At 36.0% G+C, this 144179-nt stretch overlaps 5 protein-coding genes and 2 long non-coding RNA genes across 18 annotated transcripts; 6 read left to right on the top strand and 1 right to left on the bottom strand.

Moving 5' to 3' along the window:
- The first annotated feature begins 2223 nt into the window (after positions 1-2223).
- LOC138128979 (uncharacterized) lies at positions 2224-4427 on the top strand. The gene is made up of 2 exons (XR_011158982.1): positions 2224-3083; positions 3139-4427. It is a non-coding gene; the product is annotated as an uncharacterized lncRNA (long non-coding RNA).
- Positions 4428-15043: 10616 nt separating this feature from the next.
- Positions 15044-19239, top strand: LOC138129730 (transmembrane protease serine 9-like). Its single transcript, XM_069046008.1, has 17 exons — positions 15044-15678; positions 15731-15755; positions 15847-16037; positions 16091-16297; positions 16349-16507; positions 16631-16755; positions 16805-16987; positions 17036-17198; positions 17254-17455; positions 17505-17609; positions 17662-17864; positions 17918-18121; positions 18183-18332; positions 18382-18500; positions 18553-18726; positions 18785-18944; positions 19000-19239. Exons 1-17 carry the CDS (start codon positions 15618-15620, stop codon positions 19191-19193), a joined length of 2625 nt encoding a protein of 874 aa, XP_068902109.1. The 5' UTR covers positions 15044-15617; the 3' UTR covers positions 19194-19239.
- A 4918-nt stretch (positions 19240-24157) lies between these two features.
- LOC138129729 (uncharacterized) lies at positions 24158-28399 on the top strand. The gene is made up of 18 exons (XM_069046006.1): positions 24158-24731; positions 24784-24808; positions 24900-25090; positions 25144-25350; positions 25402-25560; positions 25685-25809; positions 25859-26041; positions 26090-26252; positions 26308-26509; positions 26556-26651; positions 26695-26742; positions 26795-26997; positions 27052-27255; positions 27316-27468; positions 27518-27642; positions 27695-27877; positions 27937-28096; positions 28152-28399. The coding sequence occupies exons 1-18, from the start codon at positions 24671-24673 to the stop codon at positions 28352-28354; spliced, it is 2691 nt and encodes an 896-aa protein (XP_068902107.1). The 5' UTR covers positions 24158-24670; the 3' UTR covers positions 28355-28399.
- A 1157-nt stretch (positions 28400-29556) lies between these two features.
- Positions 29557-32724, top strand: LOC138129731 (coagulation factor IX-like). The gene is made up of 12 exons (XM_069046009.1): positions 29557-29769; positions 29822-29846; positions 29936-30126; positions 30180-30386; positions 30438-30596; positions 30721-30845; positions 30895-31077; positions 31126-31288; positions 31344-31697; positions 31750-31886; positions 31940-32340; positions 32390-32724. The coding sequence occupies exons 1-9, from the start codon at positions 29739-29741 to the stop codon at positions 31577-31579; spliced, it is 1320 nt and encodes a 439-aa protein (XP_068902110.1). The 5' UTR covers positions 29557-29738; the 3' UTR covers positions 31580-31697; positions 31750-31886; positions 31940-32340; positions 32390-32724.
- Positions 32725-33220: 496 nt separating this feature from the next.
- On the top strand, positions 33221-34317 carry LOC138129732 (uncharacterized). Its single transcript, XR_011159363.1, has 3 exons — positions 33221-33902; positions 33966-34112; positions 34173-34317. It is a non-coding gene; the product is annotated as an uncharacterized lncRNA (long non-coding RNA).
- A 2113-nt stretch (positions 34318-36430) lies between these two features.
- Positions 36431-40517, top strand: LOC138129733 (uncharacterized). 2 transcript variants are annotated; one of them, XM_069046010.1, is made up of 18 exons: positions 36431-36877; positions 36930-36954; positions 37037-37236; positions 37285-37491; positions 37543-37701; positions 37825-37949; positions 37999-38181; positions 38230-38392; positions 38448-38649; positions 38699-38782; positions 38835-38873; positions 38929-39131; positions 39185-39388; positions 39443-39595; positions 39645-39769; positions 39822-40004; positions 40061-40220; positions 40269-40517. In XM_069046010.1, exons 1-18 carry the CDS (start codon positions 36808-36810, stop codon positions 40469-40471), a joined length of 2688 nt encoding a protein of 895 aa, XP_068902111.1. In that variant the 5' UTR covers positions 36431-36807; the 3' UTR covers positions 40472-40517. The 2 variants fall into 2 exon arrangements, with proteins under 2 accessions (XP_068902111.1, XP_068902112.1); XM_069046011.1 differs by having other exon boundaries at positions 37046-37236.
- A 2573-nt stretch (positions 40518-43090) lies between these two features.
- LOC138129734 (Krueppel homolog 1-like) lies at positions 43091-114001 on the bottom strand. 11 transcript variants are annotated; one of them, XM_069046020.1, is made up of 10 exons: positions 113824-114001; positions 102458-103439; positions 74665-74890; positions 64361-64545; positions 52260-52392; positions 49723-49914; positions 49252-49425; positions 48325-48662; positions 47959-48277; positions 43091-47908 (listed from the first exon to the last, which is right to left on the bottom strand). In XM_069046020.1, exons 2-10 carry the CDS (start codon positions 102968-102970, stop codon positions 47739-47741), a joined length of 2250 nt encoding a protein of 749 aa, XP_068902121.1. In that variant the 5' UTR covers positions 102971-103439; positions 113824-114001; the 3' UTR covers positions 43091-47738. The 11 variants fall into 11 exon arrangements, with proteins under 11 accessions (XP_068902121.1, XP_068902118.1, XP_068902119.1 ...); XM_069046017.1 differs by having other exon boundaries at positions 52260-52410; XM_069046018.1 differs by having other exon boundaries at positions 64352-64545; positions 113824-114000.
- Positions 114002-144179: the final 30178 nt, after the last annotated feature.

Genomic DNA, 144179 nt, shown 5'->3' on the forward strand with positions numbered 1-144179 from the left:
TTTCTCAGCCATTAAACAAATAAATTCGTCGCATATAGTTTTCGACAGGTAGCTAGTAGTGCCAGATCCTTGGTTTGCATATCGTTCAATATGCTTGGCTAAAAACGGATCAAACTCTGCTATTAGTTCAAGTAGCATTACGTAATTTCCACTGTGCGGGTCACCAAATATTTCATTACTTCCTCTGAAAGCGAGACCTCTTGAAGCCAATCCTTTTATTACTGCAACAACCCTCTTTAAAATGTTTTTCCAGTAAGCACTTTCCTCGTTTATTTGGGCAGTTAGTGAAGATTGAATACAACCGTGAATCAAACCTCTAGCTTGTAAAGCGAGAATACAGGACTTATGATTTGAAGAGTTTTCGTGTTGAGCTACTCGAACTTCTGCATTCTTCCAATCATTGAAACCTTGTTGTTCAAATTGTGTCTTGTTCTGAATAGATCCAAAGGCCAAGCAGGGTCCGCAGAATACAGAGCCTTTGTTTTCCGAATACACAAGCCACTTCCTTTCTCGTACTTCATTATTCTTCATTTTTCTGATAAATAGATTTTTTTGTAAATAACGGCGATGATCCGAATACATTCTCCCACTTTTTGTGAAATCACAGGACTTGTTTTGTTCAAAACCATTTCTTGCAATAATGTCTCTCGTGGTATCGTTTATTTCCCATAAGGCTGGATCTTTGTTCAGTTTTGTGGGTACTTGAATTTCCGTAGCTTTCCGAACTTGAGGCACTTCCTCACTGCCTAACATCAAATTACTGCCACTTGTCGAAGGTATTTCATTGTCAAAAGGACGAGCAGATTTTACTAAGCACGACTGATCTGACTGAATCGGAGAACCAGTACCTTGTCCATGTTGATCTTCCTTAGTAATACTCGTAGTCCCCGAGCTCTTTTGTGCAACACTTAGTGTCTCTTGTGTCTCTTTATTGTTGTCACTTTTAAAAAAACTTTCTATCTTCCTGGTCTTCTGAAGAGCATGTTGTTGTTCATTTTGTTTTAGTTTGGCTTTCTTTCTGTACTCAGCACCGCTAAGTCTCTTCCTTCCGTCACTCATTTTTTATCAGTTTATGAACTTAAAATGTTTTAATAAATCTGTAAAAAGCAAACTTTAAAAATAAAATTTGTGTTCTATTCTTGTAAACTGTAAATAGGTAGTGATGTGTTTATGACGATTTCAAATGTGAGGCATGAAGCCGCACGTCCGGGTGTCTAAATTTTCACGAGTTTTATTTCCCGGTAATCCACAAATGTAATACAACATTTTATCCACAACCAGTAGAAAGAATCACGTTTTTTCTTTTTTTTTTTTGGAAAATTTTTATTTGACATTTTCAAATAGCGTTTGTCATTTTACGAAGAATTAATTTATATCAGGAAGTCATGGAACGGTTGGTATTTATTTCCGATTGTTTTGTCGACCCCATTTGCAATTTGCAATCATTCATTTTTGAAAAACAGAAACTGAAAAAGCGACTTTAGAGAGAAACAACGCCAATGTTTTGTCTGTTAAAGTGAATATTAATGTAAATCTTAAGAAATAGATCTAAATAAAGTTATTTTGACTTTAAGCGCTATAGTGTCTTATGTTATGACATAAGACATTTATGTTTTATTAATTTCATAAGACGTCTTAAAACAGTAGAATTATGGCCTCTTAATGTATCGGTTGTGGATAAAATCAATAATTAGAATAGTTGGAGTCATCACAACACAACACTAACAAGAACAGGATGCTCACCAACTCACCTTGTGTAAATTGAATACACTTTTGCACTAACTCTTATTGGAACTAACTTTACTTACTTACTTATTGTTCTTCACTGTATCTCACTGTCAGTGTTCGCACTTCGCATTCGACAGATTTTTTCAGTTTGTCTACCCTTAAAATATTGAGAAAGTACCCAATAATATAATAAATATGAAATGGGTCGCACGGTCAAAATAGTTCCATTTTTTATGGACGTAGACTCTCACGCCTTCGGTGGTGACAAAAGGGTCATAAATATAACTTTCGGTCCTGTTTTTTTATTCCAACTATTTAACTAACATGACTTAGGGACAGCGGACAGACATGGGCCGCTCACGACCTTGATGACGGGCGCAAGTTTTATTTGTAATGTTATATTCTTTAGCGCCCTCTGAAATCTGCCGCCCCCAAAAGTCTGCCGCCCCTAGGCCGCGGCCTATACGGCCTATTGGCAAATCCAGGACTGGGTTTGTCTGTATTTTGTGAACGTTTCACTCGCGTTTTAAAATGGCCCACGCGTGCCAAAAAAGGACCAATTTACACACAAACTCGTCAAATAAACTACTATTTTAGAATTTGCACCCTTGTTTTAATTTTTAAATAAAAAGATTAAATTTTCAAAGTCTAGGGAATTTTGTATTATGTAATTGGTAATTCAAGGTAACGGATGCAACTACATCTGCAACATATGATAAAAAGTAGAGTTTGAAAATTAATATTGGAAGTTTTTTGGTGTAAATGACAATAATACACTGAAATATTGATAAAAATTTTCTTAGAGATCTATTAAACTACGAGTGCTTTAAGAGATAGCCATAAACAACGCCAAATTGAATACAATAATAGACCTATTAGAGACGCAGATAAAAACATAATTATATCTTTAGTCTGTGTTCTACTCATCTACTGTTCTTTGCCTTTCGTGCAGCACGCGGTACAGTACCATGAGGTACATGTAACAACAAAGCAGTAAAGCACCCACTAACGCATGCGTATTGGTAAGGATCGCCCTGGGTTATTTAGCCTCTCGTGTTTATGCCACCGCGCACCGCCGCGCCGTCTTGATGGTTTAATGCCTGTGATCTCCACGGTGCCACTTTAGGGGGGAATGTCACTAAATAATCATAACCTCACAAACAAATGTAATGAATTCAGTGAAGTTGTCAAAGTGCAATGTCAAGAGCCTCACAGTTTAAAAGTAACTTAGTTGATACCTACTTCTGCTTGGTGTTTCTGGTTTTTAGTATTTTGCTGTTAGTGTTTAAAGTGGCTTTTTTATCATATTAGAACTGATATTGCGGTAAATGCAGCAACAACAAGTTCCGTTAGTTGTAAACCTATTTCTGGAATAATATTAAAATTATAATCTCAATCTTGGATTTGCAGTGGGTACATTATTTCCTAAACGGGTCATTTCAGATGAAGATGGGTCCATAACAAAACAATTATATTTGCTTAATTAATCCGTGCCATTCTTGGTGGAAATGAGTGGAAAGTATACTTTAAGTTTTGTACAGTTTTGAATGTAATTATATAATTTTGGACAATTATTATTCTATGAATTTGTACTCGCCACTGACCAAGATATTTTCAAAAAACGCGGCGCCGAAACTTTGTCCCTTCCGCAAAACCAAACCAGTGGACCAGTGCGCAGCGGAAGCTAGATGAAGTTGGCCATGAAAAAGTCAAAACTTTAAAATCAAAGTAATCTCAATAATCTAAAAATCAGTCAAAGCAGTGTCAATCTTTATGTCACTATATTGTAATTCAAAATGAGGCTGTCACGTTCACAAATAATGTAGTACCGCTGCTAAGATTGCTAAATTTGTTGTTGAGAGAAGCAAAATTTATATAGAAAACAGTCAACAAATTGAAAGAAAAATAATACTTCAAGACCAAGAGATTACACCATTATTTGATACACCATATCTTATTAAAGGAATTAGAAATTATAGGATAACAAAAGATTTGGTTTGGGAAGTAAACGAAGAAATTTTAAGTGTGAAATTGGACCATATAGTGAAGGTTTATCTTTATGATTCAGCGTCTGGCGAATTAAGAGCCCTCCACAAAATTACGGACATGCAAATAAGATTCAAAAGATGTCCTATGCAACTCAAGTTTTGAGTCGACATAATCATTATTAATTCAACTATCACGCTATTAGTTAACTGTGGTAATTTCTAATAACAATTGTTCTTAATAATCTCGGACCCCACACCCGCCCCAGGACCAGGACCAGGACCAGGACTCGGATCCCACACCCGCCCCAGGACCAGGACCAGGACCCGGACCCATCCCCATCAGAGCAACAAGATTTTTAAATTATATAGAGTCACCAAAATTAAAAAGTAAACTTGTATTTTTCTTTTTCTGTATTTTTCTTCTCTTGTATTTCCCTTGTATTTTCTTATTTTTATATAGAGCCACCCAAACAAGAAAAACTCCCCTTCTTTTTTATTATATCGAGCCACATAAACCAGGAATTTTTTTTTTATATCGAGACAAACTATGAAACTTTTTTTTTTTTTTTTTATGTAATTAAAATTAAATTTCACCTCCCTGCTGAAAAGGCCATAAGCCTCAGCGGCAGTAAGAACATAAATTGTATATATTGTAAAAACTACACCATAAAATGTACCAAACAAAACTGAATAAAATGTATTTGAACTGAACTGAACTGAACTGAACTTAATAATCTAATATATATTTTAACTAACAGGTAGAACAAATCTAAATTATGAAGACTTGGGAACTGCAAAAACAATAACTTTTTTGACAAACTCTTTGATAGTAATCTGGAGGGAGGGAACTTTCGCCCACGTTGCGAGAAACCTCCTGCTTGTGGAGTTTACAAAAATCCGGGGCACACAAAATTTTGGCAGGAAGCAGTCTTACACTTACGCAATATATACCTACTTTGGAAACATTTTTGGATTAAAAAAACAGCACTTCCTTCCATAAAAAAAAATTAAATGAAAACATTGGAAGGATTTTTGGATTAATACAAAAAATTAGCAGAAAGTGGCAAGTGTGAGTTTTTTAGAGTTTGTAAAAAATGTTAAGAAGATTCTAGTCCAATCAATAGGGAGTTTTACCTTGCAAAAGGTACAGAAAAGTTTATACTTGGCAGGTATCTTCTATCAGGCATATTATTAATGTTGTTGAGTTTGCGACCTTGGGGGGTTGCCGCTCGCCCCGCCATACTGGAGAATAGGGGTGCAAAATCACATTTTTGCGATTATTTCATTATCCGTGCGAGATACCTCTATCTAAGTTATTATTAGGGCCCGGATTTTAGGCAAAATGGACTATTTTTATTTTTTAAGGCACGTGTATGAAACTTGTCTATAAATGATTTCTGGCTTAATTTGAGTAATTAGAGCTATATTTGATTCTGCCTATTCGGCCTAAAATGCCCTTTAAATACCTATTTTACTTTATAACTGCCTGAACATGCCTAAAATGACCAAAAATAAATTTCATTTTCGCGATTTTTTCTCAATATTCGAATTCTGGGAAGTTTACGGTATTAAAAATGTAAAAGTGGTACCTCAATAAAATTTACAATTCTTTATGATTTTGAAATTTAAGGAGATGTAATTATTGAAATGTACAAAGTGCAGTACAATAGAGGAATTACTTTTTCGCTTTTACGGTTGGGACCATGGTGTCAGCGGTAAATACTCCGACAATACCTAAGTACCAGGAACCATTAGACTGGTCTGGCATAAATTTCAGAGTTTATCTGTTTGCCTCTGTTCGAAGGGGTGCAGGTATACGCGGTCTAATGGTTTGTGACACTTAGGTATTGTTAGAAACTTTAACGTTTATACAATGGTCCCTACTATAAAAACGAAGTTTCTCAAAATATAAGTCCACTTTGGTGGATAACAGACAATGTTTTAAAATAGAAAATTCAGAGCAATATATTGTATGCCATGTAAATACGAGTATATAACTAACAAACTTGTAGGTAGATATATTAATTAAATTACTCGTAATAAAGAATAATTGGTAATTGTTCACTTTAACTACTTCGCGTTTTTTCTGTCTAGACAGCCTCAGGACGTCCTCCTACATCGTTTCCCACCAGTCAAACCTTGTGCAAATGAAAATTTTCCTTACACTTTAGTTATACTAAGACTTGGCGCGACCTTGACACGACCTTGACACACAACAAGAGAGAAAAAAAGGCATTTGCACAAGGTTTGAATGGTAGGACACGATCTAGGAGGACGCCCTGAGGCTCTCTAGCCAGAAAAAAGGCGAAAATTCCCCAGAAGTAGTTAAAGTAAACAATTACCCAATAATTAGTAAATATCTTGTTGGGTGTACTTAAAACTTTAAAAACCCATTTTTAAATTTAATTAACCACAATTTTAAGGACCTATTGTGGCTTATTTTCAGTTTTTAAGGGACTATTTGCAGTAATTTAAGGGACTATTTTAGGCACCTATTTCCGACTTTTTAATTGCCTAAAATCCGAGCCCTAGTTATTATGAAAAATGTAGAGCATGCAATTTTCTACATTTTTTGTTCTTTATGTTTTTTTGTCAGATTAATAGTTTCGTAGTTACAGCGTGTATAAATCGAGAATTTCTTTTATTTTTGTATTTTTTATTCTTTTCCACACCACCACAGAGGTAGAGCAATAGGGTGCTTTTTGTTTTGATGTGGTGTCCCCAGTGGGCATAGTCCACGATGCAGTAGAAGTTTTCTGTTTTACTCTTTTTGATCTCTTTGTAGCGTAGACGGACCCTAATGATCTGGATCGAACGGTATAGATGAGCTGAATTCATCAGAGTTTATGAATTCGGAAATTCCTCTTGAGAATTTTCCTCTTGTTCCTCAGGGTCATCATCATCATCATCAAAATCATCTGGCGTTTGCCAAAATAGAAATTCATTGATTTCAGGTATTTGTTCGTCTTGATCTTCAGATTCTGGAACGTCTGTGATTATTTCATTATGCGTGCGAGATACGTATATCTAACTGATTACAAAAAATGTAGAACATACAATTCTCTACAATTTCTGTTCTTTACGTTTTTTTTGTGAGATCAATAGTTTCGTAGTTACAGCCTGTAGAAATCGAGCATTTTCTGTTTATCCGTCTAGGGGAATATCGGACTCCAACGTGTATACTAATGAAACCGGTAAACGCCAAATGATCTTGATGATGATGATGATGACCCTGAAGAACAAAAGGAAAATTCTGAAGAGGAATTCTCGAATTTATAAACTCTGATGAATTCAGCTCATCTAAACCGATCGATCCAGATCATTTGGATCCGTCTACGGATCTACGGATCGGCTCTGCCTCGATTTTATAATCAACCGAGTCTGTTATATCCATATCGGCCGTATGTTGTTTTATAGTTTTCTTTATATCAATAATACTTAACATTTAACGATGATTTATTTGTAAGACTGACATTTCTCTTTACTTCAAAAATTTAATTTAGTTGTCATCTGTGCCGTAACCGTAGCAACGGTAGCAAAAATAACGGCCTCGGTCTGATAATTTTGAATAACGGCCTAGTCTGTTATGGGTATCATATCAATCAAGCATTGAGTACTGATAAATCCCAATAACAGTATGGTATAAAGAAAAAAAATTATGTGTTCGCATTTGAAAAAAACACAGTTTAGCCCTGAAGTCCTTAGACCTATATGTGAATTTATTAGGGGTTTTTGTAGCCTATTTAGGGCCATTTAATTTGATATATAAATAATTAAAATCCTCCAATAAATAAAGAAATTATGGACCCAAATTCTTTTTCGGGGACACCTGTGTATTACGTTCATACACTGTAAAAAATTAGCGGAGTAAATGCGAAGTGAATTTGGAGCGAATAAGGAGTGAGTGATTTGTAATTGATGTAATCCCCCCGCAGTGAAATCCATTCCAAGAGGGAGTTTATTTAGATTATTCATAATGAAAACTCTTCGGAGTGAAATACGAAATTTTAAAAAAATATATGCGATAATTATAGAGGTATACTCTTTGATAAAAAAAACCTCAGTAACATTCAAACTTAAAAATTTAATGAAAACGGTCGAATTTCGACCGCTGGGTGACCTCTAGTATTTATAAAAATAAAGCAGAACTGTATCAAAGACGCTTATAAATAAAATATCGAAAGTACCTATTGTTGGCGTTTTAATTTGTTGTGAAAATTTGCAATGATAAAAAAATCAAAGGAAAGGTAAACGCATCCAGTAGGCTGTGATTTTGCACCGTCACCAGGATAAGAGATGGCGGTGAACGCTTTGTGCCCCATAGATATATAAGGAGAAGATACAGCAATAGGTGAAGTACTGGGGACAAGACGTACCTTTTGTTTCTATTTCAGTCGCACGCATGTAATTAACAAATATATTATTCCTAGCGTTTCCCATGAGTTAGGTATATTGTATATCCATGAAAGGATATTTCTTTATTTGAAGAATTGTAAGGAGTGGAACATACAATAGAGGTCTTCACCTTTAAAGCAAAAAATAATTCACAATTAATTTGTCACGATGACGTTTCTCAATTATCAGTCAACTAGATGAATACGAGGTATATACTTCTCTATTCAAGTGCAGATGTATGGAAACAAGACAAGAATACATTACATTGTGTGCTAGAAAAAAATGGAGGATAGTACCGGAATCGTTGATATGTTTTCCCAAGCAACGAAATACGTTTATATGGAATGGCTGTATCTTCTCCTTATACAGGTGGTCCAACACTTACCATTTTTGCGATTACGCGGTTTCTAATTATCGAAAAAAATTTAAGATTGGCTAGGAAGAGACATACATTATGGAGCTATAAGCCTGTCCCATTATTTTATTTATTATCAATTGGGTTTCGCGTCAAGAGGCGATAAAGTGAAATTAATCAAAATTCAAAAAAAAAATTTTAATCTAAATAGGTTCAAACTAATACAGAAAACAGAAATCTGAAAATAAAAAAAATTAAAACTCATCACATTGCCGATTTATTTGCAATTAAAGAAGGTGCCGCACAACTGACAGGAATTTATGACGCAGTTACACTAAGTGCCTAATCACAAACCAAACCAGAAGTAAGATTTACAATACCCCATCGCCAAACTGCAGGTACTTTCCCTGTCAGGGCCGAACTCGACTATTTTACGCCTAGCAATTTCGGCAAACATTCTGAAGAAATTTTCAAATAAATTACGTAATGAAGTTGAAATTATTCAATATCAGTTTTCTAAAATATCTATTTTTCATTTAAAGAAAAATCCTTTACTTGCTGCGAATCGTTTCTATCATAAACTGGAATTTCACCAGTACTGACCTGAAAAATGGTTTCGGGGGAGCCGACAGCCCTGCGTCAAAAAGATTTATTGGGGGGCCATCACATTACGAGCTGTCCTATTCAGCTCTACCATAAACGGTCTTGGATTCCAGCTTTCTTTAACTTGATATTTGATCGCAATTTTCACTATTACCTAATTATAATTCAAAGTCGGAAGTGGATCAATCAAAAAGGTGAGTAGTTCTGTAACTAGTAGAGAAAAAAAAAGCTTTCAATATTTGGATCAATTTGATATTAAATCGCTATAAAGTTAGCTCCATCACAAAAATTTAATTGAAAAAAATTGATCATGCTCAATCATAGAATATTAATTGTAGATTGTGCCTACCGAGTTTCAGAATTTTTGGACAATTATTAAACGTGTAATCGCAAAAATGGTAAGTGTTGGACCACCCTGTATATCTATGTTGTGCCCAAAAAATATATAGGGAGTTTGCGTTCTATATGTTCTTATTTTGTCTATGATGATGGAGATGAAGTGGCGATGTCTAGTGAAATTTAGAATAACCACACATTTAAAAAGTTAAATATCAGGTTATGTTATATGATGCCATTTCATTGTCCAAAAACTGTCAGTTTATACGTTTTCGTCGTGGAACTTGATCATTTCGGAGTAAAACGATGCAAGAATTACAGAATTCGAGGTTCTAAGACGCTAACTAATTTTTCATGTTCTTGCCATAGTGTCATAAAAGTATAAACTGACAGTTTTTGACAATGAAATGGCATATAACATAACCTGATATTTAACTTTTTAAATGTGTGGTTATTCTAAATTTCACTAGATATCGCCACTTCATGTCCATCACATGACCAACTTCATTAAACTATGTTAACGAATTTCTTTTCTAGTACTATGGCGGCCAAAAAATTTTGGCCGTCACTTTCTTGACATTCAAGTAAAGTGTAAATAAACCTTTAGGAATCGTAACCCCACTTTCGATTCTTGTCAGTTTGACAATCAATTTAAACTAGTGTACCTATATAAAAGTTTACTAAGAGTAGGGCAAACAGCGTGATCCAATTTGATTGGTGGATCACTTTTACCACAGCCTATTTATTTATTTTATTAAAATATACGTCATTGTGACATTCATTGCCGTTCGTCAAATAAGAACAATGACAGGCTGCAGTGTAAAAGGATGTAAAAACAGAAGCGAAGGTGGTATAATTTTCAAATCTATCCCGAAAAACCCATATAAGCGTTCTATTTGGGCAAAGCACATGAATAGAACGCCACCGAAGAATGGAAGAATATGTGCAGACCATTTTTCAGAAGATTAGTGGGAAATTTATGGGAAAGTACTGAAGAAGCATGCTGTACCTTCTATTTTCGGCTTTCCGAAGTTCTCATTAAATTCAAACATAGAAGAAAAATGTGTGCTGCGTTACCGGATAACTTAAACCAATTTAAAGAAAATTTTGATCACGTCCATCTCCAAAAAAAAATTCAGAATTTAAAGGAGATTGATGATTTTTAAAGTAAATAACAAAAAATTAAGTAATGCCCTCTACTTACAAAAAGTAAACGAATTACTATTAGACCTTATTCTAAATTTGTAGCTCTAAAGGAATACAAAGCAGGATGTCTGTTTTATGTGACGGACAAGACATTTCAGACTGCAATTTTAGTAGAAAAAGCATTTTCCAATTAAAAAAAAAAATAGCTACAGCGGCAATATATTGAAAATTCTAAAGGATGGAGTTTTTGCTGATCCTGATTATCAGGTAATCACATTTCGACGTTGTTGTAACATAAAATCAAAGTTTGCACTAAAATTGATGGTTTATCGTTTAAAAATTTATACTGCGAAATTAAAAAGGGAAATCAGAATCCGCCAAAAAAATTAATGGTCCAGCAAGAGTCATGCCATGAGGGATATGGTTCAAAATTTAAAACAATAGATTCGTATTTAGTCTTTAAATGAATGTTTAAACAAAAATATTTATTATTGTTCAATAAAATATTGTTTGGTTTGGTTCCAGTATTTTTCATTTTTTTATTTATTCTGATCCGTTAAAAGAAACTCTTGTGACGCTACTGACCTAATGACATTAAACTGACATAAATTTGGATCAAAAATAGTTGTCAAATATATACAGCTGGTTTCAAAAAAATCGGGAAATGAAAATTTTCCTAATGTAAATTTGGTTTTGTCGATTTGTCAATTAATTGTCTAATTGACAATACCTATCAAGTGATTTTTAAAAATGTGATTGAATTTTGACGTTAAATCTAACCTATCTCCCGTAAGAAGGTTTCACACTATGGAAAAATTGCAAAAATGTGTCAATTTTATTCTGACAGTTCCCGTTTTTTTTGCAACCAGCTGTACGTTTGCCCTACCCTTAGTAAACTTTTATATAGGTACACTAATTTAAACTGTTTGAAGCTCAGATATTCCAAAAATCCGACATGAATGAACAAAATTACAGCAATCGTACATAGATAACCTGAGGTAAACGTTCTGTGTAGTAGAAATGACAAAATAATTTTGAGTTTTGAAATTTACCACTCAAAAAATAACGTTCATAATCAAGACGGGAATCATGATGACAATAAAGTACGGATTACAATGTCTTTTTTTTGACATGACAGACAATTAGTGCGATTCTGTTTCAAAATTTAGCAATATTGTTATTGAACAACATTGATTTTGCATAGATCCAACCAATCAACAGACTCATATCATAGCAACTACAACCTTGTTATGTAACAATATTGGTAAATTTTAAAACAGAATCGCACCAAATGACGGCCAAAATTTTTTGGCCGGCATAGTACCACAAATTTCCCGAAGAACCTTAAACCATTTAGCTCTAACTCCACTGTCGCTGGGAAATTGAAATAAACAGCTGATTTCATTTGTATTTGGATTTAATTTGCCGGTAACAATTTTTGACATTTTACATTATAATAAATGGTTTAAAACAAATGATAACATTATAACATTATTAAACAAGTTATAAGAACCACCAACACCATCAGTTTGCGTTGATTTGTCTATCAAGATCTTTGTCATTGCAACTTTCTGAACCGGCTCTCCAACATTTATGTTTGTCTGTTGTGCTGTTTCTTCATTAACATCAACAGTTGGAGAAAATTTGTCAGCATCAGCAGCGTCACCCAGATCATTTCCTGCTTCTTTTACACCAAAATGTAACCTTCAGGAACTACAAAAAAACAACACTAGTTTGGTCAATAAAATTTGTTATTAAAGTACCTAAGAACCCTTACCTGTTAGTAGTTTGGCGACATTTTACGGTTTTATTGTGAGTACTCACTGGTAAATTGGGAGACAGAATGGCTGTGAGTTTCATTGTCTCACTTGACACCTTTTGCTGTTGTGTAAAAACAGTAAAAAGCTATAATCATCAAAGCTTCACAAACTTGCTCAAAGGTATAAAATCGGTTGGTAGAAAGTGCTTTGTAACCCCCAATAAAAATACCTCCGAATTTAGCCCGAGTCCCTGAGTCTGCTTGCAAAAAATCGCAACATTTTGACCTGCTGCAAGGGGTTTTAAACAGTTTATTATTAGGGATTGATACCCAATTCTTAGGGGCCAATAAAGCAGTTGACTCTATTCTCACTTATTTCTAGAAGCTCTTTAATAGGTTTTCCGATTTTTAAAACTTCCTGCTTGGTATTTTTTAGAGTTTTTCATTGGGAAATAACATCATGGAAATAGTGCAGAGAAATGTCTTTGCTCACTAAATATCACACTGTATCACACTGCGGCACGGAACAATAACACTTTGAGGTACTTACTCGTCATCACTTCATGCACAATTTATTATGAAAAACAAACGAATTTGGTTATTTTTAGGCGATTGAAATGTATTACGGCCAATACGTAAACATTTGTTTTCCCTATTTCGTTAGTTCAAAAATTACCACCAGAGGTCAGCCACTTCGCTGATTTTCTCCAATGGTTCAGAAATTAAAAAGCCATTTTAGGGTATTTACTCGTAAAATAACAACTACTATCTAATAATCCATGGATTACTATGAGAATTTTGGAAAGTAATGACAACTGTTACTCTTGTCATCGAGTAATATGACAATTCTGTGGAGTGTCAAGATTTTACCCACAATTATGTCGAAATTAAATTTAAGGAATCATAAAGTTTGCGATTAACACGGATGTTTTCGACCTTTCACCACATTCAACGGCTGCTTTCGAGTTTCGACAATCGTAGATTGTAATACGTGATCCAGAAATAAAAAAGCCATTTTGGAATGTTGAAAAAAATGGATTTTGTAAGGCTTTTTTTTTTGGTGCTTTTAATGTAATTATGTTTGATTTTGGATGATTTTCAACAGTTTTCCCATGTGCCCATTTCTGGTGGTCTATTGATTTTCGAGTATTTTTTGGGAGCATAAAAAATTATGATTTTTTGAAGGAATTTCACAACATTAGTTTGTAAGGCGCCAAATATACCTCTTTGATTTGGTGTTGTTTTTCTCTTTTTTTTTGTCCAGAAATAAAAAGCCATTTTGGAGTGTCTAAAAACACGGTATGTTGTAAGTTTTTTAGAGTGCTCGTGAGATAATTTTCATGTGCCCAATTTTTGGTGGTCTACAGATATTTGGAACTTTTGGGGTGCATAAAAATTAATGCTTTTTAAAGGGTTTTAGGCCTTCTTCGGTTATTGACTTTTGGGAAAACAGCTAAATTTTTAGGGTCCTGCCTTGTTTTTTGAAGACGCCAAATGTCCTGGTCCAGAAATAAAAAGCCATTTTGGGGTACTTGAAAACAAGGCATTTTGTAAGTTTTTTAGATCTTTTTCGGATGTTTACTTTTGGGAAAACACTAAATTTGTAGGACTCTACCCTGTTTTTTCATGTGCCCAATTTTTGGTGGTCTACAGATATTTGGGTACTTTTGGAGTGAATAAAAATTACTGCTTTTTGAGAGGTTTTAGGCCTTTTTCGGTTGATTGCTTTTGGGGAAACAGCAAAATTGGTACGGTTGTGTCCTGTTTTTTAAGACGCCACATACCCTGGTCCAGAAGTAACATTTTATATACTACTACTATAGAACATCCACTTCGTTTTCGGAATCACTAATATCACTCATTTTACTGCTAGTTTTTCAACACAACTGGCGATATTTGCGCACAAAAACTGCAATGGCGGTAGTTGTTTGCAGATTGCCTCAGAAACGCGATACAAAAATCGACATTGTGGCAACACGATGTGAAGGGTATAAACACGTATCGCATTGAGCATATTCTAGATGTGAATGTTTTGTAATAAATATTCAATCGCGGAAAAAATCTCATAAGCATCACGCACGTTAATGACAATGTACCGATCTCAGACAATTTTGGAGTCGTCGCAAGCTCCTCCTCCAAACAATTGTCTTCGATCGGTACATTGTCATTACCGTTCTTTATACTTAATATACTATTTCGGCTTTCTCAACTCTAAATGACACGTGAATGTTTATTGCACGCGATGTGAAAATTGTTCCAAGAGCCGCAGGCGAGTGGGACAACACGTGTTGAATACGTGTTTTCTACGATAGAAAAAAAAAACAACGATAAACAAAAGTTCAGTCCTGTGCGTCGTGTCTGAAAAATGCAATGAACACTCACTTTTTGCATGATGGTAGACAGACTGTTGACAGATGCGTGCAATCAATACTTTATTGCACTAGTACAATTAAGAGGCACTTTTTCCACTAAAGCAATGCAATGAACATTCACTTTTTGCACGATCGTAGAAAAAATAAATTATATATTTAAGAAAATTTTGTGCAGTTTTTTTTTGCGGAGGCAGAGCCTGCCTCGCCTCCTCTGACGAGCCGCCACTGGTCGTTAATGGAGAATGAAGTATGACTGAAAGAGATTTACGTTGTAACGGTACTTCCTATTCCACTAGAGATGGATATAGAAGTTTTTTAAACGTTGATCATTGTACTCCACATCAGCAGCGACAGTTAATTGCCAAAGAAAAAATTGCAAAATGAATCAAACAAAGTATGTAATTTCACTTCTCGGAAACGAAGAACGGGAAAATAAAGCGGCTGGGATTCTCCACAAGTCGACTAATTTACATTGCGACCTTGAATATAGAGAAGGTGATCCGGGTGATCAAAGTGGAAGTGGACAAATGGTACTATCGTCATTCAACATCTCTAGATTGTCACAACAGTGAACTAAGAGTTAGGAAAAAAGAGTCATTGCGTTCTTTATTTCGTTTTAATTAACATCATATATATTTTGTAAGTAATCGTGCCTTCAGTTCAGCGTACTTTCCACAATACTATATCATTTGATAACCGGTTGATGCACACACGATAAACGTGCAAACTTGGTAATTCCGATTGGGTTCATAGACTTGTCTTGGTTGTCCGAAGATATATTACAGGTTCTGCATAAAAATAACAGTTATTTAGTAGCTGTCCGACTCCAACAAAAGAACAACACAATAGAAAAATCCCAAATTGTACAATGAGTTGTCGGTAATTTGACTCAAATTTGAGTAAAGTGATTTGAGGTAAACGAGAAAATCTGTGTTATGGATCGCTTCAAAGTGACGATGTTTGTGATGAAATTATCTCTCTTGTTGTGTTTCTTTGGTGAGTCAAGAGAAAATGTAGTGATATGTTTGGTAAATAAATTTCTTTATAGTTTTGCAAGAAGTGGTCATTGTAAGGTGAGTATTTTTAATATGAATTAGTTGTCAAATCGAGCAAAGCTTGGAGTTACATCAGTCACCAAGAGATTGACTGGTTGAGTTGTTTAAGGGGTGATTGTCCTCTACCTCCACATCCCTCTTTCGGATGGTGGTCAACATGGAACAACAAATCTGAAGGAATGACGGTGTCGGAAAGTACAGTCCTGAAAATAAATTGCAACGACAATTACATTTTAGACGGTTGCACAATCGTAGCTTGTTTCAACGGAAAGTGGACTCCAAACATTGGAAAATGCTTGAGTAATTGTCTTAAGGGAAAACCTCGAAAAACGAAACTTAAAATTCTCTTGTAGGAACGTGTCCGTCGATATACTCCACAGCCATGATGACAGTCAAATGTACAGTAAAAGATAAAGAAATGGTGAACTGCACTGACCCTCTCGAAGGTACCATAGCACAGTTTAAGTGCGCTTCGTACTACGAAGACTCGAGAGTGTCCAGACCCAAAGCGATTTGCATCGACGGGAGGTGGAGCGAGAGCGTTCCAGATTGTCGTCCAGGTTTGACCTGACCGAAATGGTTGATCGAGTTAGTTCTTTGATGTGTTGTAGTGTGCGGCAAGGTACGACCAAAGAGGGATCCTACGTTGATTGTAGGTGGGAAAGTCGCAGGAAAAAGATATTTCCCCTGGCAAGCTGCTTTGTACGACGCCAGAAATCAGAAGTTCCTCTGCGGAGGAAGCTTGTTAAATGAACGAACTATTTTGACGGGTGAATATCTTTCATTTATATGTGTTGCAAGTGTAAACATCTTGTGCGCTTGGTAGGCGGCAAGTCATTGTTTCTTTGCAATCTTCCACGTTAAAAATTATTGATGATTTTTTTATTTGTAAGCTGCGCATTGTATAACAGACGAGGACGGAAACCTACTTCCCAAAGAATTTTATCTGGTGGCAGTTGGAAAACGCTTTCGTAAGTACTCAGACTCTCGCGACTCAGCTCACACTCAAACGTCTCAAGTAAGTTGAACACGAAAGAGTTGCTTCACGCTACTCATTCTTCATTTAGGTACACAGAATGTTTGTTCCTGACGAGTACGAAGGAGACACTCAAAATTACTTGGCCGACATAGCAATACTAGTCGCTGTGAAAACTTTCACGCTGTCAGCTAGAATCCAACCTGTTTGCGTCGACTGGACCAGGAACTATGAACGTGAGATATTAAATTCCAAAGGAGGACGAAAGGGATTTGTAAGACTTTCCACCAATCAAATGTATTGCTTCTAATGGAGACTGTAGGTGGCTGGCTGGGGCAATACTGTTGAAACTGGACAAGTGTCCGACGTCCTTCGACAGTTGAGTGTTCCTTCTGTTCCTCAAAAGACGTGCAAAAAAGAACTACCGGTAGACTACAAGGAATACCTTACGCACGACAAGTTGTGCGCGGGATATTTGAACAACGGTACTTAGACTAGTCACTTCCCACAAAACTTATTTCATCCTGAAACTCGATGCAGGTTCTTCGGTTTGCAACGGAGACAGCGGAGGAGGTTTGGTCTTCAAATATTCGAACAGATTTTTTGTTGCCGGCGTTGTCAGTTTAGCTCCTGTGGCTAAGACAGCGGAAGGAGGATGCGACAGTCAACAATACGGTCTCTACACGGTGGTCTACAAATATTCTGACAATTTCATTTTAAGAAATTTAGTTCGATTCAAACCGTGAGTCTAATCAATATAACCAAACAACGCGAGTACCGTAAATTTTCAGATACGATAACGACGACGATTCTGAACATGTCACCGCTCCCTTTCCAGACACGACTGAATTTTCACTTACTGAACCTTCATTTACTCACCCACCTATGCCACCAAAGTAAGTACCAACTAAATTAAAAATATAACATTGAGTACTCGATTTGGTTCAGCGAGGGGTGCGTTTTGCCAGCCTACCCAGACTCAGGACGTTGGATTCCTGTTGGAAACTTTTCTGAATCTCTTTATCCTGGAGACTCCGTCGGAAATTTCACTGTTTTGAAATTAGAGTGTGACAAGGGTCACGTACTGATTGGGGAGATGTTTCTTCTATGCAACAATGACATCTGGATGCAAGAAATGGGAAAATGTTCAAGTAATATCTGAATTAGTAGAGGTGGATCGCACTACTCGCTCCTATTCTTTCAGAGACTTGCCCATCTATTAACAATACTTCGACTAGATCGGTGACTTACGAGCACAAGAGCACCCATATTGGAAATTCGGTTCCCATCGATGGTACCATCGCGAGGTTCACTTGTGCCCCCTACTACGAAAAGGACAGTGTAGAGCAGCGTCCGTTTGTCTGCTTGGATGGTACCTGGTCCCAACCTGCTCCTAAGTGTATTCCAGGTGAATCCAACAAAAGCCAGATGAACAGATTTTGAAAAAATATTTTTTAAACAATTTTTAGTGAGTGGTCAAAGAGCGCCTGAAAACACAGACAAAATTGTTGGTGGAAATTCCACAAGACAAGGACTGTTTCCTTGGCACGTGGCCATTTACCTGAACGATGTTATAATTTGTGGTGGAAGTTTACTCAGCGAAAGAGTCATACTGACAGGTGAGTCTTCCACAATCGTAAATTGTTCGCTTGAAAACAATATTTCTAGCTGCACAGTGTGTAACACATTCTGATGGTCAACTACACCCAAAAGAAAATTACACAATAGCTGTTGGGAAATATTTCAGCAAGATTTGGGATAACATCGAGGACGCGCAGTTTTCAAAAGTTTGTTTGTTTTCCACCAATTTACACACCATTGTTGTTGTCTTCTTTACAGATAGAAGAAATATATGTGGCTCCGGAGTACAATACTCAAAACCATTTTGCTGATATTGCTGTAATCGTGACAGACAGAGCTTTCAAGCTTTCCCCCACAGTCCAACCTGTCGCTGTTGATTGGGCAAAAGCACACGTAGATAAAGTATTGCGACCAGGCAGACAATTTGGATACGTAAGCTTCGAATTATGCTTCATACTTCCATTCGTCATTTAAATCTTTTTGATTTTAGATCAGTGGTTGGAATGATTCTGCACAACATGGAAATTATTCAACTCCCCTCGCTACCATCAGAGTTGCCTTCATTAATCATACAATTTGTTCTTTGGATGTTCCGGAAAGTTACGAACAGTATTTAACATCCGACAAGATGTGTACTATTTTTGACACCAGTAAATATTTTTAAATTAAAAAAAATCAATACACGTTGGTATCTATGTTTTGTAGGACATAATGGAATTTGCATGGGCGATCGTGGAGCGGGACTTGTGGCAGAACATAACCACAAATATTACATTTTTGGTGTTTTGAGTTTCTTTCCCGGAAAATGTGATATCGGCGAATATGGACTTTACACTCGAGTTGACCCCTATGTCGACAACTTCATATTAGAAAAGGTGGCTCGATATAACACTGTTTAAAAATTTATTTCACGTAATATGTATAAATAAAATAGAATTTTGATTATTTGGTTTTTTTTTGTTATTACTTTGCTTCAACAAAAAATGAAAAGTAGACCAAAGTATGGAGCGGGGAATTCGAGAATGACCCAAACATTTTACAGAAATTAGAACATTTTGGAAACATTTTGAAAGAAATGGAAAGCTGAATCGAGTTTAAACGCTGGTTATTATTATTAATTTAACATAAAAAAACCCACAACGTCAAAATAAATAATAAGGAGAGTAGAATCTTGGAGAAGACGAGTAAAAGAGAGTTGACGTAATTTTGTGGCTGGAGGGTAAAACTACAGTTAAATTTAAATGTTGCTATCAGCTTTGGAATTACCGCGAAGTTGACCTCACAACCAGTGATAACGCCATCTTCATTTTTTTGTTCAGTTGCGAAATGTTTCTTCTCCAATACAACAACTCTTGTCTTTATAAAGATACTGCAAGAACATTTCTTAATGTCGACGTAATTTCCAACGAAAATGTATTGCACAACAAGTTTGAAAATACTCTCATTTCATTTTATCATTTTTCCGATGAAAATTTATTCCAACTTCTTCGACAGCTTTTTTACAATTCGGGAAATGGTCCAGTTTTTTCTCGTCAATATGTTTTTGTATTATCCAGTTGTTAAAGGTAGCTTTCCGAACTGTTTGTCACCATGTAAAGAACCTCATAACGGCGGGAGTCCGTTATGAGCGGGAGCGGCCGTTATGAATGATTAAATTACTATAGCAACGTAGATAAAAAAATTATTTTTCAATTTATTTACAATTGGGATGTTTAATGTTATGGGACACACCTTGAATTAATCGAAATCCGTATGCCACTAGCAGATGTAGACGAGATCGAAGATAATATTTCAGAATTTTAACACCAACACAAGCGCGATTTTACAGGGAATAACGATGACCTCACTTGCTCTGCGCCCATCCGGACATCGGGAATATCTTGATCGCGATTTTTTATTGATTTCAGTCGTTTATTTTCAACGGAAAGTTAAGCGTTGAACAAATCTGACAAACAACATTGAGACATTTTTTTTTCACAAACGACGGTTAACATGACGACGTCCTCCGCACACTTATTAATCATTCGGTTTTTTCGATGGCGTTGAAAAAAATGTATTTCAAAAAGATAATTGTGAACGAATCGTAGAGATATTACAAAAACTATTGTACAATACACGTCCGTTAGAGCCTTTACTGCCTCGCCAGTATTATTCGACTCGCTCTGCGAGCTTGTCTCACAAAATCTCTGGCTCGGCCGTAAAGACTATCCTAACAAACTTCTACTATAAAATACTATTTAATGACATTAATGCCAATTGTTTTATCAGAGCTTGCTTGGATATGTTGTAATTGCTTGTAATGCATCGACATTGGGTTAATAGTGTTGATCTTCAGCGAAATAAAATCCTCACTGTAAGTAGAATGTTTTGATCGCGATAGGTCTCTTGGTCTTCCTGATCCTGATCGGGTTAATAAGCTATCTAGGTTGTATAATTTTTTTTCTTCACATTGTTAACTCTGTAGGTTATCAGGTGCGGAAATACCACAAAGATGGGTTTCTTATAATCAAGAATAAAAAAAAACAAAAACGTCAAGCTGTTGATGCTCCTAAAAGCGTGTAGAGGAAGGAGAGGTAAAAGAGGTTAGGTCAGGACAGATTAGGTTATTGTTTATTTCTTTCTAATACCGTGTAATCAACAATTATTTAGATGAAAGAAGCGTTTGAGATTTTGGACGTATGTCCAAATCTTGAGGTTCAGGTGTTCAGATGCTTTGGAATGCATGGAAGTATTTTTGGTTGCATATACTGTCGCGAGCAAAAAATTCTGGTCGTTAATGTCATTTCAAAATTTGGTTAAATTGTCGCAAATTATAGTAATTAACGTTATAAGTCCGGGAACTCATAGTTTACAGTACGAGTTAGACGTTTAAGGACGAGGCGACGAAGGAGCCGAGTCTTGAAACTCGAAACGAGTACTGTAAAAAGAGTTCACGGACGAATGTCGTTATGTATTTTATTTCATCCTGCCTCAAATTTCGTTTGAAAGAAACATTGAAATTAATTTCAAAATAATTCAACAAAAGCTCCAAATCTAGTCACATTTTTGGAACATGATTAGCAACGGCTGTTTGGCAATTGTTTATTTTGTTGAAATAATTTTGTGCGTCAAAATGACTTCTAAAGCAAATCCTCCAGAAATTGTAAGAAAATCTGCAGAAGCCTGTGCTGAATTAATACCTAGCAAGTCTGATGCAAGGTATCAAAAACAATTCAGCCATTTTTATAAATGGAAATCAGAAAATAATGTGAAGAAAAATACGGAAGAGGTTATGCTGGCTGGCCTATTTTTTAGATTTGGTTTAAATGGTTGTATTATTTTATTTGTGAACTAACGTTTTTAGTCTGAGAAAGTAAGTGCATCTTCTTTGTGGCCGAAATAGTTAAATTGTTACTTTGCATTTAGATGTAGTTTTGAATAAAACATTTCTTAAACCTGAATAATTGTTATTGCGATTGTTACTCTTGTGTTTCCAATAGCAACACTTAACCGGCGTCCGGCCGTTTTTTGCGTTTTCCCGGATTCAAACTGATGACGTAAAGTATTGAAATTTGACACAGGATGAAATAAAAAAAATTCCTTGCCTGATTATGACCATGTCAACAAAGTGTCAAAAAAATAAGAAAAAAATGACAACTAATGTCATACAACATGATAAGATATGATATTTACGACCGTTTTACAATGGAGCATTTTCCATTGCGTCAAAGCATGATTTTGACGACCAGTTTTTTTTTGCTCGCGACAGTACCTACTGTTACGTTATTATTTTCCCTTTCATACAACTTACTCTAACGTCCACCAGAGAAAACTTAAATTTCCCAACTTCACCGGGGGAAATTTAAAATAACGATTTCGGAAACTGATTGGCTTCAGGTCCTGCACAAAACTCACTTACGTCTCGAGAGCAAGACCGTCGGAAATATAAATGATTTTTCACAAATACAGTGTTGTATCAGGTGTTGGACAGAAACTCGTGTATAATTATAACGGTGTTTAATTTGTCGTTTACCCAGCCTTTACATACAACAATTAATTAATAAATTCTAACTTAGATGCCGCTGCGGGCGAAAACGGTTGTCAATAAAAAGTTAATCTAGGGCATAAACCAAGTGGTATTCTTGATAATGAACAAACTAAGGAAATGGTCCTTGATACTAGATAGATCTGCCTAATGTTAACAAATTGAATGCGAAGTAAGTGACGAACAGAAAGTTCAAAAAAAAATTTTAACACGCTGAAGGCGCTTAAACTCTAATGATATTCACAAAAAGTGCCGGTACTACCAGGCTAAACTTCTAATTAATAAGTCACAAATTAAAGATAAAAATTTTTACAAAACTTCCCTTACACCGGGCCTGGGACTTGGAATCTAAAAGATGAGTCCTGGGAAGAACGGAGCTGGAGGAAGGTCCTCCGAGTCCTTCTTCCGCCGCTGGTCAATCACGCCGCCCGTATCCTCGGATAGTCCTCGGGGTCCTTCCTCCCCTCGACACTTCCCAGGGGAAAACGTGAACTGTACGGTTTTGGCCCCCGGTGAAAAAGGTGGAAAAACTACAAGGCAAAGTGATAAAATGATATATAAAAAAAAAACGTTGAGACCCAGCGAGCGCGTCGTCTCTGGCGAGGTCACTCCCGGTCTGCTAACATGTATTAATGTAAAAGAAATGAGCCAAGATGGCGGACTACAGAAAGAATGACGCTGGAGGACCTTGCCAGATACGTGTTGCTCCTGGACTCGGGTTCCTCGGCCAGGGACAGTCCTGTGTGAGGTCCTGCTCTCCGGAGGAGTCCTTGGGGATGACGCCGGTCCAACAGGGTGACGAAATTACTCCGCTTGTGCGTAGGGTCGTTGACCCTCGTGAAGGAAGCCTTTATCCGCCGCGGCGTTTCGGTTGGGATTCTTCTAAGATGATTTTCCAGCCGATTCGGTCTTCCTCCACGGGTTCGCCAGCTCCTGTTGCACACTAAAACACCCCCTTATCTCCCCCTTCGAACACGACACTCACACACGGATCGGTCTTAACCTCTGACCTGCACTAGTCGACCCCTGTCGAGAACCTCTATCATGGCGTCGGTTCCACCTTTATATCTTTTTCCCCTCCTCTCGCCGACTTGACGCGGCCGGTACCGGAAGTCGGGGTCCGAGAGCCCGTTCTGGAATGTTCTAGAACGTTCTCGCCTTTACGATTTACCGCGAAATTTAAATCGTAACACTACCTGTTTCAATTTAATTTGGTAATTTTTGCCGAAATTCGGCCAAACAAGTAACAGCGCTGTATATCCAATCTCCGTTATTGAAAACACCATTACGACAGTAAGATTCAATGATGAATCTTTATGTTCTAAAGTAAAAACCATTTTTGCGTTAAAATTTGATTAATAGTGACAGATGTTTGACATTTATTAACTGAGTTACCAAAGATACGAAAAATCTGACACTCTCAAAGTCATAGCTGCCCCTTATCTAAGTTACTGTTGATCGCACGGTGTAACATGTAACTGTTTGGCCGCGACTTCAATCACCTGATTTGACCTAGACCGTAGAGGACCTCTTTGTACACTACGTTGGTGATTCTTGTTTCCCTTAGATCACGATTTGTGAATTAGAATTGTTTTTTGACGTTTTGTATTTTGCACATATTATTTATACGTTGTCATTAATGAACAATGAAGAATGACTGAGAGGTAACGGTGCTTCGTATTCCACTAGAGATAGATAGAGAAGTTTTTTAAATGTTGTCTATTGTACTCCACGCCAGAAACAACAGTAAATTGCCAAAGAAAAATTGCAAAATGAATCAAACAAAATCTTTTCACTTTTCGGAAGCGAAGAATGGGAAACTGAAGCGGTTGGGATTCTCAACAAGTCGACTAATTTACATTGCGACCTTGAACATAGAGAAGGTGATCCGGGTGATCACAGTGGAAGTGGACAAATGGTACTGTCGTCATTCAACATTTCTGGATTGTGACAACAGTGCGCTAAGAGTTAGGAAAAAAAGAGTTATTGCGTTGCTTATTTCGTTTTAATTAACATCACATTTTTTAAGTAATCGTGCCTTCAGTTCAGCGTACTTACCTTAAGATCCTATCATTTGATAACCGGTTGACTCACAACGATAAACGTGCGAACTTAAATTCTTAAAATACAATAAGAATTAAATTCCATTATCTTGCCGCCCTTGGGAATTTTGATCGGGTTCATAGACTTGTCTTGGTTGTAGGAAGATACATTACAGGTTCTGCATACGTTCAACTGTTGTTTAATAGCTGCCCGACTACCAACAACTGAACAATACGATAGAAAGATCTCAATGTGTACAATGAGTATTCTATAATTTGTGTAAAGTGACTTGAGGAAAACGAGTAAATTATGGATCAACTCAAAATGAGGATGTTTGTGATGAAATTGTCTCTTTTGTTGTGTTACTTTGGTGAGTCAAGAGAAAATGTAGTGATATGTTTGGAAAACAAATTTCTTTATAGTTTCGCAAGAAGTGGTCAGTGTAAGGTGAGAATTTTTAATATAAATTTGTGGTCAAATTGAGCAAAGTTTGAAGTTACGTCAGTTACCAAGAGATTGACTGATTGAGTTGTTTAAGGGGTGATTGTCCTTTACCTCCACATCCCTCTTTCGGATGGTGGTCAACTTGGAACAACAAATCTGAAGGAATGACGGTGTTGGAAAGTACAATTCTGAAAATAAATTGCAACGACAATTACATTTTGGACGGTTGCACAATCGTAGCTTGTCTCAACGGAAAGTGGACTCCAAACATTGGAAAATGCTTGAGTAATTCTCTCAAGTAGAAACCTCGAGGAACGAAATTTAAAATTCTCTTGTAGGCACGTGTCCGTCCATATACTCTACACCCACGATGAAAGTTAAATGTACAGTGAAAAATAAAGAAATGGTGAACTGCACTGACGCTCTCGACGGTACCATAGCACAGTTCAAGTGCGCTTCGTATTATGAAGACTCGAGAGTGTCCAGACCCAAAGCGATTTGCGTCGACGGGAGGTGGAGCGAGAGCGTTCCAGATTGTCGTCCAGGTTGGACCTGACCGAAAAGGTTGATCGAGTTAGTTCTTTGATGTGTTGTAGTGTGCGGCAAGGTACGACCAAAGAGGGATCCTACGTTGATTGTAGGTGGGAAAGTCGCCGGAAAAAGATATTTCCCCTGGCAAGCTGCTTTATACGACGCCAGAAATGAGAAGTTCCTCTGCGGGGGAAGCTTGTTAAACGAAAGAATTATTTTGACCGGTGAATATCCTTCATTTATGACCTAAACGAATGTATTGCAAGTGTAAACATCTCATGCACCTGGTAGAGATTTCTTTTGCAAATTTCCACGTCAAAAATTATTAATGATTTTTTTATTCGTTAGCTGCGCATTGTGTAACAGACGAAGACGGAAACCTACTTCCCAAAGAATTTTACGTGGTGGCAGTTGGAAAACATTTTCGTAAGTATTCAGATTCTCGCGACTCAGCTCACACTCAAAGCTCTCAAGTAAGTCGAACACGAAAGAGTTGCTTCTCTTTACTCATTCTTCATTTAGATACACAGAATGTTTGTTCCTGACGAGTACGAAGGAGACACTCAAAATTACTTAGCCGACATAGCGATACTAGTCGCTGTGAAAACTTTCACGCTGTCAGCTAGAATCCAACCTGTTTGCGTCGACTGGACCAGGAACTATGAACATGAGATATTAAATCCTCCTGAAGGACGAAAAGGATTTGTAAGACTTTCAACCAATCAAATGTGTTGCTTCTAATGGAGACTGTAGGTGGCTGGTTGGGGCTATACTGTTGAAACTGGACAAGTGTCCGACGTCCTCCGACAGTTGAGTGTTCCTTCTGTTCCTCAACAGACGTGCAAAAAAGAACTACCGGTAGACTACAAGGAATACTTGACGCACGACAAGTTGTGTGCGGGCTATTTGAACAACGGTACTTAGACTAGTCACTTTCCACAAAACTTATTTCATCCTGAAACTGGATGCAGGTTCTTCGGTTTGCAACGGAGACAGCGGAGGAGGTTTGGTCTTCAAATATTCAGACAGATTTTTTGTTGCCGGCGTTGTCAGTTTAGCTCCTGTCGCTAAGACGACGGAAGGAGGATGCGACAGTCAACAATACGGTCTCTACACGGTGGTCTACAAATATTCTGACAATTTCATTTTAAGAAATTTGGTTCGATTCAAACCGTGAGTCCAATCAATATGACCAACGCCAGTACCGTAAAATTTGCAGATCCGATAATGACGAAGATTCTAAAGAGTTTTCCACAACTGAAAGTTTTCTCACGACCCTACTCTATGAGACAACACCAACGGGCCAAGGACCAGAGTAAGTAAAAATTGTAACTTTAAATCAAACTACGACTAGCTAGTTCTTCTAGCGGAGGAAATCCATATACTGAAGGACCCATCCCACCAAAGTAAGTACCAACTGAATTTAAAATATAACGTTAAGTACCCGATTTGGTTCAGCGAGGGGTGCATTTTGCCGGCCCACCCAGACTCAGGTCGTTGGATTCCTTTTGGAAACTCTTCTGAATCTCTTTCTCCTGGAGGCATCGTCGGAAACTTCACAATTTTGAAAATAGAATGTGACAAGGGTTACGTACTGAATGGCGAGATGTTTCTTCTATGCAACAGTGACAAGTGGATGCAGAAAATGGGAAAATGTTTAAGTAATATCGGAATTAGGTACAGATTGACCACACTATTCGCTCCTATTTTTTCAGAAACTTGCCCATCTATAAACAATACTTCAACTAGATCGGTAACTTACGAGCACAAGAGCACCCACATGGGAAATTCGATTCCCATCGATGGTACCATCGCGAGGTTCACTTGTGCCCCCTTCTACGAAAAGGACAGTGTAGAGCAGCGTCCATTTGTCTGCTTGGATGGTACCTGGTCCCAACCTGCTCCTAAGTGTGTTCCAGGTCAGTCGAGCAAAAATAAGATGTATACAAAAATAATTGTTTTTAAATAATAATTTTTAGTGAGTGGTCAAAAAGCCCCTGAGCAAACTCAATTAATTGTTGGTGGAAGTTCCAGAGAACGAGGACTCTTTCCTTGGCACGTGGCCATTTACATAAACGAAGACGTTATAGTTTGTGGTGGCAGTTTACTCAGTGAAAGAGTCGTACTTACAGGTGAGCCCCCCACAATCGTAGAGTGTTCGCTTGAAAACAGTATTTCTAGCTGCACAGTGTGTAACACATTCTGATGGTCAAGTACGCCCAAAAGAAAACTACACAATAGCTGTTGGGAAATATTTCAGCAAGATTTGGGACAGACGCGACATCAATGAGGCGCAGTTTTCAAAAGTTTGTTTGTTTCCCACCAATTTAGACATCATTGTTGTTGTCTCCTTTGCAGATAGAAGAAATATTTGTAGCTGCAGAGTACAAGGGAAGAACTGAAAACAATTTCGCTGATATTGCTATAATCGTGATAGACAAAGCTTTCAAGCTTTCTGCCACAGTCCAACCTGTCGCTGTTGATTGGGGAAAAGCACACGTAAATAAAGTATTGCGTCCAGACAAACCACAATTTGGTTATGTAAGCTTTGGATTCTGCTTCATGCTTCCATTGCTCCATTTAAATCTTCTTGATTGTAGATCAGTGGCTGGAATGATTTTGCACAACATGAAAATTATTCAACTTCCCTCGGCACCATCAAGGTTCCCTTCATAAATCATACAACTTGTTCTTTGGAAGTTCCGGAAAGTTACGAACAGTATTTAACATCCGACAAGGTGTGCACTACTTTTGGAAAAGGTAAATATTTTTAAATTAACAAAAAAAAGTCGATACACGTTGTTATATTTTGTAGGAGATAGTATTTGCATGGGCGACCCTGGAGCGGGACTAGTGGCAGAATATAACGCCAAATTCTACATTTTTGGTGTTTTGAGTTTCTCTCCACGCTCGGGAATCGGAAAATGTGATACCAGCGAATATGGACTTTACACACGAGTTGACTCCTACATCGACGACTTCATATTAGAAAAGGTGGCTCGATATAACACTGTTTAAAAATGTATTTCACGTAATGTTAATAAAATAGAATTTTGATTATTTGTTCTTTGTTTTTTACTTAGCGTCAATAAAAAATGACAAGTAGATCAAAGCAGACCTCAAACAAAAACAAACAAACCACTAAAAGTTAACGCAAATGTGGATATTGTCCCCCGACACTAACCGACACGAGTGTACACATTTTGTACACTGCGCTCAAAAATGTCGACGGTGATTTGTTCCATTTCAACGCGAATTCTCTCCCGAAAATCTTCTAAATTGTTTGGTCCATTAAAATAACCTTCGATTTTAAATAACCCCATAGAAAAAAAAAATTGCATAAAAATTAAATTCTTTTTTTGAAGTAAAATTTGTCACATTCTCAAAAAAAATTGTTTTGTGAGGTTACAATTTTTTCATTCATCGTTTAGATAGTAGGAAGGTCTCTTAGAGAAGAAAAAAAGTGGGGGTTGACATTTAAAAAAATTGATGATGACGTCATTGCGCAAAAGCCAATGACGATATTTAAGTAAATTGCAAGTCACAGGATGGCATTTTTCTAAATGAAATCGATCTGTCCGAGCGATTTTCTTAAAAATATTACATAATAATGCGGGTAATTTTAAGAAAGGAGCTAGGGAATTAAATTTTATAACTGGGATCGTCAAATCAGAAAAATATAAGACGTATCTGAAAGAAATGTCAATTAACGATGAAATTACGTGGCACAATATTCCCCCACGAAATCCTGATTTTGGTGGCATCTGGGAGGCTGGAGTCAAATGAAATACATATCACATTAAACGCACTATTGGCAAATCAGTTTTGACTTTTGAGGAGATGTACACGGTGTTGATGTCCGTCGAAGTTTGTGTACTTCGCACCAACAATTGGCAAAAAAAAAATACAAAATGATTCAAACAAAGTAATTTCATTTCTCGGAATGCTAAAACCGGGAAAAGGAAGCGGCTGGGATTCTCCACAAGTCGACTATTTTACATTGCGACTTTGGAAATAGAGAAGGTGATCCGGGCGATCAAAGTGGAAGTGGACAAATGGCACTAATTGTGACAACAGTGAGCGAAGAGTTAGGAAAGGAAGAGTCATTGCGTTGTTTATTTCGTTTTAATTAACATCACGTTTTGTAAGTAAGCGTGCATTCAGTTGGGCGTACTTACCACAAGATTATGTCATTTGATAACCGGTTGACTCATAAGCGATAAAAATACGAATTTAAATTCTTAAAATACAATTAGATGAAATTCCATTATCTTGCCGCACTCGGGATTTCTGATTGGGTTCAAAGACTTGTCTTGGTTGTACGAAGATATATTACAGGTTCTGCATAATTTCAACAGTTGTTTAGTAGCTGCGCGACTACCAACAAGAAAAAGAGTTTGTGATGAAATTGTCTCTCTTGTTGTGTTTCTTTGGTGAGTCAAGAGAAAATGTAATGATATGTTTGGTAAACACATTTTTTTATAGTTTCGCAAGAAATGGTCAGTATAAGGTGAGTATTTAATATGAATTGGTTGTCAGATTGAGCAAAGCTTGGAGTTACGTCAGTTACCAACAGATTGACTGGTTGAGTTGTTTAAGGGGTGATTGTCCTTTACCTCCACATCCCTCATTCGGATGGTGGTCAACATGGAACAACAAAACTGAAGGAATGACGGTGTCGGAAAGAACAATTCTGAAAATAAATTGCAACGACAATTACATTTTGGACGGCTGCACAATCGTAGCTTGTCTCAACGGAAAGTGGATTCCAAACATTGGAAAATGCTTGAGTAATTGTGTTAAGAGAAAACCTTGAGGAACGAAGTTTAAAATCTTGTTGTAGGAACCTGTCCGTCGATACCCTCCACAGCCACGATGACAGTCAAATGTACAGTGAAAAATAAAGAAATGGTGAACTGCACTGACGCTCTCGAAGGTACCATAGCACAGTTCAAGTGCGCTTCGTACTACGAAGATTCGAGAGTCTCCAGACCCAAAGCGATTTGCGTCGACGGGAAGTGGAGCGAGAGCGTTCCAGATTGTCGTCCAGGTTTGACGTGAGCGAAATGGTCGATCGAGTTAGTTCTTTGATGTGTTGTAGTATGCGGCAAGCTACGATCGAAGAGGAATCCTACGCTTATTGTAGGTGGGAAAGTCGCCAGAAAAAGATATTTCCCTTGGCAAGCTGCTTTGTACCACGCCAGAAATCTGAAGTTTCTCTGCGGGGGAAGCTTGTTAAACGAAAGAATTATTTTGACGGGTGAATATCTTCCATTTATATGTGTTGCAAGTGTAAATATCTTGTGCGTTTGGTAGACGACAAGTCATTGTTTCTTTGCAATCTTCCACGTTAAAAATTATTGATGATTTTTTTTATTTGTTAGCTGCGCATTGTATAACAGACGAGGACGGAAACCTACTTCCCAAAGAATTTTACCTGGTGGCAGTTGGAAAACACTTTCGTAAGTACTCAGACTCTCGCGACTCAGCTCACACTCAAAGATCTCAAGTAAGTTGAACACGAAAGAGTTGCTTCACTCTACTCATTCTTCATTTAGATACACAGAATGTTTGTTCCTGACGAGTACGAAGGAGACACTCAAAACTACTTGGCCGACATAGCGATACTAGTCACTGTGAAAACTTTCACGTTTTCAGCTAGAGTCCAACCTGTTTGCGTCGACTGGACCAGGAACTATGAACATGAGATATTAAATCCCCATGGACGACGAAAAGGATTTGTAAGACTTTCAACCAATCAAATGTGTTGCTTCTAATGGAGACTGTAGGTAGCAGGCTGGGGCTACACTGTTGAAACTGGAAAAGTGTCCGACGTCCTCCAACAGTTGAGAGTTCCTTCTGTCCCTCAACAGAGGTGCAAGAGCGATCTACCGGTGGACTACAGAAAATACCTGACGCACGACAAGTTGTGCGCGGGATATTTGAACCACGGTACTTAAACTAGTCACTTCCCACAAAACTTATTTCATTCTGAAACTCGATGCAGGTTCTTCGGTTTGCAACGGAGACAGCGGAGGAGGTTTGGTCTTCAAATACTCGAACAGATTTTTTGTTGCCGGCGTTGTTAGTTTAGCTCCTGTGGCTAAGACAGCGGAAGGAGGATGCGACAGTCAACAATACGGTCTCTACACGGTGGTCTACAAATATTCTGACAATTTCATTTTAAGATATTTGGTTCGATTCAAACCGATTCAACATGACCAAGCAACGCGAGTACCGTAAAATTTCAGATCCGATAACACTGGCGACTGTAAATATTGCACCAGTGTTACCAAAGTCTCAACTGAAGGTGTTAACGTGACCGAACTCCTTCAGCCGCATCAACGAGTCAACGACTAGAGTAAGTAAAAATTGCAACTTTAAATCAAAGTACTCCTAACTAGTTCTTCTAGTGGAGGAAATCCACATACGCAACCACCTGTGCCAGGAAGTTGGAGAAGGAGCATTTTTTATTAAGTGGACTGCATTAGCAGAAAAATTAAATGGGGTGCCAAATGGAGCCCGAAAAAGCGTAGTCCAATGGAAAACTGTATGTGTTTTATATTTTCTACTTAGAATTTTTCTGATAACTCTGGTCTTTAGTTCTTAACCGAATGGAGGAGGGTATCGCTTGTTGGAGTTAACTGGATTGGAGGATGGACTTAAATCAGTACCTAATTGAATGGGCTGTAGCTATTGGATCTGATGGGCTACCAGAACAATTGGATCCGCAAACCCAACAAGACTCAAACCAAAGTGTAATTGTAATTTATGATATAGGTACCGTAGATGATCAAGGAAATTTGATAAATACCGCCAATGGGGAGGAAATAAAGGAAGTAAATGTCCAATGGAAAACAATACGAGTTCGCATGCCCCAAGTGCTAGATGTAGCAGAAGTATGTTTAGTAAATCTGATGAAGAGGAGAATCAAGAAAATCTAGCTGAACCGAGTGCCAAATTAAACCAAAAAAGGAAACAAGTTGAAAGTTGTGTTAAAGCAGGTAATCAAAAGGTTGCAGGTACTTCAGATTGCAATGAACCATATTTTAGGAAGTGTTAAAACCTAAAAACAAAACATGTAAATCGTCTAGTACGCTGTTGGAGAAAGCTGCAGAGATGTACGAAGCGACGGCAATATCTAAACAGCTTGCTGAATCTAATCAAGGAATGGCCGAAAGTATTTCCCAGCTAGCTACCAGTTTAACAACACTGTCGCAAGCGCTTATCACTGCGTGGGGGCCAGATCAAAGGAACAATCCATTAAAAAGTTTATTTTTGAAGTTATTTTGAGACTATTATGATAAAATCTTTCATAAAAGCTGTTCAGTTGTTAAGTTATAAGTTTGTTAATTATAGTCTGTCTGTAAATAAAGGTTTATATTTGATTTATAATATTAATTAATTATCTTCTTATAAGACGTCCTTCAGTCTTCAGTCAACTGATTGATGTCTAATTGGGTATCTGCTCCATCATCATCTTCATTATCACTGTCGCTGTTTTGTCGTCTATATCAGCAAGTAGTCTATTTTGAAATTCTTGTTTCACTCTGCGCATGTTTTCTTCGGTGACGGGAAATTTCACGTACCTTGCCAGCAAGTCACTAATTTTGTTAGGCTTCTACTAACTACTGGTTGACTAAGAGCAATATTTAGGTCTTGACCAAAACTAGTTTGAAAACTACCAGTTCCATAAAACTTTAGGGCCGCAAGGAACTGGATTAAAGCAGGAACTTTGTTTAATCTGTTATCGTTATCCATGAATTCCCGAATTTGTTCAAATACGTTAATTTACCGTAAAAGCAAAAAAAATGCCACCAAGGATAGCTATGAAAAAGAAAGTGTCGGGTCTTTGATTAAGAAATTCGTCATGCATTTGCGGAATCCTGAAATGGGTTTTTTAAATAATAGTATATTAAGTATAAAGAACGGTAATGACAATGTACGGATCGAAGACAATTGTTTGGAGGAGGAGCTTGCGACGACTCCAATATTGTCTGAGATCCGTACATTGTCATTAACGTTCGTCATGCTTATGAGATTTTTTGCGCGATTGAATATTTATTACAAAACATTCCTAACTAGAATGCAATGCGATACGACGCCCTTCACATCGTGTTGCCACAATGTCGATTTTTGTATCGCGTTTCTAAGGCAATCTGCAAACAACTACCGCCATTGCAGTTTTTGTGCGCAAATATCGCCAGTTGTGTTGAAAAACAAGCAGTAAAATGAGTGATATTAGTGATTCCGAAAACGAAGTGGATATTGTAGAAGAAACTTTGAATGTGGGGTGCGTCACAAATAAAGAATTTTTGAAACTAACGACCTCAACGTGTAATTAAGAAGACAAGGAAAATTTGTGGTATGAAAATTTTGATAATACTAATGTCGCGGCAAGTTCGCTAATATTATTTCGTTACAGCGGCAAGGAATGCCGACCACAAGAGCCATGTGAGTTTCCAGAAAGTGCTAACATCTTGTCTTCAACTTCTGTCTACATAAATCAAGAATTTTCGAAACCAGCGAACTCAATATGTATTCAAGAAGACAAGGAAAATCCGGGGTATGAACATTTTGACAATTCTAATGTCACGGCAAGTCTGTTAACAAAATTATTTCATTGCAGCGGCAAGGTAGGCCGACTACAAAGCCGTGCGAGTTTCCAGATAGTGCTAACATCTTGTCTTCAACTTCTGTCTACATAAATGAAGAATTATTTTCGAAACCAACAACCTCAATGTGTACCTAATCAAGAAGACAAGGAAAATGCGGGGTATGAAAATTTTGACAATGCCAATGTCGCGGCAAGTTTGCTAATGCTTTTTCATTGCAGCGCCAAGGAAAGCCGACTACAAGAGCTTTATGAGTTTCCAGAAAGTGCCCCCACATCTTGGCTTCAACTTCTGTCTACATAAAAATTATTATAATAATCGATTAATTTTGAATAAACTTTACTTACCGTTCTAGAACACCAAAAATTACTTACCATCGAGTTTATCGTTAGCAACGAGTAAACAGAGCTTACCATCTTGGAAACAGACGTGGTAAACAACCAAATAGAGTACAATCGCGCAAAAATACTTATTTAAACATTAAGGGAGGTAAGTAATATTTACCAGTCGAGGATGTGTTTGCGCACGAGCGATCAATAGAGTCTGAGACTAGTAAATATTTACCTCCCGAATTGTTTATTAACTTTTTTCCACTCTCAAAGTTATTTTGAATTGCATAGTTTCTTTTTGATTAATTTATTTTAAATATTTGAATAAAATATTAGTAGGTATGTCTGTGGTCGGTTGCTATGGTTTTCATCACACAAAGCGTGGACATTAAAAGCGTCTTGTCAAACATTTGTAAAATGAATTTGAACAAAAGTGAAAGAGAAATGGAAGTTGGTGAGGCTGCAAACGCTGTATGTTCCTTCCTTCTGTCGAAGAAATCGAAGGGACGTTACCAGATGGCATATAAGTGACTTGTTTGGTTTCCTTATTGTCACTCACTTCCCCTAAGGAGGTAAGTGGTTACTTACATCCCGTCGTTAATAGTAACCAACGCCGCGTCAAAAAAGTTGTACTTTACTTCCCTCAAATCTATGCCATAACAACGTACTATGTAGAGTAAAAAAATTGCATGAAGTTAAAATGCAATTTTAACAGTGAGAATTGAATAAATAATACTATTTAGCAAACATGTAGTTCCCTTTTACACTAGACTAGAAACTTATTAATGCCTCCTCGTAGACAAGGTACGTAGTTAAATGCCTAAGCTTGCAAAAATTGTTCATCAATAATTACAGCCACCTGGAGTTTAAATCCGACGCACTTTCCACAATATGTGTTTTAAATATCATCTTCGATAACCTAATTATCATTATTAAACAACAAACGTTTCAACGTAAGCAGTTCGAATAAGATAAGGAGAATGTCTTGATCGCGGTAGGTCTCTGGGTATTTCTGATCGGGTTAATAAGCTATCTAGGTTGTATATTTTTTTTCTTCATATTGTTAAGCCTGTAGGTTATCAGATACGGAAACACCGCGAATGTCAAACTTTTGATCCTGAAAGCGAGTAGGGATAAGAGAGGTAAAAGAGGTTAGATCAGGTCAGGTCAGGTCAATGCTTATTTCTTTATAACACAACTGTTTGTCCTGACTTGACCTAGAGGACATCTTTGTCTTCCCGCTTAGATCACGATTCGTGAATAGAATTTTTGATTTTTTGTAATGTGCGGAAAATAGTTATTTACCTAACATATGCGACAAGTGAAATTTCCCACGTGAGCACATTATTTAGTGCAAACGCGGGAAATTTCTACCTGCAAAAGTTAGGTACAATATTTTTTGTAACGAATAACTCAGAAATATCGGTAACTTTTTTACTAATGGGTTGGTAGCACCTTCCGCGCTGATTGCTAGGTTATTAAAATTTAAAGCGTCGGTCGCTGGCATCTTCTACGGTCACACAATAGATTGAACAAATTCTTTCTCTTCACTTGAAAGAGAACGATATTATTTACAGGGCCCTGTTATTACTCTTCCTTTATGATTCTTATTTGTTTTATAATAACATTACTTATTACGTCCATTGACGTTTTCGTCTGTCTACGTCATTAAATACCAACCTTACAATACAATTTCCCCTTGTTTCTGCTGCAAAGTAAAACATCCACGTGCGGGAAATCGGACTTCCCGCACTCCGAGGATAACCGGCAAATAGAGAGTTTGAGGCTATGAGTACAAAAAATAATTTACATTGGTCCTCAATGAAGAAGCTGCCACTAAAAGAGATTTCCGTTGTAACGGTACTTCGTATTCCAGTCGAGATAAACTACTCTGCACCAACAACGACAGTTAATTGGCAAAGAAAAAAAAATTACAAAACAAATCAAACAAAGTAATCTCGTTTCTCGGAAGCGAAAAACGGGAAAATGAAGCGGCTGGGATTCTCCACAAGTCGACTATTTTACATTGCGACCTTGAACATAGAGAAGGTGATCTAGGTGATCAAAGTGGAAGTGGACAAATGGTACTGTCGTCATTCAACATCTCTAGATTGTGACAACAGTGAGTTAAGCGTTAGGAAAGAAGAGTCACTGCGTTGTTTGCTTCGTTTTAATTAACAACAGATTTTGTAAGTAATCGTGCCTTCAGTTCGGCGTACTTTCCACAATATTATATCATTTGATAACCGGTTGACTCACAAGCGATAAATGTGCGAACTTAAATTCTTATAATACAATAAGGATTAAATTTCATTATCTTGCCGCACTTGGGATTTCTGCTTGAGTTCATGGACTTGTCTTGGTAGTACTTACGAAGATATATTAAAGTTTCTGCACAAATTCAACTCTTGTTTAGTAGCCGTCCGACTACCAAAAAGACAACAACACGATAGAAAGACTTCAAACTGTACAATGAGTTTTCTATAAATTTGTGTAAAGTGATTAGAAGTAAACGAGAAAAATAAAAATGTGTGTTATGGATCACTTCAAAGTGAAGATGTTTATAACGAAGTTATCTCTGTTGTTGTGTTTCCTTGGTGAGTCAAGAGAAAATGTAGTGATATATTTGATAAACACATTTTTTTATAGTTTCGCAAGAAGTGGTCAGTGTAAAGTGAGTATTTTTAATATGAATTGGTTGTCAAATCGAGCAAAGTTTGGAGTTACATCAGTTATCAAGAGATTGACTGTTTGAGTTGTTTAAGGGGTGATTGTCCTCTACCTCCACATCCTTCTTTCGGATGGTGGTCAACATCGAACAACAAATCTGAAGGAATGATGGTGTCGGAAGATACAATTCTAAAAATAAATTGCAACGACAATAACATTTTGGACGGTTGCACAATCGTAGCTTGTCTCAACGGAAAGTGGACTCCAAACATTGGAAAATGCTTGAGTAATTGTCCTAAGATCACGAGGAACGACATTTAACATTCTGTTGTAGGAACGTGTCCCTCGATATACTCCACAGCCACGATGACAGTCAAATGTACAGTGAAAAATAAAGAAATGGTGAACTGCACTGACGCTCTCGACGGTACCATAGCACAGTTCAAATGCGCTTCGTACTACGAAGACTCGAGAGTGTCCAGACCCAAAGCGATTTGTGTCGACGGGAGGTGGAGCGAGAGCGTTCCAGATTGTCGTCCAGGTTTGACCTCAGCGAAATGGTTGATCAAGTTACTTTTTTGATGTGTTGTAGTGTGCGGCAAGGTACGACCAAAGAGGGATCCTACGTTGATTGTAGGTGGGAAAGTCGCAGGAAAAAGATATTTCCCCTGGCAAGCTGCTTTGTACGACGCCAGAAACGAGAAGTTCCTCTGCGGGGGAAGCTTGTTAAACGAAAGAATTATTTTGACGGGTGAATATCTTCCATTTATATGTGTTGCAAGTGTAAATATCTTGTGCGTTTGGTAGACGACAAGTCATTGCTTTTTTGCAAACTTCCACGTTAAAAATTATTGATGATTTTTTTATTTGTTAGCTGCGCATTGTATAACAGACAACGACGGAAACCTACTTCCTAAAGAATTTTACGTGGTGGCAGTTGGAAAACACTTTCGTAAGTACTCAGACTCTCGCGACTCAGCTCACATTCAAAGCTCTCAAGTAAGTTGAGCACGGAAGAGTTGCTTCACGCTACTCATTCTTCATTTAGATACACAGAATGTTTGTTCCTGACGAGTACGAAGGAGACACTCAAAACTACTTGGCCGACATTGCGATACTAGTCGCTGTGAAAACTTTCACGCTTTCAGCTAGAATCCAACCTGTTTGCATCGACTGGACCAGGAACTATGAACATGCAATATTAAATCCTCGCGGAGGACGAAAAGGATTTGTAAGTCTTTCAACCACACAGACGTACTGCTTCTAATGGAGACTGTAGGTGGCTGGTTGGGGCAACACTGTTGAAACTGGAAAAGTGTCCGACGTCCTCCGACAGTTGAGAGTTCCTTCTGTCCCTCAACAGACGTGCAAAGACGATCTACCGGTGGACTACAGGCAATACCTGACGCACGACAAGTTGTGTGCGGGCTATTTGAACAACGGTACTTAGACTAGTCACTTCCTACTAAACTTATTTCATACTGAAACTGGATGCAGGTTCTTCTGTTTGCAACGGAGACAGCGGAGGAGGTCTGGTCTTCAAATATTCAGACAGATTTTTTGTTGCCGGCGTAGTCAGTTTAGCTCCTGTGGCTGAAACGACAGAAGGAGGATGCGACAGTCAACAATACGGTCTCTACACGGTGGTCTACAAATATTCTGACAATTTCATTTTAAGATATTTGGTTCGATTCAAACCGTGAGTTCAATCAATATGTCCAAAAAACGTGAGTACCGTAAAATTTCAGATCCCATAAGGAGGATTGTAAAGATTGCACCACTTTTAACGTGACCGAGCGGCCTCCGCCAATAGCAACGAGCAAACGACCAGGGTAAGTAAAAATTGCAACTTTAAATCAAAGTACTACTAGCTAGTTCTTCTAGTGGAGGAAATGCACATACTGAACCACCCATGCCACCAAAGTAAGTACCAACTGAATAAAAAATATAACGTTAAGTATAACTCGATTTGGTTCAGCAAGGGGTGCGTTTTGCCGGCCCACCCAGATTCAGGTCGTTGGATTCCTGTTGGAAACTCTTCTAAATCTCTTTCTCCTGGAGGCCGTGTCGATCACTTGATAATTTTGAAAATAGAATGCAACAATGGTCATATTCTGGACGGGGCTATGTTTTTTCTATGTAACGGTAGCGAGTGGGTGAATAAAATGGGAAAGTGTTTAAGTAACATCGGAATTTGTAGAGGTGGATCACACTACTCGCTCCTATTCTTTCAGAAACTTGCCCATCTATAAACAATACTTCAACTAGGTCGGTAACTTACGAGCACAAAACCACCCATATGGGAAATTCGATTCCTATCGATGGTACCATCGCGAGGTTCACTTGTGCCCCTTTTTACGAAAAGGACAGTGTAAAGCAACGTCCATTTGTCTGCTTGGATGGTACTTGGGCCGAATCTGCTCCTAAGTGTGTTCCAGGTCAGTGCGATAAGATGCACAGAAGTTGAAAAAATATTTTTAAACAATTTTTAGTGAGTGGTCAAAAAGCGCGTGAGCAAAACCAATTAATTATCGGAGGAAGTTCCCTAAAACGAGGACTCTTTCCTTGGCACGTGGCCATTTACATGAACAAAGACGTTATAATTTGTGGTGGCAGTTTACTCAGCGAAAGAGTCATACTGACAGGTGAGTCCTCCACAATCGTAGAGTGTTCGCTTGAAAAGACTATTTCTAGCTGCACAGTGCGTAACACATTCTGATGGTCAAGTACGCCCAAAAGAAAACTACACAATAGCTGTGGGGAAATTTTACAGTAAGATTTGGGACAGACGCGACATCGACGAGGCGCAGTTTTCAAAAGTTTGGTTGTTTCCCACCAATTTAGACATCATTGTTGTTGTTTCCTTTGCAGATAGAAGAAATATTTGTAGCTGCGGAATACAGGGGAAGAACTCAAAACAATTTCGCTGATATTGCTATAATCGTGACAGATAGAGCTTTCAAGCTTTCCCGCGCAGTCCAACCTGTCGCTGTTGATTGGGCAAAAGCACACGTAGATAAAGTATTGCGACCAGACAAACAACAATTTGGATACGTAAGCTTCGAATTATGCTTCATGCTTCCATCCCTCATTCATCTTCTTGATTGTAGATCAGTGGCTGGAATGATTTTGCACAGCATGAAAATTATTCTACTTCCCTCAGCACCATCAAGGTTCCCTTCATAAATCATACAACTTGTTCTTTGGATGTTCCGGAAAGTTACGAACACTATTTAACATCCGACAAGATATGCACCACTTTTGGCAAAGGTAAATATATATTAAAAAAAAAAAAAAAATACACGTTATATTTTGTAGGAGATAGTATTTGTATGGGCGATCGAGGAGCCGGACTTGTGGCAGAATATAACGAGAAATACTACATTTTTGGTGTTTTGAGTTTCTCTCCACCTTCTGGAATCGGAAAATGTGATACCAGCGAATATGGACTTTACACTCGAGTTGAGTCCTACATAGACGACTTTATATTAGAAAAGGTCGCTCGATATAACACTGTTTAAAAATGTATTTCACGTAATGTAAATAAAATAGAATTTTGATCATTTATTTATTCATTGTTACTTGGCGTCAACAAAAAATGAAAAGTAGACCAAAGTAGGGAGGGAATTCGAGAATGACGCAAACAGAAATTAGAACAGTTTGGAAACAGTTTGAAGGAAACGAAAATCTGAGTGGAGTTTAAACGCTACTTATTATTGTTAATTTGAAGTAAAAATACCAATCAGACAAGAATACCGTCGAGAACTTAATTCGTCCCTACGTAATCGAATATTACTGACCCGCGCGAAACTTTGTATAATCAAATCAAATTTTAATTTGTCATTGTGTTTTCTCAAAATCTGAAATCGTGTTGTAGAAGTTTGCCGAGATGTAGGTATTCAGCTGCCGATTATGTTGATTATCTTTGGAGAGTGCGGGCGGAACGCTAGGGAGGCAGCAACAGTTTTCTCTGATCGTTTCCCTCATCACAAAACAATTTTGAAAGTACTTGCTAAGGCTCAAGAAACAGGGCAAGTTTTGCCGAATCGGAATGAAATTGGCGTAGGTGCACGAAGTAAACGGACCTTGGATAATGAAGAAGCAATACTGAATATCGTTGAAGAAGATGGAACTAGGAGTATAAGAGAAATTGCTCAAGAGATCGGTACATCGCGTAAATTTGTATTAATAGTTGCGGACTATACGATGACAACTTTTATTAAATTGATTGACATTATTCTTAACCTAAGTTTTTTGACAGATATTTCGAGTAGAGTGATAGTATTTTTGTAAACCAAGCAACGGCCCCATTCGTTCTGTTCTTCCCTAGTTCATCCGCGCTTGATTAAAGGGATTGGTGGACATAACTCGATTAAAAAAGCAAATAAGAAAAAGGAATCAATCGTTCCTGTAATGTTATTGCTGCGGCACAAGTCAGTTTCCTCTGGGGCGTGAGTTGTGGCACACCTGATATATCAATTTTTGTAAAAAAAATTTTGGCCGTCACTATCTTGGCATTCACGTAAAGTGTAAATAAACCTTTAGGAACAGTAACCCCACTTTCGATTCTTGTCATTTTGACATGCATATTATTATTCTGCCAATCAATTTAAACTGTTTAAAGCTCAGATATTCCAAAAATCCGAACAAAATTAGAGCAGTCGTAGATAGATAACCTGAGGTAAACGTTCTGTGTAGTAGAAAGTGACAAAATAATATCGAGTTTTAAAATTTACCAACCAAAAAATACCAATCATAATCAAGACGGTAAATCATAATGGCAGTAAAGTATGGACTACAAATTTTTTTCTTTTTTGAAATGACAGAAAATGACGGCAAATATTTTTGGGTCGCTATAGTACAATTTATATGTACTTAATTTATCATTAGAAGAGGCACAACTGATTTTACCGACTTTCACAAGTTTCAAAGTTATGACTTTAGAAAATAAAAAGTTTGTGATACACTCTGTATATGTGTATCACAATGACATGACGTCATCGTGATGTATAGTGCCTTGAAACTTTAATAAAAATTCGAAAAATATTTAGATTTTTGATTACACGACCATCCGTGCCTAACCATCGACCATAAATGTAATAACTAAACACTAACCCCGATTAGAAATACCCCAAAAACAATGTTTTTTTTAAGATGGCTCACCAGCTGCACGATTAGTTAACCACTCCGTTCAAGAACTACACTAGACACTTAATCATCCAAAAAGTCATTAATTGTCACGTTATTTGTAAAAATTACCCCTAAAATTACAACACAAACGGTGGTTGCTTGTCACAAGAATTAATTTAACTGACGTGCACCCACTAATTCTTCAGCGCTCATACTCTCCACAGATTTTGTAACCAATTAAAATTTGTTGTTACACTTTTGACTCACTGTAAATTTACATTTAATGTGTCGTTTTTACCAGTGAAGGTCGAAAATAGTCACACAGACAACACCACAAACAAATCCTATTTTGTAATAATTGTACGAACGAAGTATGCAACCAACTTGACAGGTTTGACAGTAGGTCACAAAAATATTGAACAATTATTTAGTTATTAAAATATTTTAACTATCACTGCACTATTAAACTATTACACACATTTATCTTCGAGGCTGAAATTATTTAAACGTACTAATTGTACAAATTGAATCTAAATAATTTTGAACTGGTGTAAGCGCCATCTTACGCCTCTAATCGAAATCTAAGTGAAACTAAACGTCGCCCGCGTTGATTTATAATCATCAACGCGGGCGACGAAACTAAATCACAAATACACAAATCTTTCACAAGAATTATAATTATTAATTATCACAGAATCTTATTAAGTAATTTATCCTTTCATTATGTATTTGAAACTTAGATGTGATCATTTGTAACGTGGGATTTTTCTTCAAATCGTCTTGCTTATCTGTGCACTGTGTTTGTTTAGTATTTCCTAAAGTGTTCTCAAGTGCTGAAAAAGAATTTAGTATGTATTTGTCCAGAAGGTATAACTAAGTTTGTACTTACCAAGATGTTTGAAACAGGGTGACTATTTGACAGACAAACCGAAATGACAAGCTAAATGGGTGTAGTTTTTGACAGTACAGGTGCTTCAAGTGTCTAGGAAGGTGGAAGAATGAGAGATGTATTATTTTTAATATTTGCTATTTCCAGTAAGTAAGATACATTTCACACGTACAGTTCATACATCAATTTTTCGAATAAAAACATGTTAACATAATTTTTTCCTAAACCACATTATTATTAATTTTTTTTTGTTAACCCTATATATTACAAAAATGCATGAATTTTGTAGCAAAGGTAAATGCCTCGAGTTTGAATTTTTTTCACAGACAATAATTCTCTAGAACTAGAATTTCGACTGAAAAATAACAAATCTTTTCCGAAACAACTTATAATTTAGCAGTCGCGCACCATTCACACGTTAATTGATTTTTCTTCACTGTAATGCGAACTACAGCCGAAAAAATTGTAATAGGAACTTAAAAAAAATCTACGAAAAGCATAAGTTAAAAAATATAAATGGCAGTCGAATTTTAAATAATAAAAAAGATGGCGGCACAAAAGTTGTATAAAATTATAATAACGTACAATATAACTCCTTACGGACTAACGTTACGTAACATATAAATAGGGGCCGGGGCCCGGATCAAGTTAGTAAAATATATAAAAAAGTTAATGATAATATCAAATATTATTTTCCTGGTTTTCCGTAATAATTAATACGCAAACAGACAATAAATTACAATAAAGCATAAACTATGAAAACAACTGTAGTATTAACATGTACAGTACCAACTAGGAAAACTGAAAAAAAACATTGAGTGGTCAACAGCGACCGAGTTGGCGGCGCCCCTGGGGGCGGTCCGACTCGGCCGTTTGTTACGTATATCATAGCTTAAGCATGAAAATAACGGAAACTAGTTTGCACGAAAATGGCGTATTGTTACATTTACTCGGATGGGAAGCGCAAGGCGCCCCCCCGATGCGGCCCTGTCTCAATTTCCTCATTAACTAATCCTCAACTATCAACAATAAACATTTAGCTAGTCTGGCGCAACTACCGGTGCAATAGGTTCGGCGGGCCGCATCGACCAGAGGGCGCCACCACTCTAGCTGCGCTCGCAACTTATTTTATCATATATATACGTACGTATACGATGAAAAGAATAACTTAACATTAACCTGTGTTAACACAACTAACATTGAAATAACTATAGAGATATCTTGCGATTTTTTAAACGTTATGTGGTTTTAAATCGAATTTTGGACCGATTTTAGATCAACTGTAAGGCCGAAAGGTTTGCGTTTCCCAAAAGTGACTTTTAGACATATCTTTCGTGTGTTTGAGTGTGTGTAAACCTGGCCGAGACCGTCAATTTAGCAGTGTGACTGAGTGTACAAATCGAAACGTCAATTTCCGTCAATTTGGAGCGTTTATGTGTGTGTGTGTGTCATCTGATAATATTATTGTAAAACGAAGGAAAACGGAACGGGTCACGTGACTGATCACGTGTCCCGCCGCCGAACGAACACGAACTGAGGTGTGGTTACCGAATTTTTGTGTGGCATAAGAGAATCATTATGCGTTTAGACTATTGCTGTTCAACTTAAGTTGTAAGGGTGCGGTCCCGGGGGCGGCTTCTTCCGGGGCTTTTCCGTCGTTTTGGTTTAGATATGGAGCTAGGCAAGCGTGTGGCATACATCGACCGGGAGGGGGCGCTCTACGTGTTTTTGGGTCCCCTCGAGAGGGCGCCACCGGGCCGCGTGAAACTTGAACTGAATTAGCGAACTGAAACTGGTTTGAACTTGAGAAAACTGTGCGCAAACTGGTTGCGCGGTGTGTTGTGGGCTATTGCAAAAAAAAAGAGATTTTTTTTGTAATTTTACAATAAATATTTGTCCATTCGGGCACTAGACGTTAATATTTATGTAAAATACGGTGGGAAGCCGAAGCTTCGCTGAAAGTTTGCAGGGCCGGACTGTGTCCGGGCTGGGCTATTGCAGAATTTCACGGTGGAATAATTACATGCGTAATTATTTGGTGGGCAAAATGTTTGTAGCACTGAGTGCAACCGGGCTATTGTAGTTGATTTTTGGTTTGTATTTTAGCTGTCGAGATCGGGAGGCGGCGTCATCAGCGAGTGTGAGTTGAACGCGAGATGGCGCCGCCGATGGCTGTCGGTAAGTGTGGTCGCTTCACTGTCGTTCAGTGAAACACAGAGTCCTATTTTGTCACTTTTTGGGGAATTAGTGGTGGCGGGTGCCACGGCTATTGTAGATTTTTAACTATTGTCTATATGGCTATTGTAGTATAATGGGAAATCTAGTGGCGGTTGGGGGAGGGGCGCGGCGCTTCGGGCACCATCCTGAAAGTCACTGTCACAGATTTGTTGCCCCAAAGCTGCTGAAAACTTTGTGCTTCGGCTGAAAGTGAAACTCTAGTTTGCAGTGACTGGCGTAAAACTGCGAAGCATTAGTTGCAGCATGCTTGAGACCAATTCCTGAAGGTTTCACTTCTATTTAGTGATTTTTTTGTTTAGGGAAATTTTTTGACACATTCAGATTTTACCAACTTTTACATAAATACAAATTCCACCCAAACAATTTTTCTTTTCTTTGCATATTTTCATTTGTGAGTTTAGCATTTCTAAGTTCCGGACAGAGATTTTCTTGCATTTGAAACTTTCAGTTTTTTCAAAAATATTTAAAAAAAATACATATATTCTATCCCAAGCTTGGGCTTTTTATGTTTCTGTTATAAAGTACTCTCTAAAATTTGGAAAAATATTTGTCCCAGCTGTTTAGACTTTTTGTTCAGAACGTCTCAAAGTTTTTTGAAACCTTATCTTATATTTTACCAAACTAAAACATCTTCTGATGTCCTTGATTTGACCGAAACAACTTTCAAATGTTCAGTTTTTTTGGAAGAAGTAACTTTAATTGCCATATTTCAGCCATAATAGTAGAATTTACAGTTTTTAGTTTTTGAAAGTTTAATTTATCTACTCGTAAGTTCTTCAAATATCTTTTCTTAGGTTTATTTTTTTCACGTTTCAGTCGTAGTAGTTTCTAATTTTAAATTTTACGAAGACAAAATAACTGTCTAAAGACATTTTGTTCTGAAATCTTTTTTTTGAATATACTTGCATAGCTAAACTGATTTTTACATCAAATTGTTAATGAAATTCTCAAAATTGTGAATAAAAAAGAAAAATGTGATAATTCTTTAGAAAGAGTCACAATAACAGTTATTTAGTTTTTGAAAGTTGTAGGTAATAATTTTTTTATATTTGTTTTTTTTTTTGTATTTTTTCTCCTAAGCTTGGGCCATCTCAATGGTTTTACTTATTTGATCCCAATTTTACAAATTAAAAAATAAATCAACATTCGCAGCAAATTAAAAAAAATAACTCTAAAAGCTGTCTTTTTGTTCTAAAATGTTTGGCACATTTTTTGATAACAAATGTTACGTTAAATTGAGAGTTTTTATGTTTTTATCAAAGCTACAACAGGTATTTTTTAGATTTCAACTAGATATGTTCAATTCGAGTCCAAAGAATTTCAAAATTTTGTTTTTTGTAAAACAATTTTGATTTTTTAAGATATATTTTGTATTTCCGGTTCTAAACTTTCTAAAATGAAAATATTTTTGATTTTTTACGGAACTTCTTTCCTAAACTTATGTAGTAACTTACACATATCAGTCAAAAAGTGCTAAAAATTGTTTCAAAATTGTTCAAAAAAGCTTTGTTATAATTTTCCGATACCATCAGAGCTTCGGAGCTTTTTTCAAAAATTTTCCAAAATGTTCCAGTCTTGCTGGAACTGCATTGTAAAATTGTTTTAAACTTTCTCTTTGTCCAAGACACCGATTCAAGTTGTTTTTGTCTCTTGGAATGGCCGAAGCCTCGCGCCCCCGCCCCCAACCCGTGTCGGATTGCTTATGTACAGGCTCTTACGAATAAATTATGTACACCAGATAAAACCACATGATCGACGAGAACCGAAAAATGTCGTTAAGTACTCGGTACAAAAATCCCGGATTATGATTATTTCCGCTCAACCGCATTCACTCGTCCTTGCACACTAAGAAAAAAAATTAATACGGGACTAGGTCCCTTTTGTACTTGGCAAACGAACAATAAATTCCGATTTTTTCTAAAATTAATAAAAATCACAGTAAACATTGCAAATTCATATTTTCCTCGATATACTTTCATTATTTTTTATTGCTAGCGTTAACCGGCCAAATAACTAAAATCACAGTTTGAAAAAAACTTTGTCGAATTTGATTTCCTCTCCGCGACTCTTGAACAAAAAAAATCATCCTACATCGTACACTTACAAATTCTCCGTCATTCATCCAATTTTTTCCACTTCTAAAACAATCTTACTCGTAATATTATTTACAGCTTACTCTTAAATATATTATGTTAAGTATTTTTTTATTTAATATACCTAAAAACACTTACTTTAGGTATTCCTTCTGTCAACACTTATTTACTATACATTGTTTAAATGATTTTGTAGTGGTGCACTTGTAAAGTGCGCTTAATTCTGTTAGAGCTATGGCCTAGCCATCAGGATGATACTGAGCGCACCGACGAGTCCCGAGGACTTGGCGGAAGTTTGGCACATTTTGACGAACCGGATGTTGGCGGCGGGCCGGACCCGCAACGGTTGGAAGAACGGCGGCGCCGGGTGGAAGGGGGCCCGGCCGGCGACCTCTCCTTGTACTTTACGTCAGAATGCGTTCAGTAATAGCTAAAATTTCATGGCTGTTGGTTCTGCTGTTGGGAGCTGAGCGAGAAGCCCAGCGACCTGGGGTCGCTCCCGTGCAGCCTCAGCGCCTGCTCCAGCCTCTGCTCCTGCAGCCGCAGTGCCTCAGTCAGATCGGGGCTCAGCTGCTGCGACGACTGACCCTGGTGGGTCTGGTAGTTACCTGCAACACCGCAAGTCACCGCGAGCCCAATAATGTGCCGTGGGTCGTACCGTTGTGCCGCAGGGGGCTGCCGTTGTCCTGCTGGTGCTGGTTGAGCTGGGGCAGCGCCTGCGACATGGCCAGCCGCAGCGCCGCCTCCGCTTGGGACCTGAGCAGCGCTTCGGCGTGCTGCTGCATCCTGAGCGCGTCCTGCTGCTGCTGCGACTGCTGCGGCGAAGACATGTCCATCACCGAGGAGCGCATCGCGTCCATGCTCCTGATGCTGTCCATGGAGGCGCGCATCGCGTTCATCGCGTTCATCGACGCCGACAGGGTGTCGTTGGTGATGGGCGGCGTCGAGGGGTTGCTGCTGTTGTTCACCTGGTTGGCCTGCACACGCTCGTCACCACCGGAAGCTCCTCCCGTCGACAACTCACCTGGGTGACTCCGAGCCGCATGGCGAGGTTGGCGATGTTGGCCGCCGCTATGTTGGCGGCGGCGGACGAGTCGGAACCCAGACCCGGCGGCACACCCCCCTGGCCTACCATGTTGGCGATCACCGCCATCCGGTTGGCGTTGTGGAGCTGCTCTTCGACGTTGTACTGCTGGTGCAGGCCGTTGTTGCTGCGCAAGATCTCGTTCAGTTTTGTTGTGCAGTTGTTGTTGTTGTTGTTGTTTAACCCGCCGGCTTCGGAACCGGCCGAAGAGAGGCGTCCGTTGCCGGAGGAACTGTCACTGTGGGCGCTGGGAGAAGCGCACATGGGGCTACCACTCGCTAACAAAAAAAAATCTGTGTCAAATGTGCCCCAACACACAATCAAGTCTGACATACCTACGCCCAATAGGAATTGGAGTCGGGAGGTTAACAAAGCCAATACGGGGGAAGTGGCCAATATTATCAAGCAAACAATAGAAATTAAATGCGTGCAGGGTCGAGTCCAATATCACACAGCCAATATTAGAATGGTTTGACACTCATTTGTCAAACCACAGATACTAGAGAAGCCAATATTATTAAGCAAGGAAGATAAAAAAAAGAAATGGGAGCTTTAGAACATGCAAATTTAGAGAAAATTGTGTTCAAAATAAATTCTGTGCGCTCTGCCAATCTTATCGGCCAATATTATTGGCACACTAAATATTGGCACTATATCTCGCTGCCAATATTTTGTTGTGCGGTGAGCATCGTCTCAACCGTTCACTCGATCCAATATTATCAGTTTGCCAATATCATTGAAGGTTTGGACCTCACTCGAATAAAAGTCGGGAAGTGTTTTAAGTGGAATTTATTGCACCGTGCCAACATTACCAATCACCTAGCCAATATCACTACTCATCCATTTGAAAGTAGGTTCGATTTTTACCTGCCCCTGCCATTCCTGTGAGTCCCAGAAGACCACTGCCGGAGGCGGAAGCGGAAACAGCCGCCAACAAAGTCTCTCTTTCTCTCCTCTCGGCGGCGGCTCTCGACAGCACATATTGGGCGGCGAACTGGTGTTTGGGGTCCATCCTCATGTGCTCCATGTGCGTGAGAAGACCTAAAATGAAGAACGACAAGTTGTAGTACGAGATTTTGTGAGGAGATTGGACAACAAGAAACACAAAAGAAGAACAAAATCAAAAAGGAATATTATAAGTAGGTTATAATATTCGTGCTTATATCCTCATCAGTTGGCTGTGGTGCAAATAAATCAAAAACAAAAATAAAAAAACAAATGCAAACACACGACCAGTGGCGTAGGCTTAGCCGGGGCTTGACTGTCAAGAGTTTTACAAGAATGGTCGCGGCTCAACTGATGAGGATATAAATCGGCAAAAGAATGTGATTTCGGTACCTGATTCGTGTGTAAAAACTGCTTGACAAACAGAACACGGCCACATTCTCAACGAACTTGATAATTGTGACGTTTCCGGGTGACACGCCAAATGTTTCCTGAGGGATCCTTCATTGACATAATGCTTTCCACAAACGGGACAAGGATGATTCGCCGTCCTTCTCTTCGCTAAATAAGGATCGATGACGTCAACAGAGAGAGAAAAAGAGATCAAGCCAAGCAACCCCAAGGATCTTAATAAAAGCGTTTTTCTTTTTTTTTGTGTGTGTATACGTGTAAGACCGTACTAATCTAGTGACAATTACCGTTAACGAGACGTAACGCAGTGTTTACGCAACGTCTCGTTAATGTTAGAAAGCCAAAAACCAACAAAAGCACTGCACTAAAGAGAGGACAGGGAACCGCCCAAGCAACTAAATAAATAAATAAACAAGGGTTAGTTCTGGGGCGCAATTAGTGATGGTTCGATCGGGGCCCGCCCCCCGCCGCCCCCTCCGCTCCCGAATTTTTCTCATAACTGTTGCCAAGTTTAATTCTTTAATAACAAGGCAATACGGAGCTCTCTTTGTGAAAAGAAAACTTAATAAAATGTTTTTGTATCGGGAAGTTACAAATCCTTTCAGAGAGTGGGGGCGGGGGCGGCGCCGGGGAAAAAATCGTTCCGTCTCTGTTCGACACGCGTCGGGGGCCTGGATAAAAATGGTCAAAAGGAAGCTAATGAGTGTACAATTAAAAAATAAACAGCGGCGAACAAAAATGCTTTTAAGCTTTTGCCCTAATCGATCCTGATTTACAAGGATACAAGAGGGCTGTGAGAAAAAGGGCAGCCATTCAATTTTTAAGTGAGACTTGACGTTGATTTATAGCGTCCCGGTCGCGGAAAAATCATCGAAACGCGATTTTCAAACGTTCGACACAGGAAGAACACGGGAAAGCTCAATCGAACAACACCAAACATGTACAGGGTGGAGGGGAGAAGTCAAAGATTTTCCAAAAACTACACTTCTCCGGCTCCACGCCAGAGTTGGGCAAGGACTCGTCAAATGATTGTCGATATTTAATCGTCAACGACGACGATCCGGTCAGCTCGTCGATTAAACCAAACTTTAAACGACAGCCGACGATTGAAATTTTCAGTTTCTCTGAGTTAATCGACGAAAAAGTTTAATTTGCGTCGACAAACTGCTCGATTGGTCAAATTTTAAATTTGAAGAAGTTAGTCAACTGGCGATTTCTTGTCGATGATATTTCATATCTCAAAAATTTAATCGATACAATTTCGGTCGATTAAAGATTAGAACTTTCAATTTCTGAGAAGTTAGTCGATTAAAAGTTTTAATTTGTTTTGATAAACTAGTCAATCATCGATACAAACTTTAATCGATTCAGTCGATAAAATATTTTATTTGGTTGTTATGAAGGTTAACAGTCGATTAAAATTCATACATTCTAAGAAGTTAATCAACTAAAGGTTTCAGTTTATTCGTTGATAATGCCGCATGCTTCAAAAATGTAATCGATTAAAATTCAGTCGATTAAATTGTCTATTGATGATTGAAATTTTGCAAGGTTACTCGATTGAAAATACTAATTTGGTACACAAAAAAATTTAACATCATTGTGATTTCATCGACAATTAACGATTCAAAAATTTAATCGATTCTAAATCAATTCATTGAAGAGATCGTCGATTATCGATTAAAACTCAGTTTTGAAGATATATTCGATTAATTTTGTCTCGATAAACTAATCGGTCGTGTTGTTCAAAATTTTAATCGATACACATTCAGTTGATTAAATTTGTTTTTTAGTTGTTACAAAGATTTCTAACAATCGATTAAAATTTCTAAATTCGAAAAAGTTGATCAACTGAAGATTTCGATTTGTTGCCGATTAACTCTTTGTTTCAAAAATTTAAACGATACAATTTTAGTCGATTAAATAGTCGGTTGACGATTAAAACTAAACCAATCTCTAAATTCGAAGAAATTAATCCGACGATCTCAATTTGTTCGTCTATGATCCCTCAAACCACGAAAAATTAATCGATATAATTTTTGTCGATTAAATTGTCAATTGACGATTAAATTTGCAATTTTTAAGCTTGTCGATTGAAAATTCCAAATTCGAATTTGGTACAAAAAATAATTTAGAATCGGTGTGATCAGATCGACAATTAATCGATGAATTGAACGACAATTACCGATTTAACAATTCAATGATTAACTAAATCGTCGATTAAAACTTTTAGTTTCTAATTGCAAGAAAGAGAGATGTTATATTAACTTCTTCCAAAATAATTAGTTGATTGTTGATCGATCAGTCAAACTAGAGAAATCGATTCCAGTTGAGTCAATCAATCTGTGCCTTTTAGTTATCGATTTTCTAACAAAATTTAGCCAATCGATTAAACTCGTCGTTTTGACGATCATCTCTTGACGATTAAACTTATGTCGTTGAAAGATTTGTCAAATCCTTTGCCCAACCATGCTCCACACCTACTCCATGCGTTTACCCCTCCAGAATTAGGTACTTACTGGCAACGCCGGAGGCGTTGGGGTCCTTGTGCGTGTGTTTCATGTGTTCCATCAGCGCCTCTCCTCCCAGGAACATCTTGTGGCAAAGGGGACAAGAAGTCGCATTCGGTCCACCAATCAAAGCTGCATGTTGCTGCAAACGACCAATACACTGTTGACAAAAGCGCGCGTTAATGCTAAAGCCCCGATCAAACCGAACCGGTGTGGTGCCGGTGGGTCCGGTTCGGTTTGGTTCGAGCTTCGATCAGCAATTGGGCGAGTGCGGTCCTGGCGACGAGTGAATGAACCGTTGAAGGTTCCTACGGCGGGGTATACCGCTCCCATCGTGGTGGAGAGGAGGTGAGAGGAATGCCCACACGTGAAGGAGAGCGGATCTTTCAGGGGCGAGACTGGTTCAAGCGCAGGGGCGGACGTGAAAAAAATTCATAAATTGTACAGAGTGTACCAAAGAATTTTTTGAAAAACGAGAAATCTTCAGGTCAGATCGAGGCGAGAGTGGAGGGTCAGAAAGACCCAGAAATTGCACAAATAAGATGTGAAGACATTGTTTTTTGAGTTGGATATTTTGGAAATTTGAATTGTTTAGAGAATCCGGAAATCACGAAAGTGTGACCTTACCGAGTTCGGTGCCCCTCGGGCCTTGGGGGTCGAGCCCGGAGCAGGAAGAAAAGTACAGGTCTGATGGGTTAATTCGCGGAACACGTTTCGCAAACCGCCGCCATAACAGTAAACCTGGCTCGATTTTAGTCGGCCATGAAAAAGTCCGTAAACGAGATCGCCCCCGGATCGGGAAAAATCCACTAAATAAGCTGACATTTTCTCACAATTTAATATTTAATTAGGAGTCTGGCGGCGTCCTTGTCGCGCGCACGCCGCCCCCGACGGGCCAACACTCGACGGAAAAAATCAACTGAAATGAAGTCAAAATGCGATAAAGAATGCATGATAATTACAACGGGCAACGAAAACTTAAACTAAGACCCTCGGATACGCGCTTTATCTTTTTTCTTATCGACGCTAATTAGCCGAAACGTACCTCGCAGATTACTTCGTAAATCTTGAATTAAAAACAAGGTAGATTGCTGTTAAAAGGTCTTTAATTTTTAGAAACTGAACTGAAGTTGGATCGGACTAAGAGAGGGATCGCGACGTCTTTTTTTACCGCCCCCGACACATCACCCGCCGCCCCTCGTCATCTCCCGCTAATAAAGTTTCATGTTGTTTTAAATAATTTGGAAACGTTTGTTTGTGCTTAATGCGGACTAATAGCGCGACAGGGCCGGAACGGGCCGTTTCGACCGGGGGCGGCAAACAAAATGAGACAAAGGTTGGAATTCCTTCCCCGTAAAAGTTCAAAACAAAAAGTTTCTTTTTTAGGAAAACAACCAAACCAATAAAATTTTTGCTTCTACTCAATACCAACTAATAATAATAGTAATAACTGTAATTACCACCACATTAGGTCAAGTTTCTCACAGTTTCGATTTTTTTCATTTTTTTGTGCTAGAAATATCACGGCCAACATGATTAGCTGCCTGTGACTTTCTTCTTTTTTTCGAAAAACAAGAACTCTTGTCTGTGTGAAGCAATGATCTGAAAAGATTATTAACTTATCGGAATTTTGATTGATCGCTGTCTTCATTTCTTCGATTAGACTTTCATTTCTTCCGACCGTGACTGAACATTTAATGATTATGCATTAAAAAATGAAGAAATTTAAAATATAACTTAATTTTGTTTGCTTTGTGTTCAATTAATTTATCAAAAATTTAGTTATTCATATCCAATTTTCAAAGATTCTTCTTTTCCCCATTGTTTCCATTTGAATTTTTTTCAAATTTTTTTTTTTGCAAGGTATGAAGATTTTCAGTTTCTTCATTAAAAAAATAAAAACGTGACAACAAATTCTATTTGACCTTAATAATAATAACAATTTAAAAATTTTGGCTTCGCTCATAAGAAGAGATTCTTCGTAGGGTTCTAGCAAATTAAAGAAATATTTACTTTTCTTTCAAAGAAAAGCCAATTGATATTTTGATACCTATCTTCTTTTCTTCTGTTAAATTTGTAACTTGTTTGATTAAAATTCTGTTTTAAACTAAATTCCTTTCTTCCTATGTGTTATGTAAACCATCTTCAAAATAAATAAAAAAAAATAAATAAGAAATAAAATCTTACTGCGTTTGTATTTCTTTAATCTACAAGATTGTCGTATATAATCCAATACCTATCTGTCATTAAAAAAAATCATAACCTGAAGAAATTTTATTTTTCTTCCGAAGAAAATGTGATTACATTTTGATCAAGTTGGTAACTTTCTTCTTTTTCTTCTAGCAAACTTCTGATCTGTTTGACCAGGACTCGGTCTTTAAAAAAGTTTTCCTTCATGATTTACTGTGTTCTGTGTTCTTCAAAATACAGAGTGTTTAATAAACAAATAAATAAAATCCTACTGTGTTTGTATTTCCTTTCTATTCGAGATCGTTACACAATTAAATCAGCTACTAGAAAATTAGTAATTGTCAAAAAATAAGTCACTAAAGAATTTAACTAGAACTGTCATTTTTTTTTTTTTTTTTTGAAAAACTATTAGATAACGATTTCGTTTATTTCAAAAGAAAAATCATCTTCATTTTAAAATTGAGATATTAAGAATTTGCCTTTTATTTTTTATTAAACGTAAAAATTCTTTAATATACAGGGTGTTTAATAAATGACAAATTAAAACCAGATGCGTTTATGATTTCTTCAGTAGACAAGAATCAGACAATCCAATTTTACAAAATGAACTAAGGAAATTAAAAAAAAAATCATTTTTGAATTTTGATTTTTTCTATTTTTCAAAAATATTGCATAAAGATTTTTTGAAGAAACCGCAACTACGTAAGTTCAACTAATAAAGCATCATAATAATGATACAACGATGACAATTAAAATTTAAAAGAAAAATAAGAAAATGGAATGATCATTTTAATTTAATTAATGAACAATTAATTGTCACTGTGTATATTTTTAAAGATATTTTGTTCATTCTATTTCTGCAAGATTTAGTCATTGCAATTACTGTAATTTACGTCATTACTATTTGACATTTGCTGTTAATTCCTCGATTTCAACATAAAAGTCAACTCATTGTATTCCATAACTTAAGATATTTAACTCTCTTTTTATATACATAATGTGTGGTTACTAAATTTTTAAATTCTTAAATAGGTAATAGAGGCGAAGTACTCCACATATACCTACAGAAACATTTCTCTTATTCTCTCCTACCCGCGGTAATTTTTTTAACTAATAGGTATATACGCTGACCTTGAAATGTCAATTTAAAAAAATTCAGAATGCAATTTGATAATCTTGGGAATCACCGTGTATACAACTAGATCTTGTAACCGTTTAAGATTTTTCCGACGTCGCAGCTAAGTCACGCGCTTTTTTCATCTCGTCGCGCCAGGAAACGCTCCATGTCTTCGTTTTCCCATAAATTATCTCCAAGAAAGTTTCCCATTTCGATCCGATACTAATTCATTAGGAATTCCATGAAATCGGAGCGGATGCAGAGGCCGGTGCTGTTCAACGAACTTTTTGCCCGATCTTCTTGTTCTTCTTTTTGCTTGGTCGTTCTTCCGTCGAGAAAATCGTGTGAAACTGAAAGCGAATTTCGTCTAGATCTGATCGGACAGATTTGAAGCTCGAGGCGGTGACAAAGAAAAATGCGTAAATTGCCGCAATTTCCAGAGAAAGCCGCCACCGCGGTCGCAAACAGTGTTAACTGTAAAAAAGAAGAAAAGAGCAACGGACGTCGGCGCGAAGAACGCGTCGTTTCCTCCCACTCGCATTTCCCTCGGTTATCTTCGGTAGGATCTTCACGGACAATTCGCACCGGTGCGAAGAAAATTTCACAGCACTATCGCGGATCTTTCTGCTTATTTGTTCGTTGTGTTAGCGGCTCCACCCCGTATTTATCCGACAAATGAGATGCATTTTTTATCGGGAATTTTTTCACGCACGCGATTCGCTCCACGCCCACTTCCTGAAAAAGGCTCGAGCGAAGGAAAGAGCCGAAAAAAACGTACATATAGCGGGGTCACACCCCCGGCGCCACCCCCGCGCCAAATTGTTACAAACGATGACAGATGACGGGACGGGGCGAATTGACCTACATACGATGAGTCATAGTGGCCGAAAGGGGTGAATAAAAAATGCGTCTCGGGGTGGAATTAGAGGCGATTGTTCGCGGGATGATTTTTTCGGAGGGGTGAAAGTGTGTTAGTGTTTCTGGTGGTGATCGATACGGCGATGGTTAGTTTGGGGTTTTCTCCGGGGGTTGATGAAATTTTTTCCGGCGGGGGTGATTTATACACGAAATTAACTATTTGACAGAGGAACTTTCACAATACCATTTCTACTCGAAGAATTTTTAATTTCGTTCTTTATATAGATGGCGACAGGTGTTCATTTTCTCACACTTTTAATAAAACCGAAGAAATAAATTTCCACTGGAAGAGTCGCAAGGGAGGGACACGGCGGGGAAAAAAAACGAACGTGTAAGTCGGTCGAGGCGGCCGCTATTCATATTTTTTTAAAAGACAAAAAACGAACGTACGAAAGAGAAAGTTGCCGATAATAATTCGATTAGAACGATTGGAAAGAGAAAGAATTCAAATTAACCGGAACGGACAATATAATCGAGTTGCGTAAGCTCACTTTATTTTCCTACAATAACTACTACACACATATGGAGACCAAAACGCAAAAAAAAATTGCTACAAGTATCAACTAGTTGGCTGTGATTGTCACAAATTTGATTTTGACACGTTTTGATAAAAAACGAATAACACGTCTGACAAAAACGACAATTTTGAGTTTTAATAAAAATGCAACGTCAAATTTTGAAAAATAAAACACAAAATTTGACCATTTTTGGGACACCCAGTTTGTAATAAATGTCAAACTAGGTCATAAATGTTTCAGTTCAATCAGAAATAGTACTAAATGTCGGTTCTTGACGCTTGAAATAATTTTTGTTTAAACTGAAAAATCAAAAATGTTTTTATTTTGGTTTAGTGACAGAGTGGATGTTTGGAGTGAACTATTAACAAGAATCATTCTGTATATGTGAGTATGTAAATGTAATAACATATGTAAAAATATCACTGAAAGTTTTATATCAGTCACACTGTATCTTCAAGAATCTTCACAAATGCCAGAGGTGACAGAAATTTTGAATTTCGATGTCAGAACTTTGGTGGAAGAAAATGTGATGATAATCAAAATCACGGTAAGAAATAAATCGAAAAATGTCTCGGTTTACAAAGAAGGAAAATTTCTCGACAAGAGGAAATTTAAAAAAATTAAGATTTTAATTCAGTTTTGGAAAAATAAAACCAATTAAAATTTCAATGCGACAAGGAAAATATACTAACAAAATGCAGAGTATCTATGAATGATTGTCTGGTCCAGCTTGCTATGAAAACTTGTCGAATTTTGAATGTGACGCTTTATATTCGGCAAATTCGAATATCACATTTTCAGGTTAGGTTGTTGGCTAAATCCCACCTTCACAAATTTAGTTTAGCACTAAAAGCGGACGTATTTGCAATTTGTATTAAAAAATACAGATTTTTGGCTGTGATAAAAACTGGATTGAAAAGCGTCAATAAAACAACATTAATGTCAGAAGTGAGTTAATAATAAATTAAAATTGGGCATCTGTTTCAAAAAGGCAGCACAATAATACTTTTTCCAAAGCTGGCTTGACCCGACAATCATTTATAGATAGCCTGTATAAATGTATACAATTTTTGTTTTTTTGTTTTTTAAACACTGTGTCTTGAACAATTTTAAATATACATAAGGAAAAAAAATTGACGGGTTAATATTGAGTGTTGGAAATGCATTGGAGGAAACAACAATAATAATAATTAATCAATTTTTACAAGTTTATCCTGGAAAAAGGTACATATTTATTTTTATCGTTGAAGCATAATGAAAAATGCAAAGATTTTGATGCAAAAAAGAAATTTGTACATTTACTAAGAATGTTGAATCAAGTTGGCTAAGGTGTTCATATACAGAGTCATTATAAATGATTGTCCAATCGCAGTTGGCGCTCAAAACGCACACAAATTTTGGATGTGCCGCCACCCTCGCAACGTTAGACAAACTATGTAGTAGGATTTCCTAAACAGATTTCCACTACCGCCGGTAGCACTACCTATCGGCGGTACTAGTCTCACTCATGTTATGAGGCTTGCGGCACATTCAACTACGTCACCAACGCCTACTGCGATGGGACAATAATTTATAATGAATGATCCTGTACAAGTGTCCCACCTAAGACTTTCATGTCTTATATCTCTATTATTTATGGACCGATTTTTGTAAAATTTGGAAGGTGTTCTAGTGAATGAAGAATAAATTACTGGTAATAAAATGCCCGATTAATTTAAATTTAAATTCGAAAAGCCTTTACGTCCATAAATGCAAATATGAAGCAAAACGTTAGCTATAATTTTAAGTTTCTTTTGGAAAAATGCATTGAGGCAAATATGGTGGTACATTTGAACAGGAATTACAGGAATGTCCAAAATTTCACAACGATGATCATTTATTTCATGGATATGTGCGTTTTAATACCTTTTGGAAAATTAACACGTTTTTCCCTCTTTTTCTTATAAAAAAATTGTTGTTCTACAGTTTAGTATAAATCTTAAACGATTTAATTCACAAGTAAAGGGGGTTAAAATGGAATTTTTAAGACTGGAAGTACTTGAGTAACGCAAGATTAATCTCTTTAAATTATCTATCTGTTAGGTAAATTTCACAAAAATCGAAGCATAAATAATAGAGATATAAGACCTAAAAGTTTTAAGTGGGACACCCTGTGTAATAAAAAATTGAAGATTAATTACATTTTTTGGTATCTCTATATGTTCAGCTGTTTTGAAAAATCTGAAGTCGTAGAAATTCTGAAACGATGAAAAAATATTAGCTTATTGTTTCACCCTATCGAATTGACTGTAGTTGAGGAGAAAAAAAAAGTTTAATCAAGTTGCCGGTCAGGATTTCGATGAAAAATGATAGAGCAATTAAAATTCTTGATATCTTTTAAAAAAAAGCAAAACAATCTAAAATCTAAAAGGGAAAAAAATTGTAGCTTTTAGTAGAACCGTCTGTGATTATATTCTTGTGTATTGGACTCACTATATCGAAAAAAGTTCACGTTCTAAATTTGTAACGAAGAAAAGGAAGATCTTTGAAGACGCAAAATTTGTTAGCTATATTTTGCATTTAATGGGAGAAATGTAGAAAATTAATCATTTAATCAAAGTCTGGACAAGCATTTCTCCGAAAAAAAGAAAAAGTCCTTCACGTTATTCCAGCATAACAAAGAATTATAAAAACTTGCGAAACATTTTTTTTTATTGCTAAGAAGTGAGCATTATCAAAGTTGAATCAAGTTTGTGATGTTTACAATAAAAAATTGAAGATTAATTAGAGTTCAGTTCTAAAGTCTAAAACGATGAAAAAGTGTTCGTTAGGACACCCTGTAGAATTGACTGTAAATGTGTGATAAACCTGTATAGTGTATACCAATATAATATATGCAAATTAGGTTTTTATTTCTTGTTTATTAAACAATCTGTATATTGAAGATTTTTTTTATTGTAAATAAGGAAGAAAAGAAAAATCTTGAAAGACAGTTTTAGTCAGGAATGATTGCAATTAATCCGAAGAATGAAGATCATTAATCAAAGTCATTTTCGGATCAATAGCACAAATTTCTTCAGATTATTGAAGCAAGTTTATTCAAATTGGCTGTCCAAAAAAAAACTTAAGCATGGTACACTAAGTTCTCGGAAAAGACCAAAACATGTAAATACGAGTATAATCATTAATTGTGAAAATGTTTTGTTTGTGTTCTTTAATTTATTCACTGTCTAAAACTAGACTAAATTGTAGCAACATCCTGTACATTAACAAAATTTACGCTCTACGTTTTATTTTATCATAAATTTAATAAAATTACGAGGATGATTTTTCATAATACTAGCGAAGATTTTGCGACAGGAAAAAAAAGTAGGCCACCGTGTTTGCTGTAAAAGTTCAAAATAAAACGCATTTCCTTGTACTGTTGATATTTTGAATTTTTTTTTAACCAATTGAAGATATCAAAATTTGGAAATGACTATTTTTAGCTTTATCACTTCACTATGTAAAATTACATAATTGAACGAACATTCTGTATACAAAAGAAATAAGTAACAAACCATTTTTACAAACTGTTACATATTTCTTCATTTTTGAAAAACTGTTAAGTTACACTTCCGTTACAGTCGGGAGATCGAGTCTAATCGAATAATCAAGACAATCGATCAAAACCTGCATAAGCTAATCACCTTTTCAGATCAGTGCAGTGCTTCGTAATCTTTGACGAAAAAGAAGAAAGTTACGAATAGCTGTAAAAGAAGCTGAATCACGCTGACCTCGATATTTATAATGAAAAAATGGTGTTTTTAAAGAAAGTCGACATTACAGTGCACTTGTAAAAAATATAGATAAGGGAATCGAAATTCGAAAAAAAAATCGTTCCACCTTGTATACAGTCTGTCCAAAAAGTCTGGAAAGACCCCAATAAAATAGAAAAACCGGTGAACTAGCGTTTTCAAAAACCTTCCTGTTGATGGTGTCTGTTTGCTGTTTTTGATGACCTTGAAAAAGTTATGATATCATCAGAGGTTTTTTTAAATAGCAACGTCGCATTTTTACTACCGTTCTTAATAGATCTTTTAATTGTCTGCCCAACGGTCAAAAAAATTTTCAATTTACATAAGAAATTTCCTGAAAAAACCTATTTTTTTTAAATAACATAATAACTTTTTCAAGGTAATCGAAAAGACCAAAAAGAAAATATCAGCAGAAATCTTTTTTAACACTAATTGACCTGTCTAGATTTTTTTCAAAAATTATGCGTTACGTTTTCATGTGGGTGTTTCCAGACTTTTTGAACAGACTGTATATTGTACACATTGTAAAAATAAATACATGTGAGGTTGAGGCTGAAAAAAAAAATAACGGTAGATTTTTTTTAAACGGTTTCGATCGAGTTGAACACTCTGTATGTAGAATTCGCAGAAGGGAAGAATAAATCATGCGAGGAATCCTTGAGATTCCATTACAATCGTACAAGCTAGAAATTAATCGAAGAAATAAAGATAATCAATCAAAACTCCGACAAGCTAGCCTCAATTTCTTCAGATTATTGAAAAACGAAGAAAGAAGAAAATGTCCGGTGACGTCACGACATCATGAACATATGACGATCGATTCGCTGCGGTCTCGTAAAGTCTAGAAGAATGAAAAAACCAACACGACCCCTTCCCCGTCGTCTGTAATTAAGTCTGTAAGTAATTAATTTTTGCCATGAAACCCCGACAGAAAAAATCTTCTTTTCTACCCCAACCCTCGGAGTTTTTACAAGAAACCGGCAGGATTCCCCGATAAATTACCTTTTGTACGCAGAAGTTATGCCTTTTATGTTTACCAGCAGAATTTATTCGCCGGTACATATTTTATTTTTGAAATAAATTAAAGAAAACTATATTGCTATTGTCTTAATATAAAGTACTAGTCGTAATCACGATTCGTAACGAGCGCGGCCGCTTTTTGTGCGTAATAACTTACGATAATTATCGAAACTTAACAGGGATAACGTACCGGACTAGTACAAAAGGGTTAAAACCGAATGGTTTCCAACATGCGATCTTTTTTAATGTCTTCAGCGCACGCATCTTTTTCTTAATCATTTTCGTAACTCATTCCGGGGATATTTCACACAATTAACTAATTGAAAACGGGGGTGGGGGCGGCTCTGTTTGTTTTTTCCCCGAAAACCGCGATTAGCCCCCGTAAAACCGTCGACACGTCACGATCTTAACTAACGATCTCATCTATAAATTCTTTCGGCGAGCAATAAGGGATTTTTTCAGACGATTCTCGCCCCTAAAGGGTTGCGCCGGGGACTAATTGGGGATTAGGACGGGATTTTTCGGTCAGGTTTCGCACCTGATACGGAATTCCTTAGATGTCTAAACGTGCGTGCTGCCAACATAACAAAATCTAAAACAAACTGTCAAACAAAACGACACAAGCACACTGTGTTTAAATTAAGAGAATCGATAAGAAAAATTTAAGGGAACTTTTACGAGTTGGAAAGTGCGTCGCTCACCTTGTTTTCTTATTTTCTGTGCTTCCGGTATGTCTGCACTTGCGAATGACTTGTCATTGTCCTTCGAGGTGATTATTAATCGAATTCCGGGTTAATCGACCCGGACCGTCCGTCGATTGCTTTTATCAAATTTTCGGCTGCATTTAAAGTGCACTCAAACTTGACATTCCGGACGATGACATTGAGGTTAGGTGCATAAATGTCACCGGTCGCACCACTTAAACACTCGCCTGTCCGAAAATGCAAATTACACCAGAACTCGCGGACGTTGAGGTTATGTTCGGAATGTCCCGTTTTGACATGTGCTAACTTCACAATTGTTTGACATGTTGCGCTAACTTCATCACCGTTTCACTTATGCTAACTTCACAACTGTTTGGCTGTCATCGTTAATGTCAATTCTTTACGTGAATTTATTTTTGACGTGAGCGTTTTAATTGGCTCCAATTAGCATTTACACGAAGCGATGCTAATCTACGAGGGGTTCACATTTTTCTGATACATTATCATAACTAATGTGATTACTGTAAAGTTCGTGTAAGTTTAATTGGGACAATGTTGATATGCTTAATTTGAATTAAATTAAACTTAACTTAAAATGACAATGTAAAACACTAATCCTTAACACTTAATTTGACATTCCTTTTTTCAATCAATATTTTAGTTTAAATTAAACTATACATTAAGGAAGATTTTTACATTTACATTTTTAATTATGGCACTAATGTGGACGTAATTCAAATTGTACTACATAACGTGTCATTAGTGTAAATGTTTAGTGAATATGACGTTGATTAATTTAATGTAAATGAAGCTTTGACACATTCACAATGACACACAAATTTTATTATACTTTATTGTTAAAGTTAATGTAAATGTAAAATCTTAATGTTAATTGTTAGTGTTCGTGTAGTATTGAAATTTTTCTGTGATAAAGAATATTGTTCTTTAATTTATTTATAAATTATGTCCAAATAAAACTTTTGTTAGATAAACATTAATGTAAATTAGCAAATTGACATTATCAACGCGACATTAATTCCGTTAATTAATTAACTCAATGTATCGTTTTCTATTGAAAATTATTAAATATCAACTTTAATTTAATTTAGTGTGAAAATAATGTGGCTTACGATAAGACTAATGTAAAATGTATAATTTCATTTATATAATTGGTAGATGTTAATTCCTAATGATAATAATTATTCATTTTGTTTTAATGTATTAAAATATTAATTTATTAATATAATTAATTAATGTTTAATAATTTGTATAGTGTTGCATTTTTTCTCTTTTATTCTGTTATTTGTTAATTGTTAATTCTTAATAATTTTAACTTTAAATGAAATTATGTTAGTGTTAGTTCATAATGTATGTGTTAACACACATCCTCTCAATGATGTCAAACTATAAATTAAGCGTTAATGTAAACTTTTGTGTTATTTTCTCCAACAAAATCCTTACTTAGTTTCTTAAAGACGTCACATTCTAAACGCTAATTCATAATATTGTATGTTAATTGAAATTAACATTTAAATGAAACGTTAAGTGTACGTTTAAATCGTAATCTATTGTTCCCAGTGTAAACAGAATAATTAAAATGTTATAATTTAGATTAAGTGATTTGTTAACTGTTAAGATGATAATGTTAACGCAACATTTAATTTCAATTAAACTTTCTTTACAACATGAAGTTAGACATGTTGCTTGACGCAGTTTGAAAATTTGACTCCTTTTGCCACGCCTCCTCAGACACCGGTCCGCATTTCTCGGAGCGGCACACTTTCCAAGCTCTGAACCAAATTCGAAAAACCAAAACCCCAATCCCAAAACAAAAGAAAAAAAACTTGTGTATACATACATGGCTTACTTTCGACGTATGCGTCCTAAGACTCGACTCGGTGGCGAATCCCTTTCCGCAAATCGTACAGTGGAAGGGCCGATTTTTGGCCCTTTCCACTTGGGCGTCGTGGTTGCGGAGGTGCTGCTGCAGGTTGGACAGTTGGATGAAGGCTCTTCCGCAATCCGGCAAGTGACATTTGTACGGCCTCTCTCCTACAAGAAAGGAACAGTCAAAAGAGGTAACGATTTTGGGGATTTTTCGACTTTTTGGGGACATTTTGGGGCCTGAAATGTCACCTTAGACGAAAGTGGACACAGATGAGACCACGATGGGGAAAATTAAAATTGAAATGTTTGGTTACAACCGAAGAGAAAAACAATTTTTTGGAAATTTTGGCGAATTTTGGGACATTTTTGAAAAAAAATTTTAGGTGCAAAATGTCAGTTTCTTTGAAACAACCACAAATAGAGCAACAAGGAAGACAATTATAAATGATTAATGCCTGAAAACCGAAAATAAAAATATTTCTGCACAATTTTTGGCGCTTTTTGACTTTCTTTTTGTATGTTGAATAATTTTCCGGACAAGTTTTTGCTGTACGCACCGAATTCTTATTTCAACCGCCTCGTCCCCACACTCTGTATCACTCCCGCCGCCTTGCTGGTCGAACCAAAAAAAAAAAATAGCACCATATGGCGTATGCAAGCACTCGAATAATTACTTCTTCAAGTACACCTTTTCGGGAAGCCACCCACTATAATATTAATACGTTTAACCCCGTGTGTATTGTTTCAAGAATGCGTTTAAAGAACACCTGCCCCCCGAAAAATGGGGGCTCACCGCGTACGGAACAGGTGAGTAGTGAACGTGTGATTAAAGATACCACATGGCATGATGGGTGTGTTGTTTTTTTAACATCTCTTCCTCGAGGGTTCTTCACTGATTTAAACGGCTATAATTTTCGATGTCGTTGAGATTTCTCACCGGTCAGGTGGCGTAATTTACACCCCTGGCGGAGGCTCCCTCCGCCGTCGAATGACGGGGGGCGGCGCGCAAAAATGGCAGAGATTAAGATCGGGATTATTAGCCAAATGCGGACGAGGAATGGGAGAAAAAAGAACGTTAAAAAATTTAATAACGGTAAAGATAATGTTAAGAGTGGGTTGATTGCTTGTGAAGTGGGAGAAGACGCAATAAAAGGATGTCACGGTTTATAAAAATGTGCAGTTAAATGTTGATGATGGACGAGTTAGAAGAATGGAGAGAAGGTGAGGAGGACAAGGCAATAAAATAGAAACAAAAGGATAATAAAAACAGATAAATAATCAAGGTAAAAATAAATAAATAAAAAGAAAATGAAAAAGAATGTAATGAAGGAAAAAGGACCAGAAGGGAGTGATAGATGAAAAAGGATGAAAAAAATGAAAATGAGTTTAAATTTTGGTAGGAAGTGAGGGTAGCGAGAGGGGCTCCGGCCCTGGCGCGACTCTGACCCATCTCCTTAATAAAAAAGCTCGACTTCCGTGAAGCGCCCTCGTTTCGCGAGTCGCACCCCTTTCCCCAGTTTGAAATAGCTCGAAGGAAACGAATAAATTCCGATTCGGATCGAAAAGCGTGTGTTGTATGTAAATCAGCCGGCATGTTTTAACCGGTGAAAATAAATTTCGGTGTCCGAAAGGATTCCAAATAAAAAATCGTACACGTACACACAGATGCGAGTGCGTTTAGCCGGCGTCCCGTTCAACAGATGCTCCCCGACCTGAAAAAATGAACAAAAAGTGAAAGTCCCACCCGTAATAGCCATATTGCCGGTGATAGCATCAATTGTTTCGATAAAGTTATTTAAAATTTAACAGATAACGTATAATCAAGACGCCGTTACCCGGAGGAAGTCGACACATTCACATTCGCCATTAGCCGACCCTCTAATTGGCCCGGACCGGAATTAAAACACTGGGGTGGGGGGAAAATACACACGATTTCTTATACTGTCAACGGTGGTCGAGTAGGCTGATGTCACCAGGTTGACGTTTGACGTTTCACAGTCGCGGCCAGCTAGACCTTCATTTCTCAAATATACTAGAACTGGATCTTTCCAATTACCAGTTTCTTGTCCTAAGTAAAAATTAATTAATTCACATTCTCTATTTCGCTTGCACTAACGGAGATCTTCAAATTTCATTCATACATCAAATTAATTTAAATTTTTACTAATTTACTAATTGATTTGACATTCTTTAACAGAAATGTAAAAGACAGTATCACTTTACAACAGATAATTAATTTAATTTAAAGAAATTAGTCTTTAAATTATTATCAACTGTGACTAATTAAATTTACTAATTGTTCGTTTGTAACCAATAAAAAAACATTCGTTTTCTTTTGTCAATTAAATGACTCAAATATAAGCGTGAGTAATTAGTATCGCGAGTCAATTAGCACCTAATTTACTAATTGGCTGTTTTCTAGCAAGTCAAATTAAGAGCCACTCGCCAGATGTGTCTGTTGGTGTTAAGTGAATTAAGAGTCGATTGTTTCGTTGATGTGAACACATGTTCAGAAGAAATTAGTAGTTGTCCACTTAATTATTGTCATAAGAGTGTGTTTTGAAATTTCGTGTAAAATTGCAGTGGTCAGGGTCTGGGTTCTGGGTCCGGTGAAAACAAAGAACCCTCTCGGCCCATGTTTGGATTTTTTCCGGTCACGTCCCGCCGCCCCTTCCTCCGGTTTTTTGTTGACATGCATATGGTCAAGTAAAGGTAACCCTTGAATTAGAGTCGGTACCATCTGCTCGTACGCAGAAGGGTCATCGGCGTGCGTACAAAAAAAAAGAAACTATGAAAGAAAACCAAATTAAAAGACGGGCGCATATCGAATGCGATAATGAGTTTTTATTGTGATATCATTCATTCCATTAACGAGACATATGTAAAGCAATTTTTTTCGTGGGGAATTTTCGGCTTCGATTCACACTAATTGACGCAAGGGCCGAAACGCACGTATCACTTCCTCCGGTCTTGATTGTGCGTGGCGGCCGCCGCCCCCAGTCGATTTTTCCAATAATGGCGCTCTTTCTTTTCAATAACTCCTTTATTAAAAATATGTCACAGTTCGGAAGAATGTGGAATTAAAAAGTTTCGTTTTATTATTTCCATTAAATTGGTCGTGAAATTCTTACGGATTTTTAATCCGTTGTGAGTTCGCTTTTATTAAAAGATAAATGTCGAAGGGAATTTCAAATCAGGAAAAAATCGGATAGATGGGGAAGATCGCGTCTTTATCTGGAGACGACAAAAAGAATATTTCATTGACCATTGTCTGAACGGGAATTTTTGCCGACTTCGGAGTCGGAGAGTTTTGTTTTATGGGGGAGGGGTTGATCAAAGCGAGCAGGTGGAATTTTTTTCAAATGAAGATTAAATATTTACACTCCAGTTTTTTCAGCGGTCACTTATTTCTCTCACAGAAACTTTACTCTTCCCTTTTGTAAACATTATTCACGACGGAAACAATTTCAAGTTTCTAATTAAAGCTTAAAAACTGACCAATTTACACACCGTAATTAAAGCTCTAATTACAATTACTTATGTGGATACTAATTCTTAAATTAACAAGCGGTAACAAGCGGTAAATTACTGAACAATTTGTTCACTTTATAATTACTTTACCGTTGGCTAATAAAAATTGGAACTACATCAATTTAAATTAGTTATGAAAATTAAAAACTGGTACTGGTACAACTACTTCACTTTAGAAACGTAGACTACTCCTACTTTTAGGAACGTGTACATTGTAAGGAAGTACCTATATTAAAATTGAGTAATTACTTAAGACAAATTAATACAAAATTTCTTGGTATCATTCGATGTTAATTCATTAAGAAATTAGTATACATAATTACATACTAAAAATTAAGAAACAAATTAATTTACAACTTTCAGATGTATAGACTTTCTTTTTTGTTTATTTAGAATGAAAATAACTAACTTTTTACAAAGCTTTAATAAAAACTTCTGATTTGCGAAATTAAAAATTAACTTAGAAAGTCCCGAAAGCTCTTAATTCTGTAACTATAATTACTGATCTTGATAAGTTCTGCAATTTTCATTTTTGTATTTTATTTGTACTAATTTGACCTTTCTGAATTAGAAAATCAATTTGCAATTTGTCAAAGACAAAATTAGTCATTTTTTTGATTAATTCTAATTTTGTAAGTTTTCGAAAATTTCAGTGAATTTAACATTTTAAAGCTTTGCGTTTTTTATGAAGTTTTAAATGTTTTTACTACGCCAGGATATTAACCAGGATCTAGGGGCTCGTTTGAGCTTATTAAACTCACAATAAAGCTTTTCATGATTTCTTAATTTACTAAATACTTTTGTCTCTCTTTTCCTCTTACTCTTGTCACCTTGAGCTCCTGAAAATTCCAGGCGATTTAAAACTTTGAAAGCTTAGCGCGACAGATCGAAAGCTTTTTATTAAAACGAATGTATGTAATCCAGATCTTTGAAAGAATGCTTTTAGTTACAGCTCTAACGATAAGATTGGTACATTTTTGTATTTTTTAGTTTTTTGCCCAGAAACCTTTTTATTTATTTAGAATCTTCTTCTTTTTTCAATTTTAAAATAAAACATTGAAAAGCTCAGGACTCTTTGGGATCTTATTTTAATTTTTTCAAGCTCCTGGTTCATGATTCACCCTCATAACTTTCATTTGCATTTTTCTTTATTTAGTTAAGCGCCTGACAAATTTTCTGTAAGCAAAATCGCTCTAAAACTTTTGAAAGCTCTGCGGCCCAGCCGTTCAAAATTATTAAGCACATAGCATAAGCACCAAAACTAGAACTTTCAGTTCAAAATGTGCAAGCTTTCGTGCATTTCAGGCCAAAAGTGAATTTTCCAAATGATTTGTTTAAAATATGCGATCCTTCTCGGCTAAGCAAACTTCTAAGCTTTAAACCTTACAAGCTTAAAAGGTTCATGTTTACATTGTTTACATTTAGTAACTTGCATAAACTTCTCTTGTAACTTAGTTGAGTTCAAGGCCTCACAAAAGCCTTGTTGTGAATGAAAACTTTAACTGAAATGAATCATCGAAAGCTCCACAACAATTTATTTAAATAACTTATCTAAAATCTATAATAAATATAAACAATTATTGCAATTTAGTTAAGCTCTCTTGTTTTCAATAAATGTATAGTAAATTAAAGCGTTGGGACAGAAAGTATCACAAGGACACATTTCGTAATGCTTAAAGGCCGCTTGAAAGCTTTAAGGACTAGGTTACATGTTGAACTTTCATAAATATCCTTCTTTCAAATTTAGCCGAGCTTTATATCTGTTAACTATTTTATTTTAGTGCTAGACAGCCGACGTTTCAGTCTAAAATAAAGCTTTTATATCCCCGATATTTAAAGCTCATTTCCAATGAAACTAAAGCTCTAAGCTGAAAATTGATAAAAGTGTCTCCTTTTACGACAAACGCATTTCTAAACTGACAAAGTCCGACTTCAAAGAGAGCTTTAAAGGTTCATCTGCATGTCCACATTTTATAAACTCTTACGATAACCTAACTCAGTCACAACTTCCATAATGACCTTGTTGTGAGTGAAAGCTTTCGGTTATTCAACTGAAGCAAATCTTCGAAAGCTCGACAGCCTTTAAAGCACATATCTAATATAAAATATACATATTCCAGCTAAATTAAAGCTCTCAGTTCGGAATTAACAAGTTTTCTTCAAAGCTTGGCATGTATTCTTAGTGTGAATCTGCAATCTTTAACAATTTCTTTTTCTAAATGTGAAGCTGTGAAGGTTAGTCTTTAAGTTTTGTTTCCAGTTTAGGTAAGGTCAAGGTCTCTCAAGGATTTTATTGTGGGTGTGAGTCTTTGACATTTGGAAAGCTTCGAAAGCTTTAAATTTAGTGTAAATAAAGCAGAGCGAAAGCTTCGGCGGTCATTTGCAGTTGGCCTAAAGCTCGAGTAGTAGCGAGAGTGTTTTTTCTCGGAGACAAAGCTCCGGAAAATAAATACCAAATAAAATCTGGCAGAGGCAGTATTATCCTTGTGATAATAATTATTCACGGGCCATTTAGCCGTCCCACAACAATAAATTCATACGATTCCATTACATTAATAACGCGTTTTCTTTCCGTACTATTTCGCCTCCTTCCCGAAGGGTTGAAAGGCGCAATTTTTCCGCATCCCCGTCGAGCGGCCCCGCTACCCCATTCCCGATCAATCGTACCCCTGAATTTTTCCGTAATTTCGCCACTAGCCAAAATGGCGGCCGCGCCGTGTGCAATCATTGCGAATGTGTGCATAGGGTCGACCATGCATGTGGCAAAGAGGGGGTGGAAAATGCACCGCGGAGGGGGATGGACATGTGATATATCTACGGGGCGGTGCTTTGCCTATGTACAAAGGGAACACAGTATTGTGCCGATTTGGATGGCACATGGCCCGGATTGCTCCGTCCCCACGTCGGACGCAAACTCCGGCAAAAAAGTCGCGAGTCCGGAGAGGCGCCGGACCCGACTCAGTCGCCGCCCGGATTCGGACACGTGCGCTTTTTCCAGGAATTCGCGTTTTTCTCAGTGCAACCCACGCGACCGTTTCAGACCCCGACGATGATAAGTGTGAAACTCGCCTACCCCGCTCGACCCCATCCCCTTCGACGCAGACCACCCCGCCGCGAAATGTGGACCGTACTGGCGTTCGTAATTTATTCACGACTTAACGATTTCATTGCAAATTGTTGTTAGGATATTCGGCGAAGAGCGCCTGAAAGTGACCCTCCGGAGGGCGCGAGTCCCGGACGCTCTCCTCTTCGGAGCTTTCGACACGTGACTGAATAGAAAACGTTCCACTTACTTGGCATTTTGGAGATCTGGCGTCTGGGACTCGCGCTTTTATCTGGGGACGATCCCTTTTTGCGAGCTTTTTTGGAACAAATCAGCACACTTTAGCCGGGATTTTTACCGGTCCGATTAAATTAATTTATGTTAACCGAGCTTGGGATCGGTGAGGTTCGGACGCCGAGATGCCCAGCTTCCAGTCACAGGAATTAATTTAATGCAGAACACACTATACTAAAGCAAGAATCGAGCCACCCGATCAATTACTACAAGGAATTAATTAGCAATTTACGCAGAAGCGCTCAAAATCGTTTCAATCCCTTCACATGAATACCAATAAATTAATTAGCAAATGACCAAAAAGCTCTTCTGTCATATCAATTTATATGAATTATTTGTAAAAATACTAAATTAAATAAATTACTATTTTATTTATCTTTCAGTTAGATACATATACCTATTCAGTCTGAGAATCTTGTTAATTAAATAATTTAATTGCGTCGTCTTCACCCGGACTAATTAATTCAAATTATGTATTAGTAATAGCACCGATTTAAAAAACTTAAACAATTCAAAATGTAATTCACATTTAAATAAAATAATTAATTAGGTACTAATTAATTTCTAGTATAGTAATAGGTGCAATCTGAAATGATTTAATTAAGACAATAAGGCATCTCTTACTTAAACAACAATAATTACAACAAGTTCCTAATTAAATTAGATAAATTTTGGTAAATACAAAACCATTCTTGTCAAAAATCTTAATTAGTAAAAAGTAACTGTAAACTAATTAAAATTAGTCCATTAAATAAACACATTCACATATTACAATCTAAACTGAAACTTCATTTTTGTCTGTTCAGAACGGAAGTAATTCCACAAAGCCATAACGAAAGCTTCCGATTTGAGAAATTAAAAGTTTAAAAACTAATTTAAATAGTACAGGACAATGATATTAAAATTAAATCGATGTTTTCCATAACTTTGAAGCTGATTTAACCAACTCTTGCTTTTTCAACTTTTTAATTCAACTTTAAAACCTGTCGACCTTCTATTCTAGTATTTTTATTTGTACTAATTTCAACGTTACGAATTAGACTAGACAGGCTATTCGTAAGCACTAATTTGTGAATTTTCTCTCTAGCACACGTTGTAAAAATACTAATTAAATACAAGTTGCTACAACTTGCAATAACAGACTCAGTCTGAGAGTCTGATTTATAAAATAATCAAATTTAGATATTGTCAAATGTATCAATTAATTCAAATTATTAGTAATATATAGACTAATTAGTATTAATTGAATTCATCAACTGCAAATGTAAAAATTTAGATCTATCGAAAGAAATAAATTGAAGATGTAGTTCGTGCTTTAAGAAAATAATTAATTAGATACTGATTAATTTCTAGTATAATAATAGATGCAACCTGATATAATTAAGACAAAAGTTATTTATCACTGCGACTAGATCAACTTGACATAATTACTTTTAGTCAAAGCGAGAAGAGAAAACCATTGTTGCCAAAAGCTTCAATTAATAAAAAAATAATTGAAAATTTAATTAAATCTCAACTTAGTTGTTGTTTTGTTTAGTGTTTTTGTAATCAATATATCTTCTTAAGTTTCATTTTTTATCGAATTGCAATCAATACTAATTAAATTAATTAAATCTATTAATTAAAATCTTCTAAGTAGTAGTAGCATCAATGAATTCTCATAAAATGAATTACTTTCAGACTTCTAATCCAAAATTATGTATACGTTTGTAGAAAGATAATTTCACATTACTGATTACTACTAATTAATTCATTAAATACGAAGGCTAAAAAGACATTAGTTTATTTCACATAATTAATTTAGTAATTTGCTTCTAATTGAGAAAACTGATCAAACGCAACTACAAATTACATATTATGATTTTTAATTTTTTGTATTTTGATGGTGCATTAGTATAAAATGTTCTAATTTAATTTAGCTAATTGGAATAGTTTTTGAGTTCGCGAGTGCACCACTTTATTCTGAGCGGATCAGCGTCTAAAATTAATAACCCCTTGACAGGCGGTCAAATTTGCGAAAAATCGCGAGCTTTCGTGCGGTTTCATCGAAAGCTCGTTGAACTTTTCTAAAGCTTAAGCCGATTTCCCGGAGCCCCCGATTAATCGGCGATTAGCCGATACATTTTTCCCTCGGCGTCGTATGAAATTTTTTCCGGTCTCGTCGGAGTGGAAGCTTTTTAAAATTTCTCGGTCGTTTTCCGGTCATTAAACGAGCTTTCCCGCCCTAATTTGATATATTGAAGCCGGCGGCGTTAGGTGCACATTTGAATTTTTTCATTCATCATACTTTCGATAATAGCCGAGTGGCTGCACTGCATACTAAACGCTGGACGAAATTTGAAATAAAAATCGCACCCCTTTCGGGGAACGTCCCCTCGCTAACCCTTCGAGAGGGTAGTGGCCGTTGTCTCATTGCCCTATTTCTAAGTCGGAAAAAATGTGCCCCGATCGATTTTTAATCGTGAGCCAAGTCGGCGAGAGGGAAAAAATTTGTAATAATATTAAAAGGGTGGCCCTTTGAACTCGATATAATTACAAGATAAAAACAATGAGATTAAAACTGACCCGGGATCGACCAAATCAAATATTTAATCTGTAATTAGAGCAAAAAGTGGACAGTAAATAATTGAGCCGGTCAACGTTACAAAAATATTTAATTTGTGTCGGGATGGGTGTTGTTCCTTTTTTATGTGTCGGACACGACGAGGGGATGTTTCGACGAAATCAATGCCTAATAAGGGGTGAATTTGGGAAAAAACTCATCCCTCCCTCGACTCGACCGATACGACTCTCAAACAACCTCGCTTCATAAATAACAACCTCGTACGCTACCACCCTAAATACTAAAAAAAATATAATTAGTCAAATTAAGACGAATTAGTACCAATTGTTGCAAATTTATCAAGATCAAAAGAAATTCAACCGGTATAATATGTACTACAAGCGTCACAAAATCCACGCACACCATATTCAAAAGATTAGTCAAATTAGTAATAATTAGTAACAGTTGTTATCGTAACGAACAACAAAAAACTCATCTGTTGTGATTCCTTGTGTTCACGGTTAATCCAGATTTGTACGTATTTCAATTCACTAATTTAATTAATACATAATTAGTAAAAATTTCCTTTAATTTGAAAATTAATCAGGGCAGAAATGATAGTAGTAGAGATTGTTATAGTAAAGTATAAATTTGTAATTGTAATGTTTGCGCAAAATTTTTGAAATTAGTAAAATTAGTCATTAAACTAAATGAAAGTGATTTGTTTTGTGTTTTTAGTGGTTCTACGTTCACCGACTCGACAAAGTGTAACGAGTAGAATTAGTCAAACTATCGCAGTAATTAGTAAAATTAATCGCAATTAAGCATACCTAAGATGTATTTTTTTTGTTTGTCTCTCTAGTTGGTCACTCACCGGTGTGCAGTCTTGTGTGCTGCTGTACGTGGCTCAACTGCTTGAACCTCCTGTCGCAATAGGAACATTTGTAGGGTTTTTCCCCCGTGTGCACCCTGATATGTTGGACTAACTGGTGGTTGCTGCTGAAGGACTTCAAACACTGCTGGCACTGGTGAGGTTTGACTTCTGACCTGCCCGTCAGCTCCCTGGCGTGCATCTGCATGGCGGACTTGTGCATGAAAATCTGCAAACAGGAAACACCATCGTCAACCCCATGCCACACCTCGGATCTGGTGTGTAGTGAGAGAATCGTGTCGATTACGGCCCTGGACGCGCCGAGACTATCCCTTTTAATTTCTTTCCAACTTTTTAACCCCGTCCTTTCCGTTTTTCGTTTTGCCCTCTCGTTTTTAATCACAGCTTTCTGAGATTTCGACGCTTACCTGCCGTTTTAATTCGTCATTATTAAAATAATGCTTCAGTTTTAATATTTCATTAGGGCGCAGGGGGCGACAGGGGGAGTTTTTCCAGCGCCGCTTAGCCGGATTCCACTTTTCGATTTTAATCTTATCGACGGGGGTGGGGGTGTTAATTGGGCTAATTTTAGTGGGGACGGCGCGTATGTCGTCCTACGGTTCTGTCACTAAATTTTACGCTAAATACCTCCCAATATTTAGTTCGCTTAGTTTCAACCACTTAGCTTGAAAAATCAAACGATTTAGTTAAGCAGAAATAAAACTAAATCATATTGAAAACTCACAAAGTGCAATCACGCCTCGTGAACTTGAATCTTAATACTAAATGACTAATCAAAACAGACCAAATACACACGAAATGAGACTAAATCTCAAATGAATTTTTTTTAACTAAATAACACTATTAATGATGAAACTTTTGACCAAACAGCAAAACTGTTGAAGAAAACTAAATCTCCATTCTGAACTTGAAGATTTAGTATTCATAACTTATGATGTATTGTTTAGCTGTCCAACGTGATCAAGGAAATGTTGACACTTATTTAAAATATTTACGCACTAAATGGCTAAATCTCTTGACTACTAAATGTGACCTTGACTGCAACTAAATCTCTATATTTCTTTTTGGGATTTAGTTTCTTAAAAAATCTGTTTTGGTACCAACGATCTTAAAACTTGCTAAGCTCGTGGAGATTTAGTTCAAGTCTTTTACTACTTTTTTCAGAAGAGGAGTACTAAATCCTCGATTAGTAAGCGTGTGACTATTACATGGTGTTAAATTTTTTTGTCTGTTGTTTGTGCGTCGTTTCGCACCGCCGGCGGCCATAACCGCCGATTTTTGTCGATTTCGCGATTCCCACTTACGAACTCTAGCTCTGAGGTTAATTGGGACGCACCTCGTAGATTGCAAGCCGCGTTTTGTTCGATTTAAAGGTTATGGAGTGTTACGGAGGCAAACGAGGAAGTATAATTGGGTTCCTTTACCGTATGAGATCGTGTGGGAGTGCTCATATTGTGTGCCGAGTTTTCTCTTCAATCCTACCAACTTAATAAATCGACGAAAAAAACACTGATTGCCAGCAGATGTTGGTCATCGAATGTTCGCTCGACGTTGTTTATTTTCGTAGAGACGGCTGGATTTTCAATTGTCGGCATGATCCAACTGTTGCAGTACGATCGGTACTGCATTTTTTTGGCGTGGAAGACAACAACCACGACCTAAAGTAGGCTAAGACGGGTCGTTGTGTTTTAATTGCGTTCATTGTTTCGTCAATGATGAATATTAAAACTAGTACAGCAGACAGTACTTTGGTACCACCGACAAATTCTCACTTTCTAGACAAGTTTTTACCAGAATTTCAAATTCCACTCTGGAGATTCCCAAACTTGATTGTCATTAGATCTACATTAGGTTCTCTGTAGTACTACATATGGTACTACAAGCATTCCAGTACTGACTTAATTAATCCTAGTTCAGTGCGCGGTTTTAGACGTGAAATATGTATTCATGTAGGTTAAGTACACAAAGTACCTACCATATTGTGGTGGTACTCAACGTATAAAACGTAATCATAATAAATAGTTTTAATTGTGTCAAATTGATTTTTATGAACACTTTTATTTCATTAACCTCTGTCTGTCAACAACTTCAACTTCTTGTTTACTCGGATTATTATAACTTTCACTAATTCCCAGAAATAGATATATCGTGGTACTACAAACGCTTTGCAAATTTATGTTATTACTTATTATATGCAAGTCATAAAATCTCGAGTCAAATTAATTTTAAATCTCAAGTATTCAAATAGTTGAGGTACTACTGTGGTAGTACCAGTGAAGAAAATATTTTGAAATTCTCTCTCTCATATTTGTACATTATTTGCACTAATACAAGCGTAATTCTGTGTATTCAACAATCAGTATTATATGGTACTACTTTGGACAAAAGTAATCTTGCTGCATGATTTAAAAATCCATCTATGGATTCTAGGAGGAAAATATATCTTTCAGAGTACCATGAAGTAATAAGACATATGTAATTTTTAACAGCAAGTACTAGTGTACCCTTCTGGTACGACTCTCATGTAGTCATAGGTTATTTCGTTTTCAATTAGGTACTTTGCAGGACTTGGCATACAAAAAACCGTTTAAAGCAAAGATTTATTGATTATAAATTTAAATAAATTACACAGTTTATATATACAGGGTGTTTTATTTAAATCAGATTTCTCTTGTTCTTTGAAAAAAAAATACAAAGTACCACACAATTTTGCAAACGACAAATTACAAGTAATATTTTTAATTGTAGAAACTTTCAATGTGTACTTTGTGTGGTACTACATCAAATACGCGTCAATTAGTACTACATGGTACCACCATTTTGTTATATGATAAAATGCACAAAACAAATACTTTTATGGCTTTGAGACTCATATTTGTACTTTTTATCCAGGTAACATTATTTATTTTCAGTTTGGTACCTTATATGTCGTACCACGCGCATTCATTACAATAAATAATGAAACAATTGGCATACAAATATGGTACTACTCGTCTTAGTAGCTGATTAATTTAAGTTTAGATGTATTTTTGTCCCTTGTACTACTAGTACCGGATTAATCTAACACTAAAAAATTATAAAATGGGGTGGAAGTCATAACTTTGAGAATCAGTACCGCATCGCTTCAGTGTTCATGACTCTGTTTACAAACAACCAATCAGTTTTTCCTATAATTTGATTAGAAGAATTTAACCTTTAGACCTTCACTAATCGCTAAATTTAGGTTTATGGCAGAACACAACATATATGGTAGTACCAGTTGCGGTACACGTCTGATTCGATGAATTTGTTTTCGGTTTTGGTGTCACAATTTAAGCTCAAATCTAGTTGACGTCTCGGTACCACTTTTTGTGGGTACTGATTACGAGAAGTACTCTAATTGCGACAGACATGGTGGCGGTCTCGGTGCTTCTGGTGCACGTGGTGTGCACTGTGGTGGTACTTCACGTCGGTACTTCGCCTGTAAAAACTAGGAATTATCGTAATGGCGTCAAATTCACGTCCATTTGTGGCCGCTAATTAAAATAAAAAAGCGGTCGCTAGTACCGGTCTGGCGTATAGTATCAATTTTAGCACAGCCCCGTCATTATCTGATTGTTATTACAATAATCTAGCTAATAGTACCATAACGGCTCTGGTACGATCTTTTCTTTGGAAGCAATTAACGGTAAAACAGCGTCGGTTCCGGAAAAGTGTAGCTGGCTCATTAATCGATCGGAAAACGATAATTAACAATTACGAAAAGATTTATTCGTTTATTATTTATCTAGTGTGGACGAGAATGCAAGAAATAAATTAGTCAGGCGGCCTCAAAGGTGGCACTAATTCAATTAATTCTGAATTATTGCAGACCAACTGCTGGAAAAAATCGACGCAATCAGGCCAGATTTATGCGTGGCGACTTTGCGGACACCTGTGTAATCGGTAATTAGGGGGATTACAGGTTTTATAAAATATTTGTCGAGTTGGTCGATGGTAATAAAAATTTCAGGGATCCCTTCAATTTCGTCTGAGCTGTTTCCACTTGCAATTTTCATTGATTGTATGGTATTTTATATTAGCAGGTGTTCCGACAATCTGAATTTATAACACGATGACGTGACGTCGTAAATTAGACCTTCTTCAAAATTTAGTCGGAGGATTTTTTATCGCAGGAGGATCGCGAGAGGGGTGAGATACTGGCTCTAGCAGGACAGCTGGATATGCAAAATTTTATGCAAAGTTCTGGCTAGATTATAGTCATGTTGAAGCAATTAGACTAAATACTGATCAGGACAAAGATTTGGTGCTTAGACAAATATTTGCAAATTAGTCTCTGTCAAAAGAAATTATAAATTAGCTACAAAGAAAAAATTTCGACTAAATACAAAAACTAAATACTAGTCACTTGAGAGATTTAGTTTAAAATTAGTAATTATACTAAAATCTATTTTGTATCTTGCTGTAATACACATTGAATATTTTCTCTTGTTAGAATTAGATAAAGTGTAACATGGAGTTTAGACTTGTGACTAAATACTGAGACTAAATATTAACTAAATATGCTTAAGATGCAAAAAATACGTTAATGTGATTGGCGTAATATTTCATCATCGACCTGCCATCAAGTGAAATAAGTCCCAAAAAAAAAGGAATAAATAATTACTCTGGGCAAATAAACTAAAACTAAATAAGTATTATAAAGATTCTAGTACATAGTTTAGTAAGTTTTTGTTACTTTCTGACTAAAATTCAGCGTTTTTTGAAAAAGAATGAAGAGTATAAGAAATTTCAGCTAAGTAGACTAAAGCCAATTATTGTTAAGGAGTCAAGAATTTAGTACATTTTTAGTTTCTGATTATATTAGTAAGAATTTCGATCTGTTTGACGTGCAAGAAATAAACAGATCAATTTTAAAATATGAAGTATTGCAGTGGTAAATACCGGTATTGCAAAATACTACAAACAACAAAGAGATATTAAGAATGATTTTAGTTAAATATTTTGAAAAAAATCTGATGGAATTAGTAAAATACTAAATTACTGGAACCAAATCGCCATAAGTTAAAAATTGATGATTTGTGAACTATTGGCACAAATACATAATTAAATTATGAATTGGATAGTCTTTCAAATTAATTTACTAATTAGTTACTAATAATTATATCAAAGTTATAATTCTGTTTGAAAGTGTCTAAACCTAAGACTTAATAGTGGAGCAGTAATTAAAAAATTAAAAAATAATTAGTAATAATATTTCCCGCTGAAATTTAGCCTTGATTTTTAGTAAAATACTGAAATACTTAAATTAAATACCGATAAAATAATATTTTGTGAATTTTGTAAGCCGTTTCTTATGTAAAGCATTTTAAAAATAATTTTCTACACTAGATCAAATAGTCACGTGAGAGACTAAATCGATACTGATAATTTTAGTAAAGTGATAATTTAAATTTTGTTGAATTGCTATGTTGAAGTTATTTTGAATAGCTAAATAAGTATTTTTTATATTAAACATTGTAGAAAATTGTCAAAACTCATGACTTTGTACTACTACAAAGTCATGAGTTTTGACAATTAAAAAATACTAAAATAATTAGTACCTAATCATTTTTCCTGTGACAATTTATTCTTGCTTTTCAAGGAATGTAAAAATGAAATAGAACAAACAGATGATTTACAAAATTGACTAAATACCTGAACTAAATTCGGATCAATTACGAGACCTTGAACTTAGTAAAATTTGTAAAATTAGTAAAAAATGGTACGATAGTTTTTGGTCTGTTTTTTGCATTCAAAAATTTTCTCACATTTTCTAAATTATGTCAGTCTACGATCTAGACGTAATCAATTACATTTCTGCATGAATTAGTACTTACGTACTCGCAGACAGTAACATTCTAAGTGGCACAATTATTCTAATTAATATTCCACTCTTGTACAGAAACTGAAAAATGCATGAAAGCGATCAAACTGTGAGAAAATTTTTGAACCACTTGTCAACTTTTCCGACCCCATCCGAATTTTTTCCAACCACCCTGTACACTCGCTCTAAATGTATCCTATTTATCGTAGTAATTGCGACACTCGTCTGCACAACTGTTATTTGTTGTCCTCTCTCCTTGAAGGTTCAGAGGTCACGGCGGCGGACTTGTCGAAAGCCGCCACTTCCGCACACGGGACGCCTCCCACCCCCTGTCGCCGCCTTCGCTTTTTAATTTTTCGCGCTCCTACCTGCGGGTAGTCGAAGGGTACCACAGGCGGGTAGTAGTAGCCCTGGTAGGCCGTGGAGGGCCCCGGCCCGTCGAAGAACGGGCCCGGGGGCGGCGGCGTCCATTCGCCCTCGCCGCCACCGAACATGGTCAAGTCGGCATCGCGCGGCACTCGCGCTAAAGGCCCGCTCACACCGGCGATCGCGACAAAACTGAAAGAAGTTGTCAAACGACTAAATAACAATTTAAGCGCTCCATATTTATAATAATTCATACAAAATCGATCTAAAACAAATCGGTTTGTTTTATTTTGCGATTACGCAAATCTGCTCCTTATTGGCCGCGACTAACGAATCGAGGCAGACCAGCGCGGTGTTGGTCGCAGGAGGCGACGTTTCGGCGCGGTCAACTCTAATTAGGTCAATTTATTTACGAGATAACAAGTGAGACATTTTTACATTTGCGATAAGTGACGTCACGACTCGACTCGCTGCTCAAGTTGGCCGATCGGACCTTGTTTCCGAAATTCGCACCGCCCCTCTACTGCGTCACGGTTTTGACGGACGAACAAACGACAGTCAAGCGATGACGGCCGACTTGACGCACGTCACATTTTCGTCTCTTATCACTTTTTTTCACAGGTAATTAGAAAATTGCATTCATTTGTTTGTCGTGTTTTTACAAAAAAATTGCCGCGCTAAAAGCTTTTTTCTTTCTGAACAAATGGAATTTAACGGTGATTTTTTTTTAAATTATCGCTTGTTTTGTCGACAATACTTCTTTTTCTATATTTTCATTTTGGCATTTCATGCAAATTTCACACACCGCCCTTTGTTTACGTCCGCTTGACCCACGAGACTGTGACTAATTTGTTATTAATTAGTTGAATAATTTCAACGCAGTTACATTAAACTATTACCAATTTAAAAATTAATAAACCAATTGACTTGTTAGTTTGATTTGCGCTACGGAAAAAAATTGACTGAAGTCCAGTCACAGTCTAAACTGTCGATGCGACGTACTTCAGTAAAAAAAACATCAAAAGGCACATTCTGTAATGTTTCAACTAACACTAAGGAGCTTACGGTAAACGTAAATGTAATGTCTAGTGCTTAATTTAAGTTTAAACAGAACTTTCAGTCAATCTAACTCTGATGGTCTGACAATTAGAATGGAATTTTTATTACATAATTACTAATTACCCAAAAGTAAATTTTTAATTAGATGCTAATGTAAAGATGTTAAAATTTAAGAGATCCGAACTATGTACATATAACTAAATGGAACTAAGCAAATTATGACTCCACATCAAGCACCACAGACATTTCTTAATAATTTATGTAAAAATGTCTATTACAATTAATTTTATTTTAAGTATTGTTAATTAAAATTACTTCATTCTATCTATTAATTGTTATATTAATTTAAATTCTGCGAACGTGTGGTACACAATGAGTCAATTTAATTCAATTTAATTGAATTAATCTCTACTTTAATTTAATTAAGTTCCTAATTACATACCTTAATTAATTAACAATGAACTAAAGTGATTACTTAACCTTGATCACGCGCAAATCAGCAAATATGTATTTAATACCTTAATTGGTTTTAATTTTTGTTAGTGTTTTTATTTTTCAGACAACAGAACAGTAACATCCCACTTGAAATGAGTTTGTCCCAAATTTTACAAAACCAATTTAATTTAATTTACTCTGATTACACAATTAGGAAACTTAAATTGCGAAGCTCAGCCTACTTAAATGCGACAAATGACAGTCACACCGTTTCACATTCTCACTAACCACCTTAGTTTAATTGAAACTAAACTTCCACCAAATTTATCCAAAACATCTGAACTAATCCGATTGAATCACGTAAACAATCCGATCACCGTCTAACACCCACTCGACTAATTCATTGTTTCGTACTTAAAGCGATAATTTTCACTAAAGCCAGTTAATTTTTCAGCGCCGATCAAACTTTCATGATACATCAATTCCCACAGTCAATAATCGATAAACTTGCATCAATTAAATTAAGCTAAACAATGGAAGCGGTTTTTACGTTTAAGGTCACTCAACCGCGATCGGGCTTTATTAAATACTGCCAATTTTATGTAAACGTGGTCCAATCCGCCAATTCGTGCCAATCTGGAATCTTCCCTTTCATTGAATTGACTTGTTAGTTTGATTTGGGCAATGGAAAAAATCGGGAAGAAGCCAGTCACAGTCTAATTAAGAATTAAGAATTAAGAATTAAGAATTAAGAATTAAGAATTAAGAATTAAGAATTAAGAATTAAGAATTAAACATTAAGAATTAAGAATTAAGAATTAAGAATAATTAAGAATTAATTTAATTTAAATTTGATTTTAAGGAAAAATTTAGGTTGTCAGTTCGAGAGTGTTGAGAGTCACAGTCTAAACAACGTTACTTAATTAGTTTTTAATTACCGATGACCATACTTGTGCAATTGCACTATTCATGTAAGTGTCATTAAATCAAATGCGTTTATTTACATAATTAAAAAAAAATCATCAATTAGATATATTAAATATTCAGTCACAGTCTAAGCTGATCCTACATTAAAATAAGTAGTTTAAGTCAAATCAGAAACATTGATTGCATCAATGAATTATTTCAGAGTAAATCTAAATTCTCATTTGCACTAATAACAAAAACTAACAATTGGATATTGCCAATTGAAAGTAAACGTGGTCCAATCCGCCAATTGGCGCCAATCTGGAATTTTCCCTTTCAAGGGCGCCACCTTACAGTTACATTAAACTATTACCAATTCAAAAATTATTCAACCAATTGACTTGTTAGTTTGATTTGAGTAACGGAAAAAGTCGAGTGAAGTGCAGTGTGCAGTCACTGTCGATGCAACGTACATCAATTAAGCGATTACGTTCTCCAAACATTAGTTTTACACTAAGCTTACGTGAGAGTTAAAAAAATTATCAAAGCGCATATTCTTCTACGTTTCAAATAACACTAAGAAGCTTACAGTAAACGTAAATGTTAATTTGACTCCAGCGTAAGAGAAATTTAACTGTAAATTTAGGACAATGCAATTAGACAATCACTTTCTGAATTAACTTAGTTATGCTTACAATTTACTTAAGTCTCTTGTGATCAAGTATTATTAAGGAATCAATGTATTTATCGGTAGACACAGTTTAAGAAAATCTACTGAAGTGGTTATTAAAAATGTATCGGGCGTTCATTAAATGTATTCTCAAAGTTGGCGTTGAAGAGTCGATTGTGAACGCACCACTCGTCAGTCTGCAGAATAAAAACACAAACAATGCAAAAAGTGGGGTTACATTTAAACAGCTGATCCATATCTGTAGTCCGTGGTGCGTTCACAATTGAGTTTTCAACGCCTACTTTGAGATGAAGTTTAAATAACACCCGATATTAATCTTTGGACAAAAGTGCTTAATTTGTAGTGTTAGTTGAGTACAGAATTAAATAAATTAGGAATTTACGACCACAGCTCTAAATTTAGTGAGTTTAAGAAAAAATACAGAATGTGTCAGTATGGAGAGAGTCGAGGGTCACAGCCTAAACAACGTTACTTACGTAGTTCTTAATTTATAATTAGTGAGGACGAGACTTGTGCGAATGATTCTTAATTATACTAAATTAAAAATTTAAACTATGCATGTAAGTGAATTATAATTAATCAGTATATTGGTGCCCTTAGTTACATAACAGGAAAAATATTGATTGTTATAAAATATTCAGTGATAGTCTGAGCTGATGATACATTATAAGTTACAACTATTAGTTGAAATTGGAAACATTGATCAAGGAATGATCTCAAAGTAAATGTAAATTTTCATTTGCACTAATGACTAATTTGAATATTGCCAAACGAAAGTAAACGTGGTCCAATCCGGCAATTGGCGCCGATCTGGCATCTCCTTTTCGGATCTAGTCGGCGTCGATCTGTCAAAGGGCGTCACGTGATCGCGAAACAATGACTCTCTGCCATAAATCCCGTGTAAACAGCGCATTTTCCTACAAGGCCGCCTAAGTTTGTTGCCTTTTTATTAACGCGAGTTTATTTTTACACGTCTGGATTTTTCAATGCTTCACTCTTATTATCGTTTTTTCCGGCGGCGTTTGTTTATTCGGGTGACGATCGGCCTGTAGCGGACAATCGTTTTTTCGCTACCACACAAATTTATGGCGGCCATAAGCGATACTTGCGCGCATATGGCGCCCTCTCTCTCCCGCCCAAGCGGACCGATCAAGTGCAACGGAGAGAGACGGAACGAGCGCAATTAAATTTATTGTATGTGGTCTGTTAATATGACGATTTCTATTCCCTGCATCGAATTAAACCCATTCAATTAGTACATTCTTAATTTCTTATGTTTCCACCGATATTTATGTCTCTATTTTCACTTTTGTCATTTTTTTCACCCGTAAATGTCAATCTAATTAATCTAATGAATATTTGCCGATCTGTCGCAGGCGGCCGAGAAAAGAAAGTTATTTATTAATGATAATTGCGATTAAGTTGGCCTCGTTCGGTCGTTGTTTGTTTTGGGCGCGGGGTGGCCGCGGCGCGGTCATCGAGGAGGCCGTGGATCTCGCAACGCCCTCTACATGCCAAGCAAAACGACCGTCGTTTTTTCCTATTTTTATTTGTTTTTAAACGACTTGCTTTTTCAAAGTATATTAACCTATGGCCGACCAGACAAGTGAGCATCGTGCTGACTACCGGACGCGTTCATAATTCAAGCTGGGCCGTTGCGCAGCCATAACCTATCTCAACTTTGAAAATGTTGTTTGTAGATTTAAAAATAGCACTTAATCTGGTACGGATGGGAAAAAATGGCGGGGGGAGCGTCTCGGGGCCGTGTTCCGTTTCGAAAATTGCCGATCTAGTGACAAGTGTCGATTGTCTTTTTATAGATGGCCTCGTCTGTCTCGGCCACCTACAAAAATAGGAGTGTTCCGAGTCACAGCCGCCGCGATTTTCATCCAAAAGACAACAAATATGGCCGCGGCAAAATGTCATAACGCTAGGGGAGACGCGCCAAAAATCGCAATCTTCCGCCCATAATCCGTGCAAACTGGGAAAAAAATCAACAAATTCGAATATACAGGGTGGGGCACCCACGAAACAAAAAAACAACTCAGAAACGTGAAATTAAAGGATTTGTGTCGAAACGAGCCGCACGTGCGCCATCTTGTCAACGGATTATAATTAATTTGGACTAATTTTAATTAATGTGTGACCCCCGAAATACAATAACTTTGACGTTTTTTTATTTGCGCGAGACGCAGGTGTCAATCGATTGAGCAAGCATCACGTTGAATAATTCTAATTACTACTCTATACAAATTAAGACTGTAATAAAGAATAATAAATAATAAATGCTCATGTAGAATGCGCTATTTATATAATTAATGCAAATTATATAGAAATTTGTATCAGCAATGAAAGAAATTTGTTTCGTTGTTTTTACTAAAGACTAAGTTGCCACATACTAAAATTCTTGAAGTGAAAGTGTCAACAGAATTAATTTTGTTAAATTCAAATAAGCTAATTTAATTCAGTAGATACTAAATTAAAGTTAAGTTTTTCTACTGTTACTTAATTATTTGTGACGAATTGTACCAACTTAACAATAAGTTTGTTAATCAACTGTAATAATAATACGGAGACTAAGAGAATTACTAATTGTAATTTAATTATTAATTATGAGTTGGGTAAGTTAGTCCCGGGTTAGAGTAAATTTAAGATAATGTGTAGGTACATAACGTAAGTACATTTGCTAATTAGTTAAATTAATGTAATTGTATTTACTACGTGTGCCGTAATTAATTATGGTAGTGTTAAGTTTGACTAATAAATTAAGAAACAATGTGTAATAAATATTAATGAACTGTTTTTCTTGGACTAACTCGATTGTGATGTGATGTGAAATTAAATTAAATTAAGAAATTAATACGTAAATAATAAGTGGTACCAAAATGCGATCAACGTGTGACTAATTACATCATTAAAATCCACTTATAATTAGTAGGTATATAGATGTCTTAATACTTACAATTAGTTACGTTTACTAATTTTTAAAGACTTTAAAGAATTAAACTACTGCTGTTCGCTATAAAATTAAATTGAATTAAGAAAATTAAATAAATAGGAAACACTAGACGGTGCCTCGATGTAATTAAAATCTACAAATGCCTAATTAATACCCATATGTAGAGTGGAATGGTGACTTAGTATTGTTAAAAATTTCCTAATTAATTGCAATTTAAATTTAATAATAAAGCAATGAAGTTGTAATTAGGTTTGTATAATTGTAATTAGCTATACTGCAAATTTATAATTAGCGAACTAAATCTAAATGAATTAAGTATTTTTTATCAAATGAAACTGAAACGTTGATAATGTAGTAATTAATTAAAGACAATCCAAGGACGTGACTAAATATTTAGGTAAAAAATATATTTTTTACTGTTACTGAGCCCTAATTAATTAGTATTAAAAATTAAAATTAACACGTTAATAAAGTGGAATAAACAATTTGTTTTGAATTGGAAAAAAAAAGTTTAATCGATGGACTATTTCAGAATGTAACAATTGATTCATCTCGTATGGTACAATGTGTTGTCTTTGTTGTTAGGGTCTCATTCTAAACACTCTTATTAATGCATTGTAGGTGATTTGGACATGCAGAACCGATTGATTCTTGAAGGCACACAATCGTTTTGGTCCTTCGAGCCGGATCAGTTCGATGACAATCACAACATCACAACCCGAACTCAAAACTGTCAAACGAGATCAGAATGTGACCGCTTGTTTGTTTTTGTTGTCGCACGGCCGACGTCCTTGTTGGTTCAGACACATTCTAAACAAACAGTTCCATTATGCGGTTGAGTGTTTCTGGTTTAGAGCGTACGAGTCGTTTTTGGAATTTGTCTAGATCGTCCGGAATCAGTGTATCTGGTCCGCTTTTGTAGAATTTCCGGTCCTTCGAGCCGGATATTGCGGCGTTGGCCGCAACGCTATTTTCTGTTGCATGTGCGTTTGCCAACGCACGATCGCAGCCAACTTTTCTGCACAGCAATCGACGTCAGGTCAATCTGATATAGCAAATCCGCGCAATTATTTTTGTCGCAAAAAGTACAAAACAGCGCCTTATTCCGCCGCCATAACTCATTCCAAACCTAACGGAATATAAACTTTATGTTAACTACTAGTTAGTACCATATTGGTTTATAAGAAAATAACTTAATAAGAAATGCGGTTATTAACCATTACACATAGTTATATTGCTCGTTGTTGCCGAGATGGGATCCACATACTTTCTCGCGACCGGATTTTGCCCCCGCCGAATCCGAAAAATGCCCCGCGAAAAATCCACGTTTGACAGCCGCCGAAAAGTTTGAGGACCGCCGCGGGGAAATTCGGCAACGGAGCGGGACTCGAAATTCGACAGCGCCCGGGAACAGTTTGAGGACCGCAACGCCGCGCCGATGATAAAAACAAACGAACGTCGTCGCCACCGATAAGAGGTTCCTGACCTACCCCACCGTAATCTAAATAAGTCTCCACGTACAATAAGCGATAAAAATTATTGTTGTGTGTACGATACGGCGGAAAAATGTGGAGCGAGAGAGAGAGGTGGAAAAAACAAACGACGGCCGATCGTCGCCGCCTGTGAATATTCATTGAAGGACGGCGCTTATCGGCGATGTCATCGCGGGTCACGTGGCCCAAAGCGGCGATTTCGCCGGACGGCGGTCACGTGGGAGGCGATTTGGGCACGCGCGTCACGTACGCGACGCGACCGCGGCCGATCCGTCACGCTCGGGAAAATTTCGGTCCTTCGAGGCGGATTCGAGTAAACAGGCTACGGGGTCCAATTTTTAAAAACCGTATTTTTTGAGGTTTTTTTGAAAAATTTGGTAAATAAATACAAAAAGATTTTCAAAAAGATTGTTTTTTAAATTTTTGGAAAAATAAAAATTAACAACTGAAGAGATGAAGTTTTAAATGTTCACTCTAACGGGCCTTAAACAAGAGTTAATTAAGAATCCACTAATTACCTAATAAAGAAAAACTTTCACTTAAGAAAATTTTTGGAAACAAAATTTCAAAATTGTTTCTGCTCTAGGACAAATTTTGGAAAACTTTTTGTACAATATTTTGTTATTTTATTTGCACCACAATTTTGGAAATTTTCTCAGTCGCTTTCTTCACTTTTCAAATCTGTTTTTATCTAATCCTGCAAGACTGTAAGATCTCTGGTTTAACTGAAAATTTTCCAAAATTTTGTGTAATTGGCCAAAGAAATTTTTCTTTATTTAAAATGTTTTCACAGACAGTCCTCCCTGATAAGTTTGCTGAGATCAAAGAGTTAAATAATTCTTACCTTTGAACTTTTTCGAAAAAAAAATCGATTCTAGGATTATTCACTGTTGATCTTCAAAAAATTTTCACATTTTCTATATTAAAAATATAACATTTTGAAAACACGTGAAAGGGTTGCAACAGAAAATTTTCACGTTATTAATTGTTTGGTGTTAATTTTGGAAAATTCCATTCTTTTAATAAGAATTTTCAAAAATAAAATTTTGAAAAAATAAAACTTTTAAAATGTTCAAACATAATTCGTAAAGTAAAAAGTAAAATTTTTGAAAAATATACTTATGAGACACTGGGTGTACTTTTTTTTAGTTGAGTTAAATCCCCACCAATTGTCAACAAACTGCTTCAAATTTTAAAAACTAGAAATGTTTGATCAAATTACAAAAAATTGAAAAATAGAACTTTGAACAAACTGGACATGTCAGAGCAAATAATTTTTTTTTCTGAAAAATATGTATATAGTTGAGACACCGAGTATACCTATATATTTTTTTTCAGATGAATTAACTCTTGACCTTCACATTCGTTGTTGCATCATTTTTTCAAAATTTAGAATTTTAAACACAGATCAATTACATTTTTTTGAAAAATGTAATGTCGAGACACCGGGTGTATCTTTCTTTGATAAAATGAAACCTTGCTAAGTCACCGACACAAAGCAACGCCACATTTGTTGTCCCGCTCATTTCTAAACGTATTTCCCGCGCCACTCTGTATATTTCCCGCTGTCCCAACCGTCCCCTCGTCAAATTTCCACCCAACCTCGCCATCTTTGATTCATGCACATACCCTGCCACCACTTTGTCCGAAAAGCTCCGCCGCCACCACGTCCACCTTCAGAAAAATTCCAGAAAACCCTCCGACACCACTACACCTCCTGTCGGCAACCCGCCATTTTGTCATAAAAAAGGCAGCGCATTTTTAGATAGAACGAGGCCAATAATTTCGAGTGCTCCGATAATGCAGATAAAGAATCGAACGGTTCGATTGGGTGAAAATGTATTTTCTCAATACTGACCGCGCTTTCGGCCTCCATGGCGTCAGGGGACGCTTTTCCGCAGGGGTCCCACTGTCGAATCGCTCCTAAATCCAGTCCGGCCAGTTTTCCGGCCACCTCACACGCGGAAAACCCGATAAACGACACTTTTCACGACGAGACGAGCGGCCGAGAAGACGTCTCTCGAACAGCACAACACATTATTGCGTGGTTTAAAATGTACTTGTGCTAATGCAAGTAACTGCATTTGTCGGCCTTGCAATGCATAAAACCCTGGATAAAGGAGTTTTTTTAAGTGGGGGGAGCTTCAAGGGTAAAATAAGATTGGCGGAGAACACACATATTTTGTTATTTTATCGATGTGCACGGACGACGATTCTGTTTCCTGCTCTGCTGGATTGGACGCCGCGTATACGAATATACAGGGCGGACGAGGGAAATCACGCGACGCGCACTCCAACGACGATGTGCGGAGTGTGCGTTCGCGTTTTATTGGACGGGACGTCGATTGACGTTCAATCTTATCATTTAATCCGATTTACTGATAGTAGTATCGAAGGTTTTCCTTAATCCTAGAACGTGGCCCCACTAAAATTATTTCCCTTGTCAATATGTCATGATTTAAGCCAATCTCGTTCGCTCGATTTAATTAAAAATTTATTTTAATGTCAACTATCGAATCGTTCAAAATCGAGGTTTCATTTTAAATTATAAATTATAAATGCAAATCATTAAATTTTAAGTCAGTTGTCAATGCATTCAACTGTTCCTCAACGACAACCTCAGAATAATAATAATAATAATAATAGTAACAAGAAGCGTCCAACAAGTTTAAATTGAAAATTTGACAGTTTTTTATTGACACGGAAAGGAAAATTTCTTTTAATAATCTGACAAAGAATCTTAAGACTGCTGATTTAATTTTTCTTGTTACAACATTCACATTAAAATTCTGAATTGCCCATTAATTTTGACAATCTGACATAACTATTTGAAAAAATGGCAGTTTAAAACAATTCTAAAGAGCTCAAATAACTTTTTATTTTTACATCCTCGTGAAGAAAGTTTTATGTCATACATTTTCTTCTATGAACCTTTTCTAAACTTTTTTAAAAATTGCTGTTTGACAAAAAAATTTGACATTTGACAATATGAGATTTTTTAATATTTCTTGACAATAAATCAAATAGAAACTTCTTGATTTTTGGATCATAGAATGAGAAGGACCTAATAATGTTTTATTTCAAACTTAACTGTTTAAGCAGAATTTTGACACTTTGACTATTAACTTCATCCTAATCTGGTCATCTCAAGTTTGCAATCTTTTTTTGAACTTTGTTGCTTCATTTAAAAAACAAATTATTAAAATTTACTTTTCTGCTTTGACAAGAATTTTGACATTTGACAACTTGTAAATTTCTGACAGCTGTGTTTTGACAATAAATAGAAAAGAAAACTGTACGATTTTCGACTGTGAAATAAAGAGAACTTAATACAATTTTATGTTAACTTAAATTTTTTCATCAGGCTTTGACAACTTGAACCTGCCAAAAATTGTTGATTTTTCGTCAAACTCCAAGTTTTTTGGGTTTAATTTTATTAGTCGAAGTTTAGGTTTTTGTCTTGACAAAAATTGTAAAAGTATTTCACAGTTTGTGAATTTTGCACTGTTACGACTTTTTTACTTTGATGTTTCACAACGTTTTAAAAAATTAGAAAATTTTACATTAGTCTTTCAAATGTATCTTGCTAATAACTGTACTTTTTTCTATTAAAATACCGTAATTATTATTTATATTCTTTTCCATTCTGAAAACATGTAACCCTATGAGGATCATACCTTGATAATTCCCTTGTAAAAGTGATTATTATCAATTTAAAATTTTATATTTTGACAAAACAGCAAATTGTCAAATACTTAAATTTTTGCTACTCTTAATAATTATGTAAATTAACCAAAAAACTTACTACTTTGATTTAATTTGGATATTTGACTACTTATAATATGTATAGTTTTAAATTAACTGTAAAATTACCAGAACAGAATATTTGACAACAATTAGTAAATGACTAAAAAATATAAAATATTAAGCGGACAACTTTAAAAAACAATTCTTTGCAGTTCTTGGGACTAATTTTCCCTGACTAAGTAGTAGCTCTTTCCAACCATACAATAAAATTTGCCAACTAGATATTTGACAATTTAATTTGTCAATCAAAATTCAGGATTGTGACAACGCTTGTGGTATTTCTTTCCAACCATAAAATAAAATTTGCCAACTATTTAACAATTTATTTTGCCAACCAAAATTCAGGATTTTGACAACACTTTTAGATCTCTTCAAATATTAGACGTCATATTAGTGTTCGTTATGTTGATCCACAGAAAATAATATCTACACAAAAATCAACCAACAATTATTTTGACAATTAAAGTTTTTGTCAAATATTTCTGTCAAAAACTCAAATTTCTTTCTAGTTTTCCCAAAACTTAGATATCTACTCTCGCCAGTTGATTTAGTCTAACCAGTAGGAATTATTTATGACAGAATGACAAAAAATCAGATTTTATTGTTAAGAATTACAAAAGCGTCAAAAGATAAAATTCTGGACACACTTTTTACTCTAATTTCAAGTTCTTGACAATAGTTTTAGACTGTGCTTGTCAGATATTGAAAATAATATGATTCAGGCGAAAAATCTGCGGTAACAAATGTATTGTCACATTGCAAAGTGTCAAATACTTTTGTCAAAACGATTATTTGTTTTTTTTAGCTTACAGGTTTTGACAATTGTGCATTGGAAACAATTAGAATGTTTGAAAAGAAGGGAGGTTTAGTAGATTTTTTTGTCTCATTTATTGAAGACGCAGTTAAGTATGAGTCGAACAAAATGAGTTGTCAAAGTTTTTGTGTTGTCAATTGTTTGTAACCGTAATCACAGTAGGAGCATTTAATTATTGATCACCCCGTGCATAGTAGATTTGTTTATTGGAAGTTGTCGGAAGTTTGTGAGTGGGTGGCGTTAAGTGTCGCGCCCCTCAGCCAGTGCGTCCCTGTACAAAAAGGAGGCGGGGTGCAAAAATGCCCGGGGTGGCGTGTTCTCCGGTCATTATTAACTAAAAATTTTCAAATTATAAGTTTGTAACGTAATTTTATAATATTGCATGTCAATATCTTCTATATTAGGAATCAAATTATGGCTCGAGAAATTTAAAGCTCGAAAAGTTTGTGTTGATATTGAAGGGAGAGTCGTCGTGGGCGGGGGTGGAAAAAAGCGAAACAACCCGTCGGATTTTTCCGGGGGGGGCGGCACTCAAACCCGAAACGTCTCCGGTAATCGAGTTACGTTTAAGTGCTCTTTTCTGGCATTCTTTTATTCCTTCGGACAAAAACCGCCACTTAGCCCATCCCATTGTGCCGCCGCTAAGCGGAGTCGGCGGTGGCGCGCTCAACTTTTTTCCGCCTAGCCGCAGGTCACTCGATTTTTCAGCGCAACCGGTTTTTTACTGCTGGTTTTGAAGGCAGACGTTGACTTTGAGTCCGGAGCTCGCGCGATTTTATATTGTGCGGGTCAGTTATGTTTTTATTATTTTTATCGCCTTCACTACTACCCTGGCCGAAAAAGTACGATCGCGGCGGCTCTGGCGAATTCCTCCGAGGTCGCGTCGCTCTGCAGGGCCGGCGCCGGAAAATTGCCACCGTATGGGCCCGGACCATTACTTTACACGGTTCCGGGTCGGGTGTCGTGCTCCGGGGCAATTTTCGACCGCCTCCGGTTCCCGCCGAATCGTTCGGAATTATTAGAGGCGAATCGCCCATTACCTGCAATTTGCCGGATTTGCCCTGGCGGGGGCATCGAACATTCAGAACATTCACACGTCATCGCTGGGGTATTTGCTTAAGAGATTTTTTTTAGTCCAAGGGACGTAATTAAATTTTCATTGTGACCGATTCAGCGGACCACAATGAAAGTGTTTAGTAATGGCGGGGGCAAAAAACTACCCCCTTCATTCGATTCCGATGAGGGGTGTTTTTTATACGTAAGATGCGAGATTTGTAAGCAATATGCCACCCCTGATTTGACCCGGGAAAAATTCCTCTTAAGCTGCTCCCACTGTTTATTAAAATCATTTCATTTCAGTTTTTTTTTTAGACAATTTCTGACAACCGGTACTGTTATTCGATTTAACTGTACAATAAACGCTCAGACTGTGACCTTATTACGTAGTGCTGCACCACGACTCGCATATTCAAATGGTTCAAGTGAACGAATCAATGCATTCACACGTATTGTTGTCAAGTACATGAAGATTGTAGCGCCGAAACGTTACCTTATATTAGCAATTTTTTTGGTACCAATTTGGTACTCCAATGCGCTAATCTCATCATTTACTTACTTTTTGCGCACATCTTTAAAATGTGGTACCGACTCTTGATTAACAAGGATGGTTTTAATTTATTTAGTATCTGCTTTAACAAGAATTCAGCACCTCTCAAACATGTTGCACTTTATCTTCGCCTACGCGATATTACTTATATTGGTGCTTATGTGTGTAGTACCAGTTTCTCACAGTTATAGTACCCGTGCAGGCAAGTACTACTCAGATGTGGTAGGAATCTCGTATTTCCACACTTCGCGCGGCCCAAAGTCTCAAATTTGATTTTAGTACCGATGTGGTACCGGTTAATAAACAAAAAATGTATTGAAAAGACAAAATCTACTTACTCTTTATTACACTATTAATTATTACTAGTGATAATCATTAAAATTAAAAGCATATACACTGTGTATCACTAATGATAATAGTGGTACCGATTTATTAATTTTAGTAAGAGTTTTGTGCCTCTCGTGCACCCTTACATTTATTGAATTTCCACCCAGCCAAGGTGATTTCTAAACCTTACTACATTTGTACTTTGGATAGTACCGTCATAAATCTAGTACCAATTTTATCAAATCTCATTTTACTCTTTTTATCAATTTTTGCAAGTTTTAATGTATCACTGATACCCTTAATTACTTATGTCGATGCCGTTCTTATGTCAATTCTCAAAGTACTCGTATAGTACCACTCTTTGATTAATGCAACAAACATTTTTGTACTTTATTAGTTTTGTTAAAGCCTCTGCATCTTAGTCTAGTCAACGGTTTCCTTATATCGATGCTTATGAGTGTAGTACCAGTTTCTCACAGTTTTAGTACCGTGCAAGCAATATCAAATACTACTTAGATGTGGCAAACGATCTCTTCATTTGTCCACAATTTGCACAACTCAAAGTTTAATACATATTTCTCAATTGATTTTAGTACCAGTTCGTCCAAATGTAGTACCAGTAAATGAGCACATTTTTGTGTATTATTAAGTTAATTACTTGGTACTTTTTCGAATTAAAAGCACACACACAGTTTACCAATAATAACAATAATAACGATAGTGGTACTAATTCATAATAATACTCGTACATAGTACCGTTACACATTTAGTACCAATTTTTATTAAATATAATTATCTTTTGTTTATTCATTTATTGGACCGTTAATATTTCATTGAAACACTAAAATGATTTTGTCCCTTATGTCAATTCTCAAAATGTAGTACCGTTTTTTTTAAGTGTACCTATTCTAATAATCAATTTTATTATTTAGCATCTCTCAAACATCGTGCACCTTTGGCTAGTCAACGCTTTCGTTACATTGGTACTCCTCTGTGTAGTACCACTTTCTGATCAAACACTATCAGTACTGTTTATATGTAGCAAAGAATGTTTTTGATTTTCTAGACATTTGGACAGTTTAGGTTCTGGTTTAAATTTAGTACCAGTTGTTACAAATGTAGTACCGGTTAATCAACAGTATATTATGAAAATTTTTAACTCGTAGACATTCCGCGTTATGATATCATATCAGTAATTATTATTATTATCACTACTATTACTACTAGTACTACTAGTACTACATAAGTGTTTTTTATTGTTTTTTCGAATCAAAACATAATAATTGTAATGTTAATTATGTAGGTATATAAGAAAAAACCTTTAAATCTCCCACGTCTGCATTCAGACATTTATTGAATTTCCCCCATGATTAAATGTTCTAGTCGTACCACTCTTTCAGTACTTTCACAAATCTAGCACCTACCAATTTCTTTTATCAGATCTAACTGCTACAATATTATTTACTCATTTATTAAACATGACACACTTGACACACCTAGACAATTTTGTCACTCCTCCTTCCAATTTATCAAATGTAGTACCAATCCAAAAAATGTATTATTAATGTGGTTCTGTACAAGAGTTCATCACCTCATAACATCTTGCGTCTCTCCTATACAATTCTTCTTGTGTTGGTCCTAGTCAATCTAGAACCACTCTGGAACCCAATGCAGTACGTATTAGTACTTGTTAAGGCAGTACCAAGTTGAATTAATTTTAAGTTATCTAGTACTAATCACTAGTTATGATGTAATAAGATGTAGTAATAAGAAATAATAAAAAAAATCTTAATAACAATTGGGTACCACTTGTAAAAACTTTCTAGTCCGCTCAAGATTTTTAAGCTTCTTTTATTTTTATTATTATCTTTCTTAATCGGTGTTTAAATAAAATGTTGGTTTTGTCAACCTTTCAAAAAATGCTACGTTATTAGAAAATAATTGTTTTGATAAATTTTCATATCACTCAGTATACTCTATGTGAATATATATTTTTGAATCAGAATTAAAAAATTAAAATATACAAAGCGTCTGAATGAACTAAAATTCTGATTTTTGGAAATAAATTTTCCCGACAAAATGTATTAATTTATTCAAACAACAATATTCTGTCTCTTTTGACGTTTTCTTAAACTACTCTGTATATTACTACACAAATTAAATACATGTGTAGAAAATTTTGAAATTCAGGAGAAATACATTCTATGATTTTTATTGAGCCGCTCAGCGTATCCCAGGCACAGAAATTTTAAATTATTTTAGATTTTTTTTCTCACTGTGTGTATTTAGTCTTTATATTAAAAAGTCTACAAGAGACTTTATAAATCCTAAGAAATTTTAGTTTTTGTCTGAACTGAATAACATTTAAAAATGTACAGTACTTGCGGCTTGGTAATATTTTGAGACACTCTGTATACCAAAAAAAACACCAAAATTTAAATCAAGTGATGGACGTACGGTGCAACATGCAGCTTGGCCAAATAATTTTGCAATCTGGATGAATCATCACGAAAATAGTCCTGATCCTTCCTTAATCGTCGTGTCCTTGTACACATGTTTTGATTAATCCCGCTCGAAAAAATGAGCATTTGTGGTCGAAATTGACTGGCCGAAACCGATTCCGCAGCGTCACAGTCGACCGGTTGGAGTGTTCGGCGTGTCCCACCCGTTCGCGTCCGGACTGTGAGCGTCGAATCGATGACTCGCCTGACCCTCGTTTAATTTTTAATCGAATCGTCTTCCATTCAATCATCCCGATACAGTGTGATCGATGAAAGTGAGAGGTGCGCCGGTAGCGATCGAGAAATTTTTCGCAGCGACGATCGGAATTTTAATCAATCGGGCTCGCTACGAAATTCCCCATTAAAACCCCATAAAGCCCCATAAAAAATGGCAATAAAACGTAAACTTTTCCAGATCATATCGAGCGATTTTCATCACACTGGTACCCAATGGTACAAAATGCGTACACAACCACTACACAAAACAATAATTCCCGTAAACCGCCCCCATCTCTGTCTGACGCACGCGGCGGGGTGCGTGAACGCCGAGCTTGATCTTATCGCCGCCCCATTTTTCCCGTTCTTCCTAGATAATTTCGTTTCCTGAGCGAAAATAGAAAGCGGAGAGCGTGTGCGAATCGGCGGTCAGGGGGTAGTTCGGGCCGCGTTTTTCACCCCGTCGTGAGAAACGACTCCTCGGATGCACTTCCGCTGCGCTTCATCCCCTAGCAAAGGTGTTGTTCTTTACCTGGTCTCATTTGCATGTATGAGGGTTAATTTTTGGGATTTTTTTCGACGGCAACGCTGAAACAATCGCGCAACGACGGGATCCTATCAACCCCTCGGAATGACACGACGATTTTTTGTTTTAGACGCTTCCGTGTGAATCGTTTTTTCTTGTAATTCCAGCGCAGGGGTTATTGTTTCATTAAACTGGTTCCACAAGGGGTTGATTATTTTCCGGCCTTTCACACACTCGCCCAAAAAAATCCAGTCGCCGTCGCAAACCAAACAACGGATTCTGGGGGGCGGCGCCCCTGTTTGAACAGCAACGAAATTAAAACGTGTTCGACTGCGAGAAATCGCTATTTTTTCGCCCGCCGCCACCGTCTTACAGATATAACGTGTTGATCTCCGAGTTAAAGGGGTGAAATATTACCGGAAGCGGATGTTGTGGCGGCGGCGACCGCCCCCGAAACCGAGATTCGCCGCGGTTTCTCTGTTTGTTTCGATTTTTATTTCGCTACAAGACGAGATAAAATTCTCGACACCATGTTTGAATGCGAGGGGTGGTCGCGATGGGCGGGCGGTGTCAATTATCGGGGGGCGAATCGACCCTCCATGGATGTGTTCAGTGTGCTGTTCATGTGGAATTGGAAAAATACTCACCGTCGGGACATGATCTTTACTCCAATACCCCAAATGGATCACGTCAGATTATCTATAGTATACACGGTGGACACACAAAGACGGTGCAAAGGACAACACGACATGCACGACACACAAAAAGGAAAACTAAGAAGAAGGGGGTGAAAACGGTCGATTGCGATTTGGTCCGAAACACACCATTTCATTAGGTATACGGGGTGGCTTCGAAATTTATAAATTTCAAATGATCCAAAAACATACATGTTTTGAAAAACACTAGATAATTTCTATGTTATTATGATTTACAAACATTTTCAAAATAGTTGGTCCAAAATCTTTTACATAATATTTATAATTTTAGTCACCTTGTATGTAGGTATGTATGTATGTATGTATGTACGTAAATGTTTCAGCTAATTTTGCCTAGAGGTCAGTCCGGACGCACAAAAAACAATCGAATGTTGCACCGTTCAAATATTTGCACAAGCCCAAGTGTTTGCTTTGCATAATCGCGCCAATAAAAAAATGTCAGAAACGCCGCCATTTTTGTTCGAGAGTCGAGTGGAGAAAAACGCGTTGGCAAAGCGATAGTGACTTGTCATTTGAAAAGCATTAGGTCTGGTGGAATGCGTGTTTCGAACCGATCGCAATTACCGTTTCGCACCGGTGTCCGTCCGTCTGTGCGACGGAGTGTACCCGGATGAAAACGAAATAAAAAAATCGCCTCTTTGGAAGAATACTCTACACGGTTGAATAGAATCCAACTCACTCGCTGCAGTGTTGTCCAGCACTCTTCGAGGGTCCTCTCGGAGATGGCCGAAGAGGTGGAGTTCCTCTGCAGTTGGTTAAAGTCCGGCAGCGTTAGTTGGGAAAGCAACTGTTTAGTATACATTAGTACATGTCGAACAGAGAACCAGAGAAAGACGAACACAACAACGCAAAGTAAACAAACAAGGAAACGAAAGGAAAAAGCGTGGACGCGCACCACGTGCGTCGCCCGGCGTCGATGGGAGTTGCGAGCGCCGCCGCCGCGGGGGCGCCACCGGCCGGCCGCGGTTTTGGCGGCCGATCACCGTTTTTGCTTAAATTATAACCCTTCCGATCGAAGACAATGCGTACTAAAATGTTGAGCATATGTTGTCGACATATGTTCGGTATTTTTTCGGAGCGAGTGTATGTAATTAAAGTCGCTCTCCGTCTCGCTCGATACGGCCATTAAATGCTTCCCGATAACTGTGTAATTAATTTCGAGAGCTGGAAAACATTTTCGACGGTTGGAGGCGGGGGCGGCTCGGGGCTGTCACCGGGAAGCTCCCGGAAAAATGCGGGGGCTGAGTGGATCAGCTGGAGCAAGTCATTCGGTGCGTGCTGCTTCTCTTCTTCACGGTGCAGTGCTGGACGCTTATTTTCTCTGGCCTGAGGGGCACACTTTTTCCAGAATTATTTTTTTTGATTTTTTTTTTTTTGTTGCTTTTTATTACGTTTGACGAAAATTATTTGATGCAAGAAATTTTTACAATTATTACATTCTCTATTGTTTTAATTTTTTTTTATTTATCTGTAATTTTTTTTCATTCATTTTGAATTTCTCTTTAACTTTCGTTAACTCTCATCCTGCATTAATTTAACTGTAAAAAGCGATTTTTCATCTCGTAATATTTTTATCTTCTCCCGTTTTATTATTTATTTCTTCTCTTTTTCTTCTATTTTGCTGTATTGTTATTCAACTGCCGAGTCTACTTATTATGTTGGATTTCATCAAGGACAATCTGATTTTTTCATTTTTTAAAGTTATTTTCAATATCTTTTCGAGGACACTCCCGAAGATTCACTTTTGTAAGTTTCAAATTGATTTTTTTATTTCCTTTAAAAATATTTTGAAAAAACAAATAATTTATTATCATGTTGGAATAAAAATAACTGAATTTATCATGACCAAGTATCTAACTTTGTAACTCTTTTAGTTTAACCGGAAATAACACCAACTTCTTATTTTAAATGTGACACTGTGTATTTTTACATTTTTGACCCTTGGCAACAATCCTAAATGCTTCGGGAAGACCCTCATCGAAACACTAAGACAAATTCGAGAAATTAAAACTGAAACTAAGAATCTAGTCGTAACTTAGCTCGTAGCTCTTGGCTCATTTTTTTAACTATTTTGTGATTGTAATTTTTGCTTGTCCAAATTAATTTTACTCTGTTTTTTCGTTCTTTTTTTTTATTTAACTTCTCACATAACATTTCTGATCACTCTGTACAAATCTCAAGGGTCTGTAAAATTTTAGTACATTCTTAAAGGCAACTGATAAATATCTTTACGATTTTACACACCTACGGCTTTCTAATTCAATTTAAGTTAATTACAAGTACTTTTAGAAACCAACCAACGAAATCTTGTTTAAATCTTTTTAAATTTAATTACAATAATTTAATAATTTTCATTTTGTTTTTATTCAATTGTAAAAATAGTTTGAAGCAAATTTTGTTTGGAGTTTTTCACATAATAGTTCTGATCACTCTGGACAAGGCACAACAAAAATTTCTCTTCTAAGTGAAAGATGAATTAAAAAATTTCTTCATGACTTATTTATTGTCTTTTCAAATTTAATTCAAGTTAATTACAAGTAAATCGAATCAAATCTTCCCTTTCAGGTTTTTGAAAGAATACTTAAATCAGTTTCTATCAAACGCCTTTCTTGTAATTTTTTTAACATAATTACGATGATTGAATTGATTTAATTTCAAATAGATTTCTGATTTTATTTTCTTAATTTTTAATTAATTAAATTAATCGCTAATTTCTTTCTCTTGAAGATTTTTATTTAGAAAAAATGTTATTATCATATTAATGTGTATCATATTTTTTATTTTATTTCATATACTGGGTGAGTAAAATAATTATACTGTTGTAAAATGTAAAATAAGTAGAAAGACTGTCAAAGTAATAAAACAGGTTATTCCGATCAACCATCTAATTTTGTAACTCTCATTTCAGCCGGAAATGACACCAACTTTATTATTAATTAATTACATTTTTTAATTTGGCAAAGCTCCAAAATACGATTAGAAAACATTTACTGTAACGTTTGCTGTCTTGGAAATATTTGAAAGACAGAAAATATTTATCATATTGTTTGGTCGTTAGTTATTTGTCACAGTGTTCTTAAACTGTAAAAAATTCAATGTTTTTTTTTTATTAGCATGTCCCTAGAATTTACCTGATCTGTAAGATCTAACAGTGAGAAAACATATTCAACTGAGTTGAGGTCATTGTTTGCAAAACCAAGAATGTGAAATACTAATTTTTGAATTGATCAAATTTTTTTGTTTTTTTGCTTATTTCTATTTCCATCCTTATTTATCATTTTTTGAGGCTTCCAACTGTCATTTTTCGAGTTTATTTCATACACTTTTTACAATACAGCTATCATTAGAATTCGATTCTGCGTCGTTCAATTTCCTTTTTCTGCCAGTTGACAGCTGTCGAGCCGCCCTCCTCTCCTTCAACCGCCATCCCCGCCTACCGTGGTCGTTCCAAAAAACCAAAACCAAAAACGGAGAAATGGAGCCATGCATAGAATCGTACAAGACCTACCTGCAAGTCGTTGACCAGTTTCTCCGCCATCTTGTCCGGCGAGCTCTGTCCGCTGGTGAGCTGGTGCTGCTGGGACATGTGGACGAGCTGCTGCTGCGCCTGGACCTGAGCCAAGGCGTGGGCGTGCGCCTGTGCCACTTGCGAGTGCGAGTTGGGGCTGCCGAGCTGTTGCTGCTGCTGCTGGTTTTGGTTTTGCTGCTGTTGCTGCTGCTGCTGCTGCTGGTTTTGCTGTCCGTTGCTCTGTCCCTGCTGGACCTGCTGGTTTTGCTGCTGGCTCTGCTGGTTCTGCTGCGTCTGCAGCGCCAGCGCCCCCGGCGTGACGACGTGGTTCTGGCTGCTGTTGCTCTGCTGGGAGGGCGAGTGCGCCGGGATGGAGTTGGTGGATGGCGGCGGCACCGGCGAGTTCTGGTTCGAGCTGGACAGGTTCTGGGCCATGCTCTGGGGCGGGCCGCGCGCCTGGTTCCAGAAGTCGTTGTTCATCTTGAAGACGGGCCTGTTGTTCACCTCGGCCATCGGGATCTGGAGGGACAGCGGCGTCGACCTCAGGTCCAGCGCGGCGTTCTCCTGGGCCTTGAAGGAGCTCTGCAGCCACTTCGCTACTAGGTTTTCATGTTCGACCTTGAGATTGTTTATCAGATTTTGGTCCTCCGTGTTGAAAATCTTGACGGCTGGCCGTGGGGGGGCGGAAGCGGGGCCCGGTCAGGCGGGGGGCTCCAAGTGGCGGCTGGGGGCGGCGAGCGCGCCTCTTTTCCGTCTCCGCGGAGTATTGCACTGCGAGTTTGGTGTGGGGTTGGCGAGCCGGCTAGATCGGCACTAAAGTGGTACCGACGACCGACTAGACAAGGGTGGTTCTGCCGCTGTCTCGCTCGCACGATGGGTGCTCTCCGATTTCTTCCTGCTTCGTTATGCTTCTTGTTTTTTGTCGACGATTGGCAGATGTTTTCTTCCGGATTGTAGCCGATGTGGTCTATTCAATTCCAATCTGAAACAATCCAAAGATGTTAATCTGAGCACCATCCCCGCGACGAAATCACACGCTCACATGCTTTTTTGCGAATCGCCCTGTATAAATATTTTTTAAACGCACAGTATCTCACCAAACTGTCTCGGGTCCCAATCCCGTCTTTTCTAACGGGACAGAACCGCATAAGATTTGTTTAAAAATTTAAATATGTCAACTGTCAATAATTAATTAATTAATCAACTAAAAATCATCAAGAATAATTAATCCATCAATGGGTATAAAAAATTTAAACGAAAATGTAAACATCTAAACTTACAGCGTTTGTTTCTTCTAAAGCTACAAATTACCCCAAACAAGTTGTCATTTTATCTGCGTATTGCGTATCTATCTTACTGCGTAATTTAATTTAATCTAATTGTAAATTATTGAATGAAATTACGTTAGAAAATTAATTATTTGTATTTCCAACACTAACACCAAATTAGAGGTTTTGTAATACAAAAAAAATTACATCACCGCTAAATTGTTTTGTGACAAAATTTTACCTCAAATTAAAATTAAATTAAAAATTAAAATAAAATAATTCGTATCACATTAATTAATCGCAATTCAAATTTGTATAAAAATTTTATAGATGTTACAGATTTTGTAACAAATAAAAAAATTACATCACTGCTAAATTGTTTTGTGACAAAATTTGACCTCAATTTAAAATTAAATTAAAAATTAGAATCAAATAATTCGTATCGAATTAATTAATCTAAATTCAAAGTGTGTAAATACAGTTATAACATTTTATAGGTGTTAAATAAAATTTTACAGAAAGTATGACTACGAAATTTTAATCTAAAATATCTTATCATTTATTTACGTCAATAATTAGTTTATCTTGTAATTAATTAGGCATAAACTTTAATTAAGATTTACTTAGCCAGTTCAATAAGTTTAGTGAAAATTTAATTTAATTCTCCAAATTTTATTATTTATTTTTTTTAGTCTACTATATACTGAGTGATTAACAAATCATCGCCACTTCTTCTTGTCTTCTTCCGTCACAGTCAAAAAATTACAAGCTAGTTAAAATTTTTACTTTGGAATAAATAAAATAAAATAACTGTGGTTAAATTATATTTTGGACACCCTGTATACTAATGTAAATGTGTATTTCTTTTAAAGACATAAAATTATCTTATTAATTATTAATTATTTTTATTGAAACGAATAAATTAATTGTAATTATCGTTAGATATTTTATAGGTACATTTTTTCTTAATTAAATTAAATTTAATTCGTGTCAATTAATATTTAGTAACATATTTATAAATTAGAATCTAAATCTAAATTAGACGGGAAATTCAAAGTTTAACGTTCTATCACTCGATAAATTCTGTGATAAAATTTTAGATAAAAGTAGATACAATTAAATTAAGTGTCAAAGTATTTTAAATTATATTTAGGTATGAGTAATTAATTACTTAAAGCTAAAATAAATAATTTATACAGTTTTCCAAGATAAGTAGTGCCAGCAGTAGCTTTCCTAAGAACCGTAAAATGCGATAAGTTTTACAGAAATTAATTTTATAGAAAAATTAGATTAATAAGAAAAAAAATTAAAATATCAAATTAAAATATCTTGCAGGGGTAATTACTAATTTTTTGTAATTAACCTCAACATAATTAGTTTTAGTTCATGTTTCAAATAATTACGGCAAACAAATTTTACGTGAAATTTAATTAATCAGCTTAATTAAGTTTAGTGTAATTTTTTTAGTTACATTAAATCAACATCCTTTTGTTGCAGAATTAGCGATCTCATCGGACTAAAAGCGAGACTAGTTGAACTAACACAAAGTGTAAATTTTGTACAAACGTTCAAAAGTAAAGTGAACACAGTTTACAAATTAAAATAAATCACTGCGTATATATTTTAAGGGTATTTACAGAATTATTTGTTCCAACGGCGAACAGATTAATAAGAAATGATGTTACAACGCCAGTCAAATAGATTCCAATTAAAGTAAAGGATTTTTGATAAATACAAATTTAGTAAAAATTTAAGGCGACATTTCTCGGTTATTTTTAAATCACAAGACACGCGACGCTCGTGCGCTAATTTAAATCTTGAAAAATTCGTCCAATTTAGCGCGACAAATTCAAGTGAAAATTGAGTTGAAGAAAATTAATTAAAAAGTGAGGAGGAAGAGTCGAATTTGAGGGATTTTCGAGGAGAACAAGTGGGAATAATTTGGATGAAATCGAGTGGAAGTTTTGGCTAGCCGGAAAAAAATCAAGCACACGCGAGGTTCGTCGGACAAATTTCACTTTTGTTATTTTGAACCGGTTTGTTTTGTTTGACAGGTCAAGGCCGTGTTCGATAACTTCCCCGTCGAAAAAAAATGAAAAACAGGCGATAAAACGTTCTATTAATAAAAATGGTAAACAGGGAGAAAATGGAAAAATTGGTTTCGAGGAGGTCGTGTTGGTAGAAAATTGGGATTTTTTTGGGACGCGCTGTATGAGGAGACTTGTTGCGTTCAGCGCGGCGAATTTTGGGATATTGGAAATATTTGTTGCGGGGGGGAAATTATTGCAAAAGGATAAAGAGCGAAGTGCGTCAAATTAGTAAAAATTTCCGCGTGATAAGCAGTAGATAAAAATAGTAAAAAGATTAAATGTATTTATGGAGTGCACGAGGAGTGCAACAATCAGAGATTAGAGAGTGTAAAAAATGCGGCGTAAGTTACCGGCGGCAGGAGAGACGGCAGGAGAGCCGGCCGGTCCGTCGGAGGTCGGACCGAAGACAAAACAAAAATGTAAGAAGTTGAAAAAAAGTACTTACGGTTGCGAAAAATATTGCACAAAAAATGCGGTGAACACTGAAAAATCGGAAAAGAATTTCCGTGGGCACTGCACGCGGGGTGAGATTCTTGATCGTGAGGGTGTTAGTCGGTGGAACACGCGTAAAAAAGAGCTAAGTCGGCGCGAGGTCGGCGTCGCGACGCGTCCAAACGATAAGAAAGTCAGTAGATAACTAAGAAAACGAACGGCGTCGCGAAAAGACGACCAGCGTCTGAAAACGACGCCTTCAAACTAAGAAAATAAGGGTAGAATCTCGGCGAGCGAGAGGGCGCTATCCAAGGCCGACGGTCGGGACGAAGACGCCGCACAAACAGGGACAAGGAACGAGCGAGACGGCGGCGGCAGCGCGGCGCGGGTGCGACGGAGACGGCGGCGGGCCGCAAGGGTGGCGACCGCGACGGCGGCATGCAAGCAGAACGCGCCAGCAAGGGACGGACGAACCTTAGAATTGTATCTTAGCGCGGCGCACGCGCACCCCCTCGCAAGTATAAGGAGTCGTCCGACGGAGTTTCCCCCGCCACTCGGCCCCCGAGGAAAAAAGCGCTCCTTGTCATTTTTTCCACCCCATCCCCACCACGGAGGGGAGGCCGCGCTCGCCGCTTTTTGCGTTAGTCGCGGCCGACGACGCAGCGCCGACACATCGCCCGCCATCCACCCCTCCGAGACACACCCCCGGAAAAACGCGAAAAATGCGGTCACGTGGCGCTACGCACCGGGCAGGTGTCCGCGTCGCGACGCCGCCGCTAGATGGCGGACAACCACGGACCAAAAAACACTTCCCTGACCTAGACATTGCGCGGAACCTTGGCGAGGACTGATAAAATGGCGCGCTAGTGATAACGGACAGTGGCGTGCCTACCTGGGGACGTGGGGCACTGCACCGATCACGGAACACGCAAAAATGACATTTTTTAGAGAGGGACACATTTTTAACGGGACACGCTTATCGACAGATAGTGGCACGCCAATAGAATTTGACGGCGTTCGGGGACCCCAGATAACGCGACCTCTGACAGACAACTTCGGGACGATCCACGCTAAGATTACTCACAAAATGGAGACGACAACTCACAAATAACAAACACTAGCCAAAACAAAAACCGGATTTCGCTAGATTTTTTACTACCAGAGACGAGATTTAGTTAGTATGAGTAGTTAAACTCACTTTCTTCTAACACCTCAATCAAATCTTTCTCAACCAGAGCTTTAATAACTAACATAACTGATCACTACAAATCAACGCTTTCGTTGTTAAACATCACGACAATTGTTCGCCAGTTCCTAACTATAGCCAGCTAATGGACTCGATTAATCAGAGCTAATCTCTACGACACAGTAGTACCAACAACACTTAAATAAATAACATGCCAAGAAATTTATGGTGATTTACACATGAGAACTTTCTTCTGATTCTCAGATTCATTACTATCCACAAAAAATTTAAGTATCGAGAGAATAATAATAAACAGACTTTTTAGTACCAAAGATTTATGAGATTATTTATTTGGTGAGCGTGAGTGTGACCAGTTACTCTGCCAGTCTTAACTCATCAAACGCAACTCTCTCATTTTAATAGTGAGTTGCTGTAGTTCAGGTATTGAGAAGTAAATAAGGAGTTTGTAGAGGTGAAGGTTGGGAAAAATGTTTTGTTAACTAATCACCGAAACTAGTTTTCGGTACAGTATTAATGTCTGGCGTTTTGTGGCGTTAACTGGTGTGAGTAGTTGATTAATTCGTCAAGATCCCTACCAAGGAAAACCTTCTCACTTTATGATTGCCGGAGCAGTTGTTGAGTTTCAATTAAGGTTTTAATGAAATTATAAATAGTTAATGTGTTTCAGTAGTACCGTCAGTAGTTGAGCAAGCCATTGAATAATTAAGAAGTAGAAATTGTAGCGACAACAACAAAAAAGTGTAAACAATGCTCATAACAATAATAATAATAATTATTATTTATTAAGTAGTAAGGGACAAAAACTGTCAACAGTTGGAAGCAAAAGACAAAAAAGAAAAAAATCATGTAAACAAGGTGATGAAACTGAAACGTCAGTAAGAATAATAATAGTAGTAACAATAGTGCAGCAAGATTTTTCCAGTTTTTTTTTATCCTCATGTGAACTGAAACAATGTAAATAAATAAATGTTGCCAGATTGTGCGATTTTCTTTTGTCCTGTGTGTAGAAAATGTTGCAAAATCTTATCCAAAACTGTGCAAAATATTTTCCAAGATTGCTTTCTGGTCTTGTCTTGTCTTCTATTTGTAAATTTTAAGCGAGAAAACTTTTTCCACTAAGTATTCCAAAATACGTTTACGGTTACCTAAGGACTTATTTTTTAGGCCAGAAAAAATAGACTTGGAGGAATTTAAGAGATGAGAAAAAAAAGAGAATAAGAGGGAAAGAATAAACTAATTCTATACTTTCATTTCTTCATCCGATCTTTTCCTATCTTCCTGTCAGTTATTATCAGAATCTTCTATTTTCATTTTATCCTTTTTGCCAATTGCATAATTCCCATAGATTATATCAACATCTTTTTGCTTCATATTACTAATTTTTTGCTTCTGCTGAATCTTGTAAATTGCTCTTCTTTCTTTCCTTTCAGAGCAGTAGACTATTTTACATTAACTGTAACTTTGGTAACATCTTTAGAACTAGCTAGAACTGTCTTTTGAGTCTTCATTTCCTTGATGTCATGTCTTCATCTTCTTGAAACGACGCCTTATAACATTCTCTTCTAGTTCTACAGCGTCCAATATTCTTATTCTGTCTTGTATAAAACGCAGCAACTATCTAGTAAAACATCTTCTTCTAGGGGCACCCCAAAACATAATTAAAATAATGTTTAGAATTATTGTCTACTTTTAGACAATCTTCACGTTGGGCCTTGATTCACATTCTACAATCAACCCAAATCTTTTTTTACAGTTCTTCAACAAGCTTGCTGAAGAAGAAAATCTTCATCCTTACAGCTAATCAACAACATACTCGTATTTGTGCTACAGCTCTTTATTTCCTTTTTTCTCACCAATCAATACTCCAACACAGTTGTTCTACATCTTCTACGAGCAACATCTTATCAAGTTCTTCACAATCTTCTTCACTGCATCTTCAACGTTTATTAGGTAACCAAAAACAGGTCCGGTTGATTTATTCCCTAATTAAAATGAAACCGAATGAAGCTTATCTGCTGCCAGGTTATGTAAACACACTGTAAAAGGGCAGCTTGAGACCACGCGCGCCAGCTGTTGACCTTGACAAGCGGTCAAAACTCTACTTCCTATTTCTCCCCCTTCAAGCCCCCCAAACTTGCAAGCAAAATTGTTCGCCTTGTCCCCTCGTCCCCCATTTCGGCAGTTCTTATCTCAGCCAATAAAAATCGCGGACCCCCCTTGGCCCCCCTCGTCCACCTCCCCGCCACTTTTTCCCTATTATTTATTTTCGTTTTCCGCTTCTGATTGTTTACGCGACGGAGACAAGATGGCCGCCCGTTTTTGTTTACGCGAACGGCAATTCCGCAGAAGGGGGGCACGGCTAGAAAAAAATCGTGTGAACTGGACATCGCGAGTACACACTTTTCACACGAATTATTCATGGAGAACAGTTAGGTTTTAATAAGGGACATTAATTTATGCCGGCCGAGGAGGAAATCGCTCGAATTTGCATTATTGATCGACTCTCGACGGAGAAATCGACTGGAATCGATTGAAGTGTTATTTTCGATCGGGCTAGAAATAAACGCAGGAACGCATAAAGAGATGCTTGTGCGTTTATCACATCGGAAGGATGGGGCAGGAAGAAGCGAAGAAAAACATGGGAAAATCAAAAAGTGATGATGACAATAGTAATGATAATAATGAAAATTAAAAAAAATAAAAAATATAGGTATATAGTGCGTTCAGAGGAGTTATCATTAATTGGTGGAATTATTCGTAGTGGCAAATAAATCCTTGATTCCTTGATAATAATAATAACAATAATAATACAAATACAAAATAATAAGAGAGGCCAAAACATACTATCAATAAAAGGAGAATAAAATCTGAATGGTATTACATACTTTTATTTCATTGAAAATAACAAGACGACTGATAAAGTTTTAAAAAAAGTAAAAAAAAGGGAAGCATAAATAAAATGTATAATAATAAGATATAATATGTGTAATAAATGGCATAATAAAAAAGTAATTGTACTAAAATTAAATGGGTAATATAAAATTGAAATTAATTATGTAATAAAAAGTTTACAAAACAGTTATGTCTGCATTACACGGTCTTCAGGTAACAAACTAAAAATAATAAAAATATGGAAAAAGAGAATTGAAGTGGTAGCTTTTCGACAACCAATTATTATTTATGAAAATGAGGTTTTTTGCAATTTTTTTTTAATTTTTAAATTTTGCGGAACCGTAAAGATTAAAGTTGAACAAAACGAAGTAACGAAGTAAAGAAAAAATATGACGAACTGAAACAAAATAAAAATGTGCTAGGTAAAAGGTTAATATTTAATCGGGGTAATTAAGATTAATAAAAATATCTCAAGGGTATTAAATTTTGGGGTTAAAGAAAGGTCATACGATTATGTCTTATCAAATCAACACGAAAAGAAAATACAAATTATAAATAAATTTAGAAAAATTGTAAAATGATAAAATAGAAAAATAGAAACAAAAGTAAGTAAACGAAATTAAAGAATTATAGAATAGTAAAATTTTAAAAATGAAAATTGGGCAATAAAGGCAAAAAAGCGGGATACAAGAAAGTTGTAATTAATTAGAATTTAATTGGTAATTAAAATAATTAAGCTCATCCAAATTTTTGTCTAAAATGTTTATATCGGGCGTTCATTTAAATTTCTCCACAAAGCTGAGCGTTGAAGAGTCGATTGTGAACGCACCACGGATTACATATCACGGATCAGCTGTTTCTAACCTCACTTTTTGCGTTGTTTGTGTTTTTACTCTCCAGATTGACGAGCGGTGCGTTCACAATCGACTCTTCGACGCCAACTATGAGGATAAATTTAAATGAACACCCGCAAAAGTCAGTGTGGCAGTTTATTAAGTGAGTAATTTGACATTGTTTACAAGTCGCAAATATGACAAGTTATCTTGGCAATTTTTCAAAAATGAGAATTTTTTTAATTTTAGCTGTTATTTCGTAGAGAGCGCTGAATAGCTTGATGTCTTCCAATTTTTGGGAAATATCTACAATTCTGTGGTTTTATCGAAATGACACAATATGAGAAAAAATTGAGGGCAATAATAATAGTAATAGAAATAATCCATTATTAGATAGAAAACATTTATAAAATGAGTAGAATAATCAGATTTTTAGGAGAGAATGATTTTTAATTTAAAAATTTAAATGCAAAATGTAAAAAATGTGGATTTTTTGAGAATCACCAGATATAAAGGAATAGAAAATAAATAAACAAAAGAAAAGATATCTTAACGTTAATCTTGTTGCAGGATTAATATTGTTTGATTTTTTGTTTGTTTTTATTTTGTTTGTATTGATTCATATTTCGACAATGTCAGTGAAGCGCCATATTTACTAAACAGAAAAAAGAAAAGATAAATAAAAACAACAGAAAACGATAATTCTAAGTGACAAGAGCTAATAACTTAATTTTTTTAATGTAAATTATGTAGATTTATGTAATTATTGTAAAAATTTAAATTAATTATTAAAATATTGATTAATCAAATTTTAAAGGTTCAGAGAAAAATCAGGAAAGTTCGTTAACATGAATAATATTTTTGAAAAAAAATCGCAATTTACCCGGAAGTGACTCCAACTTTATACAGACTCAAGATATTCGCATTTATTTTTAAACACGACAAAAAACTACAATCACATTAGAGTATATCTGGCAACTTTTCAAAAATTTTGAGATCTGCTTAAATTGTTTTAGTGAAACTATTTTTTACTAATTTTACAATTTTATAATTTAAAAATATTGTAATTCTTGCGATTATTTTAGCGATATAAAGCCTTATTAAATAATGATAATAATAATGTGTAAAAAAAATAAATATAAAAAAAAATATCATTTCTTGATAGCTATGTATGTAATAATAAACAAAAGCGGCCTGGATGCCACACCTTTATAATAATAATAATAGTGTTTATAATTCCAGTTTAAGCTGTCTGAAAAAATACAAAATTTTGTGCAATTAGTGCAAAAAATATTTGAGTTATTTGAAGAGATGAGAACAGTAGGCAAGTGCTAAATGGTTGAGAAATGATGTAACAATTTACATTAAAGTGATAAATACTTACTGTTTGATAAGTTGAAGAAAAAAAAAATGAAAATGAAAAATTTCAAACTTGAAAAATCGTTAAATTGAACAAGTTTCAGAAAAAAAAAATGTATTAAGGTAATTTTTGGATGTAAAAATTAAAAAAAAATGTAAAAGATTTAGAAACGGTACCTTATTAGGTCTTCACGGTTCACAGTGTAGTTCATTTTCAGAACAAAATTTCCGCAATCATAAAACTTGTGCGACCACAAGACTAATTAACATTTTAAAAATAGAAACATTGATTAACTGATATGTGTGCGTATGAAATCAATAATTAAACGCACAGTACTGTGCAAGTGTTATGTCAGCAGTCACGAATATTTTTGAAAAATGAAGGTAAAAATGAAAAAAAAAATCGATTGTTTACGTTTAAGGACTGCTAAATGCAACGGTGCAAGAATTATAAATTTAGCGGCGAGAGAGAATTTACATTCTATTTAAATTAACGTAATCAAGTTTAATTTTAGTCGAAAGTACAAAGAAAGTGGATAAAAATGAAGAGATAAATGAAGCGAAGAGGGAAAAAAGTGGGGCGGAAGCTCACAAATTAAATTCATATTGAGCAGTCCGGTGTCCCAGTGAGTAAAAAAAAAAAAATCCGGTAACCGGAAACGCAACAAAAACAGAAGTAATAAAACGGCGATAACGAGACGAGCAACAACAAGCCGCTCTAATTCACAAACAAAGAGATAAAAAGGCGAAAAAACGGAGAAGGCCGCGATAAGAGCCTCCCCCGCCCCCTCGCCGCCCTCCGAGGGTGTCAAAAATGCGGCGCGCGGAGGCGTTTAAAATGCAATTAATCGTCGGTTTACGACCGGTTTACGGTCGCAAATTGTTTATTTGAACTTAAGCAATAAGCGTTAAAGCCTCTCAATTAGAAAGCGTCGACTTAAGCCGGAAAAACTTACGTCGGAAAAACGTGCGCCTTCCGCCGCCATCCAACAAAAGAGTTTCTAAAAATACGCGAAAAACCAGCTCCGCCAGCCGGGAAAAATCGTCGAAAAAACGTGCACGCGTTACGTAAGGGATAGGAAAGTCCCCGGGATGCGGGGGGCGGCGCGATCGTGGTGATTTTTTCGCCGCCGCCGATAAAAATCAAAATGGCCGTACAAACAAATCTATTTTTATCGCGAATTCCCCAATATTTGCGGACGCCATTCCTGCGAAAGCGGCGCCTGCTTCGTCGTCGAAGAACTGCGAAGGGGGCGCGCCTGCAAAATACGAAAAATGCACTAACCAGCCACTCGGAGCCGCATTCTCGCCACTTAACCTCACTGAACAAGAAAATTATTTATTTTCCACACGGGGCACTCCACGCGAAAACTGCACGTTTCCCGATCGCCGCTCGTCTCACGGGGGGGCGCTCATTTTAACCATAGGTGTCTATGATTTGGAGTTTGAAACAGAGTTGAACATCTTAGTATGTAGTAAGAAAGCTGCATATAGAAATGAAGGCGGCGAAGGTGGGGGGGATACGAAATTGCATAAGTTTTAGAACCGAGTGCATTTTGCATTGGGACGGATAAGGACAGACACTGTGCGCTAGACTTTATAAAATAGTCGGTTTCGTTATTTTTTAAGTGCGGAGGGGCTTTTCGCGCCTTTTACGTTACGTTGTGTTGCGCCACACACAAAAAAAAAATACGCAGCCTGCTCGAGATCTGACGTAACGCGCCCCCCTGCTCCTCGCTTAACGCAAATAAATTAAAATTGCAGATAAATTGAGCGATACAATAAGTATGCGAATTCATGAGCGATTATTTACGACGGACGTGCGAGGGTTACGTAAGTTTTTGCGAGGGGGCAATTAGCGTAAACGCAACTACACCGCGCGTTGTCCCGTTTTCGCGATTCTCCACCGGCGATTTTGTCGATGGCGATTTTATTATTGATGGCGGCGGCGGAGGTCTTTTCGCCATCAGCGATATGTTCGTAATTATCTAACGGTCGCCGCTTTATTTCTCTTCATTTATTTATCATCGACAACTGTTTTGATTATTTAACTGTGTTTTTATGCGTTTCGCATGATTTTCTTCTCCCGACTTGCGATAATGATTTACATTTTTTTATCGAACTTTTTACTGGCTCCTTTATTGGATGTTTCTGTTTATTTCCCGGTTGTTTAATTACAACGGCTATCGACGGTTTTATTTTATCAGGCAAGCCTTGAACCAGAACACCGTCGTAATCTAATTTCGATTTTTTTTCAAGTCCTTTTACTTTTTTCTTAGTTCCAACATAACAAACACTCTATGTATCTAAGTGTAAAATATTTTTATTTTTTACTTAGTATCTCAATTTGGAAAAATGTTTCCGATCACAGTTGCTACATCCTTTAGTCAATTTAAGCAACACCCTGTATATATTTAGGTTTTCAAAACCCCACAAAGATGTCCATATGATGGAGCTCCTTTGGTATTTTTTGTCGATGGAATGGAAATTTGCTAAGATATTTTGAAAAATCTTGGTTTGCTTTCTTTTAAAACATTCTTGGAAGATTTTTAGGAACAAAAATTAATTGCCTAAATTCAAATACCTACTAAATGAGAGTGACAGATCAGATATTGAAAGATTTCGGAAAAATTACAATGCAAAAGTATCGGGTGTTCATTTAAATTTCCGGTCAAAGCTGGCGTTGAAGAGTCGATTGTGAACACACCACTCGTGTAAAAATGTAAGATTTAAACAGCTGATCGGTGATTTGTAATCCGTAGTGCGTTCACAATCGACTCTTCAACGCCAACTTTGACCGGAAATTTAAATGAACACCCGATAGTAATCGCGACTATTTTTTTTTTAATTTAAATGTAATCTTATTTTCAAGTAATGTTTTTCTTTTTTTTTTCGATTTACCTACTCTTTTTTGTTATTTTACAGATACCTACATCTTTACCAGATTTTTCAATGATTTTCCTTCCTTTAATTTTATCAAAATCTGTTACTTTCATTTTTGCATTATTTTTTTATTTCTAGTGTGTTCTTGATCATTACTAAAATATTTTCTTTCAGCTTTTATTGTCTATAAATAAACCAGTTTGAATAGTAAAAAATATAGCAAAAAATACAGAACGTATTAATGTATTTTAATTTACCTAATCTGTTTTCTCCAACTTTTTTGTATTTTTTCATCTTTCATATTACTCTTCCATTTTGTTTTTATTTTATAAGTATATCAACGAAAAGTTGAATACTTATTTTGAAAGAAGATTTAAAAATGTAATTCAGTAATAAAAAACAAAAAAAAAAACAAGAAAATCATTATCAACAATTTCAAAAAAGTCCTCTGTAAAAATTTCAAATTTTCAAAAAAGAAGAAATCAAACTTTTTTTACAATATTTTCTTAATTTTTCCAATTTTAAAACCATTTAGGTATATCTTTCATATTATTATTGCCTTACCCACTTCTTATTCTTATTATCTTTTTGTGAGATGAGAATATAATAATGAAGCTAAAAAAAAAACAGTATTTTCAAAGAAGTCATCAGTGCTTGATAAAATCCATAATGATAAATAAATCCGGCCTCGATGCCGTGTCCTCTTTATGACAATAATAATATAAATATAATCACAAAACTTATATTTCTCTCGCTGAATTGCATTTTCTATTTATTTGCGTTACTTTGCTTTTTTTTTCTACAATTTATCATATCTCAAAATAATTTAAAGATGGCCGCTTAGTTAGCGCCGGAAATGTAGGTAGTACTCTTTCGGTTTCTGCTTTCCTGCTCATTTTCGTTTGCCTCACACAGTTTTCTTTTTAACCTTTCTGATCTGATACTTAGGTGTTTCTAAAAAACAAAAAAAGAAATATTTCTTTGAAATTAATGAGTAAAAAAAAAATTGTAAGCACAAATTCTTTTACTTTTAACCTTCCCAACCGATTTTTTTCATAATTTCTCTGTACCAAAAAAGAATCAAATTTTTCTAAATTTTTTTACCGACCCCACTTTGCCTTTTATTCATGTTTACTGGGTCGCCCATGCTGGTCGAATTTTTTCCTTTTTGCGAACGGTCTGCTCTCTAGCTCAAGCTTCGCCGCCCCCCGCCCCCGTTTTTGTTTTTTTCCACCCGCGGCCACCCATTCCCCTCTCTTCGGTTTTCGTGCGACCCATGGCAATCTCCACAACAACGATCTACCAACACATGCAAATTAAAATAAGCTGAAAAGATAACTTTTACTTTACAACTATGACCCAGATAGGAACAATATTTCCATCGGGCGCTGGAAATAGGTATCCGCAAGACGTTTGCCGCACGCGGCGGCGGGGGTCCCGGCTAGAAAAATGGCGGCGGTCGGTGCCGCTCTCGCCGCAAAAATAGACGAATTAGACGGCTGTACGCGGTCCGGTTGGCTTTTTTATTAGATATAATGGGCGGGAGATTATTCGAGGTTATGGGACAAAGTTCGGATTTTTTCGCGATGGCGACCCGATCGCGCTCACTTCCTGTTTTCGGCAGAGCCGGACCGGCCCACTGCGATTACAATTAGCCGCCTTCATTACCGCAACGAACAAAAGACGATACACTGTTGCGCGATGAGTAGGCTGGGGAAAAATGCGCTCTCGCCCGACCGGTGCGGCCACCTGATCGACGGGTACGAGGGGTACCAGCGAGTACCCAGCTGAATAATTTGCGAATCGCCATAACGAAATTGTTTAGACGGCGGAGATGAGTAGGCCATGAACGAACTAGGACGCACCAATCGAGTCGGCCGAGGTAAACAAAGAATCACGCGCAGATTGACATCTCAACTGTCAAAAACTTAACTGTCATTCACTTGGTTCTGCAGGATTCGGTGTTAACAATAAACAAGAATTTTTAGATTGAAAATCGAATATGTAGACGGGTACTACCTTAGGTGGTACCGAGTCCGAGCAAAGGTGGGAGAGTGGGTTGTGGAGTAACCATAATTCGTAAAGCAATCGACAGTTCTTATTAAAATAAATAATCATTTTTTATTCTTGTTGAACAGAAATTAGTACCGTACAGGTACTCGCGAGAAGTACTTCATAATCTCTCTAAACGAATAGAAACCATTAGATACTCTTAAAAAAAAATTCATAGATGGTTTTTATTGGCAATTAGCGTGAAAAGTACCACCATTAATACTATACCTACATATCATATAGGTACTTAAAAAGAAATGAAATATAGTCCAGCGGGGTGCAAGGAGCTTCTAGGTTGAAATGAAATTTACTTGATTGGGAGTGCATGAGACAATAAACTTTTTTGTAATTTTTGAGTATAAGCTGGTACTTCAAGTATAAAGATCCGGTACTTCAAACATAAAGGTTTGGTACTAAAAGAGAAATTTAAAAGAAAGTGATACCTAAGTAAAATGTGTTAAAATTATTAGTAGGTTGGTAGTATTTTAATAGTGATTGTACGAATGGACGTGATGTAGTACCGTAGAAAATCCAGTAGTCTTTGTTGGTTTCGTTGTACACATATGACACAAATGTGTTAAGTAAAACATAACAGAACACAAGATAGGTACTATTTTTACAAAGAGTAATCGTACGGATAAAGGTGATGTAGTACCGTAGAAAATTCAGTAGTGTGTGTTGGTTTCGTTATACACCTAAAAAGGTACGGTACCAGTCTTAAAAAGCAAAAAAATTTTTGCTCCACTGAGCCTGAAGATAATATAGCATTTGGGTACTACCACTCGAAGATACTGGAAAATGAGAAGCTTAACAGTTGAGCAGTTGGCAAATTGTTACATGTAGGTTTGACATGTTCGTCCAGACTTTAAGGAAATAGATAAAAAAATTACGACATGTGGTTGTGGTACTCCATTTCGAAATAAATGATAAACGAAACACTTGAAGGTAATAGTCTCTAGTGGGTTGTGCGGAATTTTTAAATGTAAGTGAAGGGTACTTTTAAGTTAGAACATACACCAAATGCTTGTACTGATGTTGGTACTACTTCTTAGAGAGTGCGAAAATTAGATAAAAAAATACGACATGTGGTTGTAGTACTCCAGTTTGAAATAAATGATATATGAAACACTCGAAGGTAGTCTACTGTCTACTGGGTTGTGGCAGCAAAGGGTACTTTTTAGCTAGAAAAATCACCAAATGTTTGTACTAATGTTGGTACTACTTCTTAGAGGGTGCGAAAGTTAGAAACGGTCTGGTGAAATTTTTTAATCACAGTGGACTTTTTTGGAGCTAGATATTCATAAGTACTATTTGAATTAGTGATAATGCAGATATATGAGATGCGACAACACAAGGATCGAGATTTATTTTAAGGAGGTTAATAAAATATTGATCTGTTTAGGGAAGATAGACAAATAAAAATGTCGTTTCTAATTTTATCAGAGAAGTGGTACTGTAGGTACAACTACCAGAAGACTAGAAAAAATAGTATAGTGTTTATAAGGACCAGTACTGCTCGAGTATATTGTGAAAATTTCTGAATTGAAGTAGTACTTATAGATACAATATTTGCGTTGTAATGGGTACTACCTAATAGAATTAAAATGGCCTATTAGAATTATATCAAATGTACACACTCAATTTGATAGTTTTGTTAGCATGAAATAAATGAATGAGACATGATAAAATAAAATGCTGACTCAAGAATGAAGATCTTCGTGAGCGTGTAGTAAAGAAAATGATCAGGGAAGTAGTACCTATTATTTTTTTAATGCGATAAGCTTAATAAAAAGGTACAGTGTGGGCTCTAGACCGTTTTTGCAAAACTAAATAGTAGTTTTTTCCTTACTACATTTATTCATAAACTGGTACTACTTGCCGCGATTAGCGTTAAAATGAAACGAGGTGTAATAACATTAAGAAAAGTTGAGTGGGCCGGAAAACATTCACCTGTAGATTAAATATGTAATACGAGTGAACAGATAAATGCCAAATATTTTAAGTATTTGGTACTGATATGGTACGTACAAGTTACAAAATTAGAAAGATTGAGCAATCTGCAATATTTCCCGCGCGGATTTGATACATTGAATAAGAAATTTTTTGTTGCCGTGTTGTTCGTAAAGTAGTGGGTACTCCATTCACAAACACTAAGCCAGAAGTAAGCAAACAGATAAGATAAGTAGAGAACAAAAATACACTGCCACATGCGTGTGAGCAGATAAAATACTGGTGTTGTTGAAAACAAATGTATTTTTTTTTATTGTTTTGTACCAAAGATTGGTACCATGTGGTACTAGAAGAATGCGAAAAGTATTGGAAACATATCAGAAATATTAAAATGGTACTAAAAAATAAAATAACATAAAAATTAAGTATTTTTAAACAGTTTGATGAGGGAAATGGTACCGTATTTCTAGAACTAGATGAGATACGAAAAATCAAGACAGTACTAGAAAATTTCGTGGTTTATGTTCAAGAAGTTTTGTATAATGAGCACACAATTATTATTGTTGTTGTTGTTGTTTGTTATTTATATTATTATGGAGAGTTTGTATTGGTGGTACTTGGTGACAAGTAATGAAGTAATTAGAGGAAGAGATAAAAGCGTTGAACTGGTTCTGTCTAGTGCCTCACAGAGTTTGTTTGTTTGAGGCAAAAATTTGCAAGTACCATTAGTACCAAATAAGTCAACAAGTGTGTGATTTCGTTTTGAGTCGGCATCCGGCATCACTGTGCCTCATGATCAACTGTCAAATCGCGAAAATCTCCCAAAATCTCAAATTCCAAAATTTTCCTCGACCAACAGATTTATGAGGTTTGCCTCGAACCGGTCCCAACCCAGCTCAAATATTCCCGACCAGTCGACCAATAGAAAAACGTCAATTTTATAAATAGACGAATTTTTATCGCGTTGGCTGTGACCTAGGATAGTCGGAGTGCGAGAGAGAGAGAGACGGACCGAAAAAAAAATGGTCGCCGACCCGTTCCATCTGCACGAGTGCGACAGAGACAGACGACAGACGAGATCAAGGCTGGGTAAAAGATATCCGCTTGATATTTTCACAACGCGATAAAAACTGATAGGACGAAAAAAATGCGTTTTTTGATAGCGCTTGTTTAATTTTTTGTTGCGAGGCGAGATAAAAATCGGCGGATTAATTCGCACCGCGGCCAACGGGGGCGGCGCCACCTCTGACCGACTCCAATTTTTTCCGTTTCTTCTTCGATCACGCTTCGAAGAAGTGGAAGAATCCGAATCGTGAACCCGTGTTAATGTTAATTGTGATTAAAATGCGGCGTAACACTAGATGACAATGTGTCGAAAGCCGGAACGGCGAGACTGTGACGCTGTTGGGGGAACGCCCGCCGACGAGTCACAGTCTCAGCCCGTCATCCTTACTTTATGTTAAATTTTCTCTGACATTTCGTTACTGTGCCATTAATAATTCTTATAATTATTACAATTATGATTCGTTCCAGTGGCGGCGCCTCGCGTAAAGGGGCGCACTAAAGCGGCGGAGGCATCCGGGGGGCAGTAAATCAGCATCAGCCACAGCAAATTCACAAAAGTACAGGCTTGATCACATAATAAAAGAAAAAAATAAATCATTCACAACAATAATAATAATTATAATAATATGTAATATGTAATACACATGAATTTAGCTGTTAAATTCAATTTATTAAAGAATACACAACCACATTATAGTTATACACCAGAAAGTTGTTTGGAAAATGACAGTTACAAGTTATATTTTGATAGAACAATTTTAACTGACATTCATATTAAGCATAACAGACCAGACATTATAATTTTAAATAAACAACAAAAGCAAGCATATCTTTTAGATATAGCTGTTCCAAATTCACATAATATAACACAGACATATAACACAAAAATTAATAAATATTTAGAGCTGTCCGTTGCTATGAGAAATCTTTGGTGTTTAGAAAAAATTTCGATTTTACCACTTGTAATTTCAGCAACGGGAATAGTACCGCAATCTCTTTTTAAAAATTTAAAAATTCTGGATTTAGATAACACATTGGTAGTTGAAATTCAAAAATGTATATTATTATACTCATGTCACATCGTGAGGAAGTTCCTTAACATTGACACAGAACATAATACACAACAAAGTCAAAATGCGGAGGCAAGACGCCGGTAATTATGTTGATAAGCACTGCACTATTACTTGATAGTAATATCCGTAATAGTGTATGTACTCCGGCAAAATTGCCGTGCCGCCGGGTGGAGGTGGGATAGTAGGTGTAAGTTAAATCATAAAAGAATCTACAATAAAAATTAACTTACAATAAAAATAATTTTTATTGTAAGTTAAATCATAAAAGAATCTACGGTGTGTTAAAACATTTTAATTTTTGAGAAAATTAGAATAACATTAAATGAATCAAAAATTAAAAAATTAAAAAATTAAGATTTTTTGTTTAGCTGTCAAAATGTACAATATTTAATTTGCAATATGTACGACTACCTATGAATTTTTTAATAAAAGCAAAATTTTTATTGGCACAATCTCGGCCTCTGCTCTGTAATTATCTACATTTTCAAAATTGCTACACTCATAAAAAAATTAAAAATATATACAGGGTGTGCTAAAAATATCTTCAAATTTCTTCTGTACGTATTATTCATGTCAGAAAAGCAGAATTGTTGTCATTTTTTGTAATCATTATTATTACTTTATTAATTGGATAGAGATATCAGTAAAGATAAGTGTCGAGAGTGTTTCACTCTCTTCCATCCACATTTCAAAAGCCTTTTTACACTTCTTTGAGTTTTTGAGTGTTTCCGTTGCGCAATTTAGGTTAGCATAATAGGGCAAGCAAACAAACAAACCTTAAAATAAACAGTTCTTCAAGTTCTGTGGCGATAACGTATATCTGTAATATCCCCGATAGTGACGAGTAGATCACGTGCAGTATTGCCAACCGTGAAAAATGATCGTGCAAAAAATTGTTATCTCCCCTCTTCGGAGTGACGTCGGAGTCGGTGGTCGAGGTTCGATGGCGAAGCGTTTCTTCGGCGGTTTTTTCCCAAAGTAATCAACGATAATTTTCAGTAGTAAATTGGCATCAGTCGTGGAAAAATGGAAGTAACGGCGGATGGATGGGTTGTAAATCACCGATGGGTTAATGGGCCGGAGTGATTGCTGGGGCTGTCAGGAGTTGACAATGAGGACGAAAGAAACAAAATTGTAATCTGTGGTTCTGTTAGATGAGGTTGTTGGAGTTTGGAGATGGTATTAGTATGTACTGGGTGGCCACAAGAAGTCATTTGATTTTTGGAAATATTTCGTTGAGCAGTCAGCCAAGAAATGACAAATTTAGATCAACGTTGATTATTATGTTCGGGTGAAGACATTTTGAAAAATTGTAGTATTTTGGATTTGACGAAAAAAAAATTCAAAAATTTTAAAACATGATTGCTTTGTGAAAATTTGGATTATAAAAACATTTCTCTGCCGAAAATATTTAGCAGTATCTCTTAGTTTTTTTGTTTTAGTCGAAAAAAAATGTATAGATAGTTATACAGGGTGTCCCAGAATTGCCTCCCCAGAGAAAAAAGGGAGTATTTGGGCAAGCGTGATAATCTGAATTTTCAAGAAAAAAAGTTCTATCTCAAGCGATAATCGAGAAAAGACATCTTAAACTTGACCAATCAGAGTTGAACACCAATAACTAACTTAAATTCAAATACATAATTTAATTTTTCACCAGTACTTTAGTGCGAATCAGTAAAACAATAATATTTAAAGTGAATATTTTGTTTATACAAATGTCCATTAGAACTTTATTTACATTAACGCTAAAATAACAAATTGTTGCAAAAAGTTAATTATTATTTTTGTATCACTTTTATACCAACACAAGCAAATAAAATTAATAATGGCGGTCATTAATTTACATTAAAGCTTCATCTCCTCCAGCTGTAAAAATTTAGTTGCCACAAAAAACCACCAACAATTATCAATTTTAACGCAAAAACAATTAATTTAATTAATCTTAATTACGACGCGACAATTTTTCAACTAATGACGGCCCACTTAAAATGACAGTTTAATCTGTGACGTAATAACATTTTACGACATAAATTAACTTAAGAGAAGAAAGAGAGAGAGGGAGAGAGAGAGAGAGAAATGAATTGCACAGGTCACAGCACTCCAGAGGCACCAGAGAATTGTCCGTTTGTAATTTTGCAATTGCAATTAAGTGTACTCATAATCTAAACAAAATCTAAGCGAAAATACAAACGAAAAAATCGAAGCTGGGGTCAGTTCCGGTGGAACCAGAGAAAAAGCGAAAGTTGCATTAAACTGTCATGATTGTTTTGTCGTCATTGCAGTCAGTCATATCCAGTTTGAGAACCACTGCAAACATATAATTTTTAAGTTTTTGGTGTCACGTGACGCGATTAGAAATATCAAATGTCAATTCATTGACATTTGTGTTGTTTAAAATCTAGGGATTTTAAGTGTCATTTTTGGAAGTGGTGAATGATCGGTGTGTTGTCGTCGTCCGGCGTGAAATATTTGCGTCACGTGACTTAATTAACCGGGTGAAAAACGCATCTCGCGTGCACCTGTCAAAATTTCGCCGCCTGCTCCGTTACTCTTAAATTTTTCGTACCTGTCGGGAGCGCGCGGTTTGACAGTCGGGTTTAAAGGTCTCGGGTTCAAATACCGTATGTTTCGGTGTTGCTTCGTTCGTTTTGTTCCGCGTTTACCAGAGAAAGATGACTTAGATTAATGTCCGCTTTATTAATCCTTTTATTGCTTATTGGCGATTTTTTCCGCCCCCCGTCAGCCGCCGCCGCCGACGAACGCCGCGATTTTTTCCCCGCAACCATAACCTAGCCTAAGCTGAGTTATTTCTGTTAAAGTAGGCTGTAAAAGAACGCAATAAGAGAGAAAAAAACACATGCAAATAAAGTACTGTAGAAAGAAACGGCGGGTCAACGAACTAAAGATATGCGTCTGTCTCTGTCCCACGCACTGCACTGTTTCGGATCGGCCAGCGGCGGGGTCGCCGCGGACCCCGAGACCGACCCTCGCGGGAGGGTCCGGGAGCACCCCGGGGCTCGTGCCGCGACGCTCTCCCCTACTAGCCACCGACGCCGCTGCGAAAATTCCAAATCGAGGGATTTTTCGCGATTTTTCGCCTGGGATTTTGCACCAGACTTGCAAAAACAATCGGGCACCCTTCACGGGGGTGGTACAACCCCTGGCACCGCAGATTTCCCCAATCGGGGGCGGTTTTCGTCAGTGCGAACGCTCGACTGGCACGCCACTGACTTATATGTATACATGCACAGCCTCCCATACTTAACTGAATCTGTGTAGGGTAGGTCAATGCATTTTATACTTGTTTTATTTTCTAGCTGGTACACTCTTTCGTTTCTTTTATACACTTTTTAGTTTAGTTTACACTGGAAAATATAAGGATCTATCTTTATATTGGCGGTATTTATAAATTTTAAAACAGAGTTCGTTCACTCGAATGAGGTGCACACATTGTGGCCATTTTTTTTCGGAGGGTACACTGTGCCGCAGAAGCGTTGCCAATTAAGAGAACAATGACGCAACGAACCGACGCCGATTTTTGACGCCCACCGAGACATACACTTTCAAAATCCACCTTGCGACCCTCTCCCCATCAGATTTTTTTACATTTCACCAAAGAAAAATTCAAGGTCACGCGCGTCAAATGTGCCAAAAAGAATTTTATGGAGATATTGCGACTCACGTGACCACACATTAAAGCAAACCAACACTATTAATTTCTTTGTTATTGTTATCATTATTAAAATTATTGTTTAGATTATTTGTTTTGGTCTAAGTAATTAAAAAAAATAATAAAAATTAATTGAGACTTGTGGTAAGTTGACTGTGAAAGGAAATACACAAAGTTGTATACAGAGTGGTTGTAATAACAATTTTTGGTTTAGGATAAAATTTCAAACCCCGGAAGAAAATAATTTCAAGGTCGGTCGTGTCAGTTGGGTTTTGTGGTCGTTGAACTGCCGTTCCGAAAGAGTGTTTAGATTCCAATATGTTTTGCATGGAACTGAAGTCACGTGATGCGCGGTTGACTTTTTAAAAAGTGGCGGGGCAAGAAAAGCGACTGATAAATAATAAAAGTGGAAATGAAAATTAAAAAGGTATTTTTGGTTCTCAAATTTGACTCGATTTTATTTGATGAATGGAATTTTTGAAAATTTTGAATTTAAGTGATTTTAAAAATTTGTAATAAGTTTGGTGGCATTTAATTTTTGGCGTTGACGTTTTACAATTGTATTTGTTTATTTATCTAGAGCGCTGTGGAGTCAATAGTCGGGTCACGTGATGCATCGATCACTCAAAACAAAATTAACATATTCAGTGATTGAACGATATAAGTCAAGGAAATTGTATTTAGGTCAGGTACACAGTAATCTAGTATTATTATTATTTTTTAATACAAATAAAATAATAAAATAAAAATAAAAATACATGAGAAAATTAAAAAAAAAATGTCTCTTAAAAGTGAAAAAGATGAAATTTGGTAATTAATTCTTTAAAAATTCGAAACACATTTTTGATAATGTGATTATTGATAATTTCATAATAATAAATTTATTTTTTCTACGTGCGTCCTTAATGACCATTAAAACACCAAAAACAATTTTGGAAACTTTTATTTTTGTAATATTGGCAGTATCACACAGTTTCTGTTAGTGGAGCTTGAATATTCAACAAAATCAAACGTCAGTTGTCAAACAATAACAATCAGAATAGAAGTACCAACCCAAACGTCATAGAGAAAAAAATTTCCCATGTGAAATGAAATTTCGTTCAATCGTAAAGTACTGTATTACACTCGTTTTATAAGACGTTTTGTCGCACTTGCTCCTCGCTATGCTCGTCGTGCTTTAAACCCACGCGTGCGACAATACCGTATTATAAAACTTGTACTATTTTAGCAAGTTTTCAAAAGGGCTTCGAAATGTAGACAAAAAATCAATGGATTGTTTTAAAATTCATAAAAAGAAAGATCTTCACTAGGTATAAAAGAATAAAAACTAAGTAAAATTTCAAAATACTTTTCTTGTTTTAGTTCCAAATTTTGAAAATTTGTAAATGATGCAAATGCAAAACAGGAACTAGAAAACAGGTGATTAAAAATAAATAAGTGGATTTTTTATTTGAGTTTTTCATTTTATATTTTGATTCTTGAAAACAAGAATTTTTTAAAAAATTCCACCGTCAAAATGGAAAGAGTAAAATGTCAAAATTTGAATCAGAAACAAATTCCAATCATTGCTAATTATTGTAATTACAAATTAAAATCTTTGAATTAATTGTTTCATCTCATTTTTATTAACTTCTTTTTTTTCAAAAACTTCCACCGTCAAAATTGAAGTAGTAAAAAATGTCTCAATCTGAAGTAATTAATTATTGTGATTAAAAATTAAAATCAACACCACGTGGGTGCACCATTGGTAATTTAAAAAAACATTAATTAAAGGTTTTTAAAAATACATAAGTACATATTGCAAATTTGTACAACTAGTTATGAAAGTCAGTTTTTTTCACGAATTTGGAGATTAATCAAGCAAATGAGTGAAAAAAAGACTTTCATAACGTGTTGTACACACAAATTTTTTGCATATCGAAAAAAGTTGAGAAATTTGGTCTTAAAGGATTTATGAAAAATTACAAAAAAAAATAGGTATGCTTTGACAATCATCTCCAAGGAGATGGAATAAAATGATGCAAAAAAGTACTACTTTCACTACGATTTTCGTGTAAAAAAGTTCTACTTTCAGTACGATTTTGCGTCTAAAAAAAGTGCCACTTTCATTTCGATATGCAAAAAAATAATAAAATTTGCAAAATTTGTATATCTTTTTAGTTTGCCTTTTTTCATTTTTTGAGAACCTTAGAAAACAGAAAATGATTTTATTTAAGAGTTTTCTAAAGCAATTGTAATAATAAAAAGAAAAAGAAGAAAAATTCTATCTTTCGTCGATATAATATCCGTGAATGACAAATTAATCCTGCCTGAAAGCCGTATTACTAATATTCTGCGGCTAAACATCACTGCAATAATAATCTAATTGAGTGATTAGTAAATTATGTCAAAATCAGTATTAACAACATATTCCTAAATTTAGACATTTTTCTTGAATTCAGACAATTTGTAACAATTTGAAAATGAAACATCATAAAATAAAGGACTGAACCCAGATTTGCGTTTTTTTTTCAATTGCACGAACAACTTTAATCAAGTATGAATTCCTCAACGAATTGATTTACTTAAAATAAATGTAAAAAATACGTAAAGAGAAAAAAAGATTGAAGGTCAGGACAGCAATATTTAACTTGAAATAAAAACTTTCACCAAAAAAAAAAATGCGCCCGAAAGAGAAAGAAGAATAAAAACAATTTTGGAACGAGAGAGTGAAGATCAAGAAATCGTCTTCGCGTGTCGATAACCCCACCGTCCGCCCTCGCCCTTCCCCATGCATCCAATTAAACGGATCACCGTGTAGATACCCCCAATCGAGCGTCGTCTCTCCCCGATGGCACACCCGCCGACCCCTTATCAAAAAATCTCCAAAAATACACCAAACAGATGCAAATCGGCCACCGTCTGCATCAGCGATCTCAATAACAATGAAGATTTAAATAAGCCGTCTCGCGCCATATACAGGGCGATCGCGTCGTGCAAACGCAAAGGGAGTGGCAAAAATGCGCCGCCATCTTGCAAACAACAAAACAACATCCAACTTACCGTCGGTGCGTCGTAATCCTGGTAGTTGTCAAGTCACGATCAGGAGAATTTCCAGTAACAAGTAATTTTGTACTTTACCAAAGTAAGCCACGAGGTACTTTATAATTTGTTTGTTTTTTTTTTTGAGTTTTATAGTTGTTTTTATTAATAATATACAAATTTTTCTAATAGGAAGGTTTCTTTAAGGCCGACGATAAGGCACTATAGTCGAATTTTTGGAAAAATACTTTAGCTTCAAAATAAATATTCTGAACACCTAAACTCGCTCAACTGATTTTCTTCTTTTTGTTATTAAATATACTTAGATCTGTTTTGGTTTAGCTAAAGAACAGACGAAATCACAGTTTTGGTTAAGATCGAATCTTGTCGAACCGAAAAATGAAAAATCTTCGCGTCTGAGTGTTGTCGTAGAAATTCACTGAAACTTAGCCCGATAATATTGCCCGGTTTATTGTGTTTATCTGGATTGTAGAGTAACGAAGAAACTGCCCTTGCTGAATAAATAAACACACAACCGAACTGAAATGGCGGTTAAATGATTGAAAATGCGAAGTTGTTAGTTGCCCGATGCACTTTTCAATATTTAACAGTCAGTGTGAACGTGCCCTTAGAACGAAATCGAATAACGAATTGATCCTCTTGTGTAGCTTCCTGCGTCTTGTAAATAGGAACATCAGCCGAATTATCACGAAATATGAATTTTTGTACTACGTTTCGAACCGAATTTCTGAAAAAAAGACACATCTTCAGTAACCCGACTTAAGCACACACACTTAAGCTATTATAGGACTTACGGTTTTCCGAGTGGAGAAATTTTTGTTTTGGTTTTGTTGAACTTGATTTTAAACTGTAGGTATAGATGGGTTGAGGGTTTGTGTAAGGGTATTTAACGCAGTTGGCTATGCACTGAAATTTTCCAGGGTTGAAAATGTGTACTAGAAGTACATAGATGGGGTATATAGATTGCACATAGCCGGTACATAGTGATGTGTGTGGCCCTGCCTATGTGTGAGAGACAGAAAATCTCTCTCGAATTGTCGGCCAGGGCGGTGGGGTAGACATTTGACGCTACATCCGCATCCTGGCGAGGGTGGATTTCGCATTTGGACACGTTCGAAACATCGATGCACATGCATTATTGCGATTTTCACCTGGACCGCTGAAAAATTCAACCGGAATCGACGCCCGGAAAAATTACATACTTCCGGACAAAAATGCGATCAATCCCGGTCGACAACGGCGGCCATTTTCATTTTATTTGGTTAAACGAATGCACAAATATGGCGCCGGTTTGTCAAATTCACTCCTGCGGGATGCGGCGCGATGCAGGGAAAAATTTTAGAATTTAGGGAAAACTGACGTGGGAAAGCTTTCGCCGTCCCTGTGGAAGGAGCTTTAACGTAAAAAAAAAATCACGACGCTTTTAACAAACAGACGGAACGAAAAAACAGTTCATGTGAATTGTACTTGCTTTGATGGCGATGAAAATGTAAATTTGACGATTAGTGGACGTTAATGTGGATCAAGTGTTATAGAATTTGGCACTTGATGTTTCATAAAAATTTTAGTATTAATGTAAATGAGGGTTTAGTGGAAATTGAATAGAAATTGAGCACAAAGAGTGATTTTTGGGGTTGTTTTGGTAAAAAAATCTTTTCAGTGATGGTGGAAATGAAAGTTTAATGAAAATTTGTGGTAAATTGGACTTAATAAATTGCTGACGTACTTCTAAATGGGAAGTTGTTGTGAAATTCTTGTGACTGATTTAGTAGAAATTGAAGTTTTAATGATGATGTAAATGAAACTTTAATGGAAATTAGTGAGTATCGATGTAAATGCAGTTGTCCTATGTAGAACTTGGTATCTTTTGTAAAACTGTGACTCTTAATGGAGAAGAAAATGAAAGTTTGATCACAATTAATGCCATTAAGGGAAATGTGGAAAAGTTTGCACTAGTGGAGAAATAAATTAAACGAAGCTTAATTGTTAAAAATAGTTATTTATTTAACGAGTTCGTGTGTAATTTTGGCTTTTTTTGGCATGAGTGGACCTGTTTAAAACTCGAGTGAAACGAGAGTTTTAAAGGTCCGCGAGTGCCAAAAAAAGCCCAAACTACACAAGAACGAGTTGAATACAACGTTTTTTTGTTCGACGAGCCCCTTAAAGGCTCCAAATCGCCAAAAATCTTTAAAATTAGCTTGACGTTTCGTTTTGACAAGTTGTCAAATTTATCAAAATCCGTTCACACAGGAGAAAATTCTCAAATTCTGACAGTGTCGAACAAAAAACGATATTTTAATGTAAATGTTTCATTAAGGCAAAAGAGCAAATGCAAGTTTAAATTAAACTATTTTAGGTAATTCTAGTTGAGTGGTAGTGTAAATGTAAATTTAAGTTAGTGAAATGTTAAAACGGTTCTAAACAGAGAGTTGGAGTGAAATTCTTTGTGTTTAACTTAATAAGAACTAAATTTTTAATGTTGAAGAAAATGAAAGTTTAATGAAAATTATTGACGATTAGTGTAAATGTTCGGTTGTCCTATGTAGAACTTAGCATCGTCTCTAAAAGCAGTGACTGGTGGTGAACCAAATGAAAGTTTAATGAAAATTAATGCTATCAAGAGAAATGTCTAAGTTTATGTAAATTTACACTAAGAGAGAAATTTTTAAAAATTTCGATAACAATTAAATGAAATGATATTTTAGAGTATATGTATTTCATTGAGACAGAAAAAGTTTAAAGGAATCTACTCTTAGGTAATTCTAGTTGAAAGTTTAATACTGATGTAAATTTAATGTAAATTTACTTTAATCAATTGCTCAGAGAGTGCCAAATGAAGATTTTGAAATTCTTATGACGAATTTAATAAAAAAGAAATTGGTGACCATTGATGGAAATGCTCAATTATTCTATGTAGTTAGAAGTGTTGGATTGTCTCATGGGCTGTGACCTTGGGTATATCTGCGGGAAGGCGGAGCAATAAACCAGTGAAAAATCTGTAAATGAAAACTGAAAACGCGCAAATAGACGAGAGACGACACTAACGTAACCAATGACGATGTTTTTCGGTAGGTTTGTAGCGCCTACTTGAGACCGATATTCGTCGTTTGCGCAGATACGACTCATAGCCCATGAGAAAATCCAAGACCTCTAACTTGACGTCTTTTCTAAAACTGTGTCTACAAATGTATTTGTTTCCATTAAAACTAAAACTGTGACAGTAATGTAAATAATCTGTAGTGTAAAGTAGATGTTATGACTTTTGAGAAAATTATTAAAATAACTTAATATACATTTTTTTCAGCTATTTTAATAATTATGAATTAAATCTTTGATGGAGAACAAAATGAAAGTTAGTGCCCATCAATACTTGATAAAGATTTTAAAAATATATCTCCAACAAAAACTACGTAATTTAAAATATACAGGGTGTTTCTGAAATACGTGTGTTAATTTTAACCAGTGAAAGAACTCGCCAATTTATGAAACTTTTCTCTATAACATTTTGTAACATTCGTAAAAGTATTCCAAGATTTTTTGCCCCACAAGTTTTACCAAACGAGTCGTTTTGTGTGATTAACTAGTTTCTATTTTTTGTAACCATGAGAATCTAAATTTTGCTTATTAATTTTTTTATATAACAATGGAACTTTTTAACAAAGCTCTGTTTCTATCACAGCAGAAAATTTTCGCCCTTACCCATAGGCGGGTATACAATTTGATGGTTAATTTATTCCAAATTTTAAATCAATTTGTATTGCTTTTTCGTAAAAATGTTATGGAGAAAAGTTCCATGATTTGGCGCGTTCTTCCACTGGTTAAAATTAACACACGTATTTCAGAAACACTCTGTATACATTTTATTTTTGTAGTATTTTTACTAAAATAAAAAAAAGTGATGTAAACAGAACTTTAGTACGCTTAATGAAATTGTTGCACTGAAACTGAAACCACTTTGAACTTATGCATTTAATTTTCTTGAAATATATATTTTCACTAAAATTAAAAATTTAATTATAATGTACGTAAAACTTCGCTGTAGATGTTTTTACTCATGATGAAATTGTTAAAATCAGTTTAATAGAAATTTATTAAAAATTAGGAAATGCAGATTCTTATTGTCACTGCTTTAGTGCTGAATAAAATGGAGGTTAAATGAAACGTAATGGCCATTAGTGTAAATGTTCAACCATTCTAGACTGTATCCCTTGACAAACTTACATTTAGTAAAACACTGACTAATTTAAAATTTTAAAATAAATTTTGCCTGAGATCTTAATTATTTTCACATCAAATGTAAATATAGCTTTAGTGGGAAAATAAATTTACCAATAATTAAATCTTTAGTGTAAAGGTTGTGAAATTTAATGAAAATCGGTGGTTATTAATGTAAATGTTCAAATGTTAAAAACGACCTAAAAATGAAAAAGTATTTTTTTATGAAGCTAAAAGTAATGAAGAATTTACGTGTTGCAATCCATTGAAATATTAAAATTAAAAATTTCGTAATAATGTATAGAAAACCTTGGTGTAAAGTGTAGATGTGATTTCTCTTAAGCAAATTATTGTTAAAATTATTTAATATACCGGGTGGAGCATCGGTTACGGGTAGGCAAGAAATGGCGACTTCTAATTATTTAGCGATATTTTATATACCTAATTAAATGGTATAATTTGCCAACAAAAGGATCATTCACTCTTATTTACAGCTTTGCCATACAATTGACAGTTCCCATTGGCGTTTAATTCAAAATCTAATTGGTGTTTTTGCTGTTAATTTCTGGGTATATCAGTCGAAAAATCAAAATTTGACTTTTTGGCTTTTAATTAAAATTTTTTTTTTTTTTTTTAATTAAAAGTCACGATTTTTTTTGGGTATAATAATTAATAAAAACTCATTTTGTGAAGGTGATGAAAATAAGATTTAATGAAATTAATTACCAGCAACGTAAACGTAAGTGTTGTATCACAAAAACGTACACTAGCTGCCAAAAAAAAATAAATAAATACATTTACATTAACGTTTAATTTAATGGAAAGCTTTTGTTATAGACATTTTGCGCAAAGTGCTTGTTGTGCAATAAGCAATAAGTTAAAATTAGAGACAAAATTATAGTTTTAATTAATTTTTTACTCCAAATTGAGAAAAACTTAAATTATGCTGAGTAAATTTTAATAGAATTTAATGAAAGCATTTATTGCAGGAAGTACAGTTAAATTAATAATAATAAACCATCTCGACGGATTAATTTTTAATTAAGATTAAAATGGTAATTAAAAAAATTAATGGTAGATAAAGTGACAGTGTAAATAAATGTCAATTAAAATTGCTAATAAAAACTAAAAACTCTTAATTAATTTTTTAAAGCTAAAATTACATTTACTTCTTTTACATTCCTTAATGATAATGAAAATGAAACTTTAATGAAAACCAATGGCCATTAAAGTAAATGTGTAAATGAAGCTTTAATGTAAATAAATCTTGTTAATGGAGTGAAAAGGCTTCAGTTAGTTTTCTGAAAAATTAAAACAAAAAGCCGGAATCAAAATCTAAATAAAAATTCAGTAAAAACTTAGTTTTAATGTAGATGAAAATAAAAATTTTACGAAAACTGACGGCTATTAACGTGTATGTTTAAGTGCCACAGATATTTGCATGAGGAAAAAAGTTAATGTTTATTAAAACGGAAAATTTAAATTATGCCTAGCGCTGCTTCCTGCAAGTATTTCCATAAAAAAAAATTAGTAACTAACCATGCAAATGCGATGTCAAATAAATTCCGTTAGTGTAAACGCCTAATTTACTTAAATGCTCTTAATATAGAAATTAATCTACATCAAATGAAAATAGATTTTAGGAGTTGATAAACGTGAAGTAAGTATTATTTTAAAACTGAAGTTTTTAACGATAAGCTAAATGGGAATTTAAATTAAAAAAAAAAATTAATTGCTTAGTGAAGATGATAATGAGAGTGGTGCGAACTCATGATCACTAACGTCAACCTTCAAAAGGTTCACAGACATTTGTTTTAAAAATTTTCACTAAGTGCTAGGTGAGGTTTAGTGTAAACGAAACTTTACAAAAGTATCTAGAGGCAGTGTACAACTTTTGTTTTGGCGCTCTTGTCATTTCGACAAGAATATTTTTTTTGGTATACAGAGTGTACGGTAAAAGTTTTCGTTTTTATCATCACGTTTTCCTTTTGTGCTTCGTCTTAATCGTCAATGCAATAATTGCTTTATTTAAAAACAAGGTCGAGATAAGAAAAAAAACATTCGAGATAAAAGTAGAAAAAATTGTCAAACAAAAAACAATATAATTCCTGTCAATGATAAACATCAAGTCTGAAACTGTTTCAAGCAACAATCTGTCAAATCTGTCGGAAAAAAAACAAAAGAAACAGGGCACTGTTCAAAACCTCGACTAGACAACCGCAAGGAGCGCGGAAGGTCCTTCATTATCAGGATAAACAGGATAAAAAACGCAAAATGAAGTGACAATGGACGAAAGCAAAGAAATAGCGGCGGCCTCGTTACATTTCCCCTCCTGTCGGTGCGTTTTTTCCCCGCGGCCCCCTAACCCACTCGTGTTTATGTTGTCCCAGGGACACCCCAGTATTTATGGTTGCCTACCCGTAGAGTTTTTTCCGCACGCGTGCCGCGAAAAAATCGCGGCCCACTTCGCCCCGGACAAAACTAAATTCTATCTAATGCAAATCGATAGAAATTCGTCACGCATGGTTCAAAATGCACTTCTGTTACTCCGACTGCAACAGAAACACCGACAGAACGAGATAAAACCAATCACCATCGACATACTCGCGTTATGCGAATCGGCTGAAGGTAGGACATGATCCGGAGGGGTCTCCGTCTGACACGGGTCAATTCCGGGCGGGTGTCTCTCTCGTGTGCGTTGGTAGACCTGTGCGTGACCCTCTGGTTTGGCATTTTTCAAAATATTTTTGTGTTTCTTTCAGTTTTGGCGAAAAATCGAAACGTTTCTCCCTCCCAACAGTTCGGTATCGACCGCCCCCTATTAAATAATATATAGTTGTAAAATTCGTGCATATAAATCTATGCGATATAAATCCCCCCTCAGCGCCCCATCCCATTGGTGGTTGCCTAGGCAACGGTGGAAATTCATCAAAAATTTTTCGCGTTGCCAACAAAACCGAATGCAACAGTGGAGGAAAAGAAGTCGGGAAAAATTGCGTGTTGCGCGATTGGCGAGTTTTCCACATTAGAATGCAATGACGGGGGCGGGTGGTGGCGCGTGTTTTCTAGTCATCCCCAATAATAGAAATAGTTGATTTTTAATAATGCAGCGAACATGCATCGGCTCTATGGGGTTGAGTGACGGGATCGATCGGGGGCGGCGGGAAAAAATCGCGATATCGGTTTGTTTAGGGATGTCGGAGGCGGCGTGGAAGTGGAGTAATTAGGGATTCTGTCATTTGATGAAAGGTCAGATTGGAAGAAAAGCTTCTCGGCCATTGTTATTTTTATGGCCAATGAACAATGGACTAATTTTAAATCGATATCGTTTATTTTCTTTGTTTTGGATGGTGAAAAGTCTGTTTGGAGGAATGAATCGCGGGAAGAAAAAACTCGAGCAACCGATCGGCCGGGAGCGTTGCCATGGTTGCATAATTGGAAAAATTACAACATTCTCTGTTTTGGACAATTACCGACTCATATCCAATCAAAAAATTAAATCGGCTAAATGACATAGAAATACAGGGTGATTCATGAGGAATAATGAGCCTGACCAAATTCTCGATGCAACCAACATTACATTTTCGCAACGTACTTCGCGAAATTAAAAAAAAAATGCAATTTGAATCTACCATACCTATCAATCATTATCATTTTTTGATAAACGCTACAAATTTATTACAAACTGTGCAATTGACCTCCCGTTAAGTCATCAAAGCAAAGAGTAGCGAGTAGCAACGGATGAGTAACACGAAATAGCAGTCCTTCAAATTTTTGAGGAGGAACCACATGTGGGGCAATGCGAAGTGGCAAGAAGAGTAGTCATTAGCCAATCTTCTGTTCGCAGAACTGCCAATGAAAAGAAGTTTCCTCCTTATCATATCGCCTTGATCCAAGTGCTTAAAGAAACAGATTTCTCTCAAAGACTGAATTATTGTCGATTCGTTTGGCAGCAAATCATTTTGGATGACAATTTTTTGGAAAATGTGCTTTTCAGGGATGAAGCATGTTTTAGCAACAGGGGGGATGTAAACAAACATAATTGTCATTATTATGCCCAAAATAACCCTCGCAGGATTCGCGAGGGACACTTCCAGACGGTTGATTCTACAAACGTTTGGTGTGAAATATTGGGGAATAAAATTATATGACGACATTTTTTTGCAAAAGACTAGACGGTCTGGTGTATTTAAATTTTCTGCAAAACATTCTGCCAATTTTGTTGGAGATAGATTTACACAGAAGACAAAACATGTGGCTCCAACAGGATGGTGCGCCCCCTCATTTCCACAGAGATGCTATTTAGACATTGTGTATGTGAAAGAAGTGATGGACATTATTTTGAGCATCTTCACTTCGTTTTTATATTCTGTTCGTTATTAAAACATCTTTTGGGTTGATATTTCAGTTACTTCTGTCTATGTCAAAAAATGACAACGATAATGATTGGTAAGCATCGTGGATTGGAATTGTAATTTTTTTTAAAGTTTCGCAAGGTAAGTTGCGGAAATGTAATGTTGGTTGCATCGAGAATTTGGTCAGGTGCATTATTCCTCATGAATCACGCTGTATATTTTTTTTTCATTTCATTTCAAATCTGATTAAGTAGGCATCTAATTTTGAAGATTATTTTATTTTTGGTATTCTCCGTCTATTTAGCAATTTTTAATTTCTGATTAAAACTGCTAATTTTGAAACTTTCTGTTAGTTTTATTTTATGTGTTGTACTCTTTATCGTCCTTTTATTACTTCCTAATTTCTAATATTGAAAATTTCTGTTGATCTTATTTTCTTTTTGGTGTCCTTTATCGTTTATTTATCAATTTCCAATTTTGAATAGTTCTCATAATGTTATTTTCTCTTTGATATTTTTCATCGTATTTCCATTAAATTTTAATTTAACAAAGTTCTTGTTGATTTTTTTTTGTGTTCTTTATCCTCTATCCATTCTTTTTAAATTATATTGCTACTCTATTCCCCCCATTTTGCTTGATCTTTCACTATAGCCGGAATGTTATAGAAGTGAATCGGGGACTTGTCGTTAAGTAGGCACTATAGTTTGCAAAAAAAACGGCAAATGAAAATTTTTCTAATGTAAATTTGGTTTTGTCCATTTGTCAATTAATTGTAACTTGATAATTCCTATCAAATAATTTTTTAAAATGTCATTGAATTTTATCCATAATTCTCTCGTAAGAAGGTTTCACACTATGAAAAAATTCTAAAAATGTGTCAATTTTATTCTGACAGTTCCCGTTTTTTTTTACAACCAACTGTACCAGCAAAAGTAACTAGGCGGCCCAATAAGGTATTTGGAATTTATGACAGATCTCACTAACGCACAGTTCAATCATAAGTTTTAAGCGACCTTGAGTCTGACAATCCACATCCAAAACGTTTTGACTAGTTTCTGTTCTCAAATACTCCTATTTTGCAACTTCAATTTGTTAATATTTTAATCAATTTTGATTCGTAAATTGTTTCAGATTTTGAGAATTTATTTTATATTTTGCTTTTTGTAAAGTTCTTCGCTTCAAAAAATATTATTCTTTAGTACTTTTTATGTTCTTTTTCCGATTACTTTTTAATTCTGTATTCTATATTTATTCTTATCTTATTCATTCAATTTTCAAATCTTACTTGCCGATTAATAATAATAAAAAAAATATTATCATGGAAACATCGAAAATATGTTTTCATAATATTTTTTTTTATATTAAATTATCATTTCAAATAATTTGGAGGCTTTTATAAACGAAGTTTATTTTTCTTTGCTTATAAAAAAATTTAAAAATGTATTTTTTCAAGATGTTTTCACTCTTTTAATTGTCATTCACATCTAAAATATTTCTTTGATATAAAAAAATCTAAATTAAGGACATTTTGAATAATATATCGTTTCATCTTTAAAAAATATTTGTTATCTTCTATTTGCAGTTTTTGCGATTATTTATTATTTTTTATTAATCTCTTTTTTACAAATTGCTACTTTTCTTGATCTAATGGTTTCTGTTAGTCAATTTGTTATTTCTAATTTATTTAGTTATACCTACATATTTTGTTAAATGTATTTTTACTTTTCATTTATTAATTACCAAATCAATTGAAGTTTCTGACTTTATTTTATCTTCTTCTACTTCGTTATGTTGATTTTTTTTGGTCCCTATGATGTTTCTCTTCACTTTTTCATTTTTTCTTCTCATTCACCAAATATCATTCCTTTTATACTGAATTCTTCTTATAGCGCAAAACAATAACTTCTACAAAATTAGCCCAACACGTAACTCACGAAAACAGTTTTTCACAACAAAATTCCGAACAAAGAGGTTATGTTGCTAGGCGTTGCGTGTTTGTGATTACTGATTGGTTTACTGATTTTAGTGTAATCAGTGATACCAACACACAATGCATTTAGCATGAATTTTCCCAGAAGTTTACACAAAGCAATTTCACGTTTTTTCGTCAATTGAAATCCAAATAACAGGTTACAAATTTAATAAGTCAAAAATAAGACAAGCTTTAGTTACTAATATTCAGAAAGTATTTTAAAAACAGATTAAAAAAACTTTCAGTACAACATATTTGGCGCCCTCTATCCACAAACTCTCAAAACATTCATTTTGGTCACTTGTGAGAAAATATTATTTCCTCACTAGTGATTCAGTTGCCATTTTTGCTAACTATTTTCATTGAGCAAAAACCACTAAAATCCAATGATCATGTAAAAAATTTTAATTTTTTCATTCATGTAAATCTCGTTCTTACTTTAAATTTGTCTGAATTAAAATTAATTTTTCTCTCATTTCCAAGATGGCGTTTTGGCCTTTTTCTATCTCTTCTAGTCTCACATCTCTTCCGTGATCTCACGTTTCTGATACAAGGGTCTCAATCCTTCGCTTTCTTCATTTGGTGCTTCAGAATTGTTCCTTGATTCCTTCTCAAAAACTTTCCTGTCTTCACAAAAATTCTATATCTATGGGTCGTCTTCATGGTACATTGGATATAGCAACCTATTGCCAGTTTATACATTGAAACAAGCAAATTTTGTTGCAACAAAATCACACACATCGCAGAAATGTTCAAACTTTTGTCTTCTATTGCCAAGAAAGAAATAATCACTTTTCGATCGTCTCTTCACCATTTTTAGTATCCCTTTTGGTTGCTCAAAGCAAGTCAAGAATTTAAAGAAAATTTTTCCACCTTGTCTAATTTCTACAATATGACTTTCTAGACATTTCTAAGGAAACAATTATTTCACCATTCCAGCTTCAATGAAGACGGAAACCGTTTGAAGTAATACTTAGCAAATACAATACTCAGCAAACTTAATTCTCTTACTCATAGCATAAAACAGAAAGAATTGCCAAAAAATATATTGTCTGCTAAGGACCAAATCAGACCAAAGATAACTTCAACAAGTCACCAAACCAGTCGTGCCGAATCACACGCTCAGTAGGGTCCACGCGTTGTCCAGTGGGTTCAAATCTGGAGCATGGAGGGGCTGGACGTTTATTCTTCTTTGTGGACCAGTCCGCCGAGTCGCACTGCTCATATCATTAGTTTGTTGGCAACAATATTTTTGTGCCAACTTGAAACTCGTCCTGTAATATCGTCCTGTCAGTTATCCTTTCAAGACTCTTTTAATATTTAACAAGCGAAATTAATAAGTGATCGAACGCGCGTCCAACTAAGTGCATCATCACCGCCATGAATATTTGATCCAGCTCCTGAAAATGCGGAAAACTGCATGTCCTGTGCGTTTTTCCCGTTAAAATCGGACACGATTCCCGTAATATATTCATGCAGTTTTCAGTCGCGATTTCATAATGAATATCGATACGTTGCATTTTTTCCGTCCGACTGACACATGTCAAACGTAAAATTGCACGCACACAACGCCGATTTGGCGGCTTTATTTGCGCACACACACACACATCTCCCATATACGAGTATATTTTATTGTAACGAGTCCTGCAATAGTGGACCAGATGGGGGCTGCACCGAAGCACGGCAGGACTTTGACGGGCGACGGGAGCGCCGCGGGGGCGGCTGTGCGTTTTTTCGCGCAAACTACAAAAATCGCTTGGGGTAGGACGGGAGTTAATGGGCGAGGGTCAGTTTCATCAATTTCGGTTTATTGCTCATCCGTTAAGTCGAGGGTAGGGTTTTTAAATCAATTATCGCTGACGGGACCTCCGCGAAAAACAGAAGTGACACCTGATAAGGGATGCGGGGAGGCCCAGAGCGAAGGACGGGGCGAAAGGCAAAGAGTGTGATTTTTGGGGGTGGGTTTCGTTTGGACGAGAGGTGCGACAGGTCGGACTTGTTGAATTGACCAATCGATAATCTCTGATGGGGTCTTCGTTAAGAGTGGAGGAATTAAATAGAAACGAGAGCTGGACAACTGACGACAGATTGAAGCACAGATGAAGAAAGGCGTGATGCAAAATAGGGTGCAACGTTGAGGACTACAACGAGATGAAAAATTAATCAAAGCTGTCTGTGGAGTGAAGCTCGCATGTCTAAAATTTAATTTTGCCGCCAAAGCAGTCGACCACTCTTATGACAACGTTTACCAAGTTATCAGGACGCTGTTGAATTATTTAGAGAAAGTGGAAGGAACAAGATAGTATCGTGCGTTCAAATGAAATCCTGGACTGGGAAGGCGTTGGAAACCGTCAATTGTTGTGCTTTTTACAGCGTGGATTAATTGGAGCATGTTGACAGCTAACCTAAAATTTAGAGCCAAAAAAATCTTTTTTTGCAATGTTTTAGATTAAAACTAGAATAACTTAACGATTCCTGTTCTCGAAGCAAATATCTAAGGGCATCTTTTGCTAAAAACAAACATGTCCCGATTAAACATAAACAAATGTCATTCGTGTCAAACGGCGGGAAATTCAAACTTTATACTGTTCTAAACGGTTTACTATTTCCAACGCCTACTCAGCCCAGGATTTCATTTGAATGCGCGATACATGGTCCATTCAAAGATTTAGAGCGATTAGGCAAATAACGAAATAAGTTAAGAAGTACGCTTTGTCGTTCAGAGCCTACTTTGACTTTTTTTTTGTCGCACTGTATTTTAATTTAGTTTGGTTTAAGTTTAAATTTCTGTTTTTCTTTTTAACTAAAATAGTAAGAAACAAAGAATGGTTTTGCAACCTTCATTCTGTAATTTCTTTCGAGCAGATATTTCCAAGGTCACAGCCCATGAGAGAGTCCAACATCTCTAACACGATGTTTAGCAATATTTTAAATTATTTCCCTTTCAAGACTCGCTTTTAAATTTGCGTTCTTGGTATTGTGGACAGGGAGTCCTGATGGAAAAATTCCCAACGAAACGATTATCCACCAGCTTGTGCATTAAGAAGTACAATGCGATCCCTCATCTCCCCGTCTGATTCGTTCCCCCACTATCTCTAGGGGGTGGAAAAGTTAACAGAAGCGTGTGAATCTGATAACACTGATTTGTGTTAGTCCTACATAAAAATGAGTTGAATCTTTTTTGTAGAGTGTTAAATTTGGAACAAATTTAGTCAGATGCAAAATTTCGATAGGACTAATATTTTTCACGATAACGTCGTCAGAAAGGTGGGTCGCGTGACGGTACAAGCGACTGTGCAGTGCAAATGTCGCAACAGAGTTGAAGCTTCGTGCTTCCAAAATAATAATTAGCGGATCATATTGTAATAGATGAGTTTGTAGGAAATAAAGTTGAAAGAAAAATTCGATTTGATCGATAATTGCAAAAGATACAGACGTTAAAAGTTGACACTTTCCGTCATGCCCGAGAAATTTGTCCTGAGAGATTTTTCGTTGGGAATTCTTTATTATTTTTTATCACAAATATTTTTCAAGTGATAAACACTCAAACCCAGACATTTTTTTTTCAGTTTAAGAGAGATTAATTTTTTTTTAATGTTGCTACAGACAAACCAAAGATTATTAGTAATTTTGAGACATTAATAGCTAAAAATTCCAAATCGTAAACGTGATTTTACATATTGTTATTAAATTTTATTGATTTAATGAATTTTTCTTAGCTCAGGTACGTTCGTCTGATCGGTGTTAGCACAGTCATCAGTATTGTTTAACTACAATTTATTACCACAGTCATTTATACATCAGTTTATAGCCAATTCAATTCTCAATAGACTCATCGTAGTTTTTTAAATTAGGAATGATAATAAAGAACTGCCGAACAAAAAACTCACAGGAGTAATTTCAACAGACATGACAAGCAGCTTCAATTTTGAACATCTACAAATTTTGCAATTATTGAACAAACTCAAAATTTCTCCCACTACCTTAAAGACAATTTTATTGGCTGTAAAATAGTCCATAAAAAATTAAAAATGTAAGTCTGGCTTTAGCAATAGGAAGCTGCAACTGAGCGGCGACTTTAAGATTACTTAGTCGCTAATAGCATCGGATTATCCAACATTCTAACGGCATTATCTCGAAAACTGTTAGTCCTACGGAAATTTTCTAAATTGTCAAATATGTTCAACAAATAGTCAGCTACAAAAAATATTCAGATAATTTTCACCTAGGACTAACAGAAATCAGTGATATCTGATTAAAACGCTATTTTGACTTTTCCACCCCCTAGAGAGTATGGTGCATTGAATCATACTGAGAAAGTCAGGAATCTTCATTTGTACCCTTTGTAGAAACTTTTTGTGTGGTTTTAAGACAGGTATCCGGAAAACTGCCAAAATTTCCATTAATGTAATTTTTAATTTAATTAATTTTTTTCCTTACGTAATTTACATCTCCAGTGATACAGTTCATTTTTATTTGGCGTTTCTGTAATTTCTTTCGTAATTAGCAATCGCTTTAATGCTTCGCGCGCGTTTCAAAAAACCAAAAGAACTCTCGCGAAACTTCAAAACGTTCTCTTTTTCAAAACTGTTACAATTTTCAAAACACTTTTATTTCGGTTTTCACAGTTTCAATTTTAAAATTTTTGCTAAACCATTTATCAACAAATGTTTTCTTATTATAAATTTTTTATTTCTTCTGTATTCAATTTGAAATCGAAAAAAATTATTTTACACATTATTATTAAATTTTATCGATTTAATGAATTTTTTTAGCTCAGATACGTTCGCCTGATCGGTGTTATCACAGTTATCACTATCATGTAACTGCAATTTATTACCACCATCATTTGTACATCACTTTATGGCCAATTCAATTCTCACCAAATCCACCATAGTTTTTAAAAATTCGGAGTGATAATAAAGAATTGCCGAACAAAAATCTCACACGAGTAATTTCAACACTCATGACACGCAGCATCAATTTTGAACATCTACAACTTTTGCAATTATTGAAGGATGTTAAATTTTCTCGCACTACTTTAAAGACACTTTCATTGGCTGTAAAATCGTGTATAAAAAATTAAAAATATAGTTCTGGATTTAGCAATAGAAAGCTTTAGTTGAACGGCGACTTTTGGATTACTTAGTCGCTAGTAACATCGAATTATCCAACATTCTAACGGCATTATCTTGAAAAATATTAGTCCTACTGAAATTTTCTAAATGACGAAATATGTTCAGCAAATAATCAGCTACAAAAAATATTTAAATCATTTTCGCGTAGGACTAACGCAAATTGATTTAAACGGATTTTTGACTTTTCCACCCCCTAGAGAGAATGGTGCATCGAATCATACTGAGA

Source organism: Tenebrio molitor, chromosome 4 (genome assembly GCF_963966145.1).
Source record: "Tenebrio molitor chromosome 4, icTenMoli1.1, whole genome shotgun sequence".
NCBI classification, from domain to species: Eukaryota; Metazoa; Arthropoda; class Insecta; order Coleoptera; family Tenebrionidae; genus Tenebrio; species Tenebrio molitor.

Bases quoted from the DNA above. Each gene is read 5' to 3' on its own strand.
- LOC138129730 (XM_069046008.1), top strand. From the start codon at position 15,618: ATGGATCGCTTCAAAGTGACGATGTTTGTGATGAAATTATCTCTCTTG. The intron at 16,508-16,630 runs GTGAATATCTTT...TTTATTTGTAAG, and splicing joins TGAACGAACTATTTTGACGG to CTGCGCATTGTATAACAGAC. The intron at 16,756-16,804 runs GTAAGTTGAACA...TTCTTCATTTAG, and splicing joins CTCACACTCAAACGTCTCAA to GTACACAGAATGTTTGTTCC.
- LOC138129734 (XM_069046012.1), bottom strand. From the start codon at position 102,970: ATGGCCGAGGTGAACAACAGGCCCGTCTTCAAGATGAACAACGACTTC. The intron at 52,411-64,351 runs GTATGTATACAC...TTTTGTCAACAG, and splicing joins ATACGTCGAAAGTAAGCCAT to TGTATTGGTCGTTTGCAGCA. The intron at 49,426-49,722 runs GTACCGAAATCA...TCTTCATTTTAG, and splicing joins AGTTTTTACACACGAATCAG to GTCTTCTCACGCACATGGAG.
- LOC138129731 (XM_069046009.1), top strand. From the start codon at position 29,739: ATGAAATTGTCTCTCTTGTTGTGTTTCTTTG. The intron at 30,387-30,437 runs GTTTGACGTGAG...GATGTGTTGTAG, and splicing joins CGTTCCAGATTGTCGTCCAG to TATGCGGCAAGCTACGATCG. The intron at 31,289-31,343 runs GTACTTAAACTA...AACTCGATGCAG, and splicing joins CGCGGGATATTTGAACCACG to GTTCTTCGGTTTGCAACGGA.
- LOC138129729 (XM_069046006.1), top strand. From the start codon at position 24,671: ATGGATCAACTCAAAATGAGGATGTTTGTGATGAAATTGTCTCTTTTG. The intron at 25,351-25,401 runs GTTGGACCTGAC...GATGTGTTGTAG, and splicing joins CGTTCCAGATTGTCGTCCAG to TGTGCGGCAAGGTACGACCA. The intron at 26,510-26,555 runs GTGAGTCCAATC...TAAAATTTGCAG, and splicing joins AATTTGGTTCGATTCAAACC to ATCCGATAATGACGAAGATT.
- LOC138129733 (XM_069046010.1), top strand. From the start codon at position 36,808: ATGTGTGTTATGGATCACTTCAAAGTGAAGATGTTTATAACGAAGTTA. The intron at 38,393-38,447 runs GTACTTAGACTA...AACTGGATGCAG, and splicing joins TGCGGGCTATTTGAACAACG to GTTCTTCTGTTTGCAACGGA. The intron at 39,770-39,821 runs GTTTGGTTGTTT...TTTCCTTTGCAG, and splicing joins ACGAGGCGCAGTTTTCAAAA to ATAGAAGAAATATTTGTAGC.